Source organism: Lampetra planeri, chromosome 25, assembly GCF_965212315.1.
Source record: "Lampetra planeri chromosome 25, kcLamPlan1.2.h2, whole genome shotgun sequence".
Taxonomy (NCBI): domain Eukaryota; kingdom Metazoa; phylum Chordata; class Hyperoartia; order Petromyzontiformes; family Petromyzontidae; genus Lampetra; species Lampetra planeri.
Window position 1 is genome coordinate 9,020,994 of NC_136131.1, and position 119,813 is coordinate 9,140,806.

Genomic DNA, 119,813 nt, shown 5'->3' on the forward strand with positions numbered 1-119,813 from the left:
ATTTTTTATTTTATAAACTTAAACATTTTCCCCTCACAAAGTACTGCTGATGGACACCAGGGGACCCGCGATAATAACACTGGGGGGGGCGGGGTGGGGGGCAATGGGGGGCACTGGGGGGCAATGGGTGGTGGGGGGGCAATGGGGGGGGCGGTGGGGGCAATGGGGGGGGCGGTGGGGGCAATGGGGGGGCGGGGGGGCAATGGGGGGTGGGGGGGGCAATGGGGGGCGGGGGGGCGGTGGGGGCAATGGGTGGTGGGGGGGCAATGGGGGGGGCGGTGGGGGCAATGGGGGGGGCGGTGGGGGCAATGGGGGGGCGGGGGGGCAATGGGGGGTGGGGGGGGCAATGGGGGGGCGGGGGGTGGCTGGCGCGGGGGGGCACTGGGGGGGGGGTTGGGCGGGGGGGGCGGGGGGTGGCTGGCGCGGGGGGGCACTGGGGGGGGGGGTTGGGCGGGGGGGGCGGGGGGTGGCTGGCGCGGGGGGGGGCACTGGGCGGGGGCTGGAGGGGCGGGGCTGCTGTCACCACCACCACTCGCGGCGCTGAGCGAGGCGCAGTGGTGACGACTTCGTGTCTGGAGATGCACGCAGAGCGAATACGCAGCAGTAGCAGCGACTTCTCCGCGTCGCCGCGATTGTTGTTGTTGTTGTAGTTTAGTTGCGTCTCATGGAAGAGGACACTCGCAAGGGCAAGGCGTCAAGGCTTCGTTGAGTAGACGAGAGAGAGAGACGAGAGCTCGACACGAGCGGCGGAGGGGAGGACGAGGAGGAGGAGGAAGAAGATGGACGCCTTGGTCGACCTGTTCACGGGCCCCGGGGCGCCGTGCGGACCCAAGCGAGGCGGAGGTCGATCCCGCAAGCAGCAACAGCAGCAGAAGAAGCGCACACGGCCACATCAGATCCAGAACCAAAACCAGAACCACAGCCTTCACCAGCCTCAGCCACAGCCATTTCTACCGCCCGAGGTGTGTGGACGTGTGTCGCCAAAACAACAACAACATCATCATCACCAGCACCCCACCGAGCATCGTCACGAGGAGAAAATGTGTTGGAGAGAAAATTCATGTGGCAGTGGTGCTGACGACGATGATGATGTACTGTAGCTTGTTTCGTTGCATGGTTTATCCACTACTGGATGTAACAGTCCACTCGATGTTTGCACGAGTTTATTTTTTCGCTCCGTCTCCACGCTTAATATGCAGTGAGCGCGTTCAAATTCATAGTAATCAGTCGCTGTTGTCATCTACGGCATTTGTAATATGCTGCTAAAGACGATGACGACTGGATTTTAGGAGGCTTTCATCCAGCAGTGGACTGACGCTGAACGCCGTAGAGGTCGCGGCCTAGCGAAGCTGGCGCGCACCGGTCTTTCCTAGTGAACGCTGCCGCCTCGGGCGAGGGGGTGGCCGGCCAAGCCGAGGGCGACCGTGGGTTGGTTTGGGGCTGTCCGTAAATAAAATAAACTTTTTTTTTACGAGAAGTTAAACTTGCGAGATTGGTTTAATAAGTGTTCGTATGTGTCCGTATGCTCGGGACACTATAGATGAAGTTCGTTTTAAAACTAGCGTAATGGGGTGTTTTTGTGTACGAGAGCACGTCTGTAGAGGAGATGGAGCGATGTAATCAGCTGGGGTGGATTGTCACATCGTAAGATCTCGAAAGACGAAGCAGGCTTTGGGATTTCTTAATCCAGCAGTGGATTTACCACGGCTGACAATGTTCTAACGGTTGTGTTTGCACAATATGGTGCCCATGTTTGCTATAAGTGTTGTATAATTCCGTAATCGCTGTGCTCTGTGTAATTTGTTCAAATTATGTCGTGGACGAGTAGTAACAAGTTTCTTAACTTTGTTTCAGGCCGAAGAGGGGAATATAGAATATAAGGTAAGGTCGGTTTGTACACGTCATCTTCCGTCTGTAAACACAACTACACGAGTCACATGGAAGAGAAGACTAAATTACGTTTGTTATTGTCAGGTCAACCAGTCAGAACCCATGGAGAAGGCGGAGAAGTCTTCTAAAAATAGAAAGGGTGTGTATCTATTCCGATCGGTTAACGTGGGATAGATAGCAGTGGTTGTTATAGCACACTGTGCTCTTGAACCTGGCGACCTGAGTTCAATTCCCTAGCCCAGGGGTCGGCAACCTACGGCTCCGGAGCCGCATGCGGCTCTTTGCGGGCTGCTTCTTGACGATATGTTGTACGTATGTACAGTATGTACTCAGATGCATTGCGGCTCTTGAAATACTGAATTTTGTACCGAATTGGAAAGAAATGGCTCTTCTTGTTATTTGGTTGCCGACCCCTGCCCTAGCCCATGGCTAACGTCCGTGGCGAGTGATGTATTCAGCTTCCTTATCGCCTCTTCAATGACCAGCGTGGTAAAGTATGGTCAAACAACACCGCACACGACTGACACGGCATGCGGAGGCGGCCGTCGTCAAGCAGTGAATTGACAAAGGGGTTAAGCATTATTATTGTTATTTAACAATACGGCAAGATGTATCACGGGCCTGCTGTTTCTCTTGTGAACGAGTGGATTGTGTCCGTCGGAACTTCGTTGACAACTACTTTATTGTTAAGCTTTCCCCATTGTAGAGTAATTGCAAATGCAATCTCACCTTAATTGTATGATTGTTTATTGATACTACAGTTAAACGAAATTGAACACATCCCATTTTTAGGACGCTCCTGATAATTCTTGAGTCTCAAGTCGCTTAAATAAATGATTTTCCGGTAGTGTGCTATTTTAGATGGTAAATTGAGCTCTGTTATACGTGATAAATAACATTGTTATCTTAAGTTGTTTAATGTTTATTATATAGACAGTACCGCGTTGGTATTATGAAATGTGTTTTTAGGCAGACTCTAAAGTTATCTTAACTCTACCAATGTTACAAAGTAACTTTTGCTATATTTTGACCATTTTGAAATGTCATATCGTACTGATAAAACACTTCTGTGCTGGCTCACACACTTAGTTGTGTGAGCTGGAGGATCCAGGCCCAGTTCAGATATCATGATGTTAGCCGTGGCCGTGAATAAAAATCGGGTTTCCAGATTCACGTTGCAGCGTGTGAACCATGGTGCCAGGACTGCGCCTAATATTATCTTTAGGTGGTAACATTTAATTAAATCTGATATATTTTGAAAAGAGCATTGACTGGTGAAATACAGTACATTCCTTCATATCGTCATGCATTCTTTGCTAACAGTAATTTACAGTTGGCCTTATGTAATTGTGGTTTCAATAGATCAATTGGAATTATATCATGGGATCCAGCCACGCACGTAGGTGAATGAGATGAAATTTCTGTATGTGCTGCCAACACTTAATGCGTGGCTTCTTGCTGATATAATAAGACAGCTATTTTTAGATGCACGATTGGAATTACACCGAAAGGCAAAAAAGAGGAGCATAGGAATATAGGCAACAAACGCAACAACTACAAAATATTGAGTGTTAACTAAAGTGTATGGGGCTGTGGCAGGATATCGCCAGAATAAATTATGGCTAATGGACGAGACTCGTGACAGAATGGCAGCTAAAGGATGACCAGCTCATGTGCAGGAGTGAGATGAACGGTGGCATCATCGTGACCATGTGTGATTGTGATGGCATATGGAGACCTTCATCCAGCAGTGGCGAGGTCGTGGCTGATGATGATGTTTGGGATAGATTGCTGGATGGACACATTCAGTGGTCACACTGGAAACTGGACTAATACCGGTGCCTAGTTTCCCAACAGGGAACTTGTAATCTGAGAGGAGAAGGGGTAAATTAATGGCCCCTGCCTCTCCCGTGTAAACCGATGCCCTTCGTTAATACGGCTTCCACCTATTATTACATCAGGCGATTCTTGATGTTATGGGAATAGTTTATCAACTCCACAGAGTAAATGTGCGATTGTGTTTTCTTGTTGTCAATTTAAGTTTTAAGTCGTGATACTTGAACATGTATGACTTTCTCATGTACAGCCTGGTTAAAATGCATACAAGTACTGCATCCCATCTGGATATCACAGTGATGCATTTAAAATAGTAACTCAAAGTAACTTAAGCAAAAAGGAAAGTATTTCACGCCAATTAATGCATTATTTAGCCCTTGGTTGTGCCTGGGTCCAAGAGATCAGGCATGCTTTCATTCGTGTGCATGTTAAGACTCTTGCATTACCTTATGCAAGCCATATAACATCTTATTCCCCAGACAGATCAACAAGTCATCTTTCGTGAGCAAATATACACGATTGCTTATCAGAGGCTTCTAGACCCAACCACTGGAACAGAGTAAAGCACAGGGAAATCCATGAATAGATACCCTACTAAAATAATATGGAGAAAATATAGGGCCTCGACTTTGTCTTCCCACCTAAGTACACAGATTTAATCTATTAACACTCCTATGTAAGATTTGGAGCCATCACTTTCACAATCTGCAGTCACTTGATGCGTGGCTGCTTGATGGGAAGAAAGAGGCTCGTTAGACATCAGTGGAAAAATCTATAAATGGATCCCCTATTGCTTCAGAGCTGCATCCTTGGGATAATAGCAACACCAGGCCAAGAATGTCTTGTTGTTAAAGAAAAAAATCATAGTAAGCTCATTGTGTTTGAATTTTTTTTTTTCTGTATTTTTTTCTTTCATACTGCGTCGATGAACAGTTGAAGCTGGTGAACCCTTCGCAGTATCGCCTCGAGCACCTCGTCACGCAGATGAAGTGGCGGTTACAGGAGGGCCGCGGGGAGGCCATTTACCAGATCGGCGTGGAAGACTGTGGCCTCATCGCTGGACTCTCTCTGGAGGAGATGAGAGCCTCCTTGAAAACGCTACGCCGCATGGCCGACAAGTAAGTACTTGTCACTGCCCGTTCCGCCCCTGCCCACCCCTGTGTTTGCGCGCCCACTGAAACACTGATTACAGGTCAACATGACCACAGACACAACAACTTCCTCTTAAGTTTTTACAAACTGCTGTTTATACTGTATCAGAATTTACTAAGCACTTAGGTTTTGTGGCTTCTCATTATTCAGTTACATTTTTCAAAAGCGATGTATTTAACCTGTTCTGACACATGGATCTTAAACGTGTACATTTGACAAAGTGGAACAAAAACTGAAAGGTGTGCAAAGGCGCATGCTTGGAATTACTTTTCGGAGACGAGAAGAGGAACACGTTGATTCGAAACTGCACACGTTTCAAGTCGTCAAAGAATGTTAAGGAAGGTAGGTGGGGGCTTGGGCAGGACACATTGCTCAAAGGCATGACGGCCGATGGTCGTGACCAACTCTGGAGGTGTAGCAATGAAATTCAAACAGCATCGGGAGGCCATCTAGCAGTGAATAAACAAAAGGGATGACATTTTGTATTTATTTACTTAAGTATTACATTGGAATATTGTTAATGTTTTGGTGTGATATGCTCTGGTATGTTTTTAAAATGTTTTTGCATGTTTGAAAGTTGTCTAACATTGTCCTGAACAAAAGCAATTTTATATCCGATTCGTGTTTTATTCTAGAAAAGCATAGCTATCCTGATCCATAATTGATTTATTTGTACTCTATTGTATTTTTAAGTATTTGCAAAACAATCCACCTAATGCTGCTCTTCATATGGGTTGGTATGCACGTTTGTCATGCCAATATCTAAAAAGGAACAGTTGTAGCCAATTATCTCAATACCATGACTTAATAAGAAAAGGAAAATTCAAAACATGCGTGAAAATGTTGGGTTTTTTTCAACGACTGTAATATAATGTGTTGTTTCATATACTACTAATAAGCGCCATTTGCCCCAAACATCACCTGTCATATATTTTTCTTTGTAAGTCAGTTTTATTGACGAATGTGAATTTTTTTATATTATCTGTTTTGAACAGGCTTGGAGCAGACTTAACAATATTACGAGAAAGAAACGTGGAGTTTGAGGACAAGTGCCCAAAAATGGTGGCTGAGGTCTTGATACGGAAGGTCCCAGATGACCAACAGGTAGGTGACTCTTGGTCTTTATTGTGGGTTTTTCATCATATGTCTATCATCTAGAAAAGAGTGTCACTGAGTCTGGTCACCTTGCACAATTGCTTAGCTTCATGTGAGAGGAATGTGGAGTGCTCAGAGAAAGGCCACATGCACGAGAGAAAAAAACACTCCATTGCGGAACTGGCATCTCATGGTTTTCCTGCAACAACGATTGTAGCAATACTGGGGGCCCAGTTTTAGGTACAGCATTGGTGGCACAATAATACGATTTGCTTGGGGGTGGAAGTCAAAATATATTTTCTTGGGCAGGACATTCCTTTCAGCATTCCACAGACTATGCACTCTTATTACGCCACTGGCATAAACTGGATGATCCACACACGTGAAATCCAGTTCTTTCTGTCTATGGGGATATATTGGTGCAAAGTCCAATTTTAAGCCAAGCAATCCTGTTGGGTTTCCTCACGCAACAGTGAATGACCAAGGGATACTTTAATGACAAGCATCCAACTATGGTTGAAAGCGTTAATACATAAGCTCTGTCGATCTGTCTGTCTGTGACACGCGGTCACGATAACTCTAAAAGATATCTAATGTTAATAAAATGTCAGTAAAATGTTGTCATGTTTTTAGGACCTTATCCTTTAGAAAACCAGCCAAATTAATGTATTGCTCACCCAAACAAAACTTGGCAAAAAAACTAAACGGGCACTAATTGGATAAATCTATTCGGCCAATGCGATTACGTGCAACATCGTCTTGTCGCGTGGCTTGGACTTTACCGTTAACGCTAATCGAATACTTTCGAGGACAAGTGCTCGTTGAGAAATCGTTACATGCTCCACGCCACGTAAGTGATGTCTCCCAACTTGTTTTAAATTGCGTTTTGCTGAAGTGCGTCGTGCTCCCCCCACCCCATCGTCTGTGCCGGCAGTTCCTGGACCTGCGGGTAGCGGTGCTGGGCAACGTGGACGCGGGAAAGTCGACACTGCTGGGTGTCCTGACGCAAGGGGAGCTGGACAACGGGAGGGGTCGCGCGCGTCTCAACCTCTTCCGCCACCTTCATGAAATCCAGTCTGGGCGCACCTCCAGCATCAGCTTCGAGATTCTGGGCTTCAACAGCAAGGGCGAGGTGGGTCACAAATCCCAAATGTGTGTGGATAGCCCTGCTTAATCTCCTCCGCTGTTTCAGATCGATGCTAAATATTTCAGTATTTTTGCCTGATCGTATTCTTGTGTTTGCTCATATAATTTACCCCGACGACTCCCTTTATGACCTCTTGATTTACACTATGAATACAATTCCTTTGTAGCCATGCTGTATATAATACAATAATACATGTATGCACTGTGCTATGATCCCAAAGAACTGAGTTTAATTCTTGGCCATGACTAACATCAGTGGCGTGTGATATCTGAATCAGTCCTGGGCTCCCCCTGTACCGACCCGCAATGACCATCACGGTGAATTCTTGTCAAACAAACCACACGACGCGCATGGCTTAGAAGAGTCCTTCATCCAACAGCGGATAGGCAAAAAAGTTAATAAATATCAAGTCAGCAAAACTTTGCCGTGCAAAGTCTGCTCACGTGCTCGGATCTGCTCACCGCTCGCCGCAGGTCGTTAACTACAACGGCTCGCGCACGGCAGAGGAGATCTGTGAGAGTTCCTCCAAGATGATCACCTTCATCGACCTGGCCGGCCACCACAAATACCTGCGCACCACCATCTTCGGCCTCACCAGCTACGCCCCCGACTTCGCCATGCTCGTGGTTGGCGCCAACACTGGTCTCGGTAAGCGACGGATGGATTCAAGCTTTTCCCCACCCATCTGTTAAGATTGCCTTGGTTCCCCCCTGCCCCCCCCCCCATTATTGAGCAGCTGCACAATTTCAAGTGTACATTTTTAGATGCACGCTTTGAAGATGCGGGGAATTGTTGTTGCGATCAACTTTCAATTGTCGGTGAAATGGGGTGGGTGGGATGATATAGTAATATTCACTGGAAGGTTGCCTAATTTGTGGAACTGCTCCGTTATACAAATGATGTTCTTGGTATCATGCCATTCGGCGAAGAGACTTCTCTTTGGAATTATTGCAAAGAGAAGTCTCTTCGCAATAATTCATGGTGACCATTCTCAAACCACCAACTCGCTGCACTTGAGTACCCGGTTTTTAATCGCAAGTGGTTGCCTGTATCGAAACCCAGGATCTAATCAGTACCAGCTCAACACTCTGACCTCTGAGCCACTCAGTCGCCTCCCTCCATAATGCTTTTTAATTTAATCTAAGGCGTGTTGCGTTGAAATGTGTTTGGCTGTGGCATTAAATCCATAATGACGCCAGCATCATTATCCAGGGTCCAATTTGAGTGACTTGCGTCTGCACTCAAAATGCACAGGCTAAATGTTATCTTGTCACTCCAGAGAACTAACGTGGCATGTTCGTATCCACAAGCAGAAACAGATAATGGAGGTAGTTGTTAGTAAGTTTTTTTTTCAAGAGTAAGTGGAATAAGTTAACGTTATTTTGCAGTCGTTTGTGGGGAGGTGACGCAATCAAAATTTTAAAAGGGGATAGTGACCTTTTTAAATTAAAGTCATCTTGCACATGTGAATGTTGTGGGGGGCCTCTCGGTTCCGTTGTGGGTATACATAACATGGTATTTGTGTCACATGATAAGAAGCAGCTCATCACTTGATGGCCGTAATTGCTGGCCCATGACTGATGCTTGTTCATCATGTCTTGTGAAAGTGTTCAAGGGTGCAGTGTCAAAAGATATTTGTCCCGTGCAATCCGGACTAAAAATAACCAGCGAAGAGGAAAAAAGTTGTTTATGAAAATCTTTCAAAGTAAATTAATCTTTATCCCAATTGTATCTCAGCTGTTCTCTCTCGGTATGTCATGAGAAAAATAATCCCTTCGGATCTCTTGCAAAGTAGTGTAACTCTTCACGTTAGACAACACCCCACAAAAGCAGATGTCACAGAGCTACCTCTGAGAAGTCACGTAGATAGAAAAACAACAAAATAAAGAAACTCACGACATTACGATTGCAACACAAGCGGTCGTCATCAGGCGGAGAGAAAAGGGGGGGGGGATCGAAACGTTTTGAGTTTTTGGTTTTTTATTTTGTTGTTTTCTATCCAAGTGACTTTACCAAAAGAACCAACGAATATGAATTCCTGCAGTCACGAAAGTTTTAAATCAAAATTCTACCTCTGAGACCCCTTCAAGTGACCTCTGGTCCACAGTAACGGGGGGGGGGGGGCGGAGGACAGCACGTTCTCTCTTGCCCTGCCACCACGAGTAATGTTTGTCCCATGACAGACAACTCTGCATTCTGATCTGTGAGCCACCCGGCGACCTCTGCTGAGGAAATTCTCATCATCCATGGGAATATTCTCACTGCGTTTGCTCGGAAAATGCGTGCTGGGGTTGTACAATTGACAGTCGGCTGCAAGTGCTATGGTTAAGCTGAACAGGCACTCTGTGCCCCCCCCCCCCCATACGGAGTTTATTTTTGCCAAGCACCCCCCTCGATTGTGTAAGGGGATGTTTTGAAGCCCGATTCTCCTGCTGAAGTCAGGGAAAGTGAAGCCCCGGTTATTAATAAACGTCCCGATCACCGTGTACCGGTCAGCTGAACAAGGCGAGGTGTCGAGTTGGAGGTTATGGCTTTGTGTTTACGCTTGCATGTGACTCTGATAAGGTTTATGTTTGCCTCTGCCGAGTGTGATGTGGTGTTGCCAAGTGGGGGGAAGCAGTAGCGTAGCGGGTGGGTAGCGTGCTGCACTACGGACCCAGCAACCCGAGTTCAATTTGCGCTCGTGGCCAACACCAGTGATGATTATTTGAACCAGTCTTGGATCGCCCCTAGGTCGATTTGGCCTCAAATGAGTACCTCATGCGATGTGTAAACATTGCCACTAGGGAGACATAGACGTATGGACATGGTCCTGGCCACATATCCTTCTTCGTGTGCCGTGACGACCTTCATAGCGGCTCGCAAACAGCACTTGCCGCAAAAGGGTGCTTTGTTTTTAGCGCTGAGTGTAGTGTTGTTGCCGAGTGTCAAGTGTGTGTGATGTGCCAGTGGCTTGAGGTGCGGCCAATAGCTGCTTATTAAATTGGAAGGTGGTTGATGTTGATTGTGTATGAAATGTTTGATGTTTTTGAGTGGTCCTAACTTATATTTTGCTTTGGGGTGCATGAATCGATTTCCAAGGTGCAATTTATTTTTGTTCAGCAAAGTATTTATGTCCTGAAAAAAATTACAAAACAGGAAGGTACCTGTTTTTGTCTGCTTTTATGTTGCCATTTGGGGTTATTTTCTCAGCACCTAAGCCCTGTGACAACCTGTTTGTGTTTGATGGTCTGCATTCCACTGACAGTACTGTAATAAAATAGTAAAAATAGTAACTTGGCATAAAAATACAACACATTTGCTTGGAATGTGGCACTGCTATTTTTGAAAGAGAGTGATGTCCTCGATTTAACTTTGTGAGAACAGCATTGACATTTTATTATTTATTTATAACAAATTGGGCGATGAGAACAGACCGCGGTTGCCTAATTGAAAATGCCACAGGGTCTTTGCTCTTAAGTGTACACTTTAATATCAGACTGTGCCCTTAGATATATTTCTGAGAGGTTTGGCAGTGTAACCGTCAAAGTGTAACAGCAGACTTCATTAAAACAATCCGAGAAGCAATATAGTTAAAATACATTCACAAAAAGCGAGTCAAGGGTCAGAGAGTGGACTGAGCCGGTACTTTTGAGATCCTGGGTTACAATCTGGGCAGCCACCTATCCTAAAACTTGGCTTTCAAGTGTAGTGAGATGTTGGTCTGGTTACCAATAACCACAAAGACAACGTTCCCCCTCATAGCTTTCACAGACTGTAGGAGCAAGTGCTATTCGTGAGCACCTATAACCAGAACCACACACGAACATTTCTTTGCGTTTCCACTCAATTTTCCTTGCATCCAACTCTGATGCTCCTCGTGTAAAATCAATCGGCAACCTCTTTTATTTTTTTACTTTTACATTTTAGGAAAAATTAACCACAATACCTTGCTTATCTTGTCAAGGAGCATAAACCATCACGCGAACTCCAGTCATCCTCACAGCAGCGGCTTTAGTCTACCCATCGAACAAAGACTGTGACCGCATCGCACGCTTTCAGGGGCTCTACTGCGGCCGTCTGGAACGCTCTTCCTTCCGATATTAGGAAACCACTAGAGCTATGCACTTTTAAATTCATTTCTGCTTTTTGTGTTTAGTTTGTTGTCCTTCCTACATTGGCTACATACGGTACATTCTGTCTCGTCGACAGTTGGGACGGCCAAGGAGCATCTGGGGCTGGCTATGGCGCTCAAGGTGCCGTTCTTCATCGTGGTGAGCAAGGTGGACGTGTGCTCGCCCGGCACGGTGGAGCGCACCGTGCGTCAGCTCGAGCGCTTGCTGCGCAGCCCCAGCTGCAACAAAGTGCCGCTGCTCGTGTGTGGCCCCGACGACGCCATGACCGCCGCCACCAAGTTCCCACAGTGCAGCAGGTGGGGGGGGGGGGGGCGGTCTCTTCTTACGTCGTCTTTGTATCAATTGCTTCTCATCATCCTCGTTCATTTATCAACTTGTGGGTTAAGGTCTTGCAACTCTAAAACGAAACTAAAAACTGTTATTTTTTTTTACCAGGTTAGGCCCACACTGAGCTATATAGCTCTTTTTGAGAAGCGACCTGGCTTCTATACTGCTCGACAAAGTGGTTTCTCAAGTGGAAATGTATAGCAGCCTAATACTCTTTAAGTGCACGTTTCTAAATGTGGAGGGAAAAACCGGAGGACCCGGAGAAAAATCCACATGACCACAGGGAGAACATGCAAACTCCAAATATAAAGCAGGCATGAGGGTCGGGATCGAACCCACAACCTCCCGCATACCAGACGAGGGATTTAACATCTCGCCACCACAACCGCCACTTCCTCGCCCATTTCTCACGGTCCTGCGATGCCACTCTCCATCTTGCAACAGCACGTTTGTCTCCGTGTCTTCTCTAGTATCACACCGATCTTCACCGTGTCCAACGTGACTGGGAAGAACTTGGACCTCTTGAAAACCTTCCTCAACGTGCTCCCGCCTCAGAGCAACGTGCAAGAGCAGGAGCAGCTGATGCAGCAGCTGGCCGAGTTTCAGGTGAGGATCTCACCGCTGCCAACCACCACCATTGACACTGCGATTCACCTGATGCGCGTGGTTATCTGTAAATCTAGCCTGAGGTAAAGCTTCCCCTCTCTAATTGGCGAATACTCATTTCTGATAGTAATTTAGAATTATCCGCAATGGAGTGGATGTAATAGCGAAAAAATACGAAGTTACCAAATTTCTGGGAGGCTCAACTAGGACACGTGATGAGCTGCCAAGCCCTCCCTCTGCCCACTTTTACTTAGCCACACCCGCCTCGGTATCCCCACCCACACAATGTGGCCCCACTTTCGGATGCTGGCCTCGCAGTCTACTCATTGGCTCCACCTACTGCTCTGCCAATCCCACCCACTACTTGTGTAGTGACTTAACTCGGAGACGCTAAGAGTTGGAGGCACTTATTCTATTTAACGAGCACCCTCGGCACAATACACACCCTACGCTGGTACACACTCTTCTGTCGCTCGCTTATACACAACTCTACAGGAGTTGCTCGCCTACACACAACACTAGCCGTCTAACACCGACGGCGCTTAACCACAACAGCCAACTACCGTCTAGCAGCGCAATATCGAGTGAAGATGACAGCGACGAGACGACAGCGACGATGGCGACCATCTTCAACAGCACGACGGGGATCCCACTCCATACGACAGCCCCGAGCGCTCGCTCAGGGCCCCCCCTTTTGTGCTCCCAGCGTGGCCTCGCTCCGCCCAGGCCACGCCCCCTGTCTAGAACCTACCAGCGGCTTCCCGGGCTTCCCCCACGTGCCCCTTCTGTGACCTTTCCCCCAGATATCCCCTCTGGTGTGTCACGTGGCCTGCTGACGTCAGGGCTGCTGTAAGCCGCAGATCCCCTTCCCCGCCAGCAGCCAGCGCTATGCTGCTACATCGCTTATTCTATGCCACCGCACTTGCATAGCTCCATCCTCTTCTGGTATCATATGAGTCTAGCGAGAAACCAGAACATTTTATTTAACCCGTACAAAATCGTAAATCTTGCGAATGCTTCAAGACATTGGAACAAACCATCTGAAATGGGGACTGTCATGGCCAATGCAGAGAATGGCGTTGGTCATATCTGGTGCCGGCTTTGAGCCAGTGCTACAACTTCCACATTTCCATGGAGAGTGCTAGTTTCTTCAGAGGACGACCTGGGACAAATGAAAGTGCGTTTATGCTAAATTCTCAAGATTATCTGGTAATAACATTGATTACATTTCTTGAAATAAAGTCTGCTTGCTTATGCACACGTGGCCTATTTTATGACTGGCACAGGTGGATGAGATCTACACGGTACCTGAAGTGGGCACGGTGGTCGGAGGAACGTTATACAGGTGAGAATGTTGCGCAAGTGGAATTCTCATTGTGGATCTAACAGTCCGTGTCTGAAATAATTAAACGCGTGAACGCTTAAAAAAATTTGATAAATTTTTCCGCAAGAGTGGTTAAGCCACAACCAAGGTAATGTGCATAACCCAAGCGCCGATTGTAGTCGATTGCTTTATGAAGTCACGCTTGTACTTGGTCCTCCTGCATCTACGTGGGAGGTCGGGACCTTGAACGATCTGCGGTGTCCTCTCCTCCGCCCAGTGGCGTGTGCCGGGAGGGCGATGGCTTCGTCGTGGGGCCCACGGAACGCGGTGAGTTCCTGCCGGTCGCCGTCGCCACCATACAGAGGAACCGCGCGCCGAGCCGTGTGCTGCGCGCCGGCCAGGCCGCCACGCTCGCGCTGGGCCTCTTCGACCGCTACCTCCTGCGCAAGGTGAGCGGTGTCCACCAGGGGGCTTGCCGGGTAACCGAGGACACACGACAAATCCGATGAGAGCTTGGGCTACCCGATTGTGTCAGTAAGCGATTACTCTGCCGATTATCGATCCGGTTGTAGAGTAGGGATGTACGCAGTGCGCGCAGTCGAGAGGGTCAAATTGGGGAAGAGCAGGTGTGCGCGTTGGGGCGCGAGGTTGGTGCCGGAGAGGCGGGAGGTGGGGGCGATGATTAGGGATTAGTGAGCGCAAGAGGCGACGTAGAGGCGACAGCTTAAGTGGGGAGCACGTGAGGTACATAAGCGGGAGTGCGCGTGAGTAAAGGGAGTTTGTTCGGGGACCAAGAGAGAAGACATCTCGCCGCTGCCACTCGGGTCGTCAACGGGACCTCGCCCCTCACGCCGTCGCCGGGCGGGTGTTCGCTGAACCCCCCACCTGGGACAGACGGGTGAGTGGGTACGGGGCGGTGTAGGGAAGGGCAGACGGCAGTGGCGAGATAGGAGAGAGTAGGTGAGGTGCGGGGTAGATGAGTGTGGGTAGTAGGAGAAGCAGAGTGTGTGGTGATGGTGAAAGGCAGTCATTGGTGTGCCTACAAGGGGTGTGAGAGTAGGATTAGTAAAGTGTAAGCAGGTGACCTGTTACTCCGTGTCAGTGAGAGTAATTTCATACACTACACGATTACTCGACTAAAGAAAAAACGGTTGGACTGGGAGGTGACGTCATCTGCTTCAGCCGTGTCATGCTGGGCGTTGCTTCGTCAATGGTCCTCGTGATGTTCAGTAAAGTCAACATTCCGTTGCGTACCTAACTGTTACTCCTCCCCACTGCTGTTCGTGGTCTGCCCCCACCCCTCCCCCCAAAAGGGCATGGTGCTGGTGAGCCCCAAAATGTGCCCCACCGTGTGCTGGGCGTTCGATGCCGAGATCGTGCTGTTGTTCCACGCCAAGACGGTGCGGCAGGGCTTCCAGGTGACGGTGCACGTGAGCAACGTGCGGCAGACCGCAATCGTGGAGGACATCCTCGACAAGGTGAGCGGGGCGGCGGTTGGGGGGGGGGGGGTCCGTGGTTGTCGGGACCTAAAGGGAAACGGTGTCAACAGTTGGCTGGTTGCAGGAGCCGAGTGGCTAGGCCCAGGGCTGTTCGAAACCTACGCGTACAAAAGCCGAGCCAAAAAATGTACAAGTCAAATTAGCCTTCTTCTTGAGATATAAATCTTGTTTCTTGTTAGCCACGTGCCATTAGCTTGTCCGCAGTCGTTTAGAGTGATAATCTCATGACTATGGACTTGGTGATGATCTGTTTATTATTATTTGATGTCCCATAATTATGCAAATTAAATTCAAAAGGCAATTAAATTTCGCAATGCTATTTTGATACATTCGATGCAATTGGTGTTGTTATAATAATAATGAAATATCCAGGAAAACTTCATGGAGTTTCAAGATCAATGTTTTTTTTTGCGATACTGCATGAGCAGTGGAGCATGAGCACACAAATAACAACATTCGTCAATAACACTGCCCTGAAAGGACAAACATACAATAGGCGACATGTTAGGAGAAATGGCCCTTCTACGTCGTACAAAACGCTTTTTTCCAGAGGGTCCTGCATTGGCATGTTTGGCCAGTTCTGTCGTCGTTGCAGAGGCGTTTTGAGTCAAAAACTCGAATTATAATTTCCGACGGCCGTGACTGCTTGCAGGAGAACGTGCGGACAGGTGAGAACGCCGTGGTGACGCTGCGCTTCATCAAGCAGCCCGAGTACATCCGCCTGGGCGCCAAGCTGCTCATCCGCGAGGGCGCCACCCGAGGCATGGGTCACGTAACCAAGCTGCACTCGCTGCCGGCCTCTCCGTCGTCCGACGACAGTTCCTCGTGAAAGCGGCGAGCCGAGGATGAAGTAAGAGAAGAGACTGCTGTCGATTCCCCCTTTCGGCAAGGGTTACCTTATGAACGTGTGCGGTTCCCTGGTGCTGCAGGCTTTGGCCGGATACGGTGAAGACATTTTAAAACGCAATGCTAGTTTTGTTCTCCTTGTATTTTAACCCGAGACGCATTCTTCTTAAACTCCACACACACCCACAGAGGTTTCACCATATATGCAGTGATCTCCATCAGCAAAGACAAATCGTTTTTTTAGTTTTACAGTATATGCATGTGCAGATGTCACGAGGTAAACATCTCCTTACTTAACAGTGGAGCACAATATAGTCACGAACAGCAGGGCTGCAGTTTGTTTTAGAATAAGATAACGGGACTTCCACGGTGGAGCGCTTGGAGTTTATCAATGCAGCGCTCTTTCCGAGATGGGAGCTCAATCAGGTTAAAGGTCATAGTGGGCACGTGCTCATGACACAGCAGGTCACGGGACGCAGGCCTTGCCTGAACTGAACCCATGAGTCCACGCTCACATTGTACCCTGCGCTCATGAAGTAGCAGACTTTTACTCAGCCTTCTAGCTCACCGTTGATCCAGCAAGATAAGTCGCAGGCTCACTCAGGCTTTTCAGCTCATCTCGATTCAACAAGGAGTCTTTTATTGTTCTCACTCCAGTGTTATTGAAACACTTGTGCATGCACATTTCCCAACCCCTTCGAGGCACGAGTCTCCGGCTCCCTTCTGATTTGCGCAACGGCCAGTCCTAGGTTTTGGTGGGGTTTATTCGCCATGGGACCATGTCTGCATTGGTCACGTGGCTTTTAAAGTTGCTTGTGCTGGCACGACCAGATACGTGTCTCCTCGAAATAATATGAGAGGATCAACCTTGTCCTGCATATAAGTGTGGTGGGTCTTTTGGGGCGGGACCCCTAAAAATAAAAAGACATTCGCATTTGTGGCGTTTACAAATTGAACGGCATGCAAAGCAATGCTTACTTTTTGTCATCCGCGTCTCCACTTTGCACATACATGTCAAGTGCCAATCATTCGGGCACTACTGTAGAGTACTGCACTGCACTTATGATCCAAATAAGATAAATAAAAAAATGTAAGTGACTTTCAACCCATTACAATTTTTTATGCAATTATATGCATGCTTGAGCAAGATAAGAAGCTTCCAATTGGTCAGCTGCCGTCTTCTTCTAAATAATTGAGTAACGCGAGTAAAACTTAATAGACCGGAGTGTACCCTAGTCACGAATTAGCTCTGGTATTTCGAGGACAACGCTGTGTCTGCCTCGCAAAAAACCTATCGCTGGCTCGCTCGTCGTTTTGCCAGTCTGGTTGGAGTAGCAGAACTCTTTCTTCGTACGGGCGTACCACTGTGGAGTTTCAATATTTATTTGAGTTTGTGTGTTGACATTACAATGTATGCTGCAATCAGTGCAATTACCACCTTGTTATCTTCTGTGTGCTTCTAATTAACATCTGATGAGGACAGTGCACTGTTGGTGCTATTGGCAGTGTGATGTATTTAAGAAACGACTGTTGACTTTGTCAGCCTTGATGCCAAGACAGGAGCTAATTGTGTCTTCATGGTTTTTTTTAGTTATCAAAAACATAGGTAGATTTTACAATATAATTCTGGTATTTGTGGATAAGTTACAACATGTTATACTCGTAACTGCTCATTTTATACTCCAGCACTGTTTGGAATTTCATCAGCATGATTTTACGTTCTGTTTGAAGCATACGCTGTTTGTTTTACAAGATAAACAAATCTAATTTTACAGGTTAAACAAATATATCTGCGCACCTGTATATATGTGTATATATTTGTGTGTGTGTATATCTATGTGTATGTAAGAGATATGCATTATACATATGTATTGTATGCATATATTGGTGCATACGTGTATGTTATATGCAGTCTCAGTGACACTGACGTGAAATATCATACGCCAAGCACACGCACAAGGTATCTTTGATCTTCATTACATCGACTCAAGTACTACTTGCGTAGCTTTTCGTGGCCGTACTGTAGTGCGCTTCGATGTTTTGTTTCGGGTTGTACCGCGGCTCGTTTGGTGCGGTGGCAAACGGATTCCTGTGAAAAGCTTTCGGCACGTGCATCGATATCGTGCTGAACGATGCGCGCTACAACCCAATAACACATCGGCGACCTTGATAACCCTCGTCCTCGGCTGTGGCAGGTGCCAGTTGCTCATCGCTAACGCTAAACAGGGGGACTTTACCACATGCCTGCCCTTCTGTTCTGCATGCCCTGTGCCTGCCATGCCCTGCTCGAGGCCGAGGGAAACTAGGAAAATCTCCATCGCACTTGCAACATTGCTTGAGGAAAATGGTGCCTTTTGGCATTCACTGCTGCATCATTTTAACGATAAAGTTTTTGGTCCACTCAAAAAAGGATGTGTACTTAAATAAGTTTTACAACTTTATACAATGCATTTTAATGCAGTTAAGGTCTTGACCGTCGTGTTTTTTTTAGCATGCCAAATACTTCCTGTTCAAACTTCGCAATATTGTACCCATTGTTAAAGAGGTTGCTGTGTTGTAATTATTAAGTACTGGCACCGATCTCAGCTAAAGGCCCTTTCCTTCTTCACATCCGTTGAGATAAAGTGATGCAGGTTTTATGGAAAATGAGTTTCAGGATAAAAAAAAAATGCTCCCAAAAAATGCTCTTAAGATAGAAATTGGATTGACAGTCACCGTGTAGAAGGTTAAAGAAAATCGGGGGGTGGTGGTAGAATTTTTTTCTAATCGTTGGAAAGGAACACCACCAAGACGCTCGTCAAATAGACTTCACCGACGTCCACCCAGCAGGCTGCTGGCCGACAGACTTCACGTTAAACTTCCGGCTGTGCCGTCCATCTGCGATGTGCACAGGGGATTCGAAATCCTTCTACGTGTCAACGTTACCCAATTTTATTTCAACATTCATAGCACTTAGCGAGCGTGCATCATAAATGTTGTTTGTTATTGGAATGCTCGTGTTCAACATTACGAGGTTTATTTACTAGTCTGGAAAAGCACTTTTGGTCGATTTAGTTTTGTTATTAATTCAACGTCCAATGATATCAACGGTCCCAGATCTTGTCTTATTCTTGCGCGTGAGCGTTCGAACTCACCCCTCGGCTGTTGTCGTCGTCGTTGTTGTCTCACGTCGCATGTGCATGTGGTCCTGTTAAGCGGATTAACGCACGATGGAGAAAGAATCCTGGCTAAACTTCACGGAAATATAAAAGGGGCAAATCTGAATGGACGCACTGCAAAATATTTAATGTTTGAAACGTCTAATGGAGTTGCTGCCATTCACTTTTTAATTTCTACTACAATTGGTAGCATTGATGTTTAACAGAATCGTCATCTTTATTTATCCTGGAGGAATTAGATGAGATATGAAGCTCTTTCACAGAATCCTATGATATTGATACGAGCTGTTAAGCATTCTCTTATAACTCTGGCTCCAGGGTGTACTTTTAAAGGTAATTTTACAAGATTTGGCTTATTTATGGAGCAAATCAGATTTTACGAACACTCTACTGAATGCATCGCCACCATCCCAGCATGGTTTAAAATTCCAGTTCCGTTAATGTTACGCCGTGGTATTTGGAGCATTTGTCTGCTTAATGCGGATAAATGATTTCAAACTGAATAACCCTGCTAAGTAAAGATTCCATTTTATGATTACACTGATCACCTACATCTTTTAAAGTGTATAGAAATATACGAAAGTGAATGGCGGTCGCCTTCGTGGATAACACGACCTTAAAACGTTTGCAGTGCTGTCGTGTATTGCAAGGTTTACTACGATCCCCGTCGCCCCCCTCCTATTTGGGGTCTAAACATCCGTGACGTTTTCTCACTCGATGCCGAAGCGGTGAGTCTGAAAATCGGTCGGCGTTTCGCCCACCTTGCGAGCAATCGGTCTCTTGATCGAGCTGTGCACGTGCAGCATGGGGCGCTGGTGAGTTTGTGTGGCTCTTTGGTGCTGTCCACCGTGATCGTCCGGCGTCCGTGCGTGCCCCGTTCCTCGGGTCTCGTACCGCGAACCCGTGAACTCGTCCATCCCGTTTGGTCGTTCGTACGCTTCGTTTTAAGAAAATATATAACTACGGTATATTTTTTTCGGTTTTTGTTAACTGTACATTTTGTAAAAACTAAAGAATATTAAATTGCTTAGATTTAAACTATATTCCGTGTCACGTGTGGCTTGTTTGTGATGTTTCCAAAATTGAAGGAGCAAACTGAAGAAACTAATGCATTAAAAGCGTTCTGATGATGAGGTGGAGGAGACTGCATGGGGGACACTGAATGGCCTGGAAGAGAAGTCATTTCTGCAAGGAATTTACAAGTGCCAGGAATTACATGAAAAGTGCATTGTTAAAGAGGGCGATTATGTAGAAAAATGTGGTTCTTATCGGTGTATGCATGTTAGAAGTTATTAGACTCAAATTTTGTACCACCCTTGGGAAACCAAAAGTTTAATTATTGTTAAAGCAGTTGGGTTAAGTTTTTTTAAATATACAATGTAAGTGCTGGGATCAGAGTTTAAGATGGAGATGTTAAACGGACAATGAAGTGCTCTTTCAGGGTTACGGATCCCATATGCAGACCTCACAAGTGTAATAATCCTTCTTGAGACGGCTTCGGAATCAGTCCTTTTATTTCCACTTCCACAATACACTTTACTCACTCACTCTCCGTTGCTGGCAGACAACGGAGAGAGGACAGACTTCACACTAAGTCCCCACCGCGCACGTGGGTCGCCAGATCGCCGAGTAGACTGGGAAACGATAAGAGCAGGGTCACGCGCGGACGGGGGCTCTGGGTGCCACGTGCGCGGTGGGGACTTAGTGTGAAGTCTGTCCTCTCTCCGTTGTCTGCCAGCAACGGAGAGTGAGTGAGTAAAGTGTATTGTGGAAGTGGAAATAAAAGGACTGATTTAGAAGCCGTCTCAAGAAGGATTATTACACAAGTACACATGATTTCCTGCACCAACCACCTGTACACACAACCATTCATCACACACCAAGCACAGCACGATTTTGCCGCTCGTCCATTTGTGGTGTGAATACACACGCAGTGCCACCATTTTAAAATCTTACAAAATGCTCTTTATTTTTTCACAACATTTAAGAAAAGCAGTATACGCATTAAAGTGGCGGATGTGCAACTTGTGATCAAAAACGTACATTTTACAATGCTACCGATTTAAGCGATAGGCTGTGGCCTTTTTAAACCCTTCTCCACTGCATATTGATTTTGCAAAGTGTCTTTAAAAAGAAAATATGGTTTAAAGCAAAACAGTAAGGTTTGGAACTTGGTATGTGGTAAAAAAAGGTTTAAAAATCGTAAGCTTACATTTAACAGATTTAAGCCTACCGCTTAAATCCAGCAAAGTTAGAAAGTGTAACCGTCTACCCAGGAGACTTCTTGAAGAAGGCATCCAATGTGCCAACGTTTCCCGAGGTCCTCTGCCGTTTGGCGGCAGGGTTTTCGCCCGTCTTTTTTCTGGTGACCTTGCCACGCTGGGAGTGTCTTGGTGGTGGTGGTGCCGGCGACAGGTGTTGGCCTCGAGGGACGATCGGTGACGCGGCAGAGAAGGAGTCCTGCAGGTCGCGCGCGAAGTGGTAGTCTGTGTGCTCGGGCATCTCCCAGACCAGCACGCGTGTGTTGCACTTCTCGCACAACACGTAGTCCTCCGAGGTGCTGCAGGATGCTGAACCTCCCTCTCGGTCCTCAGAAGTGGATCGATCCATGCTGCTGCTGCTTTCTAAACCTCTGTCGTCACGTGCCAGCGCAGTAGAATCGCACTCATCTTCATTTTTATTCAAAAACTCAAAACCTCCATCATTGCCGCCTTTGTTGGCAGCAAAGGCTGTTTTCCCGTGTTCTTTCTCACTCTCAACATGATTGACAGCTTCTAAGTCTGATTTGCTGCTGTCATGAATTTCTTGATTGGGGTCTGCAGATCCTGCAGTTATGTCCTTGGCCTGGGTGCCGACTGACTTTTCGACCGGTGCGTCACAAGAATTTTCAGCCACAAAACTCGACTCCGCTGTTGTTGTGGTCTCTGCTACTGTGGCACCGAGCGCCCTCCGCTGGAAGAACGAGGAGATCACCTTCTGGGGGCTCCGAGCCGGAAAACGAGTCTGTGGTTCAGGGCAACTGCCCTCTATCGACTTTGAAGGAAGGTCACAGGTCAACGCCTGCACTGGAGTCTCGCTCCCGGCTCTGAGGCCGTCTAATCGAGAGGCCGTTCTCCTGAAGAAGGGGAGAATACCCGGTTTGTCCGTCGCCACCGGGCTCCGATCGTTACGCTGATCCTCGGGTGTCGCCGAGGGGGGTGGAGGAAGAGGTTTCTGCGTGGGGGACGCGAGGCTCTGGGTGGCCGAGGTGTCGCCCGTCAGGAAGCTGGCGATTCCCCCGGAACTCGATGCAGAATCGGAGAACTTGGTGGCAGAGAGGTACAGGCAGGTGACAGCTGGAGACCTGGAGGGTGCAGGTGGATGTGTGTGGATTAATTTAAAGAACAGATGAAGACGAAATAATGAAGGATAATTGCATCATTTAATAGAGAAGGCTGCAGAGCTGCATTCAAGATAAAGAGGAGCAATACAAGAGAAATACAAGTTTGATAAACCTTAACAGAATTGTGGAGGGACACATTTGAATTTGCACACGGTCTACTCCACTCACACACTGCCTCTCACCAACTCGCCCGGAATGCACCCAATCCTGTCGGATCCCACACGCTTTGGAGAATTGAGCCTGGATCGCGTCTAGAATGGTGACCACCGTGCACGATGGGCTGTGATAGGCTGCAGTGCTGCGTGGTGGGCAGCAGAGGGTGGTCCAGCAAAATCCCGTGGTCCCACAAGCAGAGGTCGCAACCAGGTACCCGATACCCGGCTAGGTACCCGTTTGCGACCCTGGTGCGGCCGGGTACGGGTAGGCCGTGAGTCACTGGTGAGTAACTGTTTGTCACTCATTTCCCAACGTCTTGTCTCTTCTCACAATTCAAGTTCCTAGAATCAACCCACCCGCGCCTGCAACATGGCTTCATCCCAGAGGTCGCAATCAGGTACCCGATACCCGTACCCGGCTGGGTACGGGGGGTAGGGTACGGCCGGGTACCCGTTTGCGACCCTGGTGCGGCCGGGTACGGGTAAGGAATCAAAACCCGTTTGCGACCTCTGCTCACAACACCATACCCCCACTTCTATGCTCTCTGCCTTCAGATAAAAGTGTTCTTACTCCAGAGGGGGGTTGCAGTTCTAAGGAGGGGGCGGGGGGGGTCAAGATACTTTCTCACACTGGGCTCACCACGCTGCCTGCTGAGCACCAGCCGTGTTGGAGGCAGCGATTAGCGCGAGGGCGTCGCTGGTGATGCGGCGTGCGTCGTAGCGCGCCAGGGGACAGGAGCGCGACAGGCCCAAGTAGCGCTGGTCCCCGCTCAGCCGCACGCCCACCGTCAGCAGCTTGGCCACGCGATTGTTCTGCCGCGCACGACACGCTCGCAAGCTTCACGATCCACACGCATGCAGGTGTCGAGCTGGGACGGCCAGTTTATTAAACCCATTAATCGATAAAAACTGCGGTTAAATATTTTGTTGCGAGCGATTAATCAGGCCCCTGTTTTAAATGGTGGTTGCCTCTCACATCCTCCCTCACAATGTGGGAAACTCCCCCCTCCCCCGCAAGCTAAGTCACGTGCGACACAGCTGACGACGTCCGCAAACCTCGCCAACTCGCCTCGTTCAGCAGCACACATGGGAGCAGGCGAGATTTTTTTGGGAAATTTTTTTTGTAATTCAACGAGGTAAGTAATCGATTACTTGACCAATCGTATAGCCCAGCTCTAGGAAGGAGCGTTTGTTCGTGTCACCGTCGAGCATGGGATCTACTTTCCAGAGACCAGGGGGGGCGGGGGCGGAAACTGAATTGTTGCACTGCGTTCAATGTAAACAGTGGAATTTACAAGAGCAGACCATTTATAATATGGCCAAATCACCCATGTTGTGCCGCATCTCACCAGATCTCGAAAACTAATCAGGGTTGAGCCTGGATAGCGCTTGAATGAACGACCACCTTGCACAGCACAGGCTCCATTATTGGCTGCTGTGGGGCTGTTATACGTCTCTCTACTGCCCACCTTCACCAACATGCACTCACCAGTATGGTGAAGTATGGTCAAATAACCCCAGAGACCAGCTTAAGTGTGGGGAGGCCCTCATCAAGCGGTGAATAGATGATGGTAAAACAGGAAGGGTCTTTAGAACCCAGCTCTCTTACCATGTCTCTGTCTTTACTCAGTCTCTCCTCCAACTCCAGTGACAGCTGCTGCAGCCAGTGCTGCACCTAAGGGTCATTCCAACAACAGAGAAACATTTTTACTGGTAGGAACCTCCTGGTTACACCAGCCCACAGGGGATTATTGTGTCCGTCCGTCGTGCATCCAAAAATTGGAGGGGTGGGGCTGGGTGAAGAGGGGAGGGTGGGGAGGGACTGGGTGGGGGGTGGGAGGGGTGGGGCTGGGTGGGGAGGGGCTGGTCACCCCGTGGTGTCCTTATAACCTACTCACGCCGGCCTGTGCCCGCCCTCACAGTCGGCCATATTTACGGAATACATCACGCTGCCGTTGACCCTGGCCATTGACCGAGCAACCCAACGTTCCTACCAGCTCCCTCCGCAGGAATGTGTTTGTATTTTGAGGTTCCCCCTCCCGATGTGTTATCGGTGTCGTGTCAGGAGATAGTTTCCCATTCGCGCCTTCTGCAGAGCAGTGCAACCCTCCGCTGTTGGAGAATGGCCCAGGGAAGCGGATATGACAGAGCTACCCCGAGGTCTCTTCAATTCACCCTCTGGGTCAATACGGCAGGAGGCAGCACATTCCAATCCACGCGAGAGACAAGTCAAGTTACTTGACGGTCAAACTGATTGGTAATTCTCAGAGATGGAATGTAGCCAAGTTAAGTGCAAAACCGAAATGTAAAAAAATGTTGATTCAGTCATCAGTGACTGGGCTGAGACCATCAACCCACTACACTTGAGAAACTCGTTTCATCACAACTCTATGAGCAAGGGCAGCTGTCCAGATTGGTACTCAGGATGTAATCTGTGCCAGCCCAGCACTTTTGACCTTTGAGCCACCCACCCAGCTACCTCCCTCCACAATGCTCTTTAAAGGCACGTTGCATTAATATGCTCGACTCTGTTTATCTCCACAATGACGTCAGCATCGTTATCCAGAGGCCAGCCGGGGTGGCCGGTGCACTGAAAATACAAAGGGTAAAAAGTAATCTTGCCACTCCAGAGAACTTGGCATTTTCAAATCCACAAGAAGTGTCGAAGTGACACACTTCGGGGGCAGTTCTGCATGATTGAAAAAAACCCGATAAATTTGATTTGTCCAGCACCTGGATTCGAACCCAGGGCCTCAGCGGTGCCAGCTGTGACCTTTGAGCCACCTGCCACCTACATTTTTGGTCTAGCAGGGAGCCGTCGCTCCGCCTAAAACCGCGACCTTGACGAAGAAGCTATTGCCGGTGCTTGGGGGTCAGAGTCCGTTGCCACATAGCGCAGAGCATCGGGAGGAATGAACACGGGTAAGCGCCGATGAGGGGACACCGATCTATGCAGCCAGATCACCCAAACTTGCCCGAGCGATCAATGGATGGCGAGGTGTCACTACCAAATCGCCTGGCGCATCCGCCACCTACATTTTGAAAACTAAGGCCACGTAATTTTCTCGCGGGCGGGCGGGCAGGTGGACAACGTCACATGATAAATGTATCGGTCACGTGTGGCGATGCACGACAGGGCCCGCCGCCTTGCCTTCTCCTTCGTGTCCAGAGCCTCCCGGCCCATGAAGTTCTTGCTGCAGCCGATGGACTTGGGCAGCTGCCTGGGCCGCACAGGCTCGAATTCCACGCCACGGCACAGGTCGTGCAGCCACGAGCTGCACTCACAAGAGACAAAGTTCAGGTTGCGCCATGTGGCCCTTCGACAGGCTGTTGGTGCAGACTGCTATTTTGGCAAGCGTTTCACATGGCTGGCATGCCACAGTGCACTATGGGGAAGGGGGTGTGGCAAGCACAATGCCCAACAACCTTTGTCTTCCCGCTGGTGATGTTAACACATTGCACCAGTTACTCGTGTTAAGGTAGTCTACCTAGGGGAGATCCCAGAACCAGTTCTGTTACGACTCCAGACTGACGTTAGCCACGGCAAGGAATCGGATTCAGGTAGCAAGGTCCGCAGCACGGTGTGCTAACCACTGTGCCAGCAGTCTCAAAAACACGTGCATCATGTCCACAACATGACGTTTACGCAGGTGTAAGACCTTGCCCTATTCTCTCCCCTGTGCCCTAGCAACTACCCCACGTACAAAACTCCCACGCCATACGTAGCAATAATTATTAAGCTTAAATTACTACCAGGTGGGAGTGCTCCGAGACAACAAGGAGCTCATTCATGCGTTAGCGGAAAGGCATTTTCCAACAATATTTGTCTTTAAAAAAATGGTTATACTTAATGCCAAGTTTCCGCTAACACATGCATCGGCTTGCACGGCTCTCGTTTTATTTGTACTGCAGACCTAGGGGGGAGGTGAAAGGGAAATATAGGTGCTGGAGAACAGGGCGCAGTGTTTTCAAATAAAATAAAAATATAACGTGCGTTCAAACAAGTAACTACGTCGTAATGTCATGGAGAATATTTCAGTACTGCGCAGGCTTTGCGCGGTTGCGCTGTATGGCTTCTCCGATGTGTTGTCTGGTTGTGCCGGGTGTTGTTCGGCGCGATGTCCAACGTTTCATGGCACGATGTCCGGCGCGTGAAGAGAAACGTCGGACATCATGGAGAACAACACGCGGTAAAATCCAAAAACGCATCGGAAAGGGATGTTATCTTGACTGAGAGCATCCTTATGTTCATGATACATGTACCTAATTGCGTTCCACTTTTTAACATACACATTGCAAGAGGCCCTTACAATGACAAAAGTGATCGAATGCATTAAAATTTGAAACATGGCATTACCAGGTTGAAAATACATGATTCCCTCTTTACTCATGAAGTTGCTATCCGCGATACTGGCTATCCACGAATCGGATATGGAGCTCTACACAACTGTATCGAAAGAGACAGAAACAAACTGATGAGATAAAATGATGAGAGAGAATGTGATGCGAGAAAATTACAAAGTAACGAGAGAAATTTCGAAGCTTTAGAAACATCTGTAGGTTTTACGCGTACAATATTCATAGGCCAATACGATTATCCGCGAAATGTTCTATTCACGAGCATCTCGAGAACATATCCCTCCCGAATAACGAGAGAGTATGCTGTACTCTCCTTCTCGTACCCAATTAGTGCGGAATAGATGCTTGCAGGGCAGTTTCGGTGTTGTATCTCTCGTGTGGCCACGGGCCGTACCACATTAATTTGCACAGTGAGCATCCAGCCGGTGAGGCCATAGGTTTTCCACCCCTGCATAGCCACGCGAAGGGAGGTTTGCGTTGCGACGGCCACTCCGTTGTTTTAAGTTAAGTTACCCGGTTTTCATATTCTTGGTTCTTTCCGTAAAGTCACGTAGAAGGGAAATAATAAAATAATATAAATATAAAACAATAAAAATTCTCACGACGTTTCGACTGCAACACAAGCAATCATCATCAGGTGTAAATCAAAATTTACCCGGTTTTCTCGCCGAAGCGCGCCTGAAGGGTGCCCTCTGTGAATTCCACGAGCTGCCCCATCGTCTCCACGCCCAGCGTCTCGGCCACCGAGCTCCCGAGCTTCCCCCCCAAGTGACGTCTGAGCAGCCGGGTGGGTCCACGCACACGCGCAACAAAGACAGCTCACTGGCGATGCACACGGAAATACACCTCGGTGGTGGGGGCGGGGGGGTCACAGAATACACATGAGGTTGTTACACAGGGTGTTACGACTAGGGTTGCTACAATCTCGTAGGTTTTCGTGATTGTGCTACTGTGTAGCTTCGATGTGTTTGCAGGTGATACCACGTGCTGTGTGGGAGGATGGAGGAACTTTAACTCTACCTGCTGGGATATTCAACAACTGCAAGAACTGAAAAAGCTTCCAGCACGTGGCAGCGAAATGTCGGACGTATGGCCAAACGATGGTTTGCTCAGTATGGAGATTGTTTTGAGGGTTTGTTTACATGGGATCGGGGATGGGCCAGGACCAGTTTAGACATCACCCACCGCTGATGTTTGCTGTGGCAAGGAATCAAAATCAGGTAACTGGGCTCGTAGTGCAGTGTGCTGACCATTGCATCATCGCTCAACCCCACGTAAAAAATAAGATTGAAAAAAAAATGTAAGACCCACATCCTCACACAGGGGCCCACAGACTCGTGTGATTACACAAGGAGGCTGACCGCACACTCACATCTTGCCGATCGGCAGCGTCGCGAAGAGCTTTGGGATGGAAGACGGTGACAGCACCGTCTGCTTGTTGGGCTTGTTCATGCCGCACGCCAGCTTGGCCAGCGTCTGCACCGATGCAGGGAGAGAAGACGCAACGCGTTACCGGCACGTGCGAGAGCAAATATCGTAACCGGAAATCTATAACCGTTACTGCCACTGCGGTGGCGAACACAGTCCATTTCGTGGCGGTGCAATTACAGTGGGATTCCTCTGAACTGTGTCCAAGTGGAGGCTACCATTCCTGTATCAGCAAATTTGCAGATAAAAGGAAGGAGTTCTCATATTATTCAAAAAATTACTCCCCTATCTTTAAAGTATTCAGATGAATGCAGATTGAAAGATTTTTTACAGGACTCCTTTTATCTACGAAAATTAATCGACAATACGAATTTAGCGGCTACCACGACCACTTTTGCGTCACCCCTCTTATCCAAATAAACTTACGAATCATGGAATTGACCAGTCGATTAATTATCGAAGTTTTCATGGATCAGTAAAGAGACTGTGGAATAAAATGGGTCACAATTAAAAGGACTTTATACTATTGTGTGATGTGACACTGCGCGTTAAGTTTTCTCGCCTTGTTGTGGGCGATACCGGCCGAGCACTGGAACCCAGTCTCGGCCTCCACGGCCGCCCTCATCTCAGCGACCAGCGCGGCCCCCATGGCCAGTCGCAGCTCCACGTTAGTGGCGGCGGCGCCCCCCTCTCCGTCCTCTTCCGCCCCCAGCGAGGACAGCCACTCCGCCAACCCACGGACTCGCCGCGTTTCTGGTGACGCAAAAAAAATGGACTCGTGTGAACATAGAAAAAAAATCACTAAACTCACCTCCAGATTAACTTAAAATGTATTTGTTTTGCTTTGGCCACGTCATCGTTTTATGGCAAAAATTGCGCACGTGATCACTTTGTGCATGCTTACATTTTACTGTGATTTCTTACGATGACAATAAAAATGGATTTTACAGCACTGCCGTCTGCCCCCCACAACGTAGCCCAGCAGCAGCGTATAACAACAACCTGTTATGCACGGTGGTCGCCTTTCCAAACACGGTACAATCTCAATCCTGCTTGGTTTCCAAGATCTGATGTGACCTGACATTATGGGTGATTTGGTCATAGGCGCAGTTGCATTTGTGATACGTGTTGTAACAGTAAACGGCGCACCTTTGTCGATCTCTACTCCGCCCACCCCGGCCGGGTCTCCCTCCCCGGCCGCGTCTACCTCCCTGTCACGGGGCCACCCCTCCACATGGGTCCCGGGGAGGTCGTCGGGGACCAGGGGGCGGCCGTGCAAGGCACTGATGCGCGACGCCAAGGCGCCCGTCAGGTCCATGTAGGCCTCGTCGATGCTGGCGCGCTCCACGATAGCGAAGCGTGCCATGACGTCGAGCACCTGCACGCTCGCCTCCCGGTACCTGCCAAACGGCACCAGAGTGGACGGTGAATAGTTCACTCTCTGTTATGATAATTGCAAGTGTTATTGAAATGTAATTACATTTGGTATTTGTGCCATTCTTACAGCGCAAGGCTATGATGAACACACGGTTCACAGATGAGTGTAGTGAACCAGTAGGGGGAGATGTCGCTGTGCGTTTTTACCCTATTAAGTGATTTTGCGAGTACGGTAGTTTAAAAACATTGACCTTAATGCCAGCACACATGGCCTACAATTGCAACCGACGCCACGAGATCTTTAACCTCCGCTGTGAAGCAGATCGAGAGGGGGGGGGGGGGGGGAGCGTTATATAATTTTGCGAATACACCCGCAGTATTAACCAGGACGGCCACAGGCCTCGAACCGCGCGAACCTCTGCAAAACAAATGCGATCGCCCTTCGGCTACGAGTCACGGCTGTGGGCTACGCGTCACGGCTGCCGGCTACGCGTCACGGCTGCGGGCTGCGCGACGGTGCGCTCACCTGGTGAGGTCGGCCTTGCCGTGCGCTTCGGGGACACGGGCGAGGAGGAGCTCGGGGCAGAGCTTCCGCGCCTCGTCTCCGCGCATGTTGCGGCTCACCCCGAAGGCGCGCGCCTCGTAGCTCACCGCGATGATGCTGCACCCCCGAGGAGTTCAAGTTCATTTATTAGGTATAGCCCTGTGAGCCATTCGGCTCTTGAATCGGGTGCAACCGCAACAAACAAAAAAAATTAACAAGAAACATCTTCAAGTGAATATGTGACTAAGTGCAAACAGAAATCCAAGAAAAGACAGCAAAACATTGCAGAAAAAAATCACCGTACACCAAACGTTGTGTGCAAAAATCCCAGGAGGAGGGGGCGACGGGGTCGGTGGAGCAGACGGGGACAATAATATCTTCTTGGTTCTTTCGGTAAAGTCACGTAGAATGGAACTAATAAAATAATGAAAATAAAACATAATAAAATAATTCTCACGACGTTTCGGCCACAACGCAAGCAGCCGTCCTCAGGTGAAGAACAGGTCTGTCGGAAAGACATTCAGATGCTGCCTTTCCGACAGACCTGGTCTTTACCTGAGGACGGCTGCTTGCGTTGTGGCCGAAACGTCGTGAGAATTATTTTATTATGTTTTATTTTCATTATTTTATTAGTTCCATTCTACGTGACTTTACCGAAAGAACCAAGAAGATGAATCCCTGCAGTCACGAAAGCTTTCAATCGAAAGGACAATAATAGTCAGGGAATAACATTTTCTCAAAGCTTGAGAGTCTCAAGACAATTTCAGCAGGGTCCTGTTGCATTTGGGTGTTTGGTGGACAATTTCGCCTGCGATGAGTTTTTTTTCTCTTCGTGTTTCGAGAAGAATTCACCGCTCACCGGTAGAACATTAAACCAAAGGGTCGCACAGTTTACAAACCCACCTGCTGTATTACCATCTAGCCTACCTCACACAGCCCAGTGAGAGTGTAAACTTTTACAAATCTCTACGTGATCCACTGACCCTTGCCTATAGTGCTGGATCTTAGGCGTTGTGTCTTGTATCTTCTCCCCACAGACGGCCACGTAAATGCGTTCACATGTAAACTACTAAACTTCACCACGCTGGTGGGTGCTGGTGGGTGACAAGGGGTTACTCTGGATCGTAGCAAACTCAACTATAAACTATTTGTTTTATTTTACCAAGGCCCAATGAGCTACAACGCTTTTTTTTCAGAAGCGACCTCACCACAAATGATAGCGCAACGAAGCTGGCTTGTCATCATCACGTGGGATTACAAAATCGGTCAAATACTCGAAACGCGCGTTCATTCTAAATGCGGAGTGAAAAATACGGAGGTACCGGAGAAAAATCCACACGACCACGTGGAGAAAGACACAGCAAACTTCAAATATACAGCAGCAGGCGTCAGGGTCAGGCTCGAACCCACGACCTCCTTCATACCAGGCGAGGGAGTAAACATCTCATAGCCATACTCTGTTTTTTTCGGTAAGAGAAAACAAATAAATCATAGCCACTCACCCTCCTCCCCGCCAGCCCTTGTATTGCACCACCACGCACGGCTTGCCCTTGAGCTGCGGGTTAAACTTCTGCTCCACCTGGACATAGAAGCAGTCCATGTCCACCAGGGCCACGACCCGTTCTGCGCCTCGTTCCATGGGGACTTGTGATGAAAATCCTCCTCCCCAATTCTCGGGAGTAATGGTCCACAAATCGTGGCTCAACCCAAGGTATCGTCTCCACCCTAAAGTTATACAACTGTTGAAAGTCACCTAGTTTATTTAATAACAACAAAATAATCAATGCTGCTTTTGGTGCAGACGGTCACACCGGTGATGTACGTCTCAAAGCGAGGAGTCTTCAGACGAGCGAGGAGTGGAGTTGTAATCGCGAGCCTGCTCCCTCACGGTCTGCTTCCTAGCCTTAGGTATTGATTCTGATTCTGACAGCGCTGCATTGTGACACCTGTATCAATGGCTAGCCGGGGAGCGAGCAGCCCAATGAGCTGCAATGGTGGAGGCAGCACTGTGCGTTAGCCAAATGTCACTTACTTCACAGATTTTAACCCGGAAAGCCACGCCGCATTCAAGACGTTTGATCAAATGTCCTTTGCATGGAGTAAAACGAATACATGAGTCATAAACGGCTCACGCCTCTTGCGAATGTGAACGAGACACGTTTACGCAGCGTTCGTCTATCTGCGTTACACAACGCAACTCAAATCGTAATCACCATCGGGCATGGAGCCAATCCCACTGCTGGATGAAGAAGGCCCCTCAACCTGCAATCGAAACGTCGTATTATGCTATTATTTAATTTAATATTTTATCTTTATACGTGACTTTACCGAAAGAACCAAAGAATAATTCCTGCAGTCACGAAAGCTCCAAAATTAAGATTGAAGGCCCTCAACCACCAAGCCGTCGCAATATTTTACGATCGTGCGATGTGACAACTGCGCTGCGTATACCGATTAAAATGAGAACCCCCCCTCCCCCAATGCAAAACACAACCACCGGTTAACGAAGTCGCATTAGTAAAAATGTATTTCAAAAATACGCGGCGCTGAGAGTGGCACCGTCCAACGTTGTGCAAATGTCCCATGTGTTGTGATGACGTAATATCCGGCGTGCGTCATGACGTCACTGGCACCGGTACAATATGACATCATCACGGTACAGTACAGTTACACGGATTTGGAAGCTCTGAAAGCGGATGGTCGAGCGTGATGACGTCAACTACCGCCCATTCCGTTATGACGCAATGACGTGACGTAACTCAATTGCGTGAACATTACGAGAACGTGAAAGCGTGATGACGTAGGCTGATATCCTATTCGACCAACGTCATCACGCATCAGCGGCTGTCGTGGAATAGTCGGGGAGTATCGATCGTGATGACGTCAAAACCACGGTTATAAAATTGCGTAATCACGCTTTCACGTCATGGTTGGCACCACGAGCGGATGTCCGAGCGCGATGACGTCATCGTCGGCCAGTTACGGCATTACGTGACGAACGTGCGAGCGTAACGATGTCAGCGATCGTAGTTTACGTCATGACGTCATCACGTAATCTTGGCTGCCTGCATCGATTCCACGATTAGTGAAATTACTATCGATTCGTAGGCTATCTTTACTGGTAGCGAATCGTGCTGTCGTAATCGATTGTTATCGATGTCGTCGATTAGATCAAACTATATTATTATGTTGTATACATTGTCAGAATGTGAATATTTATTGATGCTGGAGGAATCCGATGAGCTAGTGAGAGTAGCGGTTTCTAATGGCTGGCTGTAGTCATTAAAGCATTCCAACATCCGAATTAAGTAATCGAACTCGTGACATAAATGTTAATCGAGTCGTGATCAGTAATTCAACCTGTATAAGTAATCGAATGCAATAATGACAATCGTTGCAAGTACTGTAATCCAATAATGACAATCCAATCCAGTCATCACTAGTAATCCTATACTGTATTGAGAAGTAGTCAATAATTTACATGTAATTCAATAGAATGGGTTACATGTAATCCAATTGAATAGTTTACGTGTAATCCGGACAAGGGTAATCTAATAGCTGGCGGATTGGTATGGATAGGGTGGCATGATATTCGTTGCAATGTTTGATTTTTAGTATCTAGAGTGTTCAAACATTTACAACATTACATGACCTGAATTAACGTGTCCTTAATGATCGACAACGTTATATTATTTTCAAAAATTAAACCTGTTACGTTGTGTATAAAATTTCTTCCTTAAATTGCTTTTCCTTTTTTCTGTCTTACATAAATAAAGAATCAAACGTAGCAACAACTATCGTTGCCATAGGATGGGGGGGGGCATGCCTGTGATGGTATTGGTGCAGATCCACGTCTCACGTTGTGGCTCCCCTCTAATTGAACATCTGCGCCGGTTGGAAACATTGAGGCTGCCATGCCCACGATCCATCCTGGGTTTACCAGGCTGGATAATTGTGTGCGGAGCTCACAAATCCTTGAAAGATCTGGGCACAGTCCCATCAGTGAGCTCCTCCGGCAGGCAAGGCTGCGTTGGCTGGGCCAGGTAGCCCGCATGCCCAGCCACCGCATGCCTAAACAGCTTTTGTTTGACCGCATAGAGGGGGCTAAACGGGCTAGAGGAAGAGATGGAGTGATGTGGTACAGGAGGATGTGGAGCTGAGTGGACTTACCGATGACTGGTACCAGCGGTGTCAAGATCGGCCTCTGTGGAGGAGGAGGCTCGTGAAGGACGCTGCTGCTACTGGGCAGTTGGAGGCAGTCGCCCTCCAGCAACAACGGAGGGCAGAGGAGCGACGCTCACAACAACGAGCGGAGCGCCGGGCGGATAAAACGCAGCAAGTTGGCACAGCTGGTGCATCTACCGGTCATCTCAGTCAACCCATGGCACCTGCTGAGTCTGTCCCGTGACCTCCTGTCAGCAGAGAGCCTTCGACACTTCACGTGGCCTCAAAGTGCACCTGGCCTGGCACAGACGCCGTGGTCACCGTCACTGAGTGGCGAATGACGTCTGTGTTGGTATTGGTGCAGGTCCGAGCGCTGCGCAACCAACACCAGTGACGATCATTCGAACCGGTCCATGTGTCCTTCCCCTAGGTCGACTCAGCCTCAAATGAGGTCCTGGTGCGGTGTGTGAATGTCGCTACCGAGAGATACAAAGGCGGCCGGGCGTGGTGCCCGCCACCCACCCCCTCGTGCCGGCCTCCAAAGGTGCTGCTGCTGCTGCTCGCTAACAGCACTTGCCCCAATGGCCTGTTAGGGGCTACACGGGGCATCTTTGTCTGTGGTGCAGCTCCGAGTGGTGACGTCACCGCCGTGGGGCTGTCGCTCCCCTCTGGCTTGTCACGTTGCCCAGGTGTGGTGCAGTTCACAGGTGATGCAGGCGCTCTCTCTCTCTCTCACGCAGTTCTTCCTTGACACGCAGCAGCAGCAACAACAACAACAGCGACGGCGAGAATCGACAACAACAACCACGTTCATCGTTTTCTTTTAAACTGGCGATGTGTGTGTGTTTTTTTTAAGTTTAGCCGTGTTCCATTTAAACTTTTAAAACAACTATCTGGCCCTTTCGCGAGCTCTCTGAAGCTGTTACATTGTCTTCTTGTTCGGAGGCGTTCATGAGCTTGGGGCAAGGAGTTTAAAGTTCTCAACAAAAGTAAGTGAACACCTGCACGTACGTACGCTGACATTACAGTACACGTATACCTGTCAAGACAAGAAACTCTACTTTGTAATAGGCAGGCGTCGTTAGCTATAATTGGGTCCTTAATGATGAGCGTTAATCATTGGGAGGCTGCAGTTGACATTCCGCCTTCCCGCGACAGTGGCAAGTCATCCCCACCACGGCACTGCCATCATCACGATCGTCATCACCAGACAATGGTTGGGGAGTTCATTCGAGAAATAAGGTCGCGTTTCGGAATAGTCAACAGCCACGATCACACACACACACGTCTTCACCATCTCGCACGGGCCTGCGATGATGGAGCAATCTGTCTTGAGCGCCTGCAACGCGAGTTGATTTCATCGGCTCCATCTCCGTGCGGGATGTCCACTCGAGCACATTCCTTCCTTTGGCTACCACTGCACCGTCGGTCTTGTCCAGCATCGCGGGACTCTTGCGACGTGTCGCGTGTGTACAACTAGAGATGCAGTCACCCAGGTGTGTGTACAGGTAGAGATGCAGTCACCCAGGTGTGTGTACAGGTAGAGATGTAGACACCCAGGTGTGTGTACACCTATAGATGTCGTCACCCAGGTGTGTGTACAGGTAGAGGTGTCGTCACCCAGGTGTGTGTACAGGTAGAGGTGTGTGTCACCCAGGTGTGTGTACAGGTATAGATGTAGACACCCAGGTGTGTGTACAGGTAGAGATGCAGTCACCCAGGTGTGTGAACAGGTAGAGATGTAGACACCCAGGTGTGTGTACAGGTAGAGATGTAGACACCCAGGTGTGTGTACAGCTAGAGATGTCGTCACCCAGGTGTGTGTACAGGTAGAGATGTAGTCACCCAGGTGTGTGTACAGGTAGAGATGTCGTCACCCAGGTGTGTGTACAGGTAGAGATGTAGTCACCCAGGTGTGTGTACAGGTAGAGATGTAGTCACCCAGGTGTGTGTACAGGTAGATATGTAGTCACCCAGGTGTGTGTACAGGTAGAGATGTAGTCACCCAAGTGTGTGTACAAGTAGAGATGTAGTCACCAGGTGTGTGTACAGGTAGAGATGTAGTCACCCAGGTGTGTGTACAGGTAAAGATGTAGTCACCCAGGTGTGTGTACAGGTAGAGATGTAGTCACCCAGGTGTGTGTACAGGTAGAGATGTAGACACCCAGATGTGTGTACAGGTAGAGATGTAGTCACCAGGTGTGTGTACAGGTAGAGATGTAGTCACCCAGGTGTGTGTACAGGTAGAGATGTAGTCACCCAGGTGTGTGTACAGGTAGAGATGTAGACACCCAGGTGTGTGTACAGGTAGAGATCTAGTCATCCAGGTGTGTGTACAGGTAGAGACGTCGTCACCTAGGTGTGTGTACAGGTAGAGATGTAGTCACCCAGGTGTGTGTACAGGTAGAGATGTCGTCACCCAGGTGTGTGTACAGGTAGAGATGTAGACACCCAGGTGTGTGTACAGGTAGAGATGTAGTCACCAGGTGTGTACAGGTAGAGATGTAGTCACCCAGGTGAGTGTACAGGTAGAGATGTAGTCACCAGGTGTGTGTACAGGTAGAGATGTAGACACCAGGTGTGTGTACAGGTAGAGATGTAGACACCCAGGTGAGTGTACAGGTAGAGATGTAGACACCCAGGTGAGTGTACAGGTAGAGATGTAGTCACCAGGTGTGTGTAGGAAGCGATGGCCAAACGTCGTGAGAATGTTATTGTTTTATTTGTATTATTTTATTATTTCCCTTCTACGTGACTTTACCGAAAGAACCTAGAATATGATGGCCATGCTGTACTCATGGTTCATAATAACGATCAAACCTGGCCAGTCTCATTGTTCTCTGTCTGTCTTCAAATAATATGGCCGCAATGTGTCAAAGTTGGAAGTCTGATACAAGGCTGCCGTGCACCGTGTGTGCGTGTCTACAGCTATTCCCACTGAGGTGTGTGTGTGTACAGCAGTTCGGCAATAATAGCTATGCTGTACTGATGACTGCAATCACAAATCAACCCAGGATGAGACTGCCTATCGTAATAATATGACCACGATTTGAATAAACGGCTGCGTTTGTGCGTTGCGTGCGAGAGACGATAGCTAAGGATGTGTGTGTGTTACGGTTCTAGCCATCGAGCCGTGTGTTGGTGTGCAGTGCACTTTGCCCATCTCCATCCTCTGTTTACTGTGGAAGTTTTTTTTACCCTTCCAACTCTGCCGCCGCTGCTGTTGTTGAAAGGGGAGGTGGGGTGTGGGGCAGCATTTTAACTTCTCAAGTGGTGGCTCTTGTGTGCCAGGTCTACACATTCCTGAGCGAGTCCGAGTTCAACTTTGGAAGGAGAGAGAAAGAGGTCCAATTGAGTATGCTAATGTATAAACTAGTGTAAAATTTCGATTTAAAGCTTTCGTGACTGCAGGGATTCATCTTCTTGGTTCTTTCGGTAAAGTCACGTAGAATGGAAATAATAAAATAATAACAATTAAACATAATAAAACGTCGTGAGAATTATTTTATTATGTTTTATTTTTATTATTTTATTATTTCCATTCTACGTGACTTCACCGAAAGAGCCAAGAAGATATAAACTAGTGCTTAAACTATTTATTTTTTATTTTTTTCCAGGTAAGGCTCACTGAACTACGTAGCTCTTTTTCAGAAGCGCCTTGGCTCTAAAACAAATTCTAGCTCAACTAAATGACTTACGAAGTGGAAATGTATAGCAGCCACATACTCTAAACGCGTGATGTTAATTCCAAATGTGGAGGGAAGACCCGGAGACAATCCACGCGACCACGGGGAGATAGACACGCAAACTCCAAATAAACAGCAGGCGTCAGGGTCGGAATCGAATCCACGACCTCCTGTATACCGGACGAGGTAGTCAAGATTTCGCCACCGCAGCGACCCTGTGAGTGAAACTTCATGGATATACCGAACGGGTTTTCGAGAATAAAATTGTGTCCATAGCGTGCATTGCAATGTCATCGCCAGGTTCGGACTTGTATAACAAGGAGAGGAACTGTGGAGTGACCTGTTTGCTCCAGCAAAGTTCAAAGTTCATTTATTAGGTATAGCCCTGTGAGCCATTCGGCTCTTGAATCGGGTGCAACCGCAACAAACAAAAAACAAAAACATGAACAAGAAAACATCTTAAAGTGACTATGTGCAAACAGAAAATCCATTGGATTGACAGAGAAGCTGTTACAGACTAAGATTGGAATCAAAGTGTACGTCACCAATGATATATTATTTTTCTCCCTTAAAAGACCACGCCGCTGTTGTTGTAAGACTCGGTACGTCAGCTATTATATATATTTTTCTCCTTTTAAAGGTCACAGTGTCATTGTGAATGTGTTGAGTTTTTTCGGAGGATAATTGCGCGTGTGCACTACTGCCCGACGCAGTAGCATCACCAAATAAATTAGTTTCGTCTAAAGTTAAGCCAGTTAATTATCACAATCCAGTATCCAATTGTTTTTTTTGTGTAAATGCTACTACTGCGTAGTGATTTACGCGTTCACTTTTCCTGCAACGTCCTGATCGGCATCCATCATCATCATGAGTCCTAGTATATCCACTGCTGGATGAAGGCCCTCCCCAAGCGGTCGCGAGCCCTCACGGCAGAGATCGCAACCGGGTACCCGATACCCGTACCCTACCCGATACCCGGCTACCCGTACCCGGCCGGGTACGGGTAGCCGTTTGCGACCCTGGTGCGGCCGGGTACGGGTAGGCCGTGAGTCACTGGTGAGTAACCGTTTGTCACTCATTTCGGGTAAGGTACGGGTACGGGTAGGGAACGGGTACCCGTACCCGGCAGGGTACGGGTACCCGTTTGTGACGCTGGTGCGGCCGGGTACGGGTAAGGAATTAAAACCCGTTTGCGACCTCTGCCTCACGGTCTTGCGATGCCACCAAGATCCATCTCGCTCCTGCACATTGAGCCGATCACATTTTGCAACTGCAATGGGAAGGAATCTGTCACGTGTACGTCCATTATTTCCACTTTAAAATGCATTCTGTAAAGGATTCGAGCGAGGTTTATTTTCTCCGTGACTAGCAATATGTGTTTCAGGAGGACGTGTGCATTTAGATTCGTCCATTCTATTTGGCACAATTATTTTTGTTGATAACAAGGAAGGCATTCATTTGAAAATTGGTACACGTGATGTCGGATTGAACTTTTGTCTGAGCCTAAACCCTGTAAAGATTAAGAGGGTTTACGAATTCTCGCAGGATATGTTGCGAGTCGCTTGGAGACACTGGGATATGATGCACGTGACCACAGTGCTGGACATCTGTGCAAAAAAAGCTTCATAGCTCATCGGATTCCTCCAGTATAAATACAGATCATGATCATGATATTCTGATTCTGAGAGGTATACTGGATGTGGTGGTGTTCTGGGTGTGGAAATATATATTTTATCCGGGCCGCTTACCACGACTGACCTGACTGGAAGGAAGTCCTGCCCTTGTGAGTATTGCTCTGCGTGCCGAGTGCCACACTAAGCCTCAGTTCGAACCTATACCCAGGTTTGGGGGGTGTGGGGGTTGTTGTGTTTTGCCTCGACAGTCGACGATTCCTCCTTTTGCTCGCCTTGTGAGAGTTCCAGTGCCGCCAGGTCACCCCCAACATTCCGGGCCGCATTCCTCGCCGGGCCCGAGTGTCATCACCGTGCGGGTTAATGTATCGTAGAGACGTCGTGACGGCAGGCATCATAGGCAACTCATTCATCGAGAAAGAACAAAGTGGGGGGGGGGGGGACGCATTCGCTGTTAGCCGGCACACGCTTATGGCGCTACATCGCCATTATGCAGTAGGAACGTGGCTGTGTGTGGGAATTCAAGTGCACGTATCAGTGGCGACTATCTGAACCGGTCAAGGGCCTCTCCTAGGTCGACTCAGCATCAAATGAGTACCTGGTGCGTTGTGTGTGAAAGCATCGCCACTGGGGAGACAAAGGCGGCCGGGCGTGGTGCTGGCCACCCCCCTCCCACCTCGTGTGCCACAGTGACGGCCTTCATAGGTGCTCGCTAGTAACACTTGCCCCAACAGTATGTAAAGGCTATGCGGGTGATCGTTGTCTTTGTTATGTTAACGTCCGTGCTTGGCTGTGTGTCGACTCAGCATTACATCAACGAGTTCCTGCTGCGGTGTGTAGATATCAGCAGCGGGGAGACAAAGGCGGGCGGGCGGGCGGGCGTGGGACTGCGGGTACCAGCAATTGACCCAACTGCCTTCATCGCCTATACTATTGTCTGTGTGTGAGTGAGTGTGTGTGAGTGAGTGTGTGTGTATGTGTGTAGATGTGTGTGTGTATGTGTGTAGATGTGTGTGTGTGGGGAGCGGTAGCGTAGCTGTTAGAGCGCTGCGCTACGAACCTTGGCGATCCGGGTTCGATTCCCACTCACGGCCAACACCAGTGACGATTATCTGAGCCGGTCCTGGGCCTCCCCTAGGTCGACTCAGCCTCAAATGAGTACCCGGTGCGGTGTGTAAACATCGCCACTGGGGAGACAAATGTGGCCGGGCGTGGTGCTGGCCACCCACCCCCTCGTGTGCCGTTCCGGCCTTCATAGGTGCTCGCTAACAGCACTTGCCCCAAGAGTCTGTTAAGGCTATACGGGGATCTTTGTCTTTGTATATGTGACAAAGAGCACGTACGATGCCGTTCTCCAGGAACTGTTGATGATTTTTGCATAATACACAAAGGCGGAGTGCTTATTCTACAAGTGTTCTGTATGTTGTGTGCGTGTGTGAGTGGGGGGAACGGTGGTGCAATGGTTGGCGCACTACGCTATGAACCCAGCGAGCCGAGTTCGATTCGCTTACACGGGAACCGTCAGTGGCGAATGTCTGAACCTGTCCTGGGCCTCCCCTACGTAGGCTCAGACGTTATCCTGGCCACTCCATCGTACTGTACCTCTATTCCAAAATATATTTTCAACATGTGTGTGTTAAATACAGTACGTTTACACAATGCCAAGTGGTGGTGGGGGGGAGGGAGCTGGACTACATTTAAACAAACTGCAGAATATGGGCAGGAAATCTTATCTTGTGATAATAAACAGGGAAGAGACGACGGGAGTAAGTTTCATGCCTAGGGGCGTTCAGTCAATATTGACCAGCCCATGCAAAATCAATGAAGCGTGCATTGTACTCGACTGTGTGTCCTTTTATATGTTCACCCATAGGTGGGGAGGGGGGGCTCCCCTCCCCACCTTGGGGGTTATTTGACCATACTTCACCGCGCTGGTGATCGTGTAAAAAAGGTGCTATTAAGAAGGGCCATTTCCCAAAGTGTTGACTGTTTTATATATATATATTTCCCCGTTCAAGTCGGGGTGTTATTGAATGAATTTGTTGCATTGATTGACTTCATTTGTTCAATGAGTATTGAATGAATTCGTTGAAGTCATTTGTTATATCTGTGTTTGTGCACCACTGCTAACGCAGCAGCAGCAGCATCAGAAATGAATGTCTTATATTATTCAGTCTCATAATAAAAACCCTACGTTTTGCTGGCTGATTGGTGGGAGGGAGAGAGGGAGGGAGGGAGGGCCGGATGTACAGACGGTCACATCCAAAGAACGTGCAGATTATGATGATGAGATTATGATGATGAGATTATGATGATGAGATTATGATGACGTCATGATTGAGAGTGTCCATAAATCAGTGGCCAATCGGCTAAAATCGTTCCCATTGTAATCCCGATCAGCTGCTGCGGAGGTGATGATTTGAAGACACGCGGTCCGGATCTGTGGCTCAAACCAGCCAGGAATATGATGTCCGTGAGTATGAAACAGTCTCTGAGATTCGTTCGTTCACCGGTTCATTCATGGGTGGCGGCTGACCCGTGCCTCGTTTTATTTTATTTTTAAATCCTTTATATTAAGTTCACTTGCTTGCTTGCTTTGCGCGCTTACGACCGTGCAAATCTTTCGGTCGTTTTTTAACCCACTTCCCGTGATCCAATCGAGCTGACATTTTGCACACAGACTCGTTGTGCGTGACAATTTATTTTCGTGAAAATTTTTTTCCTAAATTTTCCATTTTTTAGGGAATTTTTTTTTGTCATATTTAATTTAAAATACCAATGTGATAAAAATGAAACTCTTACTCAAGAAAAACAGAAATGAATAATAAAATAAAACCGATGCCACGCATATAAAGGATTTATAGTGAAAAACTTTGTTTTTACGGGTTAATTTTTTGTTCACGGGGAGGGGGGGCGCGGGGGCTAGGCTCATTGAGCTTAAAATGCTGTTTTTGAAGGTTGACCCCGAGTGGGGGAGGGGAGTGGCGTGGGGGAGGGGAAAAAGGGGGATAGAGGAGAAAAAAATGCAAAGCAATCTCAGAAATCAGCGTACATCCCAGCATGTCATTGAAAAGCAAAAACGTTTAAGAGGGCTACGTACTACACGTTGGGACATTCGGCATTAAAGTGTTCGTGTGAGCCCAGGAGTTGCCATAGGCGGGACTATATTGAATCAAGTGTGGTCCAGCATCTTCTTGGTTTTTTCGGTAAAGTCACGTAGAAGGGAAGTAATAAAATAATAAAAATAAAACATAATAAAATAATTCTCACGACGTTTCGGCTACAACGCAAGCAGCCGTCTTCAGGTGAAGAATGCCAAGCTTGGCAGTGCCTCATTCTTCACCTGAAGATAGCTGCTTGCGTTGTAGCCAAAACGTCGTGAGAATTATTTTATTATGTTTTATTTTTATTATTGTATTACTTCCCTTCTACGTGACTTTACCGAAAAAACCAAGAAGATGAATCCCTGCAGTCACGAAAGCTTTAAATCGAAATGTGGGCCAGCAATTGGAAGGCGGCAGGGTTGGTGGAAAAAACACCGATCGTCACTTGCCAAACAACTCCCGTCCATGCCTCGCTGCGACACGGCGATATGGCAGTCGGACATGCGACTATTATCCCCTTTATTAACCCGCACTCACCACCGTGGTGAAGTATGGTCACACCAACACTGCGTGGAGAGGCCTTCATCCAGCAACTGTGGATTTGAACAAGGGCTGTTAAGTGAAGTCTATGACGTAGCACAGATGATGACCATGGTTCAGCGCACTCTGAGATATGCCACATATGATGATGATATTGATGATGGCGATTATACAGATGACATGCCGCACGACGATGATGATGCTGAGCAATCCTCCATAATAACGGTGATGATGAATGATGTTGCAACCTCCATGAGACCAACCTGCATGCAGTAGTTTATAGACAAAGGGCTGTTCTTATTCTCGTGTGTATGGCAATACAGTATGCTCAGAAGCTCAATGCAAATGTGGATATCCGTACACGATCGTGATGTAGACACATTCGCCCAGGTATATTATAACGTCTTGCAAAGATTGTGCTATTGTCAATGTCCTCATGTCTCAGCGTTGTAGCTGTGAATGTCTCGCTCTGAGAGCCTTTCCTTTCTCTGGTTTGCCTTGCCCTCCTATAACCCACCCCCACCACACTCGACTCGACTGCCTAAATTGCTTGCAGCTGTGGGTGAAAATTAGACACATACACACAGACACACACACACGCGCGCGCGCTCGCATATATATATTCTATAGATGCCACAGGCAGGGTCTGCGACTGCGAAGCCTCCGACAAAAACTACAACAACAAAGAACCAGCCGGTAGTCCGTCGCTCTGCTCTTGACGGCACGAGGCACCAATTCGGTGTCGGAGGCGCGTGCAGAGTCACCGGCCACGGGCAATCCACTGTTGGATGCAATGCCTCCCCTAGCCGCCTCCAGCCTCTCAAGATCCTGCAACTTGTTTAGGAAAGGCTTGTTTTTGTTTGTTTGTTATTGCACATGCATAGGTTTAACACACACACACGCACACGTGAGTATGCAACAGGCAATGATCCCCCGTTTAGGCTTTTTTTTGTCAGGCTGTTGGGGCAAGTCGCTGTGAGCTAACAAATATCTCACACAGTACACACACACACAGCGCACATCTTTCTGACATTTCTCCCGGCCGTGTACATATTTTAATTCATTTTCTCGCGAGAAAACATTGCAAATACTACTCCCAGGATAATTTGCGTAATTGCTCGTTGCTGCCTGGGACGGATAATTGATTGTTGTCATCATCATCATTATTGTTGTTTGCTTTGGCGGGTGGCTGGGCGGATGGTAACATTTTTGGACCCTGCGGGGGTGCTGGTAGTTGTGGTGGTGGTGGTAGTTGTGGTGGTAGTTGGTGGTGGGGTTTGGTCTGGATAGCAATTTATTCATATTTTTTTTTCAAAAGAAATATTTTTTTTTACCCATCTATGAAGAACAACCATCCGACTGGCGAGGGCTTTTATTTTTTGTTGGGGGATTGGGGGGGGGTGTGAGTCGGGGGGGGGGGGAATCGACCCCAAGAGGAGGAGGAGGAGGAAGAGGGGGGGGGGTGAGTGGTGGGAGGCAGCGGTCGAGGGAGGGAGTGGATGACCGAGCGCCGGTCCCGAGGTCGTCCTCTGCACGCCGAGACCGCCCGGGCCCGGGTCGGGATGTCGAACCGGGGCTTGCGTCGTTCGTTGGAGGTGAAGTACCGCTTCAGGGAGCGGCCCGTGGTGGTGAGAGGCAAGGCGCAAGAGGTACGCGAGCTCGGATCCACAGGTGTGCACGTATACTCCGTTGCCGTCGGGAGTTTCACGGGGGAAGCGCCATTCATCATCGAACACCGTCATTCTATTATCATCATCAAACATCATCATTGTATTAACATCGTCACTGGATCATCATCATCATCATCAACGTCGTCATTAGATCATCATCATCAAACACCGTCATTGTATTATCATCAAACATCATCATTGTATTAACATCATCACTGGATCATCATCATCATCATCAACGTTGTCATTAGATCATCATCATCAAACACCGTCATTGTATTATCATCAAACATCATCATTGTATTAACATCGTCACTGGATCATTATCATCATCAACGTCGTCATTGTGGAGGGTTGTGTTTACGGGGATGCGCCACTCGTCATTAACATCATCACTGGATCATCATCATCATCAACGTCGTCATTAGATCATCATCATCATCGTCACTGTGGAAGATTGGTTTACCGCATATTCATAAAGAGGGGGGATGACGTGTTTATGATCATCATCATTGCATGTCAATTCGAGTGCACTAAAACATAATCATGGTAATGATTATATGTGGTGCAAATCATATATGGTGCTTTGCTTACACAAAGCCTTGGTCGATCCACTGCTGGATGCAGGATTTCCCTCGTGCCGTGTGGGTAATTAACGGCTCACTTGACCATACTTCACCACGCTGGTCAGTGCGGCTTGGTGAACGGTGAAGAATCACATGACGGGTCCCGACGTCTCTTCGTTAGCCGCACGTGGCCGGGAATCGAACGTGGGGTGACAGCCGCCTTCACAGCGTCCGTGTTATGTTAACCTCTGCGTCAACCCCCACCACCCCGGAATATGACACGGAGGGCTAAAACATCATCATTGATGTGGTGCATCGTGCAGAATAACAGGCCCACATCGTTCAGAGTCCATTAGACAGATCGGTGCATAGCTCGACGGAACACGCAGTGCAGTATATATCGCGGTCGGCATACCTTTTGGTATTCTAACCACCACGCACCTCCGATTAGCATGGATGGCTACGTACGGTGCGAAAGAAGTTCAACTTACGCACCAAAATGCGGGGAAGAACTCAAGCCATTGATGGCAGCGGTGGTGATCAAACTGCAAGAGTGGTCCTCGAAGGACGTGTCGATTGTAACGAGGAAATCTCGAGCCAGAGGCTGGTGGTGAAGGTCGCGAGACTGCACGGGTGGCCCAGGGAGGGAGGGCATCGTTTTTCACATCCTTCCCGCGCACCGGCGCTTAGTAAGGTTGGCTACGTACGGTGCGAAAGAAGTTCAACGGACGGACGTACGTATCACGTGAGTGCGGTGTAGACGGGGAAGATCTAAAGCCATATGATGAAGGTGATGGTGGTGGTGATGGTGATGAGACGAACAGCCATCCCTGTGTACAACAAGCGTTTCCATGATATTGAGCTTCTGCTTAACAGGGGAGTTTGGTAATTACAAGCCTTCTGCGGAGAATGCTACTTATTAATGTAGCTCTATGCATCCATTTGTGAGTGTGTGTGTGATCCTATTTATGATTCTATGTGTGTGCCGTGAAGAAGAGCCATTGCCAAAAACGTCGCCTATGATAATATATTTTCTTATAAGGCCACTGTTATTGACAAATGTGTGGAGTTTTTTTTTATTGTTTTGTCACGTACTGCCTTTCTCATTTGTACTGCCATTGTTAGTACCCTGAATTCTAGAGCTAACATTAGGGGAGCGCTTTATAATTCAGTCGGCGTGTGTGCGAGTGTATGTTAGTGGTAGTGTGGCAGTCGGCGTGCTGCACTACGAACCCAGCGACCCGAGTTCGACTCCCGCTCACGGCGAACACCAGTGACGATTATCTGAACTTGTCCTTGGCCTCCCCTAGGTCGACTCTGCCTCAAATGAGTACCTGGTGCAGTGTGTTAAACATCGTCACTGGAGAGGCAAAGGCGGCCAGGCGTGGTGCTGGCCACCCACCCCTTCGTGTGCCGTGCCGGCCTTCATAGGTGCTGCTCGCTAACAGCACTTGCCTGAACAATCTGTTAAGGCTATACGGGGGGGTCTTTGAATGTGAGAGACCAGATTTATTTCCACTTTTTTGACACCGGTAACAAGGTTGGGGCGCGTCTTAATTTCTTTCCCGAGCGTCTTAGAATAATAACAATCCAGAGAGTGCAGTGCTGCTGTGTGACAATACTGTAGCAATGAAACCCCGTGCATTTAAGCGTCTTCCTAAAACACTATATCACCATCTCTTATGCTGCGCCCAATGACGGATCTCCCGAGTTGTCCTTACACGGCTCGTGGTCGAGATTTAACAGAGCGAAGGAGGGAGTGCGTAGCGGGCATTCCAAAGGATATGCTTCGTGGTAACTTGGCTTAATTATTTCCTCCGCCCTGAATAGTGCGTGACAGATGAATTAACGTTGCATGTGTAATACTTGCAATGTTGATTACAATTTAATTAACATTGCATGCATTACGCACGTACACCCTAATCAAATAATTCTGAATGCATCTCATCTCTCTCTCTCTCTATTTTCAGACATTGTAAGACCTTGCAAGCTAAACAGGCTTTGAGTCTGGAAAAATGTTTACTTGGGTGGGACGTTGGCCGGCAATACCAGACGTTGTGGTCCTTGGCAGTGCGGCGATGGGTTTCTTGAATCCGTCTGTGCAGATTTTTTGAGTGTCATGAGGTATGCGTTGTGGGTACTCGGATGTCTTCCCACGCGAAGCCAAACGCTCATTCGTGGTGTTGGTCAAACGTCCCTAGGCAGCAAGCCTCTTCTAAAAATACGTTTTGAAACTTTCCACCAGGTTCTCTTGGACGAATAAAAGCCATTTTATGATGCATTTAACTTTTAACGGGATGTAAAGAAAACGTCGTGCGGCAGATGTAGTCGAGAAGAGGAGACAGTTGCGTATGTATGTTGTTGAGCTTATTCGCACCATACGTAGTCAATCGTGCTAATCGGAGGTGTGGGGGGTGGGGGGAACGACAACAAACTGAACACAAAAAGCAGTTCTAAAGAAATTAGTTTAAAATCTACGCGATTTCAAAGTGCATAGCTCCAGTGGCTTCCTAATAAAATATGTGTTCAGGATGGAGGAGGGAAAATCATCGAGGCGGGCATTGTAGCGGCATTCGGAGATTGGTGACCAAAGCGAAGACCTGAAGCCAGATGGTGGCGGTGGTGATGAGTATGTCAGCATGGTCTTTGAAGAACGTTTCAACCGTAACAAGATGAAGACCCTCAAGCCAGATGGTGGTGACGTGACCAAGAGGAGGCCCTGGGGAGGCTCGGCGCTGACTTTGCAAACAACTGTGGGATGAGGCAGAAGGAAGGAAGCGATGGCATCGGCCATCGTGACGGCCCTTGGGATAATAATTATTAAAGTAGCTTATCTCTCTGCATTAAGAATGAACGCTGCCTTAAATTGCAAACTTCTGTCCCGGATCATAAATGTGCTCTGTTGCTTTTCACGAATGAATGGAATTTTCCAAAAGCATTTTCCATCCTGTTCTCACTTGCTTCTTGTTATTTAATAATGTTGACCCCTAATCGGGCTTCAATAATTTCCCTACATATACATACCCTTTTGTGTTTTCTTACTCTGTCCCTCCGACAATTATATATTTTAAAAAATGCAGGGTCATCGTTGGGCTAGCCGTGCCACTGGGATCAACTTTGCGTGCCAATACTAAATGTGCAGAGTCAGAGACATGGGTAGAAAACAAACGTGATGTATGGAAACAAGGGATTAACCTTTGCCCCCAAGGACACCCATTGTCTGGAGATTCGAGCGTCGCCAATGCTCAGAGATGTAGACGTGGTGTGGTAACCGACCTTACTTAGTGCCGGATTAAGCTAGTGCAGGGCCCTGTAGCAGAGGTGGGACAAAGTCATTGTTATGCAAGTCCAAGTCGAGTCGCAAGTCATCAAATTCATGACTCGAGTCTGACTCGAGTCCAAGTCACATGACTCGAGTCCACATCTCATAGGTGGGACAAAGTCATTGTTGTGCAAGTCCAAGTCGAGTCGCAAGTCATCAAATTCATGACTCGAGTCTGACTCGAGTCCAAGTCACATGACTCGAGTCCACACCTCTGCCCTGTAGCATGATGTTATAAAGGGGCCCAAAATAAATAAATACGTAAATATTAAAAACACAAATGTTTTACTTGCACAGTAAAATTATTGTATTTTTTCATTTGCTATACAGCCAGATAATATGACAAATCGCTAACCTTAAACACCCAGTCGTTCATAAAAGTTGAAGGCGGTATAGTACTATAGCAATAGAGCAAGTGCAGAAGCATTGAACCGGAATTGATAGCTTGAAAGCATTTAGCGCGGGGCCCTTGAAAGTGCGGGGCCCGTAGCTACTACATATGTAGTTGAAGTAGCTACTACATAGTAGCTGCTACTTAGTAGCTACTACATGTGTAGCTACTACATGTGTAGTTAAAGTAGCTACTACATAGTAGCTGCTACTTAGTAGCTACTACATGTGTAGCTACTACATGTGCAGCTACTACATGTGGTGTAGCTACTTTTGCTACGAGGATAATCCGGCACCGAGTCCACCCGCCCTACCGCATTAGACGCCAGCCCCTCGTCGGAATTCTCTTGGCGCGGAGCTGTTTTTGGTCGACTTCACTTGAGTTTGCAGTCTTATCAACGGCAGCTCCTACGGTTCAGAGGGGAGAATTATAAACAGGCACTGTACTGCCAGTTTGCCCGTGTGCGCTTGCATAGCTGCAAACACCCGGGTTCCTTGCGTTTAGCGGCGGTTTGCAGGCGGATGTGGCGAGCGTTTGTTAGCGAGCGCACATTCAGGCCGGCAGAGCGCACAAACGGACGGTGAGGCCACAAAACAATGCCTGCCCGGCCAATGCTGAGGTCTGCACACCGCAGCAGGGTACTCATTTACGGATTTATTTGTGTATGTGTATGTATGTTGAACTTCTTTTACACCGTACGTAGCCAACCGTGCTTATCGGAGGTGCGGGGAAGGACAACAATCTACCTAAGGCAGGGGTGGGGGACCTTTTTTCTGCCAAGGGACATTTGGATATTTCTATAACATCATTCGCGGGCCATATAAAACGATCAACTTAAAAATTAGCCTGTTATATTTGGTCAAACATTTAATTAACTCACCCCTAATGTGATGTATTGAACTGCTACTCTTTGGTGAGGCGTGTGTGATGTTAGCTGGTATTGATGATGTTGCTACTTTTTCAGGTTTGCTCTTGGCATAGCCAGACGTTTCAGCAGTTAGGCAACGGAGTGACAGGGTGGGCAGCTGTTCCAGGGCTGATGTGTATATCGGCACACAAGCCAGCAATTTAGGCATGCAGATGGGCTGGCAAGCGAGCACGCGCGCACGCAGGCAGGTGTGTGGGCAGGCCGGCAGATGGGCAAGCACGAGCAGGTGGGAAGGTTTTTGTCGTAGCATTGCTGGAAGATTTGCAGGCAGATAGGCAGGTTGGCGGTGGGCAGGTGGGTAGGATGGCTGGCAGGATGGCTGGCAAGCAGGCAGGGTGGAAGGCAGATAGGCAGGTTGGCGGTGGGCAGGTGGGTAGGATGGCTGGCAGGATGGCTGGCAAGCAGGCAGGGTGGAAGGCAGATAGGCAGGTTGGCGGTGGGCAGGTGGGTAGGATGGCTGGCAGGATGGCTGGCAAGCAGGCAGGGTGGAAGGCAGATAGGCAGGTTGGCAGTGGGCAGGTGGGTAGGATGGCTGGCAGGATGGCTGGCAAGCAGGCAGGGTGGAAGGCAGATAGACAAGCTGGGCAGTCACGTGTATAGACCCATAGCCAGGCACTTGGGCAAGGAGGTAGAGCTGGCTATGGCTGATGCCGGTGATCAGACAGACAGACGAGTAAGAGGGAGGGGGGGGGCGAGATGGTTGGTTAGTCAGGCAGACAAACATGAAGATGTGCAATTTTCGATTTAAAGCTTTCGTGACTGCAGGGATTCATCTTCTTGGTTCTTTCGGTAAAGTCACGTAGAAGGGAAATAATAATATAATAAGAATATATAATTTATTATGTTTTATATATAATAAATTATGTTTTATATAATAAATGATGTTTTATAATTAATGATGTTTTATTGCTATTATTATTTCCCTTCTACGTGACTTTACCGAAAGAACCAAGAAGATGAAAATGTGCATTTAGATAAGCCGACAGACGGGCAGCAAGACAGAAAGGCGGGTAGACCGATAGGAAGACGGACAGGTCGAGAGGCTGGGGTGGGTTCAGAAAGAGTGGCTGGCTGAATGTTGTCCCTTGAGCTCGGTTTGACTGCCTCAATGTTGAGGCCAGGTGTGCGGGTCTGTGCGGGCGTCCTGGTATGTGGAAAACATCGCTTGCGTGTGTTTGCGTTTGTGTACACGTGTGCCCGCGTCAATGTAAGTCGGTGTGTGTGTATGCGTGGGTGTAATGGGGAGTGGTAGTGTAGCGGTTAGCGCGCTGCGCTATGAACCTGGCGACCCAGGTTCGATTCCCGCTCACGGCCAACACCGCCAGTGACGATTATCTGAACCGGTCCTGGGCCTCCCCTAGGTCGACTCAGCCTGAAATTAGTACGCGGTGTGCAAACATTGCTACTGGGGAGACAAAGGCGGTCGGGCGTGGTGTTGGCCACCCACTCCCTCGTGTACCGTTCCGGCCTTCATAGGTGCTCGCTAACAGCACTTGCCCCTACAGTCTGTTAAGGCTATACGGGGGATCTTTGTCTTTGTCTTTGAATGTGTGTCTTCGTGGGTCGAGCTGGTGTGGTTCGCACTCTGCACCATGAACCCGGTTTTCTGAGTTCGATTCCCCAAAGCTTGCATCGGTGGCGAGTGATGTGCGAACCGATTAGGTTCGACTCGGCCTTAAATGAGTAATCTGGTGCCGTGCGTAAATACGTTATTATAAACCCTGGGGAGACAAAGGTGGCTGGGCGTGTCGTTGGCAGCATCACATCCCTCATGCAGCGTTGCTGGCCTTCATCGATGCTCGGTAACAGCACTTGCCCCAACTGCCTGTGTAGGCTATACGTCGATCTTTGGCTTTGTAAAAGGCAGAGCGATTACGTAAGTGGGTGTATGTTTGTGTATGTGAGTGTGTATGTTTGTGTGTATGTGAATGTGTATGTTTGTGTATGGGAGTGTGTATGTTTGTGTATGTGAGTGTGTATGTGAGTGTGTGTGTTTGTGTATGTGAGTGTGTATGTTTGTGTATGTGAGTGGTATGTTTGTGTGTATGTGAATGTGTATGTTTGTGTATCGGAGTGTGTATGTTTGTGTATGTGAGTGTGTATGTTTGTGTATGTGAGTGTGTATGTTTGTGTGTATGTGAATGTGTATGTTTGTGTATGGGAGTGTGTATGTTTGTGTATGTGAGTGTGTATGTGAGTGTGTGTGTTTGTGTATGTGAGTGTGTATGTTTGTGTATGTGAGTGGTATGTTTGTGTGTATGTGAATGTGTATGTTTGTGTATCGGAGTGTGTATGTTTGTGTATCGGAGTGTGTATGTTTGTGTATGTGAGTGGTATGTCAGTGTGTATGTTTGTGTATGTGAGTGTGTATGTTTGTGTATGTGAGTGGTATGTTTGTGTGTATGTGAGTGGTATGTTTGTGTGTATGTGAATGTGTATGTTTGTGTATCGGAGTGTGTATGTTTGTGTATGTGAGTGGTATGTCAGTGTGTATGTTTGTGTATGTGAGTGTGTATGTTTGTGTATGTGAGTGTGTATGTTTGTGTATGTGAGTGTGTATGTTTGTGTATGTGAGTGTGTATGTTTGTGTATGTGAGTGTGTATGTTTGTGTGTATGTGAATGTGTATGTTTGTGTATGGGAGTGTGTATGTTTGTGTATCGGAGTGTGTATGTTTGTGTATGTGAGTGGTATGTCAGTGTGTATGTTTGTGTATGTGAGTGTGTATGTTTGTGTATGTGAGTGTGTATGTTTGTGTATGTGAGTGTGTATGTTTGTGTATGGGAGTGTGTATGTTTGTGTATGGGAGTGTGTGGGGAGCGGTGGTGTAGCTCATAGCGCGCTGCGCTATGAACCTGGCAACCCGAGTTCGATTACCGCTCACGGCCAACACCGGTGACGATTATCTGAACCGGTCCTGGGCCTCCCCTAGGTCGACTAAGCCGCAAATTAGTACCTGGTGCAATGTGTACGATGTGTAGACACCCCCTCGTGTGCCGTGCCGGCCTTCATAGGTGCTCGCTAACAGCACTTGCCCCAAAAGTCTGTTACATGCTATATGGGGGATCTTTGTCTTTGTATGAGTGTGTGTGTGTATGATTGTGAGAGAGAGAGTGTGTGTGAGAGTATGAGTGTGTGTGTGTATAATTGTGTGTGTGTGAGAGAATGTGTATGATTGTGAGAGAGAGTGTGTGTGAGAGTGTGAGACTATGAGTGTGTGTGTGTATGATTGTGAGAGAGAGAGTGTGTGTGAGAGTATGAGTGTGTGTGTATGAGTGTGTATGTGTGAGAGTATGAGTATGTGTGTGTATGATTATGAGAGAGTGGGTGTGTGTATGATTGTGTGTGTGCGTGAGAGAGTGTGTGTGTATGATTGTGAGAGTATGTGTGTGTGTATGATTGTGTGTGTGAGAGAGAGTGTATGTGTGTATGAGAGTATGTGTGTGTATGATTGTGTGTGTGTGAGAGTGTGTGTGAGAGCGTGTGTGTATGAGTGTGTGTGTGTGTATGTGTATGATTGTGAGAGTGTGTGTGTGTATGATTGTGAGAGTATGTGTGTGTATGATTGTGAGAGTATGTGTGTGTATGATTGTGAGAGTGTGTGTGTGTATGATTGTGAGAGTATGTGTGTGTATGATTGTGAGAGTATGTGTGTGTATGATTGTGAGAGTATGTGTGTGTATGATTGTGAGAGATTGTGTGTGTGTGTATGATTGTGTGTGTATGATTGTGTGTGTGTGGGCGTGATGTTGAGCTGAGCAACCCTCGAACTCCCCGCCACACTTCCTGCACGCTTTGTCTCCGGCTTTGTCTCGCGATTTTATTTCACTCCTCGCTTTGTGTCGCGTTGCCTGGCACACGGCAGCCGTGGCATCTTGACTCATCGCGATCTGCCCATGATCTCTCTCACTCCGACGTACATTCCCCCGACTGTAGTAGTGCCTGGAATTCAATTTACTCTCCGAGTTCCAGTTAAAACAATAACCCTGTATGAAATCCGGGCGTAGCCTGCAAAGCCGGGGGGGGGGGTATGGTTGGGAGAGAAGTGGCTGAAGTCGGTGGTGTTGTTGCCTTATTCCGTGGCGTCGCATGGCCGTGACGCCTCCTCCTCCTTCGCCGTATCTGGTGGACACCTCGTAGTGGGGCCGCACGCAAGGTGAGCTCTAGGGCGCATGGCACCCTCACCTGTGTGAGATACAGACATCGCACACTCTCACCTGTCAGTTGTAGACACACCTGTGAGCTGTAGACACTCACACTCACCTGTGAGCTGTAGACATCTCACACTCACCTGTGTTCGTTATAGACTCACCTGTGTGAGCTACAGACATCGCACACTCACCTGTCAGTTGTACACTCACCTGTCAGTTGTACACTCACCTGTCAGTTGTAGACACTCACACTCACCTGTGAGTTGTAGACACTCACCTGGTGCATTGTAGACACTCACCTGGTGCATTGTAGACACTCACTTGAGTTGTAGACACGGCACACACTCACCTGGTGAGTTGTGGACACGCCTGAGCTGTAGACACGGCTCACTCACCTGTGAGCTGTAGACACACTCACCTGTGAGATGTCTACAACTCACAGGTGAGTGAGCTGTGTCAGTTATAGACTCACCTGTGTGCAAAGCCACGTGGTGCTTGAACACTGAGTTGGTGTCAGGTGAGAGAGCACAGGGAATTAAATAACTTACTAACAAACCTGCCACCAAAGCTGCTCACCACCGAGCTTGTCAGAACAGAGCGTCCGAACGAACCTCACCCGCTTGATCATGACGTGGCGGTGGTGGTGGTCATGGTGGGATTTTTTTTGTTATTTTAAATCTGGGATTAACACTGTACTGCTTATACAGCCCCCGGACAACGTTTCACTTGAGCAAGGAATATTTACGTTTTTGTTCTTCCGTGGGTCGGATGAAACGAGTGCCACTTGGTGGGAAGTCGACGTTTGGATATTGCTCTACTTGCTTGTCGGATTCCTCCAGTGGTTGAATATTGATTCTAATTCCGATTCTTCCTTCATGGAGACGACTCGTCCCAATGGGGGAGGCCTCGCAACAAGAAGGGCCTGGGTTCGATTTGCGTCCTGGGCGCCTTCTCCGTGTGGAGTGTTCTGCACGAGTTTCAACCGGATTTTCCTGGTTGTCCGGATTGCTCCCATGGATAAAACACAATACACGATGCAACTCGTATCGATTTGACTGGGCAAACATCGCAAAGCCGAACAGGTACTTGTGCAAATTACTCAATTGGGATCACACACAGCGGCTGCAGCAACATCGCCCTCAACTGGCAAAGTCTGCCAGCACTTTGTTGAATAACAAGTCTTGAGACTGTAAGACTTTCCTGCGTAAGCATGTAAACTGAAACTAAAGATTGTTTTGTTATTTGGCCAGGCAAGGCCCACGGAGCTTATAGAGGTATTTTTCAGAAGCAACCTGGCCACAAGTGATAGCCCAACGAAGTGGCTTATCACGTGGAAATGTATAGCAGCCAAATACTCTAAACGCGTGATGTTGATTCTAAATGTGGTGAGAAAAACCGTAAGACCCGGAGGAAAAAAACCTCGCGACCACGGGGAAAGAGAGACACAAACTCCAAATATACCAGCGTCGGGGTCGGGATCGAACCCACGACCTCCTTCATACCAGGCGAGGTAGTTAACATCTCCTAGCCACCGTGATGATGATGAGAGAGAGAGACACGTAAACTCCAGATATACAGCAGGCGTCGGGGTCGGGATCGGAACCCACGACCTCCTGCATACCAGGCGAGGTAGTTAACATCTCCTAGCCACCGTGATGATGATGAGAGAGAGAGACACGTAAACTCCAGATATACAGCAGGCGTCGGGGTCGGGATCGGAACCCACGACCTCCTGCATACCAGGCGAGGTAGTTAACATCTCCTAGCCACCGCGGCGTCCCATGTGTAGTAATAAAGAAATAATTGCCTTTCTATTTTCAGCCGTTCGTCAATCCACCGGTGGATGAAGTCCTTCCCACGCCGTGTCAGTCACGAGGGATTATTTGGCTGTTCCTCGCCATGCTGGTCGCTGCGGGTTAGTGATGCGGAGGTGATGCAGTGGTGCCCAGGGCCACAGATATATGATTTGCCACTGAATGTTAGCCGCGGCTGAGAATCGGTGGGTTTACAGCTCAGCGCGCGAGCCACCGGGTGCCCCTCCATCACCGTGACCGGGCTCTGTTGCCCTGTTCTAACAGTATTGGTTCAACAAGCAAAGCCCGACTCTGCCGCAGAGACGGCGAATGTCAAAACCGACCCAGAGTCTTCTTGTGTCAAAGCAATGTTGTTGGAAAAAATGCGCTCGCCAGAAGGCTGTGCGTGTGGCCGATGGGATGGAGAAACAAACGTGGGATTGGCGGCGGTGTCAGCTTAATAATTTGGTGTTAAATGAAGACATTTCTATTGGATGTACAGTAAGAAAAAAAAATAACAATCAGTGTGAATCATGCTTCCTTCCCTTTTATTTGGCAGTTACACAAGCGCAATGTTATTTTTAGTTTGCATTATGAGACACCTTGCAAGTGTCGCGTTTAGCCTCTATCACCTGCATCTGTGGTGTGTCCCGGAGGCCTTTGGACGTCTTCCGTGTGAGTTACGTTTGCACAACGGGCCCTCGGCCTGGTTTTAAAATACTAAAGGTCATCCAACAGCGATTGTCCTTTGGATGGACTTCCCTTGCCATGGGAATGTGAAATCTCCATTCTCGGCTTGGCAGGGTAATGTTTCTGTATTTTAAGCTTTCGTGACTGCAAGGATTCATACTCTTAGTTATTTTGGTAAAGTCACGTAGGTTAAAAATGAAATAAAAATTAATAAAAATAAAACAATGAAAATCACGACGTCATCAGGTGGGACCGTGGGACCGTCACAGCCAGATTAGCTGCATCAAGTGATGCAGCTAATCTGGCTGTGACGGTCCCACCTGATGACGGAGACTTGTGTTGCCTCCGAACGGTCGTGATTTTCATTGTTTTTCATTGTTTTATTTTTTATTAATTTTTATTTCATTTTTTACCTACGTGACTTTACCGAAAGAACTAAGAGTATAACGTTTCTGTGTTTTTTTGTGAGTACCGTTTAACGTGCTTGCCCTATACCCCGAATGGACATCTGTGAAGACGAGCTTTGTAGCTCATCGGATTCCTCCAGTAAAAATAAATATTCTCTTGACTTAAAGCTTTCGTGACTGCAGGAATTCACATTGTTTGGGTCTTTCGGGGTAAAGTCACGTAGATAGGTTCAAAGAAAATAACACAAATAACCAAAAACAAATATTCTGATTTGAAGACAATATTCTCAACATTTACGCAGTGTGCACTGCGCTATTCACCCGGCGATCTGAGTTTTCGATACGGCTCACCCTGGCACACACCCTGTCCCCTTGCCAACCCTGAACGGAGCAGCGTGGTCAAATATGGACAAAGCAACCCTCATCACCGACAGAATTACGGCGGAGGCCTTCACTCAGCGGCGGATTAATCAAGGGCTACAAATCATTACGTAAAGCACACACCAGTGGTGGAGCAGGTGGTGGGCATGATTTAATGTTTAACAAAGTAATACTTGTGCAAGAATGATTATATAAGTCTTTGTATCCACTTGTGAACTCTCTCACACACACACACAGCTCATGCAGAGAAAACAAACAAACCAGATGCCCCAATGTCAAAGCGAGAGCTCGATTAATTCCCGGAACCACGAGTTTACGCTTTGAGAACGAGATTAGCAAGTTGCTCTTTATATCTGTTAATCGGCAGGGTTTACTTTCAGCCGGGTTTGTCAAAGTAAATGACTGGGACAGACCCGGCTGAACTTATTCCGTGTGTGAGGCTGGGTCTCTATGTGCGTCTATGTTCTTTCTGGGTTCTCTACATGTCTTTGTGTCTGTATATGAGTCTATGTAAGTTGTTGGGGTCTCGAGTTGTGTGTGTGTGTGTGATCTCCATGTGGGTATTGTGGTCTCCATGCAAATCTATGAGTCTCTAAGTCTGTGTGTGCCTCTATGTGAGTCTATGCAAGTCGTTTAGGTCTTCATGTGACTCTGTGGGTCTCTGGGTGAAGCCAATGTTTAATTTCAGCTTGATGTTTCTGAGTTGGTTACCTGGAAACAAGTGATGTTTTAAGCCTGTGTTTAAATTATCTCCTCAAAAACGGATTCGCTTTAAATGTAATATTCACAATACTGTACTCAAGATTCCACTGCGTAGTATGAATCGAGTCTGCAGTATACCCTGGGCTGTGAACCCTGTGACCGGAGTTTGTTATTCTGAGTTTGTTTCCTGGCCACGGTCACCATCAGTGGCAGGTGGTATCTGATACATGGGCGCCACGGTGGTTAGGAGATGTTAACTACCTCGCCTGGTATACAGGAGGTAGTGGGTTCTATCCCGACTGATGCCTGTGTGTTTGGAGTTTGCACGTTCTCCCCGTGGTCGCGTGGATTCCCCTCCACATTTAGAATCCACATCACGCGTTTAGAGTATTTGGCTAATATACATTTCTACACGATGAGTCACTTCGTTTGGCTAGCGCTTGTGGCCAGCTCGCTTCTGAAAAGCAGCCATGGAGCTCAGTGGGCCCTACCCGATATAATAAAGGCAATATATAGTTGACAGTTTAGTTTGATACAATCCTCAGTAATCCCTTGTCCCCAAGCCGCACCGCCCAGCGTGGTGAAGTATGGGCAGACAACTCCCATGACCGACACGGCGTCGATGGCAGGCCTTCATCCAGCAGTGTATTGACAACGTGCTGTGTCGTCATTACGGTCACCTTTGTAGAGGAATACCTTTTCAGACGGAGCCTTCTGCTGACCTGTGCTGTTTGGAAATTTCAATCGCCGTTTCAGGTTTCAGCTCCTGTTCAGTGTTCTAGTTTGACACCATGTCAGCACTTCTGCGCCGGAACAGATGAGTGTCCCTGTTGCAACATTGATGAACAGTAACAATGCTTAACGCGGCCGGCTTAATAGCTGAGGGTGCTGCACGTGTAAAGTCCGCGTGTTTGTTCATATGAGGACTATTTATTATTAATTTTAGAACTTTCGTGACTGCAGGAATTATTATTTGGTTCTTTCGGTTAAGTCACGTCTAAAGATAAAATAATAAATTAAATTAAATAATAGAATACGACGTTTCGATTGCAACACAAGCAATCATCATCAGGTATAATGAAATAGCGACATAAAATCTAACCAGAAAACTATAGACAGACATATTAGCAGACAGATATCACCAAGATACATAGCTAGATTTTATGTCGCTATTTCATTATACCTGATGATGATTGCTTGTGTTGCAATCGAAACGTCGTATTCTATTATTTAATTTAATTTATTATTTTATCTTTAGACGTGACTTAACCGAAAGAACCAAATAATAAGGACTATTTACATTCGTCATCATTAGCCACGATCATTCCTCTGCTGGATGAAGGCCTCCCCCAGGGTTGGGCATCACTCGACACCGATGTGAACTGTGGAACCGAGTAACTCCGGGGTTCATTCGTGCGCTATTCTCTTGCCATGGGAATGTGGAATTTCCTCCACTGCCAGTGGACATGACCCATGACCATCTCACCCCCCCCCCTCCAATGCTCCAAGACTCCCCGAGTTGGCTTCTTGAGCCTCTTTAATGTTCAGCACTTAGCAACGTGTGTATAGAGTGCGTGTGTGCGTGTGTGTGTGACTGTAGTGCTTAGGCATGTCCTTTCCACTCGCACACAATAGCGTCAAGAGTGATTCCAGGAACACAATACGGCACCATGGTGGGAGACCGATTTTGCAGGCGGCGCACAAAGAGTCTGGGGGTGCCCGCTGCTTCATAACCGTTCCGTTGTTATTGATGATCGACTTCCACATTCATCCTCCGAGCCAAATCACTCAGAATCGTGATTCGCGTGCAATCCAATGCCCCCCACCCCCTCACCCCGCACAACGTTGGGGTTGTTGCGGGGTTATTCCGCCGCGCTTCTCCACGCTGGCCAGCGGCGGTAGGTGTGGAAGCGTCGAAGTCGGAGCATGCAAGAACGGTGCAACAATGGACTTTTACTTTTGTTGCTGCACCCTAACTGAAGCAAAAAACATTTATACTGGTAGGAACCTCCTAGTTACACCAGCACACAGGGGATTATTGTGTTCGTCCGTCCGTGCAGGGAGGGGCTGGGTGGGGAGGGGAGGGTGGGGAGGGTGGGGCTGGGTGGGGAGGGGCTGGGTGGGGAGGGTGGGGAGGGGCTGGGTGGGGGGTGGGTTGGGCTGGGTGGGGAGGGGCTGGGTGGGGAGGGACTGGTCACCCCGTGGTGCCCTTATAAAACTCAACGTTTAACCTACTCACGCCGGCTTGTGCCCGCCCTCACAGTCGGGCATATTTGCGGAATACACCATGCCACCGTTGATCGTGGCCATTGACCGAGCAACCCAACGTTCCTATCAGCTCCCTCCACAGGAATGTGTTCACAGAGATCGCCCCTGAATACACTTCCCACAGCATGTGCCCAATCTCATCAGATGTCAAAAGCTAAGCAGGCAGGCGCCTGGCGTAGTACAGCACAACACTTGGATGGGAGAGGCACCACGATGCTACAGGTGTGGGAGTTGCGTGGTGAGGCCAGGAGATGACGGGGAGTTTCTCCAGCTCTTCACAGTTTCCTTCCGGCTTCGAAGGCGAACCGCTTATTCGTGGACAAACATCCGAATGTGGCAGGACCCTAATGGAAAAGTGTTGCTACTCCAGAGGCTTTGCTCGTTACGTGGCATAAACTATAAACTACAAACATTTTAAAAATGTTTTTACCAGGTAAGGCCCACTGAGCTATATATCTGTTTTTCAAAAGCGACGTGGGCATCACAAATTATAGCTAAACAAAGTGGTCTGTCACGTGGAAATGTATAGCAGCAACGCGTGACGTTGATTCTAAATGTGGAGGGGAAAACCGGAGGACCCGGAGAAAAATCCACACAACTACGGGGTGAGAGACACGCAAACCCCAAATCTACAGGCATCAGGGTCGCGTTTGAACCCACGACCTCCTGTATACCTAGCGAGGTAGTTAACATCTCGCTACAGGCATCACAGTATATCCAACAGGCTACTGGAGTTAAGAGGGCGGGGTGGCACCGTGGAGTAACTGATGTCTTACAATTGGAAGGTTTTCAAATCAATTTGCAGTTGGACGGTGATCAGCCCATCATTACTCTTGCGCAGATGAAATTAGTGCCGCGCCATTTTTGTGGGACTTGAACGGTGATTATCTTACGGCTAGACTGGTTGCCGTCACAGTAATGGGGAATTTCCACCCCTGCCTCGCTGTTTTCACCTGCAGGTGCGCGTTGACCAAAGCGGGATGCTGGGATTCGTGTCTGTAACACTTCACAACCCCGTTGAAATCCAACAGATGGTCATTACAGGCACTTTAATAGATTCAAGAACACATCTTTTTCTCTACATCGTGCTCAATGTAGATGCCTCCAGTGGCTTCAGGGGTCGCGTAAATCAATTACCGACGGTCATCATCGTCAGCCACGATCTATCCACCGCTGGATGAAGTCCTTCCCCCAAAAATGCTGTCGGCATCTCTCGCGGTCCAGCGAATCAGCGATGCGACAATCCCCCTGCCCCCCCCCCCCTCCCGTCACCCGAATCGTCGGCTGCTTATGATCTAACTATCATCGGTCACGAAATTACGATTCGGCAATTATTCCTTTCCCCTCTCATCCACTCTCGCGGCACGCGCGTCGAACCCCCCCTCACTCCCCCGTTGATTTGCGACGCCCGCAAAGCGATATGCTAATGAGGATGTGTTGCTCACGAGAACGAATTGGGACCGAACGCACGAGACGACGGAAAGCGTGAATAGGACAATGCCACTTTAGGGGCGAGGTTGGGGTGGGGGGTGGGAATGAACAAAACCCACCGATCCTTGTATCCACACCGTGACCTTGAATCGTGACTCATTCATCAAATCTCTCCGTGGGATTGTGGGGCCAGTGAATCATTATAAGCCTTATTAACAGGAGTAATTGTAGGGAGGTTTGGGGGTTGGCGTATGAATTGGCATATATCTATTAATCATTATACATCTCTCTCTCTCTTGACAAGGCGGCGGTTGTTATTGACCACGGTGGAAATTACTAACTGGCGGTGCCAGACGTTTTTATTTGTGGCGGTTGAGGTGGAGGTGATTTGGGTTATTACCTGGGAACGAAATATGGGGGAGGGGGGATGGGAACCTGCAGAAAGTGTTGGGACGTTCGTCTCAGTGTACGCAGGACACGTTGAACTTCTTTCGCGCCGTACGTAGCCAACCGTGCTCATCGAAGGTGGGTGGGGGTGGGGGACAACACACAACGTCGGCCTTGGGCCACTCTTCCAGTCTCGTCACCATCACCACCACCACCGTGGTCGCTGGCTTTCGATGTCCTCGCTACAATCGCAACAGTCGCCACGTCCTTCAAGGTGCCCAGTTTGGGGGGCAAGGGGGGCAATGCCTCCCCCCCCTCCTAAACTGGACATCTTTATTAATGTATTTTCAGTAGCTTACAATTAAGATTAAAAATAAATGAATTACTTATGTTCCCGTCATTCCTAATGCGAGGGACAAAGCAAACCGCTGCCCCTCCCAAAACAGAAGTCAAACTCCACCGGATGGCAATTGCGTTACACACAGACACTACTAGCACGTGAACACAGACGCACAGATGGACATGCGTACACGAGGGACAGACCTTAGCGAGCACGTGCTCTCTTAGCGAGCACGTGCTTTCTTAGCGAGCACGTGCCCTCTTAGCGAGCACGTGCCCTCTTAGCGAGCACGTGCCCTCTTAGCGAGCACGTGCCCTCTTAGCGAGCACGTGCCCTCTTAGCGAGCACGTGCCCTCTCAGCGAGCACCTATCGGCCAGCACCAGGCCTCGGCCGGCCGCCTTTGTCTCTCCCCCCCTCCCCTCCCCTCCCAATGCTGGCGTTGTTTACACGCAGCGCAACCAGGCGCTCGTTTCAAGGCTGAGTCTCAACCTCTTGGATGAACCGGACAGACGGGCACAGCCGGTTCACCCGGTCGAGGTTCCTCTCCTGGCACAAGGAACGCGCGGTCAGACCCAAAACAACCCCACCCCCCACTACGTCCCGTTTGGTGACGACTTTGGTTGGTTGCCTGCTGCCTGTTCGCTCAGACAGCAGAGAAAATAAACTTCCCGGGGGGGTGGGAGCTGCCTCTGGTCTGTCCAGATGTCCGGGGCGAGTCGTGAGGGAGGGCTCTGCGTCATTTGCGCGTTCGTGAAGTTTGACACACCGAGGGGCTGCCACCTTTCCCACCGTGGGCCAAACCCAGACAAGCTCCAACGCGAACTCGTGGCCACACAGATTTACACTTTAAAAAAGGGATTGACGGTTTGTTAAAAAAAATGTGGTTAAAGGTGTGTTTGTGTGCGTGCGTGTTTTGTTGTGGGGAGCAGTGACGCAGTGGTTAGCGCGCTGCGCTACACCCTGGCAATCCGAGTTCATTTTCCGCTCACGACCAACACCAGTGACAATTATCTGAACCGGTCCTGGGCATCGCCTAGGTCGACTCAGCCTTAAATGACTACCCGGTCCGATGTGTAAGCATTGTCACCGAGGAGACATTCGGCTGGGCGTGGCGCTGGCCACCCACTCCCTCGTGTGCCGTGCTGGCTGTCATTGATGCTATTCGCTAACAGCACTTGCCCCAAAAGTCTGTTAAAGCTATACGGGGGTTCTTTACGTTTGTTGTGGGAGGCTCGAGCAGAGGCAGCTACTGAAACTTCCTAAGGTGGGCAGGGGCGGTCCTGAGTTTTAAAGAATTGTTTTAATAGGGCCTTAAATTAATTAAAAATATGTCTTGTAAATGTTAATAAAATATACAATTTCGGCATCTCAAGGTGGGGGCTATTGTTCCCGTCACCCTTTCCCGCCCCCTTGGATCTGCGGTGAGGCCACTGACCGAGGTGAGTTTGTGTGGGGTGTTTAGATTCGAATTGAGGTGCCATGGAAATTAGATGGGATAGATGGTTAGATTTACCAACACGCATTTGCAACAAGCTATTCTCCCGACGCAAATATCATCACTTCAAAACGGCCTGAATTGTTTAAACTTTTTTTTGGTCTTGGACCACCAACTCCAATAGTTTGAGAAAATGTGGCCACCCAACAGCGCTAGACGAATCCGACGGACGAATATTGCACAGATTTGGAGCACGCCCTGTGTACTGTAACGACCCGGGGTGGTTGGTGGTGATTATCAAGCGCTCGTTAACGTCCCTGGAGGTGACCGTGTGGCTCAGAGGGGTGGGCTAATAACTTTATCTGAGCACGGAGCTCGGCACCGCTGAGAATCCTGGGTTCAATCCGCGATTAAACCGGGTTCTCAGCCCCCAGTGACTGCACACCAAAAACTCACGTCGTATGATACACGTGGTCTGTCACTCCAGCGCATTTACAGCTCTGAGTTTTACTACACCTTCGGTTTGAACGCCATTACATAAAACCCTGTTTGCAGACTTTATGGGAAGGTGTACAATATAGTGTGGATAACAATATAGTGTGGATAAGAAGTCTGCTGATGAAGGGACTGACTTCAGAGGTGGTTCTGCAATGTCAACTGTTCACGAGTGCTCCGATTGTAAATTTCTTCTCGTCAAGACACGGTGCAGGCAGAACAAACTGGTATGCAATTGGCTTTTTAGCAAAAGGAAAGAAAACAAAAGTGATTTTAACAGCAATCGCAGAAATCGACACAGCGGAGTGAGAGATTCGCTTGAACACGTTCGTCCATAGCGTTGACATTTGGCTTTGATGAGAATGTGACAAAAAAACACATGGTCAGGTGGTAGAAAGGTGGTGGTGGTGGGAGCGGTAGGGTGGTAGTAGACGTGCCAGTGGTACTGGTGGCGGTAGTGGTTTTCGTGGCAGTCATGGTGGGTTGCAGTGGTTGGCAGCAGCGGTGTTGGTAGCGTAGCAAAGAAGGAGGCTGGGGGTGTTCCTGTATAGCCTGTAGGGAGGCCCGGACAGGAAGGAGCCGTTTCCTTTCTCGGTGGCCTATAACAACAGCAGCCGCCTCCCCTCCCTCCTGCCACGTGCAGGCCCCTCGCCATTAACACGGCGCCTTCAGAGCCATTGTTCGATGGCCATGGGAAGGGAGTTGTGCGGTTTTTTTTTGCAGCAACAATGCGTTTCAGCGGTCAGCCGATGCTGTCACGTGACGACTGAAGCAGCCAGCTCCCCCTCCCCGCTGCCCCTCCTCCAGTGGTGCGTGAAGGTCACGACCCACGGGCCCCGGGTAGGGCTGCCACCTCTGACTTACAGCATACATATCACGCGAAGAAGAATATCTCCCTCTCACACACAATGCTGTACTGGAAGAGGGAAGAGTGATGTGTTAAATGCATTCTCTCGAGCGGCGTATTGTTTGTTATCGTCGTCGTCGTAATTGTTGTCGTCGTTATTACGTGACGAACAAAAAAACTGGCACCTTTCACGCCCCGAGAGAGGACTTGACAGACTTCCCAGGACAACGAGAACGATCCTCGGAAAACCAGAACAGGTGGCGGTAACCTCCAGTACCGGGGAGCGTAAAGGTGCCACGTCTCAGGCTAACAAACATCGCCCAGTTTGACCGGGAGAGTGTCCGTGGCGTTTTCAGAACGACCGTCCCGTCCCATTGTCCCCCGCAGCTTTTCACCCAATTCGAGATTGTGTCTCGGCGTCACATTTTCCCGACATTTTCCCGACGTTTTCACGCTTGACTCGTGGGTGTGGGCCGCTGGCAGCGGAGGGAGTTGCTGCTGGCTCTCCCTACGCGTCCTCGTTAAGCCTCCCGGATGTTTGGCAGCCGTAGTCACGTCGCGAGGTTTGACCCGGTGGCCCGTGGTTGCTTGCAATGGCCGTGTCACGCCGTGTCGTGGTAGCTGCACCTTGCCAGCTCTGCTACTGTGGCGAGATGTTAACCACCTCGCCTGGTATACAGTAGGTCCTTGGTTCAATCTCGACTTTGACGCCTGTATATTTGGAGTTTGCATGTCTCTCTCTCTTTCTCTCTCCCCGTGGTCGCGTGGATTTTTCTCCAGGTTCCTCCGGTTATTCCCTCCGCATTTAGAATCAACATCACCCGTTTCGAGTATTTGGCTGCTATGCATTTCCACATGACGATAAGCGACTTGGTTGAGCTATCCTTTTTGGGCAGGTCGCTTCTGAAAAAGAGCTAGAAAAAGCTCATTGTGCCTTTCCTGGTAAATGAAAAAAATAAACGGTTTAGTTTCGAAAACCTGAGTTCGAATTAATGTTGCGTGAGATTCTCAAGCATTGTGAGCTGATTGTTTGAGACCGATAAGCACCTGGCACATCCGGGGACGATTTATAATTGTGAATTGTGTAAATTGTAACGAATTGCAATCACAAAATGTCATTGTCATTTCAGCTAACAATGCGGCTGCAATTGTAATTGTTTTCACATTCCAGGTCTGCTTGTGGCTGCATAAAAGAATAGCGATTTCTAAAATTGGATTTCTCATTTACCATTTATATTTGATTCAGTCTTCTGTAAGATCTCTTTTGCCAGTGATGCTCGTCTCAATGAATCCTCACCCAGTCTCAATGAATAATAACAATGTGATTTTAATCTACGAAAGCCTCACTTAAGTCCCAGGATTGTTTTTCAGCAGGGTCCTGCAAAATCTGGATGTTTGGCCGATTCCTTAATGCGTGAGGAAACCAGAGCCACCCGGTCAATGTATTGCTTTCAACTCTACAAAGATAATCATTGTTATTGTTTCTCGGAGCAACTTGTAGGCAAGATGGAAGCGGTAGATATTACTCTGGCATCCCTCCTGAGACCCTTGCCAGATGTGGCAATGGCTCTGCCATTTGCCTGTACAAGTAATGGAACAAATAGTATTAATTCTGTGTGTTGCTTTGGGTAGAATAATAAGGATGAACTCTGAGTGGCGATCATTATTATTACGATTTAATTTTACTCGTAACTATGATCCAGCCAGGTGGCTCAGGCAGAAGGTTGCAAGTTCAAATCAGACTTGGATGGTTGACTCACCCCATCATCCTTTTTGGGGCCCATAAAATGAGTACCCGCTTGCGGTCAAGCCAAACAGCAGTTACTCTGTGGACAGACTGCCACACGCCATAGGAATGCGGAATTTCCACCACTGGCTCAAAACAGGAGATGAGCACCACCTCAATGCTCCTTTGTGAGCGGGAAATCACTTAGACTTTGTATTTGAGTCGCAATTGATCTGGCTCCACCCGGCATCGGTGTCGCAATCCATGGGAGGCAAATGACGGTGGATGTTGACACAAGAGCTGTACAGGTACACGGGAGGACCTGGAGTCCCTTTGAGGGCCAACACAGTTGATGGTTGACACCTTTAGGCCGAGGCATCGATTAGAATGTGGCCGTGCCTGCCCTGCAGACATTGAAAATCCTCTGCTGGCGTGCCGACTTTGGTGCGAACCCAATGTCCCCCACAAAACTCAATGCAGCTCAATGGCAATCGCCCCGGGGTTGATCATCATTGTCTCGTTCCGTGTCACCACATTGTCTGCTTTTGGGGGCGGGGGGGGGGGGGTTTGGGGGACGGTGCGGTGGAACGACAACAAACTAAACACAAAAAGCACTTCTAAAGAAATGAGTTTTCAATGCTACACATTGTGAGTCACCCGCAAGCTCGGTTGTCCTGACGCCGCACGTTGTGAATCGTCATCGTTGACGTCATCATCATCCCCAACATCAATCGGCCGTGATCTATCTGCTTCTGGATGAAGGCCCTCCCCAAGCCGGTTGCCGTCTCTCGCGCGAAGCAACAATCAACGCGCCGGCAAATCTCATCGCTTCCCATCCGCGCGCGACGGATATCCTGCCGGGCCCGCGTTCCCCTACCTTGGCTGCCGCTCCGTCGTTAGTCTCGACCGCCAGACGTATCATCCTTTCTCGCGAGGAATAGGAAGTCATCGTTTCTTTACCCATGCGGTATTGACGCGCGCGTCGCAGACCCCTGGCGACAAGCGCGCTGCAGTTATCCCCACGCATCGTGATCCTATTTCCACAATGTGCCGGATCCCAGTTCCACAACCTATCGGATCTGTCCCATTGTGACCCAGCATCACAGTGGGGGGGGAGGGCAGTGACAGTGCCGGGGGGGGGGGCATAATAGATTGAATCCCTGGCGATCCACCCACGCTGGAAATAGCAACAATTAAGCGCTTGTTACGTGGAGCGTGACTGTCGAGCAGGATTTGTTCTCGCGTTCACTCGCGCGCCGACTCGCCTGGCACGCCGACCGTTATTAAAGCGCCGCCTCTACCGCCTCTACCGCCGTGTCCGTCGGCTCGGGCGGGCGCAGGAGGGCATCGCAAGTCGGCGTGCCGAGATCGTGTCGGTGCAGGAGAGGCCTCCGTTGTTGACCCCCGCCGCGACTGGGAATCGGGGTCGGCCACCCCTGAGCCGCTGTCCCTTGAAGCGTGATCGTTCGTTCGAGAGCAGAAAGCGTTTTGCTGTTGTCATTCTGAGTGAGAGGGGGGGGGGGTTTGAGCTGCTCGTTTGGAGCGACTTGTGACGTTTCCCGCGAAACATTGAGGTGAGCCGAGGCTTGTGTCTTGTTGCGATTTAAAAAATATATCTGTGTACCGAAGTGTTTACTGTGTTGTAAGCAGACAATACAGGGTTGCTTCAATAAAATGTTAATACTTCTGAGAAATTTCAACAATACCCCAAGAAATGTGCCTCCTGGCTCTGGAGATCACCTGGAGAAGATTCCAGGCACGCGTTGACAACGATGGTGAGCAAATGGAGACTCCTTCACTTTTTGAAGCTATCAACATAGATTTGTTATCATGTTACAGAATATTATCCATTCTCTTTCCAATAAAAATGATAGTCCCATATAAGTGTTAACAATTTCTTGAAGCACCCTGAATTTTTTCACTCAGAATCTTTATTTAGACTGGAGGAATTATTTTTCACAGATGTCCATTGGGAGTAAACATTGAGATATTAATGGGATGTCAATACTGTACTGTGACTTGTAACCCGGGCAGCAGATGCGCTTGTTATTATCGTATCGTGACCATAAGAATCAACTTTAACCGACGGCTCCTTGCATCCTGACTCAATCAATGTGTTAATAAATGTGGCATCATGGTGCAATGGTTAGCACTGCACTACGAACCCAGTGACCCGTGTTCGACTCCCAGCCACGGCTAAGGCGAGTGGCGAGCGATAGATATCCGAATCGATGCTGGGCTTGCTACTTCACCAGCCCGGAGATGATCAGCGTGGTGAAGTATGGTCACACAACCCCCGTGACCCGCACAGGGCATGAGGGAATGCCCTCATCCACCAGCGGATTGACAAACGGCTGCCCAGTAAGCAAGCCGACGTTGGGCCTATGTCGGGTGGACTCGATTACTGGGTGTTCGTGTAGCAAGGCGTCACTGTAAAGTGCTCCAATAATTATCTGTAAAAAAGAAAAACGCATAATTGATTCATCCTTTGGCTGATCTCTTCCCGTTCCGTGGAAGTTGTATTCAAGCGGCTGTCGCTACCTTGCGTGGAGATTTACGCATTACGCGGAAATTCGCATTACGGTGGTGTTTTCGCATTAAAAATGTTGTAATGCCTTCTTGGGTCGTGAGCTTAATTGCTCAATGACTCTGCTGTGTAGTAGAGGGGGCGGGGGGGGGGGGCTTCTTTAAATCCAAGCAGTGTGCACGAAGTTCGACGGTTCGGGTACAGAATCGGAGCCCTTTATTTAAACTGAAGGAGGAATCCGATGAGCTATGAAGCTTTTTTAAATAATTTTATATTAAGTTCACTTGCTTGCTTGCTTGCTTAGGACCGTGCAAATCTTTCGGTCGTTTTTTAACCCACTTCCCGTGATCCAATCGAGCTGACATTTTCCACACAGACTCGTTGTGCGTGACAATGAATGTTCGTGAAACATTTTTTTCCAAAATTTTACACTTTTTAGGACAAAAATATTATATTTAATTACCAATTGCTTAATGCTGCCATGCAATCATCTAACCCATAGGTGGCAGCCATCTCAAGCCAGAGGACGAGAGGACTCTAGCCGCCATGCATATAAAGGATTTATAGTGAAAAACTTTGTTTTTACGGGTTATACTTGTTCTTCTTCTTGCAGATGGTTCAGTAAGGGGGGGTCGTGGGGGTCAGAAAGTTCCGGTGGAAAACAATACACAAAAACACGATAGGAGTGCAAAGTAGAGAAAATGGTGAGCGAGTCACTACTAAATATGAACAGGTAATAAACAAATGCACGTGACGTAGACTGGAACAGGGATCCGATGAGCTGTGTGTGAGCGTTGCTAATTGTTTTGCTTGTCTATGGGATGAGTGAGCGGAGTTTGGATCCATTTTCTATGGCAAGCAATCCCCTCAATATTTTTGTGTAGGACACCAAAGACGGATTTTTTTCAACGTTGCTTTCACAGCGATAGAAAGGACGCCAACTCTAGCCGCAATGCAGTGAATCTTAACGGGATTTTGAATTTATGAACTACGTCTCGATTCGTTATCCGCTATTGTTTATCCGATTATAACGTGGAAACTTTAAAGTCTCGTCTTAAAACCACATCTTCTTAAGTCGCTTTATTCTACTTCGCTTATCTGTCTCTCTTGACCCCTTTCCTTTATTCTTACGAGGCGCCTTGAGACATTAGTGGAAGGTGCCTTGCAAGTGCATGTCAATTATTAGTATTATTATTGACACGCTATGGACAAGGACGTGAACCAACCGCGGGGGGTAACTTTTTCTTGACACCCCAAGTGTAGCCAGCTCTTCTTGGTTCTTTCGGTAAAGTCACGTAGAAGGGAAATAATAAAATAATAAAAATCAAACATTATAAAATAATATAATATCATAACGATGTTTTATTCTTATTATTTTATTATTAAAAGGAAAATAATAAAATAATAAAAAGAGCACATTGTAAAATAATATTATATAATAATTATTATGTTTTACTTTTATTATTGTATTATTTCCCTTCTACGTGACTTTACCGAAAGAACCAAGAAGATCAATCCCTGCAGTCACGAAAGCTTTAAATCGAAATGTAGCCAGCTCGTCAAAACTCTCAGACGACAGCGAAGGCACGCTATGAAGATTATTATTTTTCACACACAGATGGTCCAGTAAAGGGGAGGCACCGGGGAAGTCATCAAGTGGTAACTGGAAAACAAAATACAAAAAAAACGCGACGCGTGTGCAAAGCAATGTGGAAGCTAAGCAAGTCGCGAAATATAAAATACAGGTAGTCCTCTACATACGATGGAGATGCGTTACGACGACCCCATCGTAAGTCAAAAATAACCGTCGTAACTCGGGGACTATCTGTACATTCTATACGCGGGACGTTGACTTGTTGGGCAGGCTCTGTAAATTGCACTGAACTTTCAGAGACGTGTGGGTTGCTCACTGGAGCAAAGTTAATGTTGACTTTATTAATAAACACGGCGTGCCCGCGAGTATAAATACAGCGGGCGGGCACGCCCTAGGTGCAAACGATCTTGGGGGTTTAAAAAAAAACAAGAGGAGGTTTTACCCCTTCATACTCTTAGTTCTTTCGGTAAAGTCACGTAGGTAAAAAATGAAATGAGAATTAAAAAAATATAACAATAAAATCACGACGTTTCGGAGGCAACACAAGCTTCCATCTTCAGGTGAAACGGTCACAGCAATATATCTGTATCAAGTGAGATATTTTGCTGTGACCGTTTCACCTGAAGACGGAAGCTTGTGTTGCCTCCGAAACGTCGTGATTTTATTGTTTTATTTTTTTTATTTTATTTTTTACCTACGTGACTTTACCGAAAGAACTAAGAGTATGAATCCTTGCAGTCACGAAAGCTTCAAATCTAGAAGTAGGTTTTACCCCTTTTCGGCAACAAAACATCTGTTAGGATATTCAAACGCCAAATAAGATACCTGTTGCAAGGGCTCAAGTCTGCATTGATCACACGCGGTACTCGTGGTGAACATGCAAACCAACACGCCCCGGTAATATATTGCCATTGTCGTTGCGATTGATTGGCCTACTACACCAGATACACGGAAGCCTTCTTCATGTCAGACCAGAGAACGCCAAAAAGAAAACAGTGCAGAGATAATGCCACACGTGTCAGAGCATTCGTAGCTCGGGTTGAGCAGCGATATCATGGGACCCTTTTTGCCAGTTTCAAAGTATGAATAAATAAGGTGTTCCCCTTTCTAGCAATAATGAAACAGGCGTTAAGATCTTCAAACACCAAATAGAGAACTTTTGCAAGGAACCAAGTGGTTGTTTGAAGCAAGCATTTATTTGTTTCACTTATCCGCGTCTTACTGTATGTGATTTATAACCGGAGTAACATCTATCCACGTCAATGCGGGCCCTCTAAATATCCTCGTGTAAATAAATCCAGAGCTGTTGGTTCATCCTTCACCCGTGTTGAGGATCCGTGCCACAAGACTGTCTCCTCTCATCCACACGGTGTTTGACCACCACACTGCAGGTCACAACAACAGACTCGCACTCATTTACTCACCCACTCACTCAGCCACGAACTCACCCACTCAGCCACTCGTCCACTCACTCACTCACTCACCACACTGCAGGTCACAACAACACACTCGCTCAGCCACGAACTCACACACTCGGCCACTCAGCCACTCACTCACCACACTGCAGGTAACAGCAACACACTCGCACTCATTCACTCACCAACTCACTCAGCCACTCACTCACACACTCAGCCACTCATCCACTCACTCACCACACTGCAGATCGCAACAACACACTCACTCTCACACTCACTCACTCAGCCACTCACTCAGCCACGAACTCACACACTCAGCCACTCACTCACCACACTGCAGGTCACAACAACACACTCACTCTCATACTCATTCACTCAGCCACGAACTCACACACTCAGCCACTCATCCACTCACTAGCCACACTGCAGGTAACAGCAACACATCCACTCTCCCACTCATTCACTCACCCACGAACTAATTTGCACACTCACTCAGTCACTCATTCACTCACTCGCCACACTGCAGGTAACAACACATTCACTCTCCCACCCACTCAACTCTCCCACTCAGCCGCTCACCCACTCATTCACTCATTCATTCAATCACTCACTATCCACACTGCAGGTCAAAACAATCCACTCATTCTCTGACTCACTGACCCACTAACTCATTCATATACTCACTCATCAACACACTCACCCGCTCACTCACCCATTCACCTGCTCACCCACTCATCCGCTCGCTCACTCACTCGCTCACTCACCCATTCACCTGCTCACCCACTCATCCGCTCGCTCACTCACCCGCTCACTCACCCATTCACCTGCTCACCCACTCATCCGCTCGCTCACTCACCCGCTCACTCACCCATTCACCTGCTCACCCACTCATCCACTCGCTCACTCACCACACTGCAGTTCACTACACTTCTCTCTCGGTTTTTTTTTTCATCACGATGCTTCACTTTGTAATTCCACAAACACTTCTCTCACTAGCGATGCCGAGTGAACGTGTCTCTTGTACGTGTGTCTCCTGTAGACGGTGCGGAGATGGTAAACGTATCTCTTGCGGATGTTGCCGAGCGAACGCGTCCCTTGTAGACGTTGCTGAGATGGTGAACGTCTGTTTCAGATCTTGCCGAGCGAATGCGTCCCTTGTAGACGTTGCTGAGATGGTGAACGTCTGTTTCAGATCTTGCCGAGCGAATGCGTCCCTTGTAGGCGTTGCTGAGATGGTGAACGTGTCTCTTGCGGATGTTGCCGAGTGAACGCGTCGCTTGTAGACATTGCCGAGATGGTGAACGTCTGTTTCAGATCTTGCCGAGTGAACGCGTCGCTTGTAGGCGTTGCTGAGATGGTGAACGTGTCTGTTTCAGATCTTGCCGAGCGAATGCGTCCCTTGTAGGCGTTGCTGAGATGGTGAACGTGTCTCTTAGTCTCTTGCGGATCTTGCCGAGTGAACGCGTCGCTTGTAGGCGTTGCTGAGATGGTGAACGTGTCTCTTGCGGATCTTGCCGAGTGAACGCGTCGCTTGTAGGCGTTGCTGAGATGGTGAACGTGTCTCTTGCGGATCTTGCCGAGTGAACGCGTCGCTTGTAGGCGTTGCTGAGATGGTGAACGTGTCTCTTGCGGATCTTGCGAAGTGAACGCGTCGCTTGTAGGCGTTGCTGAGATGGTGAACGTGTCTCTTGCGGATCTTGCCGAGTGAACGCGTCGCTTGTAGGCGTTGCTGAGATGGTGAACGTGTCTCTTGCGGATCTTGCCGAGTGAACGCGTCGCTTGTAGGCGTTGCTGAGATGGTGAACGTGTCTCTTGCGGATCTTGCCGAGTGAACGCGTCGCTTGTAGGCGTTGCTGAGATGGTGAACGTGTCTCTTGCGGATCTTGCGAAGTGAACGCGTCGCTTGTAGGCGTTGCTGAGATGGTGAACGTGTCTCTTGCGGATCTTGCCGAGTGAACGCGTCGCTTGTAGGCGTTGCTGAGATGGTGAACGTGTCTCTTGCGGATCTTGCCGAGTGAACGCGTCGCTTGTAGGCGTTGCTGAGATGGTGAACGTGTCTCTTGCGGAGCTTGCGAAGTGAACGCGTCGCTTGTAGGCGTTGCTGAGATGGTGAACGTGTCTCTTGCGGATGTTGCCGAGTGAACGCGTCGCTTGTAGGCGTTGCTGAGATGGTGAACGTGTCTCTTGCGGAGCTTGCGAAGTGAACGCGTCGCTTGTAGGCATTGCTGAGATGGTGAACGTGTCTCTTGCGGATCTTGCCGAGTGAACGCGTCGCTTGTAGGCGTTGCTGAGATGGTGAACGTGTCTCTTGCGGATCTTGCGAAGTGAACGCGTCGCTTGTAGGCGTTGCTGAGATGGTGAACGTGTCTCTTGCGGATCTTGCCGAGTGAACGCGTCGCTTGTAGGCGTTGCTGAGATGGTGAACGTGTCTCTTGCGGATCTTGCCGAGTGAACGCGTCGCTTGTAGGCGTTGCTGAGATGGTGAACGTGTCTCTTGCGGATCTTGCCGAGTGAACGCGTCGCTTGTAGGCGTTGCTGAGATGGTGAACGTGTCTCTTGCGGATCTTGCCGAGTGAACGCGTCGCTTGTAGGCGTTGCTGAGATGGTGAACGTGTCTCTTGCGGATCTTGCGAAGTGAACGCGTCGCTTGTAGGCGTTGCTGAGATGGTGAACGTGTCTCTTGCGGATCTTGCCGAGTGAACGCGTCGCTTGTAGGCGTTGCTGAGATGGTGAACGTGTCTCTTGCGGATCTTGCCGAGTGAACGCGTCGCTTGTAGGCGTTGCTGAGATGGTGAACGTGTCTCTTGCGGATCTTGCCGAGTGAACGCGTCGCTTGTAGGCGTTGCTGAGATGGTGAACGTGTCTCTTGCGGATCTTGCGAAGTGAACGCGTCGCTTGTAGGCGTTGCTGAGATGGTGAACGTGTCTCTTGCGGATCTTGCCGAGTGAACGCATCGCTTGTAGGCGTTGCTGAGATGGTGAACGTGTCTCTTGCGGATCTTGCCGAGTGAACGCGTCGCTTGTAGGCGTTGCTGAGATGGTGAACGTGTCTCTTGCGGAGTTTGCGAAGTGAACGCGTCGCTTGTAGGCGTTGCTGAGATGGTGAACGTGTCTCTTGCGGATCTTGCCGAGTGAACGCGTCGCTTGTAGGCGTTGCTGAGATGGTGAACGTGTCTCTTGCGGAGCTTGCGAAGTGAACGCGTCGCTTGTAGGCGTTGCTGAGATGGTGAACGTGTCTCTTGCGGATCTTGCCAAGTGAACGCGTCCCTTGTAGACGTTGCCGAGATGGTGAACGTCTGTTTCAGATCTTGCCGAGTGAACGCGTCGCTTGTAGGCGTTGCTGAGATGGTGAACGTGTCTCTTGCGGATGTTGCCGAGTGAACGCGTCGCTTGTAGGCGTTGCTGAGATGGTGAACGTGTCTCTTGCGGATGTTGCCGAGTGAACGCGTCGCTTGTAGGCGTTGCTGAGATGGTGAACGTGTCTCTTGCGGATCTTGCCGAGTGAACGCGTCGCTTGTAGGCGTTGCTGAGATGGTGAACGTGTCTCTTGCGGATGTTGCCGAGTGAACGCGTCGCTTGTAGGCGTTGCTGAGATGGTGAACGTGTCTCTCGCAGATGATACTCACCATCTTCCTGAGCCGCGACGAGCGCCGGCTCACTACGGTGCCCGTCGCCACGGAGACAACGTGCCGAGATGTGCTGGAGCGTTGCCGCGGCGCCAGTCGCCACGGTTACACCCTCACCGAGCTCTGGCGCGGATACGGTAAGCGCCGCTTCGGGTTGCGATGCTTGGGTGGACCGCACGATGAGAGATCCACGATCACAGCCTTCTGCACCTTGCGACGTGTTGGGACATCCTGATCTTCATTGCTCATTTCATATTTAACGATAATCTGTTATGATAACCAAAGGAAAATTCTCTCTAATTCTCGTGTGCCTGTAAATAGAAGTTCACGGTTTGCACCTTACTTAGGTCCACACTATCAAAAAGACAGATAGAGATCCCCCGTATAGCCTTGAACAGACTGTTGGGGCAAGTGCTGTTAGCGAGCAACAATGAAGGGCCAGCACTGTGGCACACGAGGGGGTGGGTGGCCAGCACCACGCCCAGCCACCTTTGTCTCCCAGGCGGCGATGTTTACACACCAGGACCGGCTCGGATGATCGTCACCGGTGTTGGCCGTGAGCGGTGTGGCACCCCCCCCCCCCACTCAAGGCGACCTTTGACCTCCGCTAACGCTCCGTGACCCCTAAAAAAGGACAAAAACCGGCTGGTGGCATGGGAAGAGCAATGTCTCTCAATACCTCAAGAGGGTAGAGACCCCCTTAAACCTTAAAGCCTCGTCTTGAGTGTTGTCGTGTTGCTACTATTATTATCATTACTATGCAACTGACCAAATGGGGACTTTAAATGTCTCAGAAAGACATCAGAAGGATGATCCTGGGAAAACCAGGACAAGGGGGGGACGGGGGGGGTGGCATGTGCGGGGCAATCTCAAAATGTCAAGTCCCTGCAAAAAAAAATCAATAAAATCAAGCTATTTTGTCTCGTAAATATCAATAATGTTGGGGTCTTGGGGGTGGCGGGGAGGTTAGGGGGAGGGGAGGGATGATCACCCCCCCAGGTGCCCCCCCCCCCTCCACCACCGTAGTGGGGTCACCCCAGGGTGACGGCCGTTTGCGCTCGCCGTCCGCAGAGCGCGTGGTGGCGGACGGGGAGAAGATGTACGCGCTGCTGCAGCACTGGGGCAAGGAGGTGGCGGACGTCAAATTCTACCTGCGCTACGACGGGGACGACCCTCCCAGCTCGCCCACCTGGGACACAGGTAGCCGCCGAGACCTCGGGCAACGGAAATTAACCGCGGCGTACCGTACGCTTCCAGTCGACTCGTCACAGAAAAGTGATAGTCATACCCCCCGATTTGACTTTTCCACCCTTTCACGTCATTTCGCAAATATGTCGTCGTTGTGCTATGAACACCACTACTCAATTTGCGTCGCCTCGACCTCACACTTCTGTTTTCTGTGTGCTTCGTTTGTCGTCATTCCCCCGCCGCTCCTCCAATCAGCACGGTTGGCTACGGTACGCCGTGAGAGAAGTTAAACGCGCGTACATGTTTACTGGGTGAATAAAATAGTTTTTGAGTTTTTTTTTAAAATGCGGCTCAAGACAACAGGGCGCTAAAACGCAGATATTGACCAAGAAAATGGAGCAAAATAAGAAAAGTGCGCGGGAAGCAATGGAAGAGCTCCGACGTGCGTCAGAGAATGTTCAGCTGCGAGAGGCAACTGCTGCCCTCCCCCTGCATGCTTGCCCGCCTGACCCCGTCACCACTGTCACCACTGTCACCACTGTCACCACTGTCACCACTGTCACCACCGCAGAGGTCGCAAACGGGTTTTGATTCCTTACCCGTACCCATACCCGGCCGCACCAGGGTCGCAAACGGGTACCCGTACCCTACCCGATAACTGGCTACCCGTATCCGGCTGGGTATCGGGTATGGTACGGGGATCGGGTACCCGATTGCGACCTCTGGGGATGAAGCCATGTTGCAGGCGCGGGTGGGTTGATTCTAGGAACTTGAATTGTGAGAAGAGACAATACGTTGGGAAATGAGTGACAAACGGTTACTCACCAGTGACTCACGGCCTACCCGTACCCGTACCCGGCCGCACCAGGGTCGCAAACGGCTACCCGTACCCGGTTGCGACCTCTGCACCACCGCCATCGATCCTCCCACAGCTGGTGACCGGCCCAACGCGTCACGATAGGCGCCCGCGAGGCTTCACGCAAAATCAAAGAGCAACAAAAAAAATCCCCAAAAGCTTTCGGTCATTCTTGAGCACCCGTGGGATTCGGGACACGTATGCCGTTGAAATATATTTTTCTATTTTTTTCAACTAAATATCTCGCTGCATTTGACAGAAACACCGCTGCATAGTGAGTAATTATTTTTTTAAAGCTCACATTTCACGCACCAACCCTCCCGCAGAGCATAAGGCAGTGTGGTTGATAAGGGTGAAAAGGTCGTTCTGTACACCCGCCGCTGCTGTGGATGAAGGCGCCCCTCCACAAGCATCTCTCACGGTCCCACAATGCAAAGGGGTCGTCATGTCCCTGCACACGAGACGATCTCATTGCTCCACCCGCATGGGCCGTCGTCCTTTTGGATAATTTCGATTTGGCTGCTGTACATTTCCACAGGATGATAAGCCACTTCGTTGAGCCAACAGTTGTGGCTCGGTGGGCCCTACCTGGCAAAATAAAAAAAATAGTTTCGTTTTATTTTTAGTGATTTTCTTACCTTTCCTACGCTTTGCACTCCTATTGTGTTGTTTTATTGTTTGTTGTTGTAACTTTCTGACCCGCCCCTACTGGACATGTGTGAAAAAAGAGCTTTATAGTTCATCGGATTCTTTCTGCAGTATAAATAAATATTCTCATTCTTTTGGGCTGCCACTCTGTCACCCTCCGATTAGCAATAGTTGGCTACGTACGGTGCAAAAGAAGTTCAAGTTCGAGTGAGCCTCCATCATCGACCCGTCATCCCTACCTAGCGACGTATCCTTCCCTGTACAGTCAACGCCACGTTTCTAATTCTCCTAATCCCTCCGATCTGAGTGGTTCCCCTTCCAGCCTCTGGGCATAACTCAAAAGCAAGCGCCTGTCTTTCCTTCTGAAGGAGAAAGCTGTCGATCGGTGCACAGAACCTGCCTATGACCTGTGTTTTTGAACACGTGTGACAAAGAGTCATCGAGAAATACCTCGTCTGGGAGGATAGCAGTGGAAAACGAGTGATCGATCGAACCTTAAATTGAATTTGAAGAATGTGTGCTCTCGGCATTCCAACATCTACCCTCCCATACGAAAGGAGGGGGGAAGCCAATGGGAGGTGTTGCTTGGTGCACATCTAGGGTCAAAGGTCACGGCGTGCCTTTGGCGACAATGAGCTTGCAGGCTGCGTTAGCGTGAGCCCTACACCCCGATCGTGTATTTGCTCCCTGCCGCTCTCCCTCTCTCGCTCTCTCCCTTCCCCTCCCTTCTTCCTCCCCTCTCCTTCTCCACTTTTCACCTCCCTCTCTCCCGCCCTCTCCCCCGTCTATCGCTGCCCCGCATCGCAGCTGGGGGGGGGGGGGTCACGATGATTATGCTCCCAAGTGCCGGTCACTTGGGAGATGCGTGCGCCGGTTTTTTGTGCCTCTGTAGCGGTGGTGAGAATTGAAACGAGCAAATAGATCACGGGCACAACAAAAGTTGTGCAGAAACGCTATAAGCGACGTGCTCCGTCGCCTTTGCATGCACGCGTGTCGAACTTCTTTCGCACCATACGTTGCCCACCGTGCTAAGCGCCTGCCGCACACTAACCCGAGCAAATTACAATTTGTACACTCGCGCTTGCTTGCACATTTCAGTTCCAATTTGCGCTTCGGCGTTCTACAATGAAAGAAGTGGGGCGACGCTGGCAGCAGGGACCCGTTGGCTTGGGCCAGAGCGAGCCGTGCTTTGACAATGCCCCGTGCTTTTATGACTTTCCCGGTTTCCTCCCACACTCCCCCCCCCTCCTATCTCCTCCCTTTTATTTGCCTCCTCAGATCAAGAGAGCCGCCTCAACGGCGTGAACGTGCCCAGCACGACGGACAGGATGGAAAATGGGGTGAGACTCTCATTAGAAAATATTTCTCCGATTGTTTAATTATTTTTTTTGGGGTTGTTGTTGTCGTGTCAAAGGTTTGCATTCTGCAGCAACAAGGGGCTGTTTGTTGGTAATAAAGTCTCTTTCATTTTATTATTATTAATAATATTAAAGGGTAATACACTGGCCCATTCCGGAGATGCATAAAAATTCAAGTCGTGACCTTAAAAAAGGGAACATGCCCATTAAACAGACCGATCGTTCACGATGGTACAGCTGGCAGTACCAACCGGCGTTCACGATGGTACAGCTGGCAGTGCCAACCGGCGTTCACGATGGTACAGCTGGCAGGGCCAAGCGGCGTTCACAATGGTACAGCTGGCAGGGCCAACCGGCGTTCACGATAGTACAGCTGGCAGGGCCAACCGACGTTCATGATGGTACAGCTGGCAGGGCCAAGCGGCGTTCACGATGGTACAGCTGGCAGGGCCAACCGGCGTTCACAATGGTACAGCTGGCAGTGCCAACCGGCGTTCACGATGGTACAGCTGGCAGGGCCAATCGGCGTTCACGATGGTACAGCTGGCAGGGCCAACCGGCGTTCACGATGGTACAGCTGGCAGTGCCAACAGGCGTTCACGATGGTACAGCTGGCAGTGCTAACAGGCGTTCACGATGGTACAGCTGGCAGTGCCAACAGGCGTTCACGATGGTACAGCTGGCAGGGCCAACCGTCGTTCACGATGGTACAGCTGGCAGGGCCAACCGTCGTTCACGATGGTACAGCTGGCAGTGCCAACCGTCGTTCACGATGGTACAGCTGGCAGTGCCAACAGGCGTTCACGATGGTACAGCTGGCAGGGCCAACCGGCGTTCACGATGGTACAGCTGGCAGTGCCAACCGGCGTTCACGATGGTACAGCTGGCAGTGCCAACAGGCGTTCACGATGGTACCGCTGGCAGTGCTAACAGGCGTTCACGATGGTACAGCTGGCAGTGCCAACAGGCGTTCACGATTGTACAGCTGGCAGGGCCAACCGGCGTTCACGATGGTACAGCTGGCAGGGCCAACCGTCGTTCACGATGGTACAGCTGGCAGGGCCAACCGGCGTTCACGATGGTACAGCTGGCAGTGCCAACAGGCGTTCACGATGGTACAGCTGGCAGTGCCAACAGGCGTTCACGATGGTACAGCTGGCAGGGCCAACCGGCGTTCACGATGGTACAGCTGGCAGGGCCAACCGGCGTTCACGATGGTACAGCTGGCAGGGCCAACCGGCGTTCACGATGGTACAGCTGGCTGGGCCAACCGGCGTGCCCAGAGCTGGCCCGGCCAGTGGACAATGTGCAACCACTTGAAACTTTTTCAATGAACAGGGTCAGCTCTCAGAGTGACCTTTGTTTGCCTCCGGTGAGCTTTTTGTTGTTGTAATTTTTGCCCAATTTTCATCTCGATTGTCCCATCGACCTCCCCGTCATGAGATGAAATCATCGATTCCGAAATCTCGCAAGGGCAGCAGCGGGGAGCCCCTTCGTGACCTGTGATCCATACGGTAGAGGGCAGCACTTTTCTACCCGCTGTGCATATGAGAGCGATGCCCAACGGCACTGCAGTCACATCGATATTGTCGATTTGCGGAGCTGGAATTTAGCCCGATTTTAGGGCAGCCCGTGAAAGTTTAAGGTGTTCACTTATTTTTCGTGCTGTCATCCGTGACTGCGCTGAGATCATCAGCTCGCTACACTTGAGAACTCGATTTAATTGCGGGCGTGGCTGAAGCCCGGATTCAAACCCAGCATCTCGGCGGTGCCCGACCTCTGGGCCACCCGGCCAGTCCTCCTCCCCGGTGGGTTTTAATTTTGCGACGCCACTCACAGCCTCATTGAATACCGGGCGCCGGCCTCATAACCGCTCCCTTTGCCTCCCCCAGCTTCCCGCTCATCCTCGGCAGAAGATATTTTAATCACCGACTCCCTAGCCGACGAGGCATCTCCCACGTGCTCGCGCCCTGTCGAAATTTGTATAAATTCTCCGCCGCTCGCCCTGGAGCCAGCTCGTTTGGTCGTTCAGCTCGGGCGCGGTCGTCGATTGCCAACCTCCGTGCACTCCGCTCCCCCCTTGCACTGGAATTCCTCAGCCCGTTCCTCATTGGGGCTCTTTTTGAGATCTCGTTCGGCCGCGCGTCGCGCGTTTGAGACGGATTTATTTTTTTACATCTGCCGACTGTGTGGATGCTGCTTGGATGCAGCAGAGGATTATTTTCACTTTCAATTCGCTTCAGAGCTCAAACGCTCGAGTTGCTTCCGTGGCGCATGGCGGGTGACGGGCCGACCGGCCGGCACGACTTTTTTGGACGCGACGACGACGAGAAGTCAACTTCTGCCGCCACTTCTGCCGACGGGAGTTGAGGGTCGGCGGTCGAAATGTCGGGGGGGGGCTCGTGGCTACGGTGGCGGGCGGCGGCAATGATCGGCGGGGGGCCCGTGGCACTCGGCCGCCCGCACCACCGCCTAGTTTACCGGCCGAGGAGGGAGCAGCAGAGGGCGGCAAGGGGGACTGCCCCCCGCAGGCGGACAGGACGAGCGCGGGTTCTCCTGCAGGTCGTGAAAGCATTCACCGGTTGTCACGTTTGATGATGACGACGACGACGATGACAACACAGTCGTCGCTGTGGCTACGGATGGCAACTAAATCGTTTCCGTGTGTTCGGTCGTTGTTGTCGTTACTAATGAGCTAAAGGTTGCAGCCCTGCAATGTCTTGCTCGTTCAACCTTGTGCCACACAGGGACAGCTGTCACCGGGGGGGCCCCTTGGCTAGACGACGGCACGGTTGGCTACGTACGGCGCGAAATAAGTTCAACATGCATACCGACAGGGCATCGGAACGTTTGAAATGAGATGTGTTGGAAGGTGCTCTTGCGTTGCCGGGGCATCGTTTAAGCAAGCGCCAGTATAAATTAAAAAAGCAAATCCTGACATCTGGAGACCCCTCGTGACCCTGACGACCCCCCACCCCACTCCCGTGCAGGTGGGCGGCTCGGGTGTTGAGCTCTCGCTGTCGGAGCTGCAGGAGGTCGCCGAGAGACAGCAGCAGCAAATCGAGGCTCGTCAGCAGCTGCTGGCCAGCAAGGTGAGGGCGGTGGCAACGTCACGTGATGATGAGCGGCGACCAGCTCCGAGCCGAGACTAGCAGCTCGAGCAGCATCGGTAGCACGCGGCCGGGATTGGCGAGAGGCGCCCTGCCGCAATACGGTCTGTACCTTGTCACGAATATTACAGGGTATGGGATGTGTTAAGTAGCACACAGGGTGTGGCGGATGCAATGTTAAATGCTGGTCGCGATGTGGTGCAGCTTGTTATCCGTCGCCAACCGCGGAGGTTACGTTCCTGAAAAACCGCCGAGATTGACAAAACCGCAGTTGGCAGATCTCAGGCCTTATGGGAAATAGCGGGTTCGGGCAACCAGAGCCGCGGTTACACTCGTCAAAACCTAACTATGTTGCCTGTTCCTTCACTAAACAGAAATACAATACACTGACATAATAAAAACACAGTACTCTCAACTAAACTATTTTATTTTATCAGGTAAGGCTCCACTGAGCTATATTGCTGCTTTTCAGAAACGAACTAGCCACATTATAGCCAAATGCAGTGGCTTATCATGTGGAAATTTATCGCAGTAAAATACTCGAAAATGCACGTCGATTCTAAATGTGGAGGGAAAAACCGGAAGACCCGGAGAAAAATCCACGCAACCACGGGGAGAGAGAGAGAGAGACACCACCACAAACTCCAAATATACAGCAGCAGGCATCGGGGTCGGGATCGAACCCACGACCTCCCGCGTACCAGGCGAGGGAGTTGACAATCCCGCCTCCTCCGTGACTCTGCGAGCGGCTCTCTGCGCAGGAGCGGCGGCTGCAGCAGCTGAAGCAGAAGGAGCGGCGGCGGCGGCGCCGCGAGGAGGCGGAGGCCGGCGCCGAGCGTCTGCGTGCGCTGCGGGAGACGCTCGCCGCCCAGGAGGAGCGCGCCGGGCGGCTCCGTTCCACGCGCGCCGAGCTCCACACCAAGCGGCGCGCCAACGAGGACCTCGGTGAGCTACCGCGCGGCGGCGGCGGCGGCGATGTTATCGACGTGTCCTTTTTTTGTAGCCGCGATCGGCACGCTTGGCTAGGCACGGTGCGAAAGACGTTCGACATACATATGTACACACATAGGCCACGGTGGCGAGATGTTAACTACCTCGTCTGGTGTACAGGAGGTCGTGGGTTCGATCCCAACCCTTGACGCCTGCTGTATATTTGGAGTCTGCGTCTTTCTCTCATCATCATCACTGTGGCTAGGAGATGTTAACTACCTCGCCTGGTATACAGGAGGTCGTGGGTTCGATCCCAACCCTGACTCCTGCTGCTGCTGTATATTTGGAGTTTGCGTGTCCTCATCTCCCCGTGGTCGCGTGGATTTTTCTCCGGGTCCTCCGGTTTTTCCCTTCACATTTAAAATCAACATCACTCGTTTAGAGTATTTGGCTGCTGGAAATTTCCACGTGAGAAGCCACTTCGTTGAGCTTTCATTTGTGGCCAGGTCGCTCCTGAAAAAGAGCTGCATAGGCTCAGTGCACACACACAACACAAGGCTGCTCTAAGAATGGCCACTGCTTCCGCACAGCATCTGGAGATGCAGTTGCCTCTAGTAAATCCCCACATTGTATCATGTTGACTCACACAGAGACTCATGGAATCACTTGGAGCACCACGCACCCACGTACGAACCAATTGGACTCGCACAGAGATTTGTAGACACGCATTGAGAACCGTCCGCCCACATGGGAGCCCGTAGGCTTCGCACGTTGGACTTGACAGCCTTTATATAAGAACAAATAAACACACAAAGTGTTTCTGTGCAACGTCCGGAGATTCGTTCGCGTGCAGAGGCTGTGTTAAATCAACGTTGTGTTGTGTGGCGCATATACCGTGCCGCTTGAATCGTGGATTTGATACAACATTTAAATTGAGCGTAGCCGTGCAATGGTTTTCGCGGCCAAATTAGCGCGATGCTGCCGAGTGGAATATTTTTCTGCTGGCTGTGTGACCCCGAGAGAGAGACTTCAAGAAGAAGAAAAAAAAGCGCGCGACATGACGCTCATCTTCGCGTCGATTGGTCGCCTACCCTTCACGTTTCTTCAACCATGGGACATTGTTAGTGACAGTGAAAAACATTTTAGATATATACACATGAATAAAAAAAAATTACTCGTAAATGAGCTACTGCTTGAGTGAAAAATGTGAAGACATTTATTTTTTATTTTTTACCAGGTAAGGCCCCACTGAGAGAGCTAATTAGCTCTTTTTTCAGAAGTGACCTGGATATCACAAATGACAGCTCAACGAAGTGGATCATCATTGGGAAATGTGTTGCAGCCAAATACTCTAAACGCACGTTCATTATAAATGTGGAGGGAAAAACCGGAGGACCCGGAGAAAAATCCAGGCGACCACGGGGAGAGAGGCACGCGAACTCCAAATATACAGCAGGCGTCAGGGTCGGGATCGAATCCACGACCTCCTGCATACCAGGCGAGGTAGTTAAATTGAAAAAAAAATAGATGAACACGGCTAGTTGTGAAGGCCAATTGCTGCTTAGAGTATTTGAAGACTAAACTTTCTGTATCGGTAGCACCTGGTATGTTTAAGACTTTTCAATGAGTAGGAATAATAAAAATACTACCACTGATATTTTGTTTAAATTTACTATAAAGTGGCCGGATGGCTCGGGGTTGACAAGATTGAGCTGCGGTGCCACTGAGATCCTGGATCCGAGTCCAGATTTCAACCGTCCAAAATTAAAATCGGTTCGCAAAATGTATGAGTTGACCAATGACTGCACAACAACAAAATCTACAGTGAAAAAATGTCGACTTTTCACTGTAAAAGTGGAATAGTTCAAGCTCCAAGAAGCATAAAAACATTCCCTTTGACTTCCATGCGGTGATTATTTATCTGCAGTGGGGTGAGTAGTGAAGCACGGTGCCCCTCGTGCAAATAAGAGGTCACTTGAAGGGATTTCAGAAGTAGTTCTCCGATGCCTCCTTCAGCGGGCCGTTTCTTAACACAAACGGGGGTGATGGCACTGCACTATGAGAGTTCTGAACGGACACTTTTATCTTGACTTGAAGCCAATAACACATTTGTAAAAAAAAAATGTGAAATGAAATACATTTAACAAATATATTCCGCATTCTCCAGATTATAAGACACTCTGGAAAGATGCCCACCCACAAACTTGTGCCTGGTGTCAATACATTTATACAAATCTGGAGGCCCCCTCAACAACAACAACCGCCATTCACCACTAAGTGGCGGTGACGTCACCACGGCGCTTGTGCCAGGCCATGTGCACATTAAGGCCACGTGAAGTGTCCAACGCCCGCTGACAGGAGGTCATGGGACGACCCAGTTGCCATGGGTTGACTGACTGAGATGACTGGCTGAGATGGAGCCCCAAAGACAAAGATCCCCCGTATAGCCTGAACAGACTGTTGGGACAAGTGCTGTTAGCCAGCACCTATGAAGGCCGGCACAGCACACGAGGGGGTGAGTGGCCAGCACCACGCCCGGCCCACTTTGTCTCCCCAGATGTGCTGTTTACGTACCTCGCCAGGTACTCATTTGAGGCTGAGACGACCTAGAGGAGGCCCAGGACCAGTTCAGATAATCATCACTGATGTTAGCCGTGAGCGGGAATCGAACTCGGGTCGCCGGGTTCGTAGCGCAGCGCGATAACCGCTATGCTACCAGTCCCCACACACACACACACACGTATCATATTATAAGACGCACACCCCAACCTCTGCTTTAAACTAGAGGGATAACAATTGTGTGCGTCTCATAATCAGGAGAACGTGGTGATCATTTATTTCTTCTCCAGCGCTGGAGATCGAGAGAGCGACCGCCAGCTTCCAGGAGAAGCGGAGGGAGCTGGAAGTTGCCATGGCGACCGTCACGGAGCTCAGTCGCCAGTTGGAGGGTCTCCGTGGCGACGGCACCGGGGACGGTTTCCGTGACGACCGGCCCCCCTCCTCCTCCTCCGCTGCCTCCCCCGCGGAACAAGAGCTGCAGCGCTTGTACCTCGACCTGCAGGTGAGCGTGGCCGGCACTCGGACCAACGAAAGAGACCAGCGCCGAGAGCGAGAGGGACGTTGGTTAACACCTCTACGGTTCGTCGTCGTTATTTTTCTTACCTCCTCCCAAAAAAAGTGTCCGACGTTTAAATTAAGGACTTGGTTTTTTTGTTATTGCATTCGTTTTTTTTTGTTCTAGTGCATTTGTCGCGTAGATTTTTCTCCGCGTCCTCCAGTTCCCCCCCCCCCCCCCAACGTCTATAAATGTATTTGGCTGCTCCTATACATTAGCACGTGATAAGCCACTTCTTCATTTGGCGATTAACTGTGATCGCCAGGTCGCTTCTGAAAAAGAGCTCGATAGCTCAGTTGGGTCTTACCTGGTAAAATAAAATGATTTAGTTTAGTTTATTGTTTTTATTATGTTAGTGTATTTTATTTGTTTAGTGTTTAGTGAAGGAACAGGCAAACATCGTTAGGCTTTGACGAGTGCGAGCACGGCTCTGGCTGCCCTCACCGCGGTTTTGCCAACCACGGCGGTTTTCAGGAACGTAAACCCCGCAGTTGGCGAGAGATAACACGTTCGTACTACATAGCGACCGGTATTACATTGCAATCGCTACACCCTGTATGCTGCTTAACATATCCTATATCTTGTGATATTCATTACAAGCTATGCCACCGCATTGTCGCGGAGTGCCCGTCGCCAATTCCATTCATCCAGTTTACTCCCTCCACCTTGCGACTCAACACCTGCTCCAGATTCAGGGATGCAATTCGGTTCTAAAGCCGATTCCGTTTGAAATCTCTTTCAACGTTGTCTCGGTCGAGTCGAGCGATCCGTGCCATCCGTGCCATCATACATTTCTTCTGTGCGATGCACCCCACTGGCCAGAAAGTAAACTTCTGCATCTGCCCTAACCTGCATGTGTAGGTACGTACGTGTACAAAGGTAACACTCCCCCCGGCCCCCCCACTCTCCCCCCAACCCCCACCCCGTCCGTCATCCCCACACAGAGCAAGACGACGATGAACCAGGAGCAGAGCGCGCGTCTGCAAGAGCAGACGGAGCTGCTGGGCCGGCGCACGAAGGAGCTCGCCGCGCTGGAGCGCCAGCTGCAGGACATGCGTGGGCGCCTGCGCAGCAAGAAGGAGGAGGCACAGCGCGAGGGGCCGCCCCCCCACGGAGTGCGTGAACTACCCCCCCATCCCCCCCCAACCCCCCCCCACCCCCGTAAATAAATAACCCTTCATGCGTAGTGGCGGCCTTAATAGGTGCTTGCCAACGGTACTTGCGTGCCTCCACTACAGTCCTGTATGGCTTGCAACACACGTCCAGACGTTCTCTCTATCAAATCGGTTTAGACCGGTTTAAACCGGTTAGAACCGGTACAGGCAGTCCTCGACATACAAACACCTGCACTTAGGAACACACGCACTTATGAACCAGCTTCCATGAAATGTGATGTTTTTTTTATATTGGCTTAAAACGCAAATTCCCACACGCATGTGTGCGTGCATGAAAGTGGGTGAGTGCGTGAAAGTGAGAGCGTGGGTAGAGAGGTGCCCTGAGAGAGGCCGATGCAGTGCCCTCTGGGCCAAACTGCAACAGGACAGTGCTGGCCGTGTTTTTTTTTAGATAGTACCTGTCCGTGATTGGACAGAGTCCATGACGTGTGTAGATTAATTCAAAATTTCAACCCCAACGACTGCATCCCCAGCGTACATCAACGACGTTGACACTCTTAGCCCGTAGCTATGAAGCTGTCAAACAACTTTTGAGGAAATGGGCTATCACTTCCTCGGTCAAAAAGGCACCAACTGAAGGGCCTTGGTGACGACCATTTTTCAGTTGAACGCGTAGTTAGATCGCGTAATTATATAGAAGTGCCGTTAAACCCGCCACCACCCGACACAGCAAATTAGTAAGGTTTGTCACGTGAACAGAACGTGCCAATTCATTACAAGCACAGCACGCCGGTGTGTTGGAGAGCAAGACGACGATGAATCTGGAGCAGATCCTGCGTCTCGTACAACGCCGGTGTGCTGAACTAGTCACGAATTGGCACGTTCTGTTTACTTGACAAACCTTACCACGTCGGGTGGTGGCGGGTTTAAAGGCATTTCTATATATTTACGCGATCTAACCCAACAAAACTGCATTGTGGACGACCGCTATCGCGAGGCGTGATTGAAAAGTGTCGTGGGCCAAACCGCCGCGGGGAAACACTCTCGCCCCCCCCCCCCCATCTCCGCACGCGTGCAGGTCAACGGCTCGTCATCGGAAGCACGGGGGGTGGTGGCGGCGCCGCCATTGACGCACCCCGGGGCGCGGCCGACGAACTCGCTCCCCACTCTGCCATCGTCGTCGTCGTCGTCATCGTCGCACAGAGGCGGAGCGGACGAAGCGCTCGTACGTTGATGGTTGTTTACACGTGCATTTTTTTTCAACATGTGTTAAGATGTTAAAACAACTGTTTTATTGCCCGAAAGGGTAAAAACCCTATTCTTATATTTTGATACTGGCAAGCAAGGTCCCATATTGTAGCTGCTCACCACGAACTATAAATGCCCTGACAGTGGCATTGTCTTTGTGCTGTTCGCCTTTTGGCGTCCTCTGGTCTAACACTTTGATACTAAGCTCTAACGGAAGCTGTCTCTGGTGTGGACCAATCAGTTTCAAGGACAATGCCACATTATCAAAGCATGTTTTTTGTTTGCATGTTCACCACAAGTACGTGTGGTTAATGCAGTGAGGATTCCTTGCAAAATGTTTCTGTTTGGTTTTTTAACATCCTAACACCTGTTTAATTGCCATAAAGGGTAAAACCTATTGTTATATGTGTATACATATTTTAACGTACATTTTTGTAATCGTGCTCCGACTTAAAACTCAACTAATATATTTTGTATTTGACCAGGTAAGGCCCACTGAGCTATATAGCTATTTTTCAGAAGTGACCTGGTCACAAATGATAGCTCAAAGAAGTGGCTTATCATGTGGAAATTTATAGCAGTCAAATACGCTAAATGTGTATTCTTAATGAATGTGGAGGGAAAAACCCGGAGGACCCGGAGAAAAATCCATGCGACCATGGGCAGAACGTTCAAACTCCAAATATAAAGGTATCAGGGTCAAGATCGAACCCACGACCCCCTGTATACCAGGCGAGGTAGTTAACATCTCTCCACCGTGGCACTCCTTGGATGGGTGACCACCAGCATACACCAGGTATTGTATTCGTGGGAATTGGGGGGTGCCAGGAGATGACATTACCGCAGCAGTAATTTAAATCCGTGGTGGTGATTTAACAAAATGGAATCCGTCTGTTCACGACCGTGAGTGTTGATGTTGATATGGCACGCATTCTAAGCTAGTCGGTGGTCACAGTTGTTTTGTAACGTGTCCCTGAGCGCACAGTGCTTTAGTCATATTTTTCTCTCTCTAAACAGCTAGGCTCCAGGAAAGACGCGGGAGACAAGATACCACCCGTCGTCCCGTCAAAACTGAAGCTCGCCCCATCCCCAAGCGATCCTGACCGATCCTCGTCAACTCCCTACACGCACTCCAAAATCCCGGAGCTCAAGCCCAGCACCTTTCCACCTCCCCATCCTTTGATACCGCCACCTACTCTCCCGACGCCTGTTGCCCCACCACTGCCTCCCCTGGCCACGTCCAAATTGGCACCGCCTTCCAAAATCTTCACCGCCCCATCGCAGCCTTCTCAGGTGGCCACGTCTGTCCTGCCACACCCTTCTAAGATTCCCATCGCTCCGTCGCAGCCGTCCCAGGCCACATCGGTCTCGTCACAACCGTCGAAGATTCCCACAGCCCCATCGCAGCCATCCCAGGTCATTTCTGTTCTGCCACAGCCATCCAAAATCCCCATCGCTCCACTGCCGGCCACCGAATTCGCATCCTCTCTGCCGCAGCCATCGCAGCCCCAGGGCAACGTGGTGTCTCGCAACGGCCTGCCCACCTTGATTTACGTCACAGGCTCTACCAGGCCCGCACGGGATGCCGAGCAGGAGCCGCTGAAGAAGCCGGGCGCGAACGGTGCGGTGGTGCTGGCGAACGCCGGGGCGTCGGCGCCGCCTTCGAAAATTCCGTTGGCCGTGAAGGTGACCCCCGTACCGAGCGACGTGGCAAGCTCGCCCCTGTCTCCCGTCGCCACCACAACCGGCGCCATCACCGCTCCGGAGCCCAGCGCTTCCCTGTCCACCGCAAAAGCGTCCGCCGAACCGTCGTCGACGGCGCCCCGGCCTAACCCCTCCGCCGACGGGCACACGCCAGGGAAGTACCCGTCGGTCCCCGCGGGATTGAGATTCGCGGGGACCAGCGGTGGCGGAGGAGGCGGGGTCGGCACGCTGGCGCCACGGCCGCCCACGCTGAAGACGCCGTTGGTGCCGAGCCCCGGCACGGTGTTCTCGGTGTACGCGCGGCCCTCGCCGGGGAGCCCCAACTTCCGGCAGGCCGTGCACCAGAGGGCGGTGCAGGCGGAGACGACGCAGCGAGGTCACGGAGTCCGGCCCGTGCCATTCCCTGCCGGTACGCCACCGCCGTAGAAATACGCCGATGTATATTTATTGATCGGCCATCCTTGTCGGGTACAATGAGCGACGCATTCGATGCACGGTGCAGTGCGCAGCGGCGAATGTACTTGCCATCAACCTAACGAATGAACTTCCTGGCCGCGGCTGACAAATACAAATAGTGGAGTGATATCTGAACCGTTTCTGGGAATCGCCCCCTTCACCATTCCACACTGACCGGTGCGGTGAAGTATGGTCAAAGTTCTAGATTTGAAGCTTTCGTGACTGCAAGGATTCATACTCTTAGATCTTTCGGTAAAGTCACGTAGGTAAAAAATGAAATTAAAATTTATAAAAATAAAAAATAAAAAAAATAAAAATCACGACGTTTCACTTGATGCAGCAAATCTGGCTGTGACGGTCCCACCTGATGACGGAGACTTGTGTTGCCTCCGAAACGTCGTGATTTTTTATTTTTTATTATTTTATTATTAATTTTAATTTCATTTTTTACCTACGTGACTTTACCGAAAGAACTAAGAGTATGGTCAAAGTACCTGTTTGACCGACACTGCATGGGTTTTCTTCATCCAGCAGTTGATTGACAAAGAGCTGATTAAGTGCTTTTACGCTTTCCAACGAGAGCCTCGATGCATTTGCGCTGTCCGTGTGTAATGGGGGGTGGGGAACCGTAACTCTTAAAGATGATCCGATGTGAATTGACATTTCTTGTCGCTATCAGCGATTCACCCTTGAGAAATCCGGACATATTGATCCAATGGGTTATTGCCCAACACTTGGCAATAACAAAAAAACAAAACGGTGCTGAAAGTTTTCAACCGGGCTGAGCAAGGTAATGACGTCACACGTGACGCGCCGCGTGATATTACGTCGTCGTGCTGCTTGAAAAGTCACGTGATGGCAACATTAAATGCAAAACCAGGTTGGTGGGAAAACATCGCGGAGTTTTGAATGGTAGTTAAGGGCTGAGAACCGTCCAAGATGCAGCATGGTTAGTGGTAATTAGCGAGAATCGTTGCTTTGTAATTGTGGCTGTCTGGGCGGCCTGGGGGGGGGGGGCTGGTTCTGCGACGAAGCCGGCACAGCTGAAAATTCTGGGTTTGAATCCGGGTTTCAGACGCCCGTGGTTAAACCGCATTCTTTAGTGTGGTGACCATGTTGTATGTTAAAATAAAAATCACGACGTTTCGGAGGCCACAAATTTATTTTATTTTACTTTTATTAATTTAATTTTTTACCTACGTGACTTTACTGAAAAAAACCTAAGAATATGAATCCTTGCAGTCACGAAAGCTTCAAATCTAGAATGTTGTTTGTTACCAGGTAAGGCCCACTGAGCTGTATAGCTCTTTTTCAGAAGCGACCTGGCACGCAAAATGATAGCTCAACGAAGTGGCTTATCACGTGGACATTTATAGCAGCCAAATGCTCTAAACACGTGTATCCAAATGTGGAGGGGAAAACCGGAGGACCCGGAGAAAAATCCACACGAGCACAGGGAGAACACGCAAGCTCCAAATATGCAGGCGTCAGGGTCGGGATTGAACCCACGACCTCCTGCTTATCCAGGCGACGGAGATAACCTCTCGCCAAAGTATCAGCTCAGTCGCCAATGGCTGCACACAAAAAATAAAAATCCTGTCAAATAAAATTTAATTTGTCACTCCACTTTTGATACAATCTGGCTCCTATGCCTTGGATTTTAATCTGGGCTTCAGCCACCTGTAATTAAACCAGGTTCTCAAGTGTGGCGAGTTTTATGGTCTTAGCGTTGTTGCCAATGACTGCGCAAAAAAAAGCCACGTGGAATTTTACTTGATTAAAAAAGGGTGAAGGCCAGCTCTGGGAATTAAAATGTAGCTTTTGAGAGGTGCCCCTTATGCGGATAAAGAAGCCATTTGAGGTGACTTCAGATGTAGTTCTGTAAAGTCATCTGGGGACATTCTACGTGGCCCATCTGAAACGGCGACGGTGAATGATAGAAATGGGCAACGTCGTAACATGCGGCCCACGGCTTGAGATGTAGACTCCCAAGGAGATTCATAGACTCATAGGGACACCCAAAGACTTGCATGGACACCCACAGATTCAAACGCACCCATAGACTCGTAGGGACACCCAAAGACTTGCATGGACACCCACAGATTCAAACGCACCCATAGACTGGTGGATGAGGTTGGTGGCTGCAGTTGTACCGTGGTGGGTGGGGGGCAGGGGAGGCGGTGGGGGGGGGAGGATGTGCTTATTAATTTGCCATGAATGATGAATCACCATGGTGAAATGTTAACCACCTCGCCTGGTATACAGGAGGTCGTAGGTTCGATCCCGATGTTCTCCCTGTTGTCGCGTAGATTTTCTCCGGATCTTTCGGATTCTCCCTCCACATTTATAATCATGTGTTTTGGCTTCTATAAATGTATAAATGTTAAAGCCACTTTGTTGAGCTATCATTTGTGTCCAGGTCGCTTCTGTTAAAGATCGATATAGCTCAGTGGGGCCTTACCTGGTAAAATAAAAAATAGTTAAAACAGTAAATCGTATATTTTGCTCGTGGCTGCTTGTGTCCTCACAGTTCACGTGAAGCCGTTGGTGCCTCCCGCTAAGACCGAGGAGGCCCCGAAGCTCAGCCTGGAGCATCCGGATGGCCTCGCTCTGAGTCGTGGGGGGGCCCTGCCGGACAGACCCCATCCAGCAGCCACCCCCGTCGAGAAAGCGGCATCGACGTCCGGCCCGGAAACAACTCGCAGAGCTGTCGTTAATGAAGAGAACGGGGAAACAAGCTGCGAGGTCCTGCAGCCAGCCCCTAACAAACCAGGGGTGGTGGAGAACACAGGCAGGAAGCCGCAGCAGCAGCAGCAAAAGGGCAAGGAGGAGGAAAAGAGGAAAGCGGAGGTGAAAGGGACGCCACTGGCGCGCAGCAGCAGCGGCAGCGGCGACGGTGGGAGGGGTGGCGAATTTACGCGGCCTCGCCCCCTGAGCCCCACCAAGCTGCTGCCCTTCCTGAGCCTGTCGCAGCAGCAGGGCGGCACCAGCGACGCCGACCTGGAGGCGCTGAGGCGGCGCCTGGCCAACGCACCGCGGCCGCTCAAGAAGCGCAGCTCGCTCACCGAGGCCGAGGGCCCCAATGGGCCCAACCTGCAGCGCCTCATCCTGCAGCGCTACCAGGCGAGGCAGGAGGCCCTGCAGAAGGGCCTCGCCATCAAGGCCCAGCTCAGGGACGGGGGCGGCCGTCGAGAGGTTGACGGAGATGGTGGCACAGAGGAGACGGCGGTGGCGGCACTATCGAATGCGGGATCGGGTCCGAAGAAAGCAGTGGTGCTGGTGGTTGTGGCACCAGCGCAGGAGGACGATGACGACGACGATGCGAGGGCATCGGTGGAGGCTGCCGCGGTGTCGCCGCCCCAGGAGTTACTATCGGCCGAGAGCTTCGATTCGACCGTGAGCGAGAGCCCCCCACCGTCGCCCTTGACGATGGAGGTGAGAGTCGGGGTTAGGGTGTGGGTTTGGCATCGAGATAAGACTGATGAAATGGAACATGTAAATCAGGGGTGGGGAACCTGAGGGCCGAATGGGACTTTTAAATACCTTTTGCGGGCCACGCACTGATGCACACACACAGCCTGTTCACTTTTGTTAGAGATGAAGCAGAAGTAGTAACGGAGCACAGCACTAATATTATAAGCAACATTACGTAGAAATGTAATGTTGCCAGGTGAAAAATATCCTTCCCCATTCGTACCCGATTGGAGGGGCTCAGATGCTCGCAGTGATGGATATCATTTGCAGGCCATCTCCAAGTGGTAGGCCTCATGTAGGCCGTGGGCCTTGGCGAAATGGAGTTGTGGGCCCGGGCCTGGCCTGTCGGTCGTAGGTTTCTCCGGCCCTAATATGGACGCACAATCGATTTTTTGGACAAGCGTGACATTCATTTTAAGAAAAAGAAAAAAATGTTTCGTCATCAACAGGAGGGAGATCTGAACGCGGAGGAGGAGGACGAAGAGGAGTTCATCCCAAACCCGTACCTGACGGCAGGCATGGCGGACCCGGGCTCCGCGGTCGTCACGGCGACCGTTCCGGTGCTTACGGGAGACGAGGGTCCGGCGGAGGAGATTCCCGACATGCCGCAGTCGCCGCCGCCACCGTACCCGTCCTCGCCGGAGCTCGACATCGTCCCCGAGATCATCTCGTCCTGCGGGCCGCTCCCTCCGGTGAGGCCGCCCTCGCTCGTAACGCCGCGGCCTTCCACGCGTGTGTCGCCGTCGTGATACAATCGTTGGCAAATTTGAAAAATGGCACTGCAGGATTACTCAATCGGGTTTTTACATGGAAATCGTCAACTTCATCATCGCCCACAACCTCCTGAGAACACTTGTCAGGACCCTCCTGAAAAGTCATGAGGCTAAGCGAGACTTCCCTGAGTATAAAATAACAAATAAGAATTCCTGCGCTTTCGGGAGCACGATTTTATTTTTTGTATTTAGTTGTCTCTCTCCCCCCCCCCCAAAAAAAAAAAAAACGTCCGTTACGTGTAGAACATGGTATGTCCGTCCGCCCGCGCGCACGTTTCTTGATGCACTGCGACGCAACAGTGCAACGAACACGCGTGAACACGCGTGAACTCGCGTGAACTCGCGTGAACTCGCGTGTGTGCGTCTTCCGCGCAGGGCAAGCGGACGAACGTGAAGAAGCCCGGCTCGGAGCGCACGGACCACGCGATGCGCGTGAAGTTCGATCCGTTCGCCATCCTCCTGGACTCCGCCCTCGAGGGAGACTACGACCTCGTGAACAAAATCTTCCCCGAGGTGCGCGGGGGTTTGGGGTAGACTCGGGGGGGTTAGTTTAGAGGTAGGCTCGTAGGTTAAGGTTAGACTCAGGGGGTGAGGTTAGACTCAGGGGGTAGTGTTAGATTCTGAGTTGGGGGGGTAAGGTTAGACTCGGGGTACGCGTTAGGGTTATGATGTATAATGATTAAGGCTCGGGGGTGGGGTTAGGGGTAGAACTAGAGATGGGACAAGTGTTAGGGTTAGAGTGAAGTCAACAGGTCGGATTCGGGCTGAGATTAGTGCTATTGCGAGAGCTACGATTAGAGATGTGGATATCGGTCGGGTATGATGACAACAATAACGATGACGACGACGATGATGATGATGGCATTTTGGTGGTTTTGGCTTTACACCCTTTCGCCACCGCGCTGCACAGGTCGACGACCCGAGCCAGCCAAACGACGAGGGCATCACGGCACTGCACAACGCCGTGTGCGCCGGGCACATGAACATCGTCAACTACCTGCTGCAGGCCGGCGTCAATGTCAACGCCGGGGACAGCGACGGCTGGTACGCCTCATGTGCCACATGACACATGGTGCACGGCACCGCATGACACATGACACATAGTACCACGTGGCACATGACAATGACACATAGTACTACGTGGCACAACATGGCACCACATGGCACATGACAATGACACATGGCACCACATGGCTCATGACATAATGCACCGCATGACATATGGCACACAGCACCACGTGGCACCACATGGCACCACATGGCACATGGCACATGGCACACAGCACCACGTGGCATATGGCACACGGTACCACATATCATATGGCTCATGGAAAATGGCACCACATAGCACATGGCTCATGACACGTGACACAGGGCACACAAGAGTGGCTGGTTTGGCCAGCTGGGTTGAGCTGGTTTGGGTTGGATTTCTGATTTCCTCCGACTGCCCTGGGACTCGTTGGTGCTGCCCCGGCAGCCAGGGCAGCACCGACGAGAGTGCCTCGCCTCCCAACGGCGTCGTAACGCGTGACATCATCTCGCGGCATCACACGTCGTGCGGGGCATGACATCATCCCGTGCGGCTCGGAAGCTGTCATTATTCTCGCTAACTAAACACTTCTGAGGACAAACGCAGTAAATTTCGATTTTAAAGCTTTCGTGAATGCAGGGATTCATCTTCTTGGTTCTTTCGGTAAAGTCACGTAAAAGGGAAATAATAAAATAATAAAAATAAAACATAATAAAATAATTCTCACGACGTTTCGGCCACGGCTGCTTTACCGAAAGAACCAAGAAGACAAACGCAGTGTTGATTGGTCGTTAAAGGTCAGCAATGAAAGCACAGGAAAAAAACCTACCCAGGTAAATATAACGGGTGATGCCGTGTTTGAGCACTGAGCCGGCACTGAACGCGGGTTTCCCCTGCCTCTCTCCCTGCTTTTCTTCCCCCCCCGCCACTCCCCACGTCCCCCAGGACACCGCTGCACTGCGCTGCCTCCTGCAACAACGTGCTGCTGTGCAAGACGCTGGTGGAGAGTGGAGCGGCCATCTTCAGCACCACCCTGAGCGACCGGCAGACCGCGGCGGACAAGTGCGAGCTCATGGAGGACGGGTTCCAGCAGTGCTCGCAGTTCATGCACGGTGCGCCCGCCAGTCAGTGTGTGTGTACGTGTGTACGTGTCTGTGTGTGTATTTGTGTACGTGTCTGTGTGTGTGTGCGTGTGTGTGTACGTGTGTACGTGTCTGTGTGTATTTGTGTACGTGTGTGTGTGTGTGTGTACGTGTGTACGTGTCTGTGTGTTTGTGTTCGTGTGTGTGTGTGTACGTGTGTACGTGTCTGTGTGTTTGTGTACGTGTGTGTGTGTGTGTACGTGTGTACGTGTCTGTGTGTATTTGTGTACGTGTCGTGTGTGTGTACGTGTGTACGTGTCTGTGTGTATTTGTGTACGTGTGTGTGTGTGTACGTGTGTACGTGTCTGTGTTTGTGTACGTGTGTGTGTATTTGTGTACGTGTCTGTGTGTGTGCGTGTGTTAATGTACGGGTGGCTAAAGCACAACAAGTTGGCATAGTAGGGGGCACAGGTGGTGCATCAGCCAGTCATCTCGGTCATCTCGGTCAGTCGACCCGTGGCACCTGGGTCTGCCCCGTGACCTCCTGCCAGCGGGCGTTCGACACTTCACATAGCCTCAAGGTGCACATGGCCTGGTACAAGCGTCGTGGTGACGTCACCGCCACTTAGTGGCGAATGGCGGTTGTTGTTGTTGTTGTTAATGTACGGTGTAGCGGTTAGCGTGCCGTGCTACGAACCCGGCGACCCGTGTTCGATTGCCGCTCACGGCCACCAACACCGGTGACGATTATCTGAACCGGTCCTGGGCCTTCCCAAGGTTGACTCGGCCTCAAATGAGTACCTGGCGCAGTGTAATAGAACATCGCCACTAGGCAGACAAGGGCATCCGGGTGTGGTGCTGGCTACCCACCCCCTCGTGTACCATTCAGGCCTTCATAGGTGCTCCGCTAACAGCACTTGCTCCAAAAGTTTGTTAAGGCTATACGGGGAATCTTTGTCTTTGTGTGCGAGAGTGGTGCTGGCCACCTACCCCCTCGTGTGCTGTGTCAGTCTTCACAGGCGCTCGCTAACAGCACTTGTACCAAAAGTTAAGGCTAGACGGCGGGGACGGATCTTTGTCTTTGTTTCGTGTGCGGCGAGCGCAGGCCTACAGAACAACTTGGGCCTGATGCACCGCTGCGTGGTGTACGCGCTGTGGGAGCGGCACGCCGAGGATGAGGACGAGCTGTCGTTCGCCGAAGACGACGCGATGACGGTGCTGCGGCGCGGCGACGAGCTGGAAGACGAGTGGTGGTGGGCGCGGCTGGGCGAACGCGAGGGGTACATCCCGCGCAACTTCGTCGGGGTGCGTATCCTGCAGGAGTGCCGTCGTCATGTCGCGCGTTCAGAGCGGCTTGCATCCCCTCAGGCTCGTTAAATAATTAAATAACGTTAAGGCTTTCGTTAACGAGTGCAATCCACTGCCCTTCCCCCCCCGTTACTTTTTTTCTCACCGACAGCTCTTTCCTCGGATCAAAGCCAAGCAGAGAGCGGAGGTGCCTTGAGCCAACTGCGGCGACCAAATCTCAACGCTTGCAACTCCTCGACAGACTTGAGACGAACATCGGCCAGCGACCCAGCGTCGACTCGGGAGAGACCGCCACTTCAGCGGTCCCAGCCAGAGGGAGGCGCTGGAGAGTCTCTCCTCCTCGTTTCCATGGCCACAAAAACCATCATCACCTCTCCGTCCTCCTCTCTTCATGATTCATATTTCGGGCAATGGGGCTCAGATGAACCGGCGCGAGTTTTTCGCCCGCACGGTGACGTTTGTGCGCGAGCTCGGTCGCACAGACCCACGACGCCTCGAGTGCCCGCAAGCCTATGGGGCCAGGCCCCGACTCTTCAAAATGGAATGGTTAGAGAACTCTTCACAACATAACAATACTTTGCCTGCTCATTCCCGCACGCTCCGATGAGCACAGTTGGCTACGTACGGTGTGAAAGAAGTTCAACACACACACATGAAGATTCTTGGCAAGGCGTGGTGGCATTAATGGCTTTGGTAACATGGTAACATCATAGTAAATATTTTAAGCAGCGTACACCCCACTCTTCCACCATCCCCCCATCATCCTCCCCTACTTTCCCCACCCCCAACGCAGGCTTCCATACCTCACCAATAACTAACAAATTTTGTATTTTACCAGGTTAAGGTCTTTTTCCAGAAGCGACCTGGCCACAAATGATAGCTCAACGAAGTGGCTTATCACGTGGAAATGTATAGCAGCCAAATGCTCGAAACGCACGTTGATTCTAAATGTGCAGGGAAAAACTGAAGGACCTTGACAAAAATCTACACGACCACGGGGAGAGAGACACACAAACTCCAAATATACAGCAGGCGTCATGGTCGGGGTCCCACCCACCACCACCTGTGTACCGGGCGAGGTCGTTAACACCTCTGCCACCGCGGCGCCCCTATTTTATTTACTCGCTGGTCACCACTACCCATAAGGGAGACGAAATTCAGGCTTTGCCAGCGAGACTTTTGCAGGCCATTGTCCGGTTGTGTCTGATCGCATAGTGCATGGGCCAGAGCAGAAATTTGTAGCACCTAAGGTAGCACAGATACAGTATCTATGGGACTTTTTTTGCCAGTATCAAAATGGTGAAATATCAAAAGAAATAGGCTTTACCCTTGTCTGGCGATGACATAGAAGGTGTTCACATGTTCAATCACCAAATAGAACACCTATTGCAAGGCATCAAGTCTGCATGAACCACGTGCAAACAAACATGCTCTGATAATATGTGCATTGGCTTTGAAACTGATTAGCCTACACCAGAGACAGCTTTCTTAATGGCCTTGTCTCACCAGTGTTAGCTATCGTAGTAATGATTCATTTGCATGGCTAATACGAGTGAATTATTTGTTAAGACACTCATTTGAAATGATTATCACATAATTCACTGTTATTGGCTAAGTAAATAAATTAGAACCACTCAAGTTATGCCAGCTCAGGTGGTACTGACAAGTGAAATATCTAGCCTTGGCTCCCGGACTATAATCTCTCTCTCAAGCATACAATGGTCATAGGAATGCCACTGAAGCATTAGCTGTGAACTCTCTCCACGTTTGCCTGTCCACTAAAGTTATGCCAGCTCAGGTGGTACCAACAAGTGAAACATCTGGTCTTGGCTCACGGACTATAATCTCTTTCTCTCTCTTAATCTTAAAGGTCATGAAAGTGCCACTGATACATCAGCTGTCAACTCTCTCCACGTTGGCTTGTCTTTCCCTGCCTTTGGTGCTGTACCATCTTATCCCTCCATGTTGTCCGAAAGGATTTCTCTTTCCTCTTAACCTACACTGCCTACAGCCAAATCGCCCTAAATTTTGCCAGATCATGTCAAAGCCGGGATGCTAGGCAGGGTGGTACCTGGTTCGTACTTGGATTGCGACTGCCAGAGCTTGCCAGGTGTTGTAATCGTGGGACTGAGGGAGCCAGGATATGTCAGTGTTGAGTGTCATCCTGTAATGTGTCACGGGGTTTCTCCAGTTTCCTCTCACATGAAGCCAAACTTTTATTTATGCCCACACATCTCAATGTAGTAGCAGGACCCTTTAAAAAAAAAGTCTAGCCTCACGGTGAGGCTTCCCTAGGTCATTAAAGCATTGGCATTTAGGTGACCAAATAATTGAAAACTGCATTTGAGGTGCTTCATGAAACTGGCCAAGGCCCCCTGACTACTGGATCCACGTTGAGCCCAGATTTCTGCGTTGGACAATCTTGGTTCATTCTGGTGCTAATCGTGAACCGGACGTCTGCACTTGCACAATAGTTTCATTTTATTTTTGTTGCCGGCCAAATTGTTGCTTTTCAAGAATGTTTGCAGATATTCTAATTGCCGAAAATGTGGAAGTGAAAAGCTGGACGCGATTTTGGACTCTGAAGGATAAATCTATAGGTGTCATGCGACTAACGTCACTCCAGTGCCGGCCCGAGCCTCTTGGGGGCCCTAAGCAGAATTTGATTTGGGGGCCCCCCTCCCACCACGCAGACTCATCTGTGCTAGAAGATTATTGACACAAATGTCACACTATAATGTTATAGCGAATATTATAAACGAATACAGTGAGGTTTTCACTTGTTTAAGTTATTTAATTGTAAAAAAAAAAACGATTCGGGGGCCCCCTGGTGGCCAGGGGGCCCCAAGCAGCCGCTTAGTTCGCTTATGCCTCGGGCCGGCCCTGCGTCACTCTGCGTGATGGAGCGGCTGGTAAAGTGCGGCCCTCAACTCAATGGATCGGAGTTTGCTTTAAGGGCTTTCGGTGGAACCCTTCCAGTCAAACAGGAAGGGTTGGCCCTGCTCTGCGAGAGATCCAAATCGGTATTTCATCACGTGACACGATGCCGACAGAAGAATCGGGATGAAATCGTATGAAAAAAATGTGAATGATTTACTGAGATTGTCACAGTGATGAATTGCGTCGAGCTAAGGCTACCAGACATTGGCCAGGACAGGCCCGATTTTTCAAAGGCCATTCTAGTTTGTCACACCTTTTGTGAGAAGTGTGAGGTTATCCCCGTTTTCAATGTTCTGGTCTCACGCATGGCTGAGCGGTGAGTGGGGTGAGCAAATGAGTAGGTGGGGGCATCGATATGTGGATGGGACTCGAGTGATTGAGTGAATGTGTTTTATGTAAAAGTAAGCGTGGCCAAGAGTGGGAAGGAGGAGGGGCTGCCAAGCTTGCCACGTGTCCTGGTTGAGCCTGCCAGAAATTTGGTAGCCTTATAATCAAGCACACAGAAGCCTGGGTCAGACTTGATAGAGTGGGCCACTGATGGGCTTTACCTTCGTAGCAATGCATCGCGAACCTCCGTGATTATCAAATTGCGTTCCAAAATCAAATGTTGCAGGAAGCACAACAAGGTGGCCTTAATACTGCAGGAGCCGTTCAGGCTGTTAAACACAATCATAGAGGCTTAATTGCACCAAATTAAACTTATGAAATTACTGTTTTATTGCATTAAATGTTTCATTTTGAAATGTTTTGTGTAAGATTATTTTCTGAAAAAAACTGTGATGCGGTATCTCTTATGAGTGCAAACGTTTGTAGGACAATATCTGGGTGATGTTGGGGTTTTTTTCGCGATACTGTATTTTATTATTGCACGTCGTGGCCATAAGTTGATGAAGATGTACAACGCTTTAATATATATAGTCAAGGGGTGGGAGTGGTGGCAACATTGGTTAGTGCAGTGCGCTATTAACCCAGTGACCTTAATTAAATTTCTGGCCACATTTGACATCAGTGGCAAGTGATACCCAAACCAGTCCTGGGACCATCTCACAGTTGACCAACTTGGTGAAGAATGGTAAAACGGCTCTGGCGCCCAACACGGCGTGGAAGAGGCCTTAAGATAGCGATGGATTGACCAAGACCTGTCTGAACGGTCAAATGAACGTACAGACCACCATTTCAACAAACTGATGGGTTTTTTTTGTAATAAACTTGCTGTCCTTAAAGTACGGTAATTGTGGTCTTTGCAATATTGGAATCGTTATTTTACTGTAAATAATACATTTCACTCTGGCAATGTTCACAGTGGGGTGCATTTAATTCAAAGAGAGTTTGTCTCGCACAACTACAATGCCTCACAATGGCGTGTGGGGGGGGGGGGGGGTGAGAGGTGGCCTTCATCCAGCAGTGGATTGGCAGAGAGCCGAAAAGAACACAAACTTGTTCACTCCAGTCCTCGTGCCTCCCACCACAATCTTCATATACAAATAAAGCCGTTACACACTACACACGTCTGATGATTGGCAAGGCGGAAATACGGATACTGCTTATCTATATTATTTATATTCTTCACAACAACGCGAATGGTTTAATATTACAAAATTTGCATTGAACTCGGACCCATGTCTAAGTGTCCTTTCCTGTAACATCTGGCAGTTCACCAGCATCGATTCAAGCAAGCCTGATGCTGCTGATGAGACTGTTTTGAAACCGGTCCAGGGTTTCAGAATCAGAATATTTGAACTGGAGGAATCCGATGAGATATAAAGCTCTTTTTTCACAGGTGTCCAGTAGGAGCGGGTCAGAACGTTACAACAAACAATATAAAAACATTGAGTGCAAAATATAAAAAGATAAACAAATCACTTAAGGCAATATACAAATTAAACTAAAGTATATATTTTTTATATTACCAGGTAAAGCTCACTGAGCTATTAACTTTTTTTTCAGAATCGACCTGGCCGCAAGTGATAGCTCAACAAAGTAGCTAATGTGGAAATGTATAGCAGCAAAATCATCTAAATATCATAAACGCTTGTTACCAAATGTGGAGGGAAAAACCCGGTAGGACCCGGAAAACATTTCCACGTAAATTCGGGGAGAGACGCGCAAATTCCAAATATACAGGCGGATTCATGTTACAGGATAACATGAACCCGCGACAGAACGAAATATTATGTTACTGCAGAAGGAATCAAATCAGTTTCATTAATTAGGTATAGCCCTGTGAGCCATTCGGCTCTTGAATCGGGTGCAACAAAACAAAAAACAAAATCAGGGTCGAGGGGCGGCCGAAAGTGGCCTTTTTCAATCCACAAATCGCCTCTTTAGATCCAAAAGTTAGGTGACAGGAGTCACTTAATCGAAGTTGTATTCGGAATGTCGCAGCTTGATCCACGTTCGATCCGTGATTGAACACAGAGACACGGGGAGTGAAATCGGTCGATTGGAAGTTTTCGTGACTGCAGGAATCCATCCTCTTTGGTTCTTTCGGTAAAGTCACGTAGGAATAATAATAATAAAATAATAATAAATGAAAATAACTAACTTAAATTGAATTTAAAATAACTAAATTTAATTTAGTTTAGTTATTTTCATTTGTTATTTTTATTTTATTATTATTTTACCTACGTGATTTTACCGAAAGAACCTAAGAGAAATAATAATAAAATAAAAATAAATGAAAATGACTAAATTACATTTAATTTAAAATAACAAAATTACATTTAATTTAAAATAAAATGTAATTTAGTTATTTTCATTTATTATTTTATCATTATTATTTTACCTACGTGACTTTACCGAAAGAACCTAAGAGAAATAATAATAAAATAATAAATGAAAATAACTAAATTAAATTTAGTTATTTTCATTCATCATTATTTTATTATTATTTTTTCCTACGTGACTTTACCGAAAGAACCTAAGAGAACATACTTTACGTGACGCGAGGTTCAGACAGAGGCGATTTCCCTGCGGTCGTGACGGAGGCTTCTCGGACAAGCGCTGTGGTCTCAGATCAACAAACATTTCCCGCCATACGCCACCGTTCACATGCCGGAAAACGACACCTGCATCGCTGCGTAAGCCTAAACGCTCCTACGTGTTTTATTGAGATGTTAACGAGCAATATTTCACGTATGTTTACCAATGAACGAGAGATGTGTGCTTAAATTGAGCGCGAAAGGAATGAGCTTTGCATTGCTTAGGCCCTATGCGGCCTAGCTAGTCTAGTACTGCTATATGTTGCATTAGTGCGAGTGCAACTTTATTATCTTCTTGGTTCTTTCGGTAAAGTCACGCAGAATGGAATAAATAAAAATAAAACGTAATAAAATATGATGTTTTATTTTCATTATTTCCATTCTACGTGACTTTACCGAAAGAACCAAGAAGATGAATCCCTGCAGTCACGAAAGCTTTAAATCGAAACTTTATTATCGTTATTACATTTATAGCATTGCAGTTTATTCTTGCGTCGTTTCCCTCATGGGGTTAGTGACATCTCCGCTTTGTGCAAGAATAGTACCGTACACGTTGGGCGGACACCGCTAAGAGTATTGCGATCCTTTATGGCAGGGCTATAGGGCCTATCCCTCACCCCGCACTATTGTTTTGCGGTATTAAGTTACGCATTTTAGTGGTACGGGCACTCGTTTCACTACAGTATTGGAATTAAATAACGTGCGAGTCACCCTTCCTTTGAAACAAAAATAACGATTTATTTGCGAAGAAAGTTCAGTCAAAAGTCGCCGATTTCCATTGACAAATAGCGTTGGCAGTCAATGGGCCGTGTTCGTTGTGGGCAGTAGAGGGCATCGTCTCAACCCCGTTGTTGTACTGCTCCTCTATGGCTCGGCGTCGTTCCCGGCCCGCCTTCAGCAACCCGCACACTCACCAGCGTGGCGAAGACTGACACGGCGCGTGGATCGAACGCCGTGTTTACACTCGTACATCACGGACGGCACTTAATTAAAACCCAAAATTTTTGGTTTGAAGCTTTCGTGACCTCAGGGATTCATATTCTTGGTTCTTTCGGTAAAGTCACGTAGAAGGGAAATAATAAAGTAAGAAAAATATAAAACAATAACAATTATCACGACGTTTCGACTGCAGCACTAGCAATCATCATCAGGTGTGAAATCCACAGCAAGAAAATTTGAAAAAAGTGGCGTTTTTTTCAAATGATTGCTTGTGTTGCAGTCGAAACGTCGTGAGAATTTTTATTGTTTATATTTATATTATTTTATTATTTCCCTTCTACGTGACTTTACCGAAAGAACCAAGAATACAAAACCCAAAACCTTAACCGAACATTATTTGATTGACACCCGGGCATGGCTGTCTCGCTGCTGATGTTCCGCGGCTGACATAACGAAGACGCGTATCCCATCGCGAGCTGACGCATTCCTGTTTTTGCCACAGTTGCGGGTCTTTTCCCGGCGGTCATTGCCACAGCCGAGGACACGACGAAGATCTTCCGTGAGCACGCTGCTCTCAAGGCCACCCGAGTTCCACGTGGGGGTTCCTCCCGCGACTGCCCCCCACCTCTGCTGGAACCTCTCGCACGGCGATGGCCGGAGCGGCTGGGTCCCGCGGGGACTGCGAGCAGCTCCTCGATCGCTTCCGTCGCACCGACAGCGTGCGCTACGAGGACTTCGCGGCCGTGTGGCGCGACATGAACTTCTCGCTCATTCACCAGTGAGAGCCTCACACACACTCGTCCACCAGTGAAGGCCTCACTCGCTCGTCCACCAGTGAAGGCCTCACTCGCTCGTCCACCAGTGAAGGCCTCACTCGCTCGTCCACCAGTGAAGGCCTCACACTCGCTCGTCCACCAGTGAGGCCCTCACTCGCTCGTCCACCAGTGAAGGCCTCACTCGCTCGTTCACCAGTGAGGGCCTCACTCGCTCGTTCACCAGTGAAGGCCTCACTCACTCGTTCACCAGTGAGGGCCTCACTCGCTCGTTCACCAGTGAGGCCCTCACTCGCTCGTCCACCAGTGAAGGCCTCACTCGCTCGTTCACCAGTGAGGCCCTCACTCGCTCGTCCACCAGTGAAGGCCTCACTCGCTCGTTCACCAGTGAGGCCCTCACTCGCTCGTTCACCAGTGAAGGCCTCACACTCGCTCGTCCACCAGTGAAGGCCTCACTCACTCGTTCACCAGTGAGGCCCTCACTCGCTCGTCCACCAGTGAAGGCCTCACACTCGCTCGTCCACCAGTGAAGGCCTCACTCGCTCGTTCACCAGTGAGGCCCTCACTCGCTCGTCCACCAGTGAGGCCCTCACTCGCTCGTTCACCAGTGAGGCCCTCACTCGCTCGTTCACCAGTGAGAGCCTCACACTCCCTCGCCCACCAGTGAGGCCCTCACACTCGCTCGTTCACCAGTGAGGCCCTCACTCGCTTGTCCACCAGTGAGGCCCTCACTCGCTCGTCCACCAGTGAGGCCCTCACTCGCTCGTTCACCAGTGAGAGTCTCACACTCGCTCATTCACTAGTGAGGCCCTCACACTTCGCTCGTCCATCAGTGAGGCCCTCACAATAATTGTGTTTTCATAGCCTTAATTTCCATGATTTGCATTGTCTTTGTTTTATTCGTGAGATTCCTCATCCCCATCACCCTGGATAAACACGAGTAGACTGTAAGTGCGTGTGCAATGCGAGTCACATCTGCGTGTGTTCACATCTGCGTGGCACCGTGCTGTGTGCAGTGGCTTTGTGAAGGACCAGGATCGCAAGGAGTTCACGGAGGAGCTGATTCTGCTCGCCTCGCAGTACATGTCCCCCATCTACAGCTTCCAGGTGCGTGTGGGGGCGCTGTACCTGCTGTACGCCATCTACCACACGCAGCTGTGCCAACCAAGACGCAAGGCAAGGCTCACAATCAACGTGCCAATAGACACCTTCCTTGGTACTTGTAGTTAACTTTCGGTTATCATTGGGTGCATTATCCGGTAGGCCGGTTAACTGTTTTTGCCAAAAAATGTATTATGTTTTTTATGCTCGTTGATTTTATTTTGTATGCATGTATGTTGAACCTCTTCTGCACCGTACGTAGCCAACCATGCTAATCGGAGGTGCTTTAAGCTACTCCCCACTTGTATGACATGATCAACCACCCACCACAACCTCACATGGTGGTAGGGGGGGGGGAGCATCGTTCAGAAGTGAATGGCCAAACGGGACGAATATGTATGTTCTTTGAATGTGCATTCAAGCGCAGCCATTTTTGAAAATCATAGCCTTCAACTTGTAATGCGCACAGTATTCACTCGCCCTCGAAGAGAAACAATGACTCAGAGATGTGAGGAATCACAGACAAGCGGGAAGGCAGCCACACGGTGAGCCGGCACTAAAACTTGCCCAAGCTCTGCCGTCCTTCATCATTAGATCTCCTTTGCCAGTACCAAAATATAATAATAGGTTTTTTCCCCTTTTTTTGAGCCCTCATTACTTTGATAGTGCATTGTCTTTGAGCTGTATGCCTTTTGGCGTCATCTGGTCGAGCACCAATTTAGACGAGGCTCAAAAGAAAGCTGTCTCTGGTGTGGACCAATCAGTTTCAAGGACAATGCATATATTATCAGAGTGTTTTTTTGTTTGCATTTTGACTGCAAGTATTGTGGCTAATGCAGACATGAATCCTTGTAAAAAGGTTTCAGTTTTGTTGGCAGAAAAAAGGGGAAAACCCCTATTATTATACTCTTCTGTCCTCTTTATATGAAGATGTTCTCGGCCATTTAATGCATGTTTACGCGTGGGAGGAAACCGGATTGCCTGCCGAAAACCCACGCGTGTGAGACACTTTAAATGGAAGCCTTTGCTGCAGATTCGCTTGGCGCTGAAAGAATGGGACGACCTGAGCAAGCTGTACCAGGAGATCGTGGAGCAAGAGCACTATGACGCCGACTACATCTACCGCTCTCTCTGTGACCAACACGCCTTCCACTACACCGCCTTGCCTGCACCGGTGCGGTCCCCCGAAACACACACACCGACACAGTGCACGTCGGGCCAGACGAGAGTGAAACCAACAAGATAGATGGTACAAATGAGAAAAAAAATGTAATTCTTGAATAATTATTCGTGAAGCAAGTAATGACAATGAATTGCCACGATGAGCGTTACTTTTTATAGTTTCATTGCCCGCTTTCAGCTGTTGGGATATGACTCCATTTGGTCCTTCTACCATCTCTCTGTCCGTCGCTGCGTCTTGCAGATGAGATGGCTTCTGTCACGACAAATTTTTTGATACTTGACGTCCAGTCAGATTGTGGTCTTTCCCGTCCCCCGAGGACCTTCAAATGTTTCCTCCTTAATCAACATTTTTGCAGCGAGTCACCATTGCTTCTGGTCGCCTGTCCGAAATATTTTAATTTCCTATCCTTGACCTGACTGTAACGAATATTCTTCGTATACATCTATGCTTTTCAGGCCTCCTTGTTCGGGGCTTGCTTGTTGAAAAATAAAAATTGCTTTGATCAACAAAAACGTATGTGTAGCGTGCAGATAAGGTGACCTGCATCTCTGTTTAATATCTCAACACAGCTGATGTTCCGCATGGGGAAGATGCGGAAAGCAAACATATGGAAGGAGAAGATGAACGAGCATGGGGGTCTCCGACAGAACCACAACCGAGTCTCTGGTGTGGTGAGCACCGATGCCATGGAGGTGAGTGAACCCTCGATCGCTACTGGACAAGGTTCTTCAACTATATTCTCCAGTGGACCAAACAATAAATGAAACTATAAACTTTTTTACATTTTACCAGGTAAGGCCCACCCAGCTGTATAACTCTTTTTCACAAGTGTCGCAGGTTGGCAAGGTACACCATGGCAGATGGATCACACTGGGCCGTGGCATGTGGGCAAATTATTATAGGCCAGGGGTCGGAAAACCAAAACTATTTAAACAAATCTATGTTTTATTTTACCAGGTAAGGCAACCTGGACACAATTGATAGCCCAATGCAGTGGTTTATCATGTGGAAATTTATTGCAGCCAAATACTCTAAATGCGTGATGTTGATTCTAAATGTGGAGGGAAAAACCGGGGGACCAGGGAAAAAAATGTACGTGACCACGGGGAAAACATGCAAACTCCAAACATATAAGCGACAGGCTCAGGATCGAACCCACGCCTCCTGTATGTATACTAGGCGAGGTAGTTAACATCTTGCTACTGTGGTGACCTTTAAGGAACACGTGAATACAATTATCTCTACGTTTTAGGTGGCCCATATCTTAATAAAATTTGCGTGTCCTGCGGGCCACATGACGTCATGTGTCCTGTCTGCACACGTCATGATGTCATGTGACATCGCAACGCCATAACGTCTCTCTGCACGTGACCGCTAACCAACGCGCACCTCTTGTATTGAGGTCTCGCCTCACTTTGTCTCACTTTCACCTCGCTAATCAGTATCCCTTAAGTCTCAGGTGGCCATAGCTCGTTGGGCCACTCCAAAAGCCTGTGTGGCTCCCCCCGGGGGTCTTCACTTGAAGAGCCCTGCGGTGTGCATAATCACGACCACAAGTTGGGGGGCTGGCTGACTCTTCGACGAGGCAGGGAGGGGGTGGGGGGCAGCACGAGGGAGATTTCGGGGGTGGTGTCTGGCGAGCAGGACCTAGGTGACTTAGTCGTGTCGACTAGGAAAAGCGTGAACACCCTCTGTGTGCAGGTGCTGCAGCCGACGGGGTAATAAGGACGCGAGGTGGCTTAGTCTAACTCTGGAGGAGCTCTACTTGAAGGGATAAGGCACGAACGAGGTGGTTTATTTTTAATGCGGCAAGAGATGTAGGTTCAAATCTCAGCAGCAGATTGCATGGTACTTTATTTTACCCACCTCCTATGCTACAGTGTTGATGCTGTTTTAAACGTCAGTAATGTGTCCAGTGCATTATATGTGAGCATTTCGCCTTTTTAAAGGAATTGTGGAAATATTATGAGCTGGTGCGCACGAAAAATAATCGTGGTCTTTACGACAGACTGTAGTCTGATTGTATATGATGACACACTCCAGTCTGATTCTACTGAGAAGACATTATTGAGCCTGCTGGTTACAATTTACAACACATCTAATTTCCAAGAAGCGATGACCTATACGGAGGACAAGCCACGGGAGTGTGACTAGCCATGCAACCCAACTTATGGACCATTTTTAAATCCCCGGATTGCGCGCTCCTTCAACGGAGGAAGAATAGCAAAACCACACGAACTCTACTGAAGCTCTCTCATGGCTAGCAGACCTAGACATTGCCATTCGGTTTCCGAAAATGTTGCTGCCATTCGCAAGATTAGAATAGAATGACCTACACGCCTACATATAATCCATTCACACATTCGTACTTCCACATTGCAGCTGTGCCCACTGGGCAGACATTATCACGTTTTGTGCAAGCACCATAGTTATTGGAAAGGTCATTAACTAGGAAGTAATATATGCCTCACAGAGTCCGTGTTGTAAGTTGTAACAATTGCCGAACGTATTCAGTTGCATAACATCATTCTCAGGAGTTAGTATCTCATTTATGTCGGTGGACTGAATGGGCTAACTAGTTCATCAGTTGAATTTGCACTTTATCATCATCATCAGTCATGATCAGTTCACTGTTTGATGAAGGCCTCCCCAAACCATCGCTGTCTTTGGTCCTGCGATGCAACATTCCATAGAACAGTTGCACATTTGCCGATTTATTTTTATTAGCCACCACTAGAAATAATTGCACTCCGTGACAAAAGCATGATGATTCCACCAATGTCATCAATTAAAATACATTCTTACGCATTACAATGCATGCACTAATTGTGTATTATAGGACTAGCCTGTTTATGATTTTTTTTCTTCCAAATTGTATTCAAATTATATGCTAATGATACGCTTTAGGCCAGTGGAGCGAACAAGACTGCACAGACGAGACAAAACGAATGATAAAGACAATACAAACGGAGGTGATACAAATTCGACAAATGATTGCTTTGTGAATCGAACCGCAACCCCCGAATTATGCCACAGTTCATTGTCCCTTTGGTTGGTGAGGGGATGTGGAGGATAAATAGATGCGAACGGTTAAATGCATAAAACTCCGGTCTATTGCTAAGCGTGGTACATATGTATACATATATGTATGTTGAACTTCTTTCGCACAGTACGTAGCTAACCGTGCTAATTGGAGATGCGGTGGGGTGTCCCCCCCTCCCCCACCCGCCCCGACCTCTTGCCAGGAGCTACAGAATATCCACGAGCACTACCACCACATGAAGTGCGCCATCTCCACCAGCAAGTTGCAGCCGGACAAGAGCCTGAGCCTGGTGCGGGATGACATGCAGCGGGCGGTAAAGGACGCGCTTGCCACCTACCAGCTCTGGAGTGACGTGCGCGCGAGCAAGGTAAGGGGCAGCTCGGTCTAGTGGCGTAGCTGTCGAGTAGTGCGCAGGAGGTACAACTGCATCGACGGAATCTACGGTACTGGCGGACAGAGCGTGGTCTATTTTCTGAATGCGATGAGCTATAAAACTTGTTTCACAGATTTCGATTTAAAGCTTTCGTGACTGCAGGGATTCATCTTCTTGGTTCTGTCGGTAAAGTCACGTAGAATGGAAATAATAAAATAATAAAAATAAAACATAATAAAATAATTCTCACGACGTTTCGGCCACAACGCAAGCAGCCGTCCTCAGGTGAAGAACAGGTCTGTCGAGAAGACAGAGTTTGTTTCACCGATGTCCAGTCGGGGCACGTCATAACGTTACAACAACGAACAATACAAAAAAAACGTCATTCTTCCACCAGGGCCCATGGCAATCGCGCCACTCCACCGAACTTGCGTAGAACCCCGTAGGTTCACGCGGACCCATCGACATGCACAGTGGTGGCTCAGTTATCGAGTTTGCTGGCGACGCAACTGCACCGGCAACCCCACGGTGCCAGAGGGGGCCAGGGCTGGGGTACGAAGGTGGGGAAAGTGGATAGGGAATGGGGGAGTCCTCATTTTCATTTCTTCCTCCAGGGCCCATGTCAACGACGCCACGCTCATGTGTTCACCAATCCCGTTTATCAAACCACTTGCCCGTATCCAATTGTCTGGCCGGCACGACGCAATCGTAAGACTTTTGTGCGAAGATTATTTTCTGGCTTGTCCTGCACATCCAGTTGGCCTGCTTGTTTAGGCGTGTCATTGTATGAATATATTTATTGAGGACTGATCAGATGCTTCTAAAGCTATGTTTATTTCTGTGTGTAAACATTTGAATGTAACAAAATACTTAATAAAAATTTGTATTTAAAGCTATCGTGACTGTAGGGATTCATATTCTTGGTTCTTTAGGTAAAGTCACGTAGAAGGGAAATAATAAAATAATAGAAATATTAAACAATACAAATTCTCACGACGTTTTGATTGCAACACAAGCAATCATCATCGGGTGTGAAATCCACAGCAATAAAATTTGAAACGTCGTGAGAATTTTTATAGTTTAATATTTTTATTATTTCCCTTCTACGTGACTTTACCGAAGGAAGCAAGAATAAAAATGCTTAATTGTTTAAATAATTAGCCACCGAGTAAGTAAATGAAAATCATGTAGTTTGATTTAAATATTGGTGAGTAACGGTAGCATTATGGTTAGTGCACTTCATTGAACCAAGTGGGCTGAGTTCGATTCCTGGCAAGTGGCATCTGAGTCAGTCCTGAACCCACCCCGTTTCACTAACCCACAATCACTAGCACGGTGAAGCGTGACCAACATGGCGTGGGAAGGCCTTCGTCTGGCAGTGGATTTTCGTTGATTCTCAACATACAGAAAATGTGTTTTTTTTGGTTTTTCATACGTTGTTGTTCATTTGCAATATGTCATCGTGTTGGTGAGTTAATTTTATTTCAATTCTAGAAACCTAGAGCCGCCTCCACGGGGAAGTCAACTGAAAGGAATGCGGAGGACAAGGAAAGACATTCGTATGAGGAAGACGATGCAGTGGTACGTTAGTTAAATGATCATCACAGTTACTTACAAGTCAATCAAGTGCTCCACTGTGTAGCCTGAACAGTGTAAAGCATTCTGTTGTGAAGCGACGACCGTAGTTTCACAATGAATACACTTAATTTATTTACAGGGTTGTTCCAGAGCCGAAAAATTAGCAGCCATCAAAAACAAGTCCTACAACAATCCAACAAAGGTAAGAACTGAGCCTGACACATTACAACACGTATAAGAATTTATCATAACGATGGTGCTCATGGTCGTGACCCTGAGCGATGCGGGGGGTTCCACTCTTCATTGCTTTTTGACTTTCAAAAAATGAATAATCCTTTCTCCTCCCACCCTCCCTTAAGGCCCCCCGTTCACGCAGGCATCGGCAAACTGAAATCAACTCATCGGAGGACGACCGCAGGAAACACGACTCGCCACGGAGAAAGCGGCCCAGGAGTGGATCTCTCACACCGAGGCCAGGTGCCCTCTCACGAGACAAAGAATCCATCTCGATTTAAAGCTTTCCTGACTGCAGGGATTCATCTTCTTGGTTCTTTCGGTAAAGTCGCGTAGAAGGGAAATAATAAAATAAAAAATATAATGCATAATAATGAAATAATCAAATAAAACATTTTAGTTGTGTTTTATTTATTTTATTTTATTATTATTAAAATTCTTATTCAAATAATAAAAATTAAACATTTTTATTATGTTTTAATTTAATTATTTCATAATTATTATGTTTTATTTTTATTATTTTCCTTCTACGTGACTTTACTGAAAGAACCAAGAAGAAAAAAAGAATCCATCCTTAGCTCTTGCAGAGCGGAGAGCGAACCCCCTGCACGTTAGACAACGACTCCATGGAAGTGGGCATTACAGAACCACTTCTGAGATGTCTTCAAGTTAGCACTAAATCACACAGTTTGGGGAGGGGGGGGGCGGTGGTGGGGAACGGTCAGCAGGACTCACTCGCTCACGCCGGCTGTCTTCCCCCACACAGCTGGAGCGGCGAGCCACTTGGCGGATGACTGCGACGGCGTCGAGGAGGATACTCCGACCCCACCGAGCGATCTGCTGAGCATGCCGGTCATCGAGGAGGAGCTCGAGGGGAAGGTGACGGCGGGCACTGAAGGTGTGTTAACCCCCGGACGGTGTTCCTCCCTCGGTGGATCGCTAAGATAAAACCGCGCGATGTTGGGCACGGAGTGGAAACGTTTCGCTCCACGGGCTGGGAGCTTCGTCAGAGGCTGAAGTGGAACGTCGGACGTTGTGCCGAGCAGCGCGCAGTGCAAACCGAGAATGAAGCGAGAGAGCTGTTACCACGCAATCGTGGAATTCTACACAGTAGTAACACAAACTGAGCTTCAGATAAGGGTTTATGTCTGAGTAATTGACATCCAAATTTTGACACTGAGTTAAATATATTTTCGTCAGGTAAAATGCAACATTACCTTGAAGTCATGAGTATTTGAATAAATAATCTTAAACAACTTATGGGGTATGCATTAATATTAGAGCCTTGCATTTTAACTGCGACATTACTTCGAATGTTTAATAATATTTCCCCAAAGCTATTCCCCCTGAAGATACTCCCTTGGCAAATTGTCTAAAAGTTTTACGTTCTTTGAACAGGAAAAAAACAAATTCCGCTTAATTTAACGCCGGTTTCCGTTTGTCTATTGCAGCTGCGATGCAACCATCAAAAAAGAGACAAAAGACAAAGTGACTTCATCAACATCGCCAATTCTGTTGTCGTCACCGATCACCAATGACAGGCACCTGTGGAGTCCCACACTAACGTGAAGCAACGTCGTCGTCATCGTCAGCCGCCGTCCATCGCTTGACGAATGCCTCCCCCACTCCATCGTCCCTCCTCTGTGGGCTTGCGATGCCACAATCCATCTCGCTGCTGCGCACGAGCTGATTTCATCGCTCCGTTTCCACAGTCGTGTGCGTACTATCTCGGGGCGTGTCCACACCCTTCGACTTCCACTCCACCGTTAGTCTCATCTGTCAGCCCGTTGTCCCCTCTCACCATGACGTGTCCTGCCCAAGCCCACCGAATGTTCTGAGCGGTCGATACGATGCCTCTGATTTGTGTTTACCCCCAGGACGCATCTGTTTCTCTTTCGTTCTCTCGGTGTCATTCCAAACATGCATCTCACCTCTGTGGTTATATTCCATCTAATAGTTCAGTTTACATGGTTCTGATGCATATGTCATAGCTGGCATTACCCACTGATTCAAAAGCATCTTCAGACACACTGCTATATTGATTTTTGTCATCAAAGTTCGTTATTCTAAGGAAGTGTTTTTGGTTGCAAGGCCCGCGGGCCACTGGCGGCCCCTGGCGGCCTTTAGTGCGGCCCCCACAGACAATACACAAATAGTGAAAAGACCCCTTGCAGGCAGTGTGGCGGCCCTCACTGATGATATGCTATGGTTGTTTCGGTGAAGTCACGTAGATAGAAGAAAAAATAATAACAATAAAAAATGAAAATAAAGTTAATAAAAAAGAATAATACAAATATCATGACGTTTTCATAGCAACACAAGCAATCGGATTTTTTTTTCTCAGACGATTGCTTGTGTTGTGATCGAAAGGTCGTGATATTTTGTATTATTTTATTCACTTTATTTTCATTTTTTTTTTATAATTTTTTCTGTCTACATGACTTAACCGAAAGAACCATAGAATATGAATTCCTGCAGTCACGGAAGTTTTAAGTCAAAATAAAGCTCACCTGTGTTTTATCAGTGCAAGCGGCTCCCCTCTAAAAGTGAATGAAGAACACTGCTGTCAGGCACTCCTTCCTGGTCTCGTTTGCATTTTAATGTTTACATTTTTAATCCCAGTCCGCTGTCCATAACTGCCTTCAGTATACTCGTTCTGCTGTTTTCCAGTTAACTCCCTCCATCTCGCCTGTTATGCAAGACGTATTGCAAATTAGTTTTCATCAGAGTATTAACCAGCTCAGATGTGTTGATGACAGTCGTGGTAACAGTGGGAATGAATTACATTAAATGATTGAAAGGAACAAGGTTAAACTCTAGGCGATTACGAAGCAGCATGCAAATAATTCCGAAGAACGTTTCTACTATGCCGCCTGTATAAATATGTACATAGAAAAAGGAAACCAATTTTTGTCCACGTGTTTAAGGCACTTCAGCACTCTGTGCGTCTGCAAATCTATATTTGCGGTACCTCTGGTGTGCAGCATTCATATTTATGTTCGGCACCGAGTGATATTCTGGAGTGCAACGAAGTATCAATTATTACGTTGATGTCCGTTTTTGAACGAGCGATACCATGCATTGATTAGTTTTGTGCTGTTCAGAGTGCTTCGACATATTTCAACACTTGTATGAGACTATCGTTTTTATATTGGAAAAAGAACGGATAATACACTGTAACATGATGACAAATGTAATGTTAATAGCTTCACAAAGTCAACGAGTTTCCACTTGTTCACCATTGTTGTCAACGCGTGCCTGGAATCTTCTGCAGGTGGTCTCCAGAGCCACATTTCTTGTGGTATTGTTGCAAATTCTCAGAAGTGTTCACATGTTTTTGAAGCACCCTGTATGTGGTGGCGCAGCGGTGATATCGGTGAATGCACCGCACTATGAACCCGGCGATCTCAATTCAATTCCCGGCCGTGGGTAACAATTTGCCAATTACATCGAAATTGGTTTTGCACCCCCCTCCCCCTCCTCTAACCAGCTTGGTGAAGTATGGTCAAACAACCCCCATTGCCAATGTAGAGGTGAGAGTAATTCACCCAGCTGTAGATGGACAAAGAGCTGTAAGTTATTGTTTTTATATATTGTAATCGGTGCATATGATCCCTGCAATATCAACGACCGCGATGTTACAAAAATAAAGAATGTTCCTGAATTAAATCCTGGCACCCCTGACTAGTTTATCAACTCATTGCACTTACAGAGAGGAAGTAAATCATCGCATACCCCTCATCATCACACAAGCTGCCCAGCAGAGGGAGTGATTGTTATGCCTCGGCGTTGTGCGTTGCTTGGTTAAAAAAATAACCCTTTCAGCTTTGTCTTTTTGTTGTGTTTCACGAAATGAATGCCGAGAGTAATATTGTTTTTGTTGTATTGGTTGCATGCGTGTTTAACGTGCGTGGGTGTGTTTTCCAGCGTGTTTATCTTTGTTTTGGCTTTGCAAGGAAACGTTCAGTTGTTTTAGGAGGTCGTTGAAAAATGCTAACGAATTTAAGGAAATCATGAGTTTTGAAAGGGGGGAAAAAACCGCAGCCGAAAATGGGCCCAACTCCAGCAGGCGCGAGCTCCGTCCACCATAGGGCCTGAACAACATGAGTGGGGGGTGGGGGTACCTCTTCAAATTAAAAGTCACCAGCATCGGCACTGCCATGCACGAGAGCCGCCGGTACAGAAACAGGTGTTGGGGTGTTTATTTTGGAATGGAAACCGTGCTGGACTTTTAATTTAAACCCGTTGTGACTGCAAGTCTAGAGAGGGAGAGAAGCCGACAGCATGCGTCCGTTTGCAAAAAAAAAATTGAAAACAACCGTAGGCTTCAAATTAACGATTTTTAAAAGGCAACGTTACTAAGAAAACAATCGTCAAGGAAAAGTGAAAGTTGTAATTGCGATGGTGGTGCTATTGCGGGTGAGGGAGTAAATTGGCATGAAGCTGTGCAATAATGTTGGGGGTGGGTGGGGAGGGTTAAAATATGTATGATTAAAGCATGCGCTCCCGAACACTTAGGCTATTCATTACTCATCTTGTCATATTTCTCCATTATCCAGTTGTAAGTTTGGCTATCGATATTAAGTGCATAGGGTGTCGCGCATTGGTTAGCGCACTAAACACCCAGACTCCTAAAGTTTGATTCTGGGCCACGGATTACATAAGTGGAGGAGTACATCTGAACCCGTGATCGTTTTCCCTTCACCAACCCGCAAGATATTCTTGGTTCTTTCGGTAAAGTCACGTAGAAGAGAAACAATAAAATAGTAAAAAATATATAACAATAAAATTCTCACGACGTTTCGACTGCAACACCT

General features: G+C 48.9%; 4 protein-coding genes across 7 annotated transcripts; 3 read left to right on the forward strand and 1 right to left on the reverse strand.

Annotated features, from left to right (window-relative positions):
- The first annotated feature begins 523 nt into the window (after positions 1–523).
- Positions 524–20,038, forward strand: GTPBP2 (GTP binding protein 2). The gene is made up of 12 exons (XM_078606238.1): positions 524–962; positions 1,855–1,881; positions 4,660–4,844; positions 5,874–5,982; positions 6,908–7,105; positions 7,594–7,768; positions 11,312–11,531; positions 12,033–12,168; positions 13,455–13,513; positions 13,770–13,941; positions 14,806–14,970; positions 15,644–20,038. Exons 1-12 carry the CDS (start codon positions 780–782, stop codon positions 15,818–15,820), a joined length of 1,806 nt encoding a protein of 601 aa, XP_078462364.1. The 5' UTR covers positions 524–779; the 3' UTR covers positions 15,821–20,038.
- An 899-nt stretch (positions 20,039–20,937) lies between these two features.
- Positions 20,938–32,849, reverse strand: POLH (DNA polymerase eta). Its single transcript, XM_078606237.1, has 10 exons — positions 31,743–32,849; positions 30,223–30,357; positions 29,469–29,719; positions 28,882–29,072; positions 28,264–28,367; positions 27,547–27,666; positions 25,684–25,807; positions 24,142–24,207; positions 23,173–23,345; positions 20,938–22,338 (listed from the first exon to the last, which is right to left on the reverse strand). The coding sequence occupies exons 1-10, from the start codon at positions 31,877–31,879 to the stop codon at positions 21,264–21,266; spliced, it is 2,376 nt and encodes a 791-aa protein (XP_078462363.1). The 5' UTR covers positions 31,880–32,849; the 3' UTR covers positions 20,938–21,263.
- Positions 32,850–35,066: 2,217 nt separating this feature from the next.
- On the forward strand, positions 35,067–102,468 carry LOC144727420 (apoptosis-stimulating of p53 protein 1-like). 4 transcript variants are annotated; one of them, XM_078606239.1, is made up of 18 exons: positions 35,067–35,393; positions 42,122–42,194; positions 76,446–76,593; positions 77,528–77,656; positions 80,427–80,488; positions 83,497–83,598; positions 84,378–84,561; positions 87,396–87,607; positions 88,606–88,776; positions 89,855–90,001; positions 91,042–92,137; positions 94,715–95,619; positions 96,108–96,350; positions 96,807–96,944; positions 97,342–97,475; positions 98,407–98,573; positions 99,649–99,848; positions 100,003–102,468. In XM_078606239.1, exons 2-18 carry the CDS (start codon positions 42,186–42,188, stop codon positions 100,045–100,047), a joined length of 4,092 nt encoding a protein of 1,363 aa, XP_078462365.1. In that variant the 5' UTR covers positions 35,067–35,393; positions 42,122–42,185; the 3' UTR covers positions 100,048–102,468. The 4 variants fall into 4 exon arrangements, with proteins under 4 accessions (XP_078462365.1, XP_078462366.1, XP_078462367.1 ...); XM_078606240.1 differs by having other exon boundaries at positions 42,122–42,190; XM_078606241.1 differs by lacking the exons at positions 35,067–35,393; positions 42,122–42,194 and adding an exon at positions 54,277–54,397.
- Positions 102,469–105,756: 3,288 nt separating this feature from the next.
- On the forward strand, positions 105,757–118,665 carry SNAPC1 (small nuclear RNA activating complex polypeptide 1). Its single transcript, XM_078606243.1, has 11 exons — positions 105,757–105,871; positions 107,214–107,489; positions 108,501–108,660; positions 109,619–109,759; positions 110,338–110,460; positions 113,014–113,178; positions 114,679–114,765; positions 114,902–114,964; positions 115,122–115,239; positions 115,763–115,894; positions 116,448–118,665. The coding sequence occupies exons 2-11, from the start codon at positions 107,362–107,364 to the stop codon at positions 116,486–116,488; spliced, it is 1,158 nt and encodes a 385-aa protein (XP_078462369.1). The 5' UTR covers positions 105,757–105,871; positions 107,214–107,361; the 3' UTR covers positions 116,489–118,665.
- The last annotated feature ends 1,148 nt before the right edge of the window (positions 118,666–119,813 follow it).

Excerpts from the sequence above, each read along its gene's own strand:
- GTPBP2 (XM_078606238.1), top strand. The coding sequence starts at position 780 with ATGGACGCCTTGGTCGACCTGTTCACGGGCCCCGGGGCGCCGTGCGGA. Across the intron at positions 5,983-6,907 it reads AGGTCCCAGATGACCAACAG|TTCCTGGACCTGCGGGTAGC; the intron begins GTAGGTGACTCT and ends CTGTGCCGGCAG. Across the intron at positions 7,769-11,311 it reads TGGCGCCAACACTGGTCTCG|TTGGGACGGCCAAGGAGCAT; the intron begins GTAAGCGACGGA and ends TCTCGTCGACAG.
- POLH (XM_078606237.1), bottom strand. The coding sequence starts at position 31,879 with ATGGAACGAGGCGCAGAACGGGTCGTGGCCCTGGTGGACATGGACTGC. Across the intron at positions 30,358-31,742 it reads AAGGGCTGGCGGGGAGGAGG|CATCATCGCGGTGAGCTACG; the intron begins GTGAGTGGCTAT and ends TCGGGGGTGCAG. Across the intron at positions 24,208-25,683 it reads CTCTGGACACGAAGGAGAAG|GTGCAGCACTGGCTGCAGCA; the intron begins GCAAGGCGGCGG and ends AATGACCCTTAG.
- LOC144727420 (XM_078606239.1), top strand. Across the intron at positions 92,138-94,714 it reads GCCCGTGCCATTCCCTGCCG|TTCACGTGAAGCCGTTGGTG; the intron begins GTACGCCACCGC and ends GTGTCCTCACAG. Across the intron at positions 99,849-100,002 it reads TCCCGCGCAACTTCGTCGGG|CTCTTTCCTCGGATCAAAGC; the intron begins GTGCGTATCCTG and ends TCTCACCGACAG.
- SNAPC1 (XM_078606243.1), top strand. The coding sequence starts at position 107,362 with ATGGCCGGAGCGGCTGGGTCCCGCGGGGACTGCGAGCAGCTCCTCGAT. Across the intron at positions 113,179-114,678 it reads GTGACGTGCGCGCGAGCAAG|AAACCTAGAGCCGCCTCCAC; the intron begins GTAAGGGGCAGC and ends TTTCAATTCTAG. Across the intron at positions 114,766-114,901 it reads ATGAGGAAGACGATGCAGTG|GGTTGTTCCAGAGCCGAAAA; the intron begins GTACGTTAGTTA and ends ATTTATTTACAG.